Source organism: Eptatretus burgeri, chromosome 7 (genome assembly GCF_056783735.1).
Source record: "Eptatretus burgeri isolate ZD-2024b chromosome 7, Ebu_testis_v1, whole genome shotgun sequence".
Classification (NCBI taxonomy): Eukaryota; Metazoa; Chordata; class Myxini; order Myxiniformes; family Myxinidae; genus Eptatretus; species Eptatretus burgeri.
Window position 1 is genome coordinate 79399874 of NC_140967.1, and position 115000 is coordinate 79514873.

General features: G+C 41.4%; 1 protein-coding gene across 2 annotated transcripts; it reads right to left on the bottom strand.

Moving 5' to 3' along the window:
* Positions 1-16507: 16507 nt before the first annotated feature.
* Positions 16508-93787, bottom strand: LOC147023612 (matrix-remodeling-associated protein 5-like). Of its 2 annotated transcripts, none has more exons than XM_085889171.1 (7): positions 92719-93787; positions 84114-84331; positions 83547-83676; positions 83048-83438; positions 33203-39052; positions 31861-32773; positions 16508-23970 (listed from the first exon to the last, which is right to left on the bottom strand). In XM_085889171.1, the coding sequence occupies exons 2-7, from the start codon at positions 84311-84313 to the stop codon at positions 22062-22064; spliced, it is 9393 nt and encodes a 3130-aa protein (XP_085745297.1). In that variant the 5' UTR covers positions 84314-84331; positions 92719-93787; the 3' UTR covers positions 16508-22061. The 2 variants fall into 2 exon arrangements, with proteins under 2 accessions (XP_085745297.1, XP_085745298.1); XM_085889172.1 differs by lacking the exon at positions 92719-93787 and adding an exon at positions 87026-87088.
* Between the last annotated feature and the right edge of the window lie 21213 nt (positions 93788-115000).

Sequence of the window (115000 nt, forward strand, 5' to 3'; positions counted from 1 at the left end):
CTAACTTACTAGTTTTTAAATTAATTCGCTTATTTGTTTTATTTACCTTTGTTTTAGTTATTTTTTCAATAAGACTTATTTGATATTTTTCACATTCATTATGTTTTCCATTTATATACCAAGACTGAGATTTTCTCCACTCTTTAGTTTGATTAATACTTGGTTTAACCATTTATATATTGTGAAAAAGCATGGCGGTAGCCCTTAAAAAACCCTAACCCTTCTTCCCATCGTTAAAACGCAATCTATTTTATACACTCTATCATACAATATCCATATGGAACACAATCTATTCCATTATCTAAAATAAATCTCTTATCATCAAAGGCTCCTAATGCCTTTTTATTTACTTCTTCACTATATATGTTATGTTTATAACTTCTTATTGTATTCATTTTCCTGTATTCTTCTTTCTTATTCATCAAACAATTATAATAATTTCTAAAAGTTATTGATTTCTTTATTACATATTTCTTTATTCCTTTAACCTCTTATCAATCTGATCACCATACTTATAAGCATATGCCTTTGCTCTCAATCCAATAAACTCACTCATTACTTTCCACCCAACTCATCCTTAAACTTACCAATAACCTTTTCATTCTTTTTGGAAAATAACTCACTCTTCTTGCTGAAATTACTTGTATCATATACTCCAATATTTTTCTTCATATCTTCATAAACATCATCAGTTTTTATATCTAGGATAAAACTATCAGTGTCCATATACAACAATGAAACATTTTCACCATACTCTTTCTTTAAGTCATTATACAAATAATCATACATCAATATCTTTGATAAATCAAGAACTGCTGTTCCAATATAAATTGGTTTATCCATTACAATACTTTCCTTTTTCATATGAATTGCAGAAAAAGTTCTCTGAAAAAACCTCTTCTCTCTCAAAACTTGGTTTATTTATCAATCTAGAAGCTTCTTTCCAAGATGTTGCGAATCTAATGTTTTGCCTGTTTCTAACATTTTCCATAGTCTTTCCAAATACAGCATTATTCATTAATTTATAAAAGTCCCCTTCAAATTTTACTTTTGTATTTGCTCTCATATCTGTATTGAATTGAATATACTTTTCACCCAAGGACTTTGTTTAAATTTTAAAACTCTATGAATTTTAGCTACTCTCAATCCTTCTCTCAAAAACTGTTTTAAGCTTCTCTGATGTAAAACATATCCCTCTTTATCATAGAATGTTGTTAATAACTTTTCTGTTGATTTGCCTTTAATATTAAAACTTTTATGATAATCACTGAACCATTCTTTCTTTGGGGTTTCTTTCTCACATGCAAAGGAAGGTCTTTATGCTTATTATGAAGAACACTCGGGTACCTCAAATCAACTTCAAAATAATAACCTTCTTCTTCGTCATTCAATTCCTCTTGAGAAGAAATAACAATATTCATCAAAGCCTTTTCATAATCCTTTTCTTCCACCCACTCTAATTTACCATAAGGTAGAGATTGAGACATTGCCCATCCATACAAATTATTAGCATCAAAAAATACATCAAATAATTACTATTTTTTTCACTATCATAATTTGGAAGATATTTATTATTTGCTTTAGCATATCTTTTTGAACATACTTGTGATATTCCACCTCTCTTGGACTTCTCAATCATCAAAAGCATATCCACATCACTGATTAAATCTATATCTTGTTTTGTCATTTTCAACATTGCACTCCAAGCTAAACCAGGAGCTGTGAAATAGTGGGCAGGATCTAATCCATAACAATTTTTATTATGACAGAGTGATCTAAAAGCTTCAAACACATCAGCTAACAATAAAACATCTGTTTTTAGATATAAATCGTGATATTCTCCAAGGTTCTTTATCTTAAATATTTTCCATATTTCTTGTGCGTGTTTATATTCCTTATCACTTATCTCTTCTTCATAAAGGTTATTATAGAAACTTTCTTTTGAAGGAAGTTGTGTTTCTTTAAATCTCATAAATGAATCCATATAATCATAAGGATAAATTCCCTTACTTGTAAGAATTTTCTCTTTACTTTGAATTTCATTCCTTGTTTGAATTTCCTCTCGTAAGAATTCCTTCTTTAATCAGAATTTCATCTTTAATCTGAATTTCCTCTTTAGTGAGAATTTCCTCTTTTGGAAAGAATGAATTAAGATTTGGAAAAGAGTCTGTGGAGCTTAGATTTGATGCGAGGTAGGCTAGTGGTGTTCCCATAAACTTGTAAGAATCTAAAAACCTAATACGAGTTATAGGTTTTGTGAATATCATTTTTGAAAATGAAATATACTTTTGACTTGTGTTTGTTATAGCAGAAATATTCCCTGGTGTTTTTGAAAGTTCATTTATAAATAGATGTGTATCATAGTTGGCGCTGTTGTGAAGAAAGACTGGAATAAAAGAAGGTAATTTATAATTAAGATTACAACAGGAATGAGCGGGACCTCTATATTTACCAGTAAGATGACAATGGCCTCTAACTTTAAACTCCTTAATTTCCCCCTCACAAATATGACAGATATTGTTCATTCTAAATTCTAATTTTTCTTCTTTGGTTAATTTCATCGGTTCATTTGTTTCTTTCATTAATTTAGTGAGTCTTATACAATCCTTTTCTAATCGTTTTACAAACTCTTGTGAAGCATTTTTTCCACGATAATGTTCAAGTTTGTTATACTTTTCTCCAACAGATGATTTGATATAATAACAAAAACCACAAGGAATATGTTTTTGATATTTATTTGTATATGGTTTCTTTTGGATTAGGAGAAGCAGTATTTATCTTTTTAAGGATACACTCAAAATCAGCGTATATCACAAATGGGTGCATGATAGATTTATTATAATCTTCAAAAGAAATCTTTTCACCAGGTTTAGGCATTGTAATTACAGCTGATTTATGATTACTACAATATTTTGAATGTTGTTCTAATCGTTCTTTTGTATGAAATGAATTAAGACATCGCTTACAAGGATATATTTTGTTTGCTGTTCTGAATACCTGAGAAGAGATTAATCTTGATAAATTATTGATGTATGTGTAATGTGAATTCTTTCCAACACTAAAATATAAAAGATCAATGTGTGTTTCTTCATTTTTATAGTTGTTTGAAATTTTAATATTTGAACTTTGTTTGTATCCGTTAATCCATATACATTAATAGAAAGATTATTCTTTTTCTCAAATTTAGGAATATCTGTTAGTGGCATTGGGAATTTAAAATCTTTAATGTCCAAGGTATTCTCATATTTCATATATTGTTTTACTCTTTCTGAATTACATTTTGGTGGATGTAAGTGAGCAAGAACAGACCAGAGAAAACATTTATTATCATTGTTCTTAATATTAACAACTGCCTTCTTTAGTTTTTATTTCTTTTGGTAATTCAATATAAGAAGAAGCTTTAAGAGGGTTTGATTTTAGAATGTGTATATCTAAAAGATGATTTTTAATATTGAATCCACTTCCTACCACTGTATTATCAACATCCTCCTCTTGTCTTGATAGTTCTTCATAAACCCCACTATTCAAAAAATCTTGAAATGATGTTATAAAATGAAGATCTGTTCTCATATAAGGAGTTTGTTCTTCATCTTGTCTTTTCATATTCATTTTCACTCCCATATAAAACTTTAAAGTTTTCATTTCTTTTAATGTCTTTTTAATAAAATTTTCAACATCAGGTTTCACTATTTCAATTGATTCAGCTATTGATGATGGACCGGGTTCTCCAAATTGAAAAATCCTTATTTTTATATGCCCTTTAAATGCCCCATCAGTGTTTTCAATATAATAGTCTCCCTTTACTTTAAACTCATTTTTCTTGTGTTTTGTGATTGAAGATGTTTATTATAACTACTCTTCAAAACATCCTTTGAACAGATATCACAATGTTTTCTTTCCAACTCAAGAGGAGATATTTTATGAAACAGATTAAATGTGTGTTTGTTGGTTCGGAGGTGTTTTCTATAATGTTTATATTCGTGATTACAAACATCGCAGTACGTTGTATTCACCATATTTATAGAATAAAACTTTGCTTAAACTAAAATTTTCTTGATGAAAATTTCGTTTGTTTTACAGGTGAATCTGTGCTTAAAACCATTTTATCCTCCAACTTTTTCACTTAATAAATACAATGTTTCAAGACACAAAAGACAAGTTTCAATCAATCTCTTCATCTGTTAAAGATACTGAGAAATATGTCAAGGATGTAAAATTGAACAAAGATAAATATAACAACTATTGGATAAAAACTATTATGGTAAATAATATGAGTTCTTCAATTTCCTTCAGTGGAAGGGCTTTTAGTATACCTGGTAGAACATCAATTAAAGTATCTCTAACAAAAAGTTTCTCCTCTCCTTCTAGTAATATATTCAAAACTAGAAAAAGCAATGAAACAAGAAAAAGTATCAAAGAACAAAAACCTTATGGATGAAGCTTTAGAAAGAAAAGATAAGACCATCTGTAATATGCAAGGAGAAATTTGTATTTTTTCCAACAACCCTAAAGATGTAAATCTTGATGAAATAAAGGATGTTAATATATCACGTGAAATGACATTTGCTTCAATAGTAGTTAACGATAATTTTAAAATTACCTTTAATATAAAAAATGTTGTCGTTGAATCTGATAATGAAAAAAAGTATATCGATATCGATGGTAATATACAACTGAAAGTATAGATGAATTTCAGTTTAAGTAAAGTTTTACTTTATAAATATGCTAGACTTTCCTGATTCTCCATATGACAAATTTGAGAATTGTCCTGCGTGTGAAAGACAGGGATTAAACACAGAGTCAAAAGCCTATAAACAATGTATATTCTGTGATTATCTTCTAATTAATGATAATAAAAAATATAAAAAGGAAAATAATTCTTTTAGATTTACACCAAAAAAGAATTACTTTACAAGATTGATTAGAGAAATGAATGTAAAGTATGAGGATGATAACACACCTTTCCTTACAAGGGAAGAAACTGAACGTATATAAGAGAAATGTTCAAAGGATTGTTGTTGTATATTATTCATGGATGTAATTTTCAGGAAATATCAACACAAGATATTGTATAAATAAAATAATGGATTATCTTGAAATTAAACCTGAACTTAGGATAAAATATAGAGTTTCTAAAAAAGCCAATAATAAATTAAATAACCTGTTTTCAAATATATAAATGAATGATTTTTTACCTATTTGGGAAAATAAGATAAAATTTAACAACCATAAAAATCTCCCAAATTCATTAAGATGTCTCATAGTTGGTTCAAGTGGATGTGGAAAAACCTGCTTACTTTTAAAGATGCTCCTCACTCCCAACTTTTTAGATTATGATAATTTAATAATTTTCACAAAGTCGAGTTTTCAACCAGAGTATCAACTACTCTCACAAGGTTTTAATGCTGGTCTTCAAAAAGAAGATATAATCGGTTTATTTAAACTTCAAAAAAACCTAAATGATTTTAACATTGAAGATATAATACAACTATTTTGTGATACACAGAGATGTAAAAAGAAATCAAAACCGATAACTTGTATTCTGAGTGATAATACGGATGATATACCGTCTCCCCAAGATTTGGATAAATCAAAAAAGAACCTCGTTATCTTTGATGATTGTGTTAATGAGAGAAACCAAACGGTAATGGACAGCTACTACACAAGAGGGAGACATTCTTCTTGTAATTGTATTTATCTTAGTCAATCGTACTTTCAGCTTCCTCGTCGTTCCATCAGAAACAATGCTAATACTTTTATTTTATTCAAGTTAAATTCAATAGATATAAACAATTTTGGAGAGACAATTGTTCTACATTATGTAGTAAAAAGGAATTTGGGGATTACATGAAACACACGACTGAAAAATATAAATATATTGTTGTGAAACAAGATGAGATATTAAATGATATTTTTCAATAAATAAATGGATGCGAAAGAAAGAGCAAGAAGATTTAGGGAACATCAAGAGTTGGTTTCAAAAGTTGTAAAACAACAGGAAGACATAAAGAAGAAACGCAGACACAAACTAGCAGGCGAAGAAGCATTTGAAAAAAAACAAGAAATTTTTTAAACCACTTTTAAAAACTTCCCAAGAAAAATGAAAGATGTTTCCACAGTTCCCACAGTAGAATATACTCTAGAAAGCTTCAAATGTTAAAAGATTTCAGTCAAATGACGGAGGAAGAATTAGAGCATTTAGGAGAATTAGAATATGATGATGAAGGTTTATTTCAACAACTGGAAGAGATTAATCAACCCCCTGATTATATTGTGAATGCTGTTCAAAACAATGAATATTCAGCGGATTCAAAAACCAAAGCAGGACTCATTCCAACAGAACAACCAGCAATATTTCATCTTGTTAAAGAAAAGGTATTGATATTTAATGATGAATTAAGGTTCTTAAGTTCTGCTCAACCCCTGTTAAACTAACTCCGAGATTAATGTTTCTTCTCACAAAAGATGGAAGACAAGGTTCAACTGTGAGGGATGAATCAAAGTATATTGATAAACCATTGGATATGGAAAATAATGATGATAGAGTATATATTGATTTGCTGAACACTCTAAATTATAAGGTTATTCTTTCTGGTAAAAGTAGGAAGAATGAGAAGGAGAAACACATTATTCAGGCTTTAAGTATCCTTGGTTCAGGTATTAGTTTTTCTTCCAAATGACCCATCGCAATTAGTTAATAGACTGTTATTGTTGTTCGGCAGTAAGAAGGCTGGAAATAACAATTGTTTTAATGAAGCATCAGCCATTTTAGATCAGTTGATGAACATGAAAATAATTAATAAATCTCAATATAAAGACATTTTATCTCATATTAAATAAGATGAGAAGCACAATCCTGAGTTTTAATTTCACAACAAAGCGACCACACATCTTCATTCCCATACCCACTACAACTTGACACAACAAAACAATATGAGGTATCTTTACTGTCCATGGAGTCTTATAATACCTTATTTAATATAACCGAGAAAAAAGACAAGTTTAGTTATAATCCAGGAAGTGGATACAAAACGATAACAGTCTCACCCGGAGCATACGAGATTTCTCAAATATCTTCCGAAATTGCTCGTCTTATGAAAGAACAGGGTGATGAACCAAAAAATATTGTTATAAACATTCAAAAACATACTTCAAAATCAACGATTGAAGTTAAAAATAACTACAAGGTTGATTTCACAATTGATAATTCATTTAGAGAGTTATTAGGTTTCTCCTCAAAAAAGATTGAAACTAATGGGACGTTTTACAGTGATAATGTCATTCAAATATCCTCAGGAATAAATTCGGTGTTAATTCACTGTGATTTGATTGATGGTGCTTATAATGATGGAAAAAAAACAAATACAATATTTTCATTCAGTGCATACTCAACCCCAATTGGTTATAAATTCAATATGGAGCCTAAAAATTTGGTTTATCTACCTGTGTCAGGAAAAACCATACACAGAGTAAATTTTAGGATAACCGACCAAGATAATCGTGTGATCTCTTTTAATGGAGAAGTTATATCCATCAGAATTCACCTACGTGAAGTTTTTCAATAAATAAATACGATGGTTATTGTGAGGAAGCACGAGTTGGGAAAATATAAAATAATTACAGGGGATGGGATGTTCCTTTCCCCGTACTACAAGGGTGAAGGTATGTATCTTGGTAGAGGATACTATAAACCTAAGAGACAAAGGGGTGTCGGACATCAATTTAGAGGAGATGGGATAATTGATACTCTCATGGGTATTGGTTCAACTATTCTTAAACATAAAGACCTAATTGGTTCAACTGCTTCTGCTGTGGGAAATGTAGCAGGTGCTGTAAAGAGTATAAAAGATGCTCAGAAGGAATCTCATAAATTACAAGCAATAAAAGAAATTAAGAAAGGCAAAACTCAGTTGTCCCCCCAAGAACGACAGAAAATAATTCAAATACTTGGATCAGGGTTTCAAAAGTTTTAACATCTTTTTTCCTAAATAAATACAAGTATGGAAGCAATTGATAGTATCTATGATTTGGATGATACTATTATTATCTCAAACTCCACTAAAAAGAAGATTACTTCAAGGTAAATGCAATAACTGGAACAGACTGGAATACAAATGGGACAAAAAGTTTTGAAATAAATAATCAACAAACCTATTTGAATCTCTCCGAAAGTTTCTTGTTGTGTAAATTTAAATTCACTAAGGCTGGGAATAACACAAACGCTACACTTGTAAATGATTTCTTCTGGAAAATGTTTGATAGTGTGCGATTGTATATTGGAACACAAGAAGTTGAAGCGGTTGATTATGTCTCTGCTGTATCTGAAATGATGAAATTTACACTCTATACATTCAGTGATAGAATGGGAAAGGGGTCTGTCGAAGGTTTTATTCCTGATATGTCAACGGGAACAAACACAGACCCTGGATATATTCAAAGGAAAGGAATGTATAATGATGATACAAAAGCAGAAAATAGTTTTACTGTGGCAGTTCCTCTTAAAGGTATATTTGGATTTTGTGATTATGATAAAGTTCTGTATGGTCTTAAAATTAGATTTCAACTACAAAGGAATGATAATGAAAATAGATTGCTTTTTGGTGTTGGTAATGCTTTTTGTGATCAGAATAAATTTGTAATTGAGGAGATGAGTTGGTATATCAGTGAATATACTCCTAATCTTAAAACAGAAGAGATGTTGAATCGAAGACTTAACTCAAAAACCACTCAGTGTATCATACCTCAAAGAAGATGTCAACACGTTAAACTCAATCAAACTACTTACACGTGGAATTTGGGTGTTCTGGAAGGAAAGCCACGATATCTGTGGATGATTTTTAAAAAGCCAGATGGTGATACTGCGACTGATAAGAATAATGCATTGAGTGATAATGCTAAGGTGAAACAACTTCGCGTTTCTCTAGATGGAACATTTTATCCACGAGATAGATTGGAAATTAATTGGGAAAAAATGATTTTGCTGAAGCATACAAGTCTTACCAAAAGGTGTGTGAAAGTAATGGAAATAAAGAACCTATTTTGGATATGACAGCATTTAAAAGTTTGTATACAATCTATACGTTTGACCTGAGCGCTCAAAAAGAAACTATAAAGTCTAATCGAGTGGATACTTCCCTATACATTGCAAGAGGAGAGAGTGAAGAAGTTGATACATATTGTTTGCTTTTGGAAGAAACAGAATTGCAGATTAATACAGATAATGGTGTGATGATTAGTCTCACATAATTTTTTGTTAAATAAATGAGTGGCAAAGTACCAACTGGGGTATATGTTAATCAAATCAATCTTCATAAACTATCATCTTGTGTTCAAAATCAAAAGCCTTGTACGATTAACGTTAATACAATTCAGAGAAAAGGAGCAGTAAGAATTGATGTTTTGCTCACAAGAGAACAGGTTAAAATCTTGAATGACACTGGCTCACTTAAAATTAAAATGACAAAACCAATGTTGAAAAAATATTCAATAAGAGAGACGAGTGGAGGATTTCTCCCATTTCTAATTCCTTTATTTGCTGGTTTAAGTGCGGTTGGAGCATTGACGGGTGGTATTTCAACAGCGGTCAAAACTGCCAACGAAAGGAAGGCTCAACTCCAGGCTCAAAAAGAATTGGAAAGACATAACAAAGAGTTGGAGAAACAAATTAGTGGAAGTGGTGTAATTGTAGATTTTGCTGAAAAACTTGAAGGTCTGCCTGATAAAGCGAGATTGTTAGTTGGAGATATGCTTTCTTCTATTGCACAAGCAGGTGTAAAATTAAGGAAAAGAGGTAATGGATTATATCTTTCTAATAAATAAATGAGCATTGATGAGTGGTTGAAAGAATTTGGAAATAATACAACATCAAATTTACAACTTGCCAAATATTGTAAGAAATTAAAAATTCATAATGTGGTTATTTGTATGAGAGATGAATTAACAAATGTGTCGAAACATACAAAGAATATTATTATGAACTTAGAAGATAATGATGGGAACGGTTCTCATTGGGTTTGTATTTTTAATAGTCAAGACAAATATTATTTTGATAGTTTTGGTCTTCCACCACCTGTTGAAGTCATAAAATTCTTACAGAATGGTGTTTATCAAACATTTCAAGTCCAAGAATTAAATTCCAAGTGTTGTGGTCAATTATGTCTATATGTGTTATTTCAACTCAACAAAAATAAAAAATTTTATGATATTATTTTTAATCTAATATAAATGACTTATGTTGGTAAAGATGGTTCTATCTTTGGTGTATCTCAAGAACTGGATATTGATTTATCAAATTATTATACAAAGGCACAGGCTGAACGACATAAATATAATATAAACAAAAATATTAACATGAAAAATGCTTATAAATTAAAAAATTATCCAAGCCCAACTGACGCGAATGACTTGGTGAGATTAAGCGATTTATCACAATATATATACTTGAATAAAACGGCTGTGTATTCCAAAGATACAGAAGTGTTGATATTATCTCCAGGTCATACAGAATTCACAGTTCGAATTAAAATAAATTTTTATAAAGAAGGGCGTATCGTTTGTATGAGAATAGAACAATGGGGGTATGATATGAATGATTTAGGGTATAATTGGTCATTTAAAATTAACCTCGAAGACCTGGAACAATTAAATCAGTCTCGTAAGGAAGAATATTATCCACTTGGTATCGAGAATGAGTTTTGTGGGTCCACGATTAGTAAACAACAAATAAAAGAATTTAATAAGGGTAAATATAATAATGGTTTTGCCCTTGTTTATCTCATGAAAACAGAAAAAACAGGATTATATATAATAAGTAAGGAAATACAAAATGATTTAACTATGGGAAGATGGGGAGGTGTTTCGTGCCATAATATTATTCTAACATATATTTCTAATACATAAATGACAGCAAGAAGGCTTCAAGAAAATTATCATTTCTGTGTCCAAGCATACCTTCAAGAAAAGGGTATTCGGTATTTTAATAAATTTGTTCTACAACATAAGAATGAGGTATTTTCAATAAAAGATTGGCATTATGCTGATGTTGATAAACCGACAACTTTAGATTTAATTAGAATGTTAAATAATGAAAAAATTATAAAGTTAAGAAAAGGTAAGGCTCTTTTAGAAATTCAAAAGAAATTTTATTGGTTTCCTGTTGTAAAAAAAATTATTTTCGATGCAGGAATAACAAGAAATCCTGATGAATATATGTATAATATTCTATGGGGTGTAAACGATTCAAGGATAGTAAGGGATGAGGAAGGAGTTGAAGAAGAGAGGGAAGAGGAGGAAAAGGAGAATGAGGAGAGGGAGAAGAAAGAGAAGGAGGAAAAGGAGAAGAAAGAGAAGGAGGAAAAAGAGAAGAGAGAGAAGGAGGAGAGGGAGAAGAAAGAGAAGGAGGAAAAAGAGAAGAGAGAGAGGGAGGAAAGAGCGAGACAAAATAAATATCAAAATATGGAAACCAGTGAGATTCAAAAAAGATTGGCGGTATTACAGAAAATAACTCAACCCACCGAGGAGGAAAACAAAGAATTGACAAGTCTATTTGCAATATTTTCTTCAAGACTATTGACATCGTCAAGCTATTCATTTTAATTCAAGTTTTTTCTTAAATAAATGGAGGAGAGAGTGAAGGCATTTCTTAGGATTCTTTATGTTTTAAAAATTAAGATTCAAATGTGCATGTTGGAAACTAAAAAGGTTTTTGCACTCTGCAGGACTTTTTCACATAAATAAATGAGTTATTGTCTCAAATGTAAAAAGAAAACTAATACTAAAAATATTTCATATATTAAAAGTAAAAATAACAGGGTTATCCAAAAAGGTATATGTTCGGTGTGTGGTTCAAAAAAAAATCAATTTATCTCCAAACACAAACTCGGAGGAGATATACAAAAGTTTTTATCAGGAAGTAAATTTACAACTACTGGAATACCAGGGGAATTACATCTTCCAGGGTATTCTTTCTGTGGTCCAGGCACAAACTTGGATAAAAGATTAGATGAGGCAGACAATCCTAAATCCTGGAGTAAACCAATCAATAGAGTTGATGAAGTGTGCATGAGACACGATATTGATTATGGGAATACCACAACGTTGGAAGAAAAGCATGAAGCCGATAGAGAAATGTTGTATAATTTGTCTCTGATACAAAATCCAACCTTGAGAGAAAAAGTTGATAGGTTCATCGTGAAGAAGATGATTAGTGCTAAATTGAAACTTGGACTTGGAAATTCAAAAAACTCATAGGCTCTAATGATGCCATTAAGACTGAAGAGCAATTAGCTGATGAATTACATAAACCAATATTCACAAAGTTTCAGAGAAGGAAAGTTTATTCCAAGGAAGTTGATTATATCTGGTCTGCTGATTTGATTGAACTCAATAATGATAAGGGGTACAAGTATGCTTTAACCGTTATTGATTTGAGGAGTAGATATGCGTGGGTTGTCCCTTTAAAAAACAAAACAGGTAATACTCTTATGTTAGCTTTTCAACAGATATTTAATAAAAGTAAGAGAAAACCTAAGAAATTGTGGACTGATGAGGGTAGAGAGTTTTATAACAAGACATTTATGAATTTTCTAAAAAATAACAGTATTACATTATACAGTACCTTTAATGGACTGAAAACTTTGATGGTTATCAATTGAACAATGAAAAAACAATTTACTATAATCTCAAAATGATATGTGGCTCAGGAGGTGGTCAAACAAGAGCATTAAGAGAAGTTTATCATTTCGTAATGGCACAAATGGGGTATCTTAAAAAATATAAAGATTCAAATGTTTTGTTTGTCAATATTTTAGATGGGGATTATTGTGCAAAGAAAATTAAACTATTGAAGGAATTTGAGAATGAACAAATCTTTATAGGTTCAATGAGTGAGCTGATCAACCTCCAGGTTAAAGGGGAGACAAATAAATATACCTTGGGATAGCCTGGTTATATATATACAAAGCCTGGTGTTGGCTTAGTGGTTAGGGTGGCGGCTTGGGATCCCAGTGTCCCGAGTTCGAATCCCGCTCAGCTGCTGAATTAACACCAGGGGGTTGACTCAGCCTGTCATCCTTCCGAGGTCGGCGAAATGAGTACCAGTATACTGGTCCCGGTGTATGCCCCGGTTAGAATAGGTGTACCATATCCCTGTGTTGTAAGAGGCGTCCAGGAAGGGCATCCGACCATAAAACATTGCCTCACAAAAAGCCAAACCCCTGCACAGCAGGGAAAAACGGATAAAAAGGGGGTTTATTTTTAGGGTAAAAAATTATGAATCGCTGAAAATCCCCCATTCATTTACATGGGGAAAAGTGAGCCAGAATCAGTATTCTTACCCTACTTATATATATATATGTGTGTATATATATATATATATATATATATATATATATATATATATGTATATATATATATATATATATATATATATATATATATATATATATATATATATATATATATATATATATATATATATATATATATATATATATATATATATATATATATATATATATATATATATATATTGTTACGGGTTCGCGCCCGCCGGCGTGCTGACGGCCACGTAACTCGAATCGCGGCACGTCGCCCACCGGACGGACAATCCAGTCGTGACCCTCTCGGACTAACGCCGGGAACCAGTCACGGGTGGACCTTTCGGTCTCACCGCGATCGAGCCAATCGGCCCCCGCGTGGGATAGGGTTGCTCGCCAAATTCGACCTACCTAAGTACCCACACGGAGGGTAGACCGGGCGATCGCACCTCGCCGCAGGTCGACTTCGGACACGGGCCACTTAAGCGACCCGTTCCGTACTATCGGGATAACCGAGCGGTGTTATCGTCGGCCTCGACGGTTCGATTAATTATCGGGCGTATTCAGCCCACTACCAACCCTTTACGTGAAGCAAGATGAGGATTCAATGAGAGAAATGACGAAGCGAAGCGGGAAACAGTTCAACATAAAGCACATTTATTCGCGATGAACGGAAAGCACACATATACAATTCCACCAAAAGCACATAGAAAAGAAGAGAAACACAATGCAATTTTACACAAAAAGCAAATGTAAAAGCGAAGACACAATGCAGAGCTAATACCGACTACCGAGCACACGGCAACACTTATACAATTTTACTTCACAGACGGCGCCGACAACACACATTCCCAAAACAAAAGAAAAGAGAACCACCCTCCAGGATGAGGGGGTAGGTGGGCCTGGGGCCGAGACCGTGTCGGGCCTACCCGTCTGGTGATGAGACGCGGAGCGGCGGTGGTGCCTCAACTCCGCGGGCCTCGCGGACAGTGTCTGGTAGGGGGTGGGAAGGGGGCCCCCTTGGTCGCACTATCTCAGCGCGGGGGGAAACAGGAGGGGGTTGCTGATGCTCGGGGAAAGGAGGATTTTTACTGTCTCGGGTCCCGCGACGAGCGTCTCCACCTCGACCAGGTCGCGCCGTCGGCCTCCCTGGTGTGCAGCTCCCGGCACCGACGCGAGCACCCCCTCGTCTGCCTTCGCTGCCGCCGCCTCTCCACAGCTCCCTCCTCTTCGCTCCGACTCCAACTCCGAACTCTTCCTCCTGCGAACTTCCCAACTGCACTCAACTCCAACGCACACGACGACGACACTTTTCTGACGAACGCAGCCGCTTATATAAGCCCCGTGGCTTCGCCTTTGACCCCCTGCCTTCAACCTTTCACCTCGCTCCCCATTGGCCCGAGAAAAAGTGGGCGTGAATGCATTTTGATCCATGAATTTGCATATAGCGACCGCCCTCCAACGCCCTGGAGGCGGGGCCAAATCGCCCCTTGCTCACCGATTGGACGGAACAAAAGTGGGCGTGAGTCGTTTTGGATCCGTTTTTGGAGCGGAAAGTCCGTGGTTTTGTACACGCTGTTCAGCGCGCGCCCTGCACGAGTCCAATACCGGTACCCACAAGCGGCGCAAGAACGGTGGCGATGCGACGGTTGCGAGGTGTGACGGCAAAGGTCGTGGCTGCTGTAGTGAAGCGGCGCCGCGGTGGATGGTTGATGTTGTGATGACTGTTGAGACGCGGTTGGCGGTGGTAATAATGGCGGTTGGTCCAAAATAAAGATAGTAAAAGAAAAACGGCTATCCTGAAGAGTCGCAGCACGCATGAATGACATGTATTCCCACTAGACAACGGGTTTGGGCCTAACTACACATATACTTACCGAGATACCTCACCTAAGGGACCTGAATGGTGGTTTGCGAATTTGGTCAACCACAACAATATATACATATATATACATATATACATATATATATATATATATATATATATATATATATATATATATACATATATATATATATACATATATATACTTGAAAAACGACCTCACATTCTAAGTAGTATGTAATTCATAGAAATATGTGTCTGTTGTTGCTGTTGAATGACCCCGTGCCTGCCATGCACGAACAGGGCAGACACGGAAAAGCCAAAGACCTCCCCAGAATACAAAGGATATGAAGTGTACCAACTTCCTCATAAAATTCCACCATTAACCACACCCATATATGCCTGGTCTTGGTTTAATGGTTATGGTGGTGGGCTTGGGATCCTAAGATTCTGAGTTCAAATCTCATTCGGCTGTTGAATTAATACCAGGTGGGGTTGACTCTGCCTGTCATCCTTCCGAGGTCGGCAGAATGAGTGCCAGCTTACTGGTATTCTGTGTCGGAGTGGTGACCTGTCCAGGATTGTGCCCAATAGCCAAGGAGACTGCTTCGGCAGCACCAATGCTCTGCACAGATTATGTTCCTAATGGATGGATATAGGTCTGATTGGCCTTTCAGCAAATGTATCTAGTGACCCTGCCCCCATGAGCCTGATTGACAGTTGTAGTCCTGCCCAGCTCTCTGATCCCTTCCTATTCCTTTACAAAGGAATGCAGTTTTCCTTACTTTTTGTGGAATCCTTTGAAGCTATTAAAATTTCGATCAATTTGCACCTCCTCACGATAAAATTCAGTCGATTCACGTTTAAACCAAGTTTGTAGCTTAAACCAATATTGAGTCAGGCTGTCAGAAAATTATAATAACAAAAGGAAGAATGACAAACGGGCATTTTTTGGTCTCTCATTTTTCAAGTTCAGTGATAATGTCCCAAAGTTTAATGAGTGTTATTAGATGGGGAATTCTCCATCGATGACTGGTAGATAATATATAGGTTTATAAGTTTGATCTTGGTGGTTTTTTTTTTTCAGGATTTATGTTGTATTGAGCAAACAGAGTGTCTGGGTCATCCCAACAGAAGAAGTCTACCCACTTCCTGATATTTTGATCTATCCCAGGCATTCCTTTCTTGTTGTAATTCTCTGCAGACTACTGTAGTAGGACCTGTTAACAACTATAGTATATGAGAGTACAACTCTTATATACTATAGTTCAAACTGTAGCATTTTTGCCTGGGTTTTATATTTGGAGTCTTCAAAAATGCCCAAATGCCAAACCTGTTTTTGAATGAAAAAAAAAAAACTTGCAAATAAAAGAAAGAAAATCGTTTATTATGAAATTGACAGTTAAATGTCATTTTCATTATACAAAGCTGTTTGTGAATATTTCTAGTTCAAAGAACAGAAATGAGACAAACATTTGGTAGAGTTAAGGAATCAAGGAGAGGAAAGGGCCAACAGAACAGATTTGGATTTGCTCACAATTCACATTGCATTAAAAAATAATCGTTTAAACTGAGCCTCCCATTGTGGAAACAAACATTTTCCACCACTTGCAGAACAACGCTGTGAACTTCATCAACCGGAACATCAATAACACATTGCATTTGAGCAAAATGTTTGTAAATAAGTTACAACTCACAAGCACATCTATTAATTATGTAGGCAAGTACTGTGTATAATTTACAAGTAATTTAAAAGTTATGAGTATAAATAAAATAAAGGTGTACAATTTAGTTTTTGCTGAACCTTCAAATAGGTAATTGGAGGTGACACTTCAAACTTTCTTTAATGACTGAAAAATGCTTTGAAACCATTTATGTCAAGTGCTATATAATAATATAATATAACTTCCAACTGACCTGAGCTACAGGTCATCCCAAACTGCAAAATTTTTGAAATTCCCAGGCAGCAGGGATTAAAGGAACAGCTTTGTATTGAAATGATGGCTGTTGGCGTTTCATTTGTTGATTTGTTTGGCTTTGCCTTGAAATAAAAAGTTAAGAGCATGGTAACACAGCACCTGTAGAAACATTTGCAAGACCAATGATTCCCAACCTTTTTGGATGTGCGAACCCCTTCTGAACCTCTAAAAAATTTGTGGATCAAAATGGACAACTATCATAGTGACACCCACAAACTTAGTGCAGAGGTCCCTTGGAGTCTGGGACAGGAAATGTCTCGCATAGTTGTACTCCGAGACTTTGCAGATGTTCCCTGATACCACCATGGAAGTTGCACTTTAATGCGGCCAGAAGATCGCGTATATTTGAGTTAGGGTTCCTTTATTACCTCCTCCCCACCCCCCATTCTGCACACCACAAATTCGAAACCACTGGCCTACAAAAAGATGCAAAATGTACACTATGTATGTACATTGTTTCTCCTAAATTAGGTTATTGTCAGGAAAATGCCAAAATATCCTTGTGTTCAAATTATCAAATTTCATTTACTAAGTATATAGGTGACAATAGTGTTCAAGAGAAAAAGTGGTGCAAGTCACAAATTTTAGAGTCCCGGTCTCCACTCACAAAAAGAGAAGTGTAAATGCTTTCTAAAGATTGAATGAAAATGTATAAAACATTTCTTTACATCGATGCATTAATTATAATAGTTATTATTCCAAAACGTACTTTTCATCGGAATTGCTCATTTTCTTTATGAGTCACAACATCAGCTTCAGTTCAATGCAATTTTCATCAACAATCATAATATGGTGGCAAAAGTGTCGAAATGCATCAAAGGCGTCTGATGAACACATCCTTCAATAGAGGATATAAATCCATCATGTTTGGATTCAAACGATCCTGGTATGTTCCTGACATCAACCTTAGCAGCCCCTCCCATGTGCACCATTTTGTGACAATTTGAATCGTGGAGTCATGGAGTTGACTGCATCCCACATTCTTCATTTTAACTGTTCAAATTGTAGAAGTGCCAAATGTGCAATTAGTGTATGTCTGTGTATTTACCTGCCAAGGTCAGCTTATATCATCAAACTGTATATGTAAACGACAGCACAGGAATACCTCAGCAGATAAGGAGCCACCTACATCTTAAATATTAAAGGGAGGGGAAAAATAAAACCAGAAAGGGAATGTGTAAAGGGAAGGAATGTGGAAGGGGTGGATGGGATGTTGGTGGAAGGAGTGGAGAGGTGGTGGTGGAGGGGGTCATGGTGGCAGTGAGATCTAAATTTCTGCCAAAGTTGCATTTTCAATATGTATTTTGATTTTGACTCTTAAAAGAGCGTTGGTGCTGCCGAGGCAGTTTCTTGGCAAGGGTTATACTCGATGGTTTGCCATTGCCTCCCTCGTGCTGTTTGTCTGAACTCTCTCCTTTCAAATGTTAGGCATCGAGCAAGGAAGCAGCAAGTACCATTTTTGAAGTGTTTGGTGTGACTCCACCGGGGTTTGAAACACCGACCTCCCAGATTCAGAGCGAGAGGATGCTCTAACCGTTACTCCACTGAGTCTGGTTTCAAGATGTATATAGCCCCAAAATTTAATGATACATACTGTATACGTTATTTCTGAAGTTCAATATCAATGCAATATGGGAATTGCTATGCAAACTAGGAGTTTAAAAAAACCAAGAGAAAGACTTCACACCTCCTTAAGTTGAGGAGTAGAGGGGTGGGGCGGGGGGGCTTTGTAGTATGTATAATTTAAAGTACAGAAGTTGATTTATGTGCTTGCTGGATATAGGTACTCTTGAATCTGCATTAATTAGGCAAGAGTTTATGTTGAAAAGCTGCCTGTAGAGCTAGATTAGAGTTCTATTGTCTACTCTGTCCATCTCTCATTCATCTAATGGAAGGGACCTTTGACTTGAGCATATGAACAACCATCTATAGTTCCAGGACAGCTGTATAAATATTGCCATGTGGGACACGCACTATAGTTTACAGTTCATTGTTCAATACACATTGAACAATGAACTGTAAACAATTGAAGAGCATCAACAATAAACAAGGATATACACCACAGTTTGCAGTTCATTCACAACTCATTAAGATGCGTAACAAATTTTCATAAGGAAACTTTGTGAGATCCCAATATGGAGGGAAGTGGGCAATATGGAGAGAAGGTCACTACATCGGAAGGAGGGAGAAAAATATGGTGATATTTCGCTGGAAATTTCTTCAAGCTCAGGAGAAAAGAACTAGTCTTGAAGATGTACCTTGAATTGGCTGGCACCTGCAGTGCCAGCTTGAGAAAGGCTAATTGGATCCTCCACCAGCCAGCTGAAGTTAAGGGTGTGAACAAACTCTGCTGCGAAGAGAATCTGGGCAAGTCTGAGTCCAATAAGTGGCCTTTCCACCATGTTGTCACTCTGGAGTGAAGGTGAGTTTGCATTTCTATTTGCTGGAAGTTGTGCATTGCTAGCACTAGCATTTTGATCCATCAGGCGAGAAAAACCAAGAGCTGCAATTTTTTTTTTCTGTCTCAACTCATCCACTCTGCCAGCTACCAGCTTCATCTGCGACTATCGAAATTTTGGCTACCATTTATTAAAGTAAAGGAGCTCCAACATTCAATCACTGTGTTTACACATCTGTGTGCAGAAACGAAGTGCAAAAGCCAAGTTTTGATTGTTGTTTCTTGCTGTATTAAATTAGAAGGATTACACTGTGTGCATGCTTGTATTAATTATGATATGACATATTTGTCTGAAGCAGTTAAAATACCAGTTCCACAAAGTTGAATTTGGATATAATGCATGTCAGAATCATATTCCATTTACTATGGGGATTACTTTGTTTTTCTACATGGTCTCAAGGTTCATGGAGGAGCTAGAACACAGAACGAACAAGAAGGGCACTCGGTGGAGTGTATACCTCCACCACGTAATGCCTGATCCACAAGAACATATCGGGCCCAATATATTTTTGAAATATCATGCTATACAATACTATATCGTTTATCTCTCAATGGTGAAGAATCACTTTAAAAATTAAATAATTCTCATATCCAGATCCGGATTCGGATCGTCACTAAAATCGAATCAATTCTTCCTTGTCACACACCAACCTGTCCACCAAGTTTCATGCGAATCCGTCCACAACGTTTTGAGATATCGTGCTATATATCAGTTTAGTACGATCTCTCAATGATGAGGAATGACTTTAAAATTATCAGATCCGGATCTGGATCTTCACGAAAAATGAATCAATTCTCCCTTGTCACACACCCAACCGGTACATTAAGTTTCATCCGAATCCGTCTGTAATGTTTTGAGATATCCTGCACACAAACAGACAGACAAACAGACAGAAAGGGATGAAAACAAGCTCCTTCACCTTTGGTGGTGGAGGTAAAAAGGATGTAACAGAATGAAAAGTGAGAGAGAGACAGAGACAGAGAGACAGACACCGACAGCAGGGTTGAAGGACTAAATAGAGGGAGAGTTGGAGAAATAATGGATGTGGGGAAGAATGAGGGCAAAGGGAGGACACGGGGTGAACAAGATGCAAACAGCTACAAACTCACAATCGCAGTAGTGGAAGGAAAAACTGGAAACTTGGAAATAGTTGGACTTGCAGAGGGTGAATGGAGGTAAAAATATATAATGGTTATGTATGTCAAGTGCTATATAACATCCAACTGACCTGAGATAGTGATGAACAACTGTCTTGAAGCCTTATTTATTGTTTTGAAGCTGTCTTGAAATCGTGGTGGGAAGAATGAGATTGAACAGACCAATTCCACAGGTAGTAAAAAAGAGTAACCAATGAGTGGAGGTGAGCAGTGGGTCTGGATTTTGGGAGTTTCACCAGAAGTGGGTTACTGACAGACCGTGTGTGCCCTGTAGAATCTTGGGGGTGGGAGGACATAGCATGAAAAGGGCAGATGGTGCAAGACCAGAAAAGAGGTGGTAGAAGACAGAAAGTCAAGTCTATGATGTGAAAGTGATCGGTCCATAGACTCAGCTTTATCACGGGGGATTCCAATGATCTTTAAGGCCTTGGCTTCCACACTGTCAAGCTGAGCATGGTGTGAGGCAGGGGCACCAGCCCAAATGGGAGAGCAGCACTCCATCAAGCCATGGTCAGAGGTCTTTTGTGATTACGTGCATAGTTTAACTCATTACTTTTGCAATTGCTCTGGCCCCGTTCTTTCTTCTGTGCACATCAATGGTACAAGATCAACATTATGTGAAGTGAACTTGGCAATTTTATTCATAAGAGATAAATCACTTTGCTGTACTCATGACATTGATTGTGGCAAGGTCTTTTAAACCTTTGGAGCATCTCCATATCTTTCCCCAGGAAAGTCAATTGGATGACCAAAATCGTACCCGAACGTTCCCAATTCGTAGCATTATGCCTTTTGACTTCAATTACATATTTTAGTATTCGTTCAAAAAAGGCATCAGAGCTTATCCAAACATCCCTTCTAATCTCTCATCTTCCTATGGAACACAGGAATGAACAGGTGGACTTATCTGTCACATGTTCTATATGCATGGGGAGGGAGTATGTTTAGTGTGGGGCAAGGGAAGTGGATTGAACTGGCACATACATTACATTTCCACACCTAATAAACAGATGGTCCCAAAAAATGGCGAAGTTGTGACTGTATTCATATCAAAGATGGTCCTCTTTAGCACGGTCGACATCCAACATTGAATTAAATATAGTAGTGGTGGCATTTGCTATTGTGGACCTCCAAGTTTGAATTAAACACGAACAAGTCAATAAACAACTCTGAAAAACCTCGGGAATTCAAGCAATAGACAAACCAATATACATGTGAAGTCCACAGGTGGATTCATCCAGTATTCTTTTCTCAGTCAGAACTGAGGACCACCTCTACCTTGTACATGGGAAACTCTAATACATTAAAAACGCTCAATGCAGGACTCATATCACATATACAAAAGTTGAGCGTGAGTCACTGCCCAAGAGGTTGCGTCCTGTACACCGGTAGGTCCCAGAGTCACCCGGTTGAGCATTCCTCAACACAAATGTCCCTTGTTTTCTCATTCGACGTTGAAATGACTTTATGTCATCTGGATGCCTGAGGACGAGAGATCCTGGCTTATCCCATGCAATCTCAGGTCGAGGAACTCCAATAGCACTGCAGCTGAGATGCAGTGTGGTACCCTGACGTGCATGGACACGGGCAGGCGGACCCGCTGTTATCCGAGGTGGATAGGCAATGACAATTACAGGTATTGTCCGTACATCTTCACCCAATGAACTCTGCGCACGGCACATGTAATTCCCTTGGTCATACACACTTGCTTCCAAAATGGTAAGTGTTCCATTCCTCAAGAGACTTGCATGGCCAGATGTCTGTGGTTTATCCAGTTCCGTCCCACTAGGAAGTAGCCACGAAATGCTAGGCTTCGGACTACCTTCGGCAAAGCAGTTGAGGAAGAATGGTTGCCCGCTCATAACACGCAAGGATCGTGCAGGTGGCCACACAATGCGAGGTTTCACACCCAGTTTTAACTCCACTGTACGTTCTGCCTTGCCAGCCATGTTGCGAGCATGGCACATATATATACCCTGGTGTTCCTGGGCAGCACCGTGTATTTCTAAGCTCCCATCTGCACGTGCAAACAGCTTTTCATTTCTTTCTCCAGCTGCCAGATGTGAACCATCAGGCAAAGTCCAGTCAACATGTGGTGCAGGTGACCCTTCTGCAGAACAGTTGACTATGGCCAAGGTGCCAGGCCTGGCACTCACCATCTTAACAGGATGGCTGGGAAAGCTGGGTTCTTGAAGAGAATCAACTACGGAGAGTCTAATCTGTAAGCGAGCATCACCTGCATCATTACGAGCCACACAGAGAAGAATGGCAGAATCTGAAGATCTGGCATTACGAAGCTCCAGAGATCCATTGTAATGCACAGATATACGGTTACCATAATATGGTGCTGAGAGTACCACATTTCCTGGCAAAACCCATACGATCTTGGGTTTTGGTGAACCATCAGCTTGACAGTCAATCATTGTGCTCATGTGCTTCACAACCGTGACCATCTCTTCTGTCAAGTTTTTAATGTTCCCATTAATGGAGGGTGCATATAATTCAGAGACCTCGAGTTGCAACAAGTGCACTGCTTCCCCCGCCACATTTTGGGCTCGGCACATGTATTGGCCCGAGTCAAATGCCTTCACACCTTTCAATAAGAGCGAGCCATCTGGTTGGATCAAATGCCGACCAAACGAAGAAGGAAGCAACTCGCTGTTGGGCAAAAGCCAAGTAATCGTTGGTTTGGGTTTACCTGAGGCATGGCACTTCAGGAGTGCATCCTGACCGGCCTGAATGTGTACTTGTGATCGGTCCGAACTTTGAATTGTTGGGGGTTGTGCATCCAACTCAACGTGTACTACCATTTCATCCTTTCCAGCATGGTTCTCAGCATAGCACGTGTAATCTCCTTGATCCTCAATGCCAGCACGGTTTAGAAAAAGTGTACCATTGCCAAAGACTACATAGCGTTTGGATTGTTCACCAATATTGTCTGAAGGGAGCACGCTGTTCACCATAGTTCCATCTGGTAAACTCCATGAAACTCTCGGCATTGGAACACCTGAAGCAACGCAGTCGAATTTGAAATCATCACCATAGCGTATCCGTCGATTTGCCTGTTCCTTCGAGTTGATTTTGGCAGGTCTCCTGAGCACCACGACCCTCATGGGCATTCGATCTTCACCAACTGCATTGCGTGCAATGCATACATACTCACCAGATTTGGCCTCTGTCATATCCATGATAACCAGAGAGCCATCAGGCAATGCCCGAACACCTTCGGGATTTCTGAAACAGAATATCAAACACAATGTAATAAGATCAATAACAAAATGCTCTTCTTCAGTTACCAGGCACAAATATTGCAAACTCTTAAAGTGAAGAACAAAAGGGATGTTAGGTCTTTCAGCGTATAGTAAGTCTTCTGAAATCAACCCATTTGTGCTGATCATCTTATATTTATCAGTCCAGTGTCGCAGATAGATGTTTCTTCACTATCCATAAGAACAGCAAACCTAAAAGTTTCACTTTTATTGAAAATCATCTTTACCACCATCAAGAGATGTCAAAAGATATGTCATGAAAAAACAAAATACAGTACAATCCTTCATGAATTGATTAATTTGTCGAAACAAGATGCTTTCAGTAATGAAGATCAGCTATGCTCAGAAGAGATGAGATCACAGCCAAAAAGAAGAAGTTTAATCACATTTAATTGAACACAGAGGATGCAGAGAGGTAATTCTTACATAGCGATGAGAGGTATGAGGAAATCTATGAGAACATCGCAAGGCCGCAAACAACCGTTGAGCTCATCACAGCGTAGCACGTAGGATATGAATAGCAGAGCAGTACCACGTAAACTAATATAACGAGTACACAAAGATGGAAGTGTACTGGGAAAATAAGGCACGAGTATAGCATGATCATCATGTTGTGACAGAGAAAGTCTCACGGGACATCGTGACATGGCTTCACGGCTTCGCGGACGGACCGTGCTTTTCGTTTTTATGGAGATATAGATGATGTATTTTTTTTTTTCAAGAAGGATACAAAACGAAAAATCTGATTAAGATCAAAGGTCTAATATTATTCTGACCAACAACACGGTGCAAAGGTAGAGCATATTTGAGCTGTCTTGTTTGGGTTAAATTCTCAGCCGACTCGAAACGTGTGTGTGTGTGTGTGTGTGTGTGTGTGTGTGTGTGTGTGTGTGTGTGTGTGTGTGTGTGTGTTGTATGTCTGGCTTCCATTTTGGGGCTACGGTGCAGCAATTGGTCTTTATCTTGATTAAGACTGGAGCTTTGCAGACAGCACATATCACCGTCCGTCAGAAAGACATTCTGCTGGGTGTCCCATCTGCTTGCATTAGTTGGTGGAGGGAAAATATCCCACAGTGTCTTTCAACAAAGATTAGGCGAGTTATCGCCGCCATCCTGGCCAAATTCCAAATTCTTACCAGGTTCATTTGAAAGTCAGGCCTGGCCAGCTGATTCGTGAACGATTTTAACTACCAACTACAATTTAATGGGAAATGGTGAAAAGAAAAAATAAACCAATGTCACCCGCAGGGTGACCCGTATCTTGCCAAAAGGTGACCACGTGTGACTTCTTTAAGGTCACACTGAGGTGAACAGAGCTGCTATCCACGAGGAGCGACTCCTTGAGGAATATTTGCCTACGAGAGATTCCGATGAGAATCGTTCTACAGAGTAACCATGAATAATATGCTTTTGCCTCATAACGTCACCAAATGACGTCATAATGTCTCAAGCTTGACATATCTAGAAAGAACTCATCAAGTTGTTCAATTTGAGGTACTACACGATATGGTTCCTAAAACTTGAAAATTTGACCTTGGGGTCAAATATGATTGACCTCAGGTGCTGACCATGAAGGTCAAGGCCAATCGCCACCAAAAATTAATCAGCTGAGCGCCAGACCATGAACTATATTCCCATGAAGTTTGAAGACGATCCGATCAAAATTACTCAAAAAATAAGGGTTTCGTCGACTCCCCTGATTTGCGACAAAGTGACCTTGACCTTTGACCTTCAAAATTTTTTGCACTGAAAGGGACCTCTATAGGCCTCTGATATGCGAAGTTACAAAAATTTCCGATGATAACTGTGCTCTGCAGAATTTTTTATACGTGATTACAAACAATCAAACAAACAAAAAAAAAACATACAAGCTGACTAACATATCTTACAAAAACTTCGTTTTGGCAAGATTAAGATGTCTAATAATTCTTCAGCTTGGAAGTTTGAGTTAAGCTTCCCTTTTACACAAACGAGGCAGTGCTTTACAGGTGGAGATGAAGAAAAATCTGTTTTAGAGGACTGGATTTGCTACTATTAGGGAATCATATAATTACCTCCGCTGCTGAAGGTGGATGAAGGTTATGTGTATTATGTTTATTACTTGAGAAATCGAAGATTTGCAAGTATATTGGTTGGGCTGATGTTATTTTGTTTGTCTATCTATCTGTCTGTTTGTTTGTATGTCAATGTTTACTACAATATTCACAAACCTTCACCACCTGGTAAAGGGAGTGACAATCTGGAAGCATTGTGTTTGAGGTCAATGGGTCAAAAGGTCCCAAAAGGTCAAAGGTCAAGGTCACATAAATTGTCAATTTTCAACCGATTCACTTGATATCTATTGTATATACTATATATAAAATTGAAAAACAGGTGGACAATGAATCCTTGTCGACAAGAAGTCTTGGTCGACCCCTGTGAGTATGTCTAGAAATTACGTACTGTCTGAACGTGAGTTGGACCGTGAGTACGTCTATTAATTACTTATTCTTGGACCTTGACTCAGTCTATTAATTATCTATATTAATTATGGATTATCAAAACATACATTTTGGATATGTCGATATTTAGAGGCCTGACACCTTTTAGACACTTTAGACTATTTAAAACCTTATATACCCTCTGGACCTATTAACCTTTATACCCTTTAATCCTTTTCACTGTTTAGACCCCTTAGACGCTTTATAACTCTAAGACCCTTTAAAAGCCCAGAAGAACCTTAAAACACTGAAGAACACCAATAACCATTTGACGCCTAAGACCCTTTCAGACTCATATGACCCCTAAGATCCTGAAGACCCATAAGATCCCTAAGACCTCAAAGACCATTGTGACCCCTTTGACCCATAAGACCCCAAGACAATTTTAAAACCAGAGATTCTTGAGACCTGTTAGACCCTTAAGACACTTTATAACCCTAAGACTCTTTAAGGCCCTGAAGACCCTCAAGACCCTGAAGAACCTTTAGACCCCTTATAACCCTGAATACAACAAAGACCCCTGAAACCCCACAGATCCGATAGACAGCAATAGAACACTTAATCCCCTCGGCACCTATAAACCCCGTTACACCTTCTGCAAAACTCTTGAGGTTAACCAGTCATAATTAAAAGCCCCCCATGGTAACAACCTCAGTACCAAGTCTCACATGGCAGAGAAAAAAGAGCCACATGACATAGAAGAAAATCCGAAAAAGGCCGAGAAAAAGTCCCACGTGATGAAGAAAAAGTCCCATGTGACAGAGAAAATGTCCCACGTGACAAAGAAAAAGTCCCATGTGACAGAGAAAATGTCCCACATGACACAGAGAAAGTCCCAAGTGACAGAGAAAAAAATATCCCATGTGACAGAGAAAAAGTCCAAAATGACAGAAAAAAACAAAAGTCCCACATGGCACAGAAAAAGTCCCACATGGCAGAGTAAAAGTCCCACATGACAGAGAGAAAGTCTTACGTGGCAGAAAAAATGTCCCACATGGCAGAGTAAAAGTCCCACGTGACAGAGAGAAAGTCTCATGTGGTAGAGAAAATGTCCTACATGTTAGAGAAAAAGAGCCATGTGACAGAAAAAGTACCATGTGAAATTGAAAAAGTCCCACATGACAGAGAAAAAGTCCGACGTGACAGCGAAAAAGCCCCACCTAACAGAGAAAAAGTCCCACGTGACGAAGAAAAAGTCCCATGTGACAAAGAAAAAGTCCCACGTGAAAAAGAAAAAGTCCCACGTGACGAAAAAAAAGTCCCACGTGACAGGGAAAATGTCCCAAGTGACAGAGAAAAATCCCCACGTGACAAAGAAAAATCCCCACGTGACAAAGAAAAAGCCCCACGTGACAAAGAAAAAGCCCCACATAAGAGAGAAGAAGTCCCACGTGACAGAGAAAATGTCCCATGTGACAAAGGAAAAATATCCCATGTGACAGAGAAAAAGTCCAACATGGCAGAGAGAAAGTGTCACGTGGCAGAGAAAATGTCCCACGTGTGAGAGAAAAAGAGGCATGTGACGTAGAAAAAGTCCCACGTGACAAAGAAAAAGTCCCACGTGATGAAGAAAAAGTCCCATGTCACAGAGAAAATGTCCCACATGAGAGAGAAAAAGTCCCACGCGACAGAGAAAAAATATCCCATGTGACAGAGAAAAAGTCCAACATGACAGAGAAAAAGTCCCACATGACAGAGAAAAAGTCCCAAGTGACACAGAAAATGTCCCATATGACAGAGAAAATGTCCCACGTGACAGAGAAAAAGTCCCAAGTGACAGAAAAAGTCCCACGTGACGAGAAAAAGTCCCACATGACATAGAAAAAGTCCCAAGTGACACAGAAAAAGTCCCACGTGACATAGACAAAGTCCCACGTGACAGAGCAAAAGCCCCACATGACAGAGAAAAAGTCTCACGTGATGAAGAAAAAGTTCCACCTGACAGAGAAAAAGTCCCACATAAGAGAAAAAGTCCCACATGACAGAGAAAATGTCCCATGTGACATAGAAAAAGTGCCACGTGACAGAGAAAAAGTCCCAAGTGACAGAAAAAAGTCTCACGTGATGAAGAAAAAAGTCCCATGTGACGAAGAAAAAGTCCCAAGTGACAGAGAAAAAGGTCCCATGTGACAGAGAAAAAATATCCCATGTGACAGAGAAAAAGTTCCACATTAGAGAAAAAGTCCCACATGACAGAGAAAAAGTCCCACATGACAGAGAAAAACTCCCACATAACAGAGTAAAAGTCCAACATGACAGAGAGAAAGTCTCACGTGGCAGAGAAAATGTCCCACGTGTTCGAGAAAAAGAGCCATATGACGTAGAAAAAGTCCCACATGACGTAGAAAATGTCCCACATGACAGACAAAATGTCCCATGTGACATAGAAAAAGTCCCACGTGACAGAGAAAAAGTCGCACGTGATGAAGAAAAGTCCCACGTGACAGAGAAAAAATATCCCACGTGACAGGGAAAAAGTCCAACATGGCAGAGAGAAAGTCTCACGTGGCAGAGAAAATGTCCCACGTGTTAGAGAAAAAGAGCAATGTGACATAGAAAAAGTCCCACATGACGTAGAAAATGTCCCACGTGACATAGAAAAATTCCCACATGACGTAGAAAAAAAGTCCCACTTGACAGAAAAAAATGTCCCATGTGACAGAGAAAAAGTCCCACGTGACATAGAAAAAGTCTCACGTAACATAGAAAAAGTCCCACGTGACAGAGAAAAAGTCCCACGTGACAGAGAAAAAGTCCCACGTGACAGAAAAAGTCTCACGTGACAGAGAAAAGGTCCAAGTGACAGAAAAAGTCCCATGTGATGAAGAAAAAGTCCCACGTGACAAAAGTCTCACATGGCTGCGAAAAAGTCCCACGTGGCAGAGAAAAAGTCCCATGTGACAAAGGAAAAATATCCCATGTGACAGAGAAAAAGCCCCACATGACAGAGAAAAAGTCTCACGTGATGAAGAAAAAGTTCCACCTGACAGAGAAAAAGTCCCACATAAGAGAAAAAGTCCCACATGACAGAGAAAAAGTCCCAAATAACAGAGAAAAAGTCCCACATAACAGAGAAAAAGTCCCACATGACAGAGAAAATAGTCCCATGTGACATAGAAAAAGTGCTACCTGACAGAGAAAAAGTCCCAAGTGACAGAAAAAGTCCCATGTGACAGAAAAAAGTCTCACGTGACGAAGAAAAAAGTCCCATGTGACGAAGAAAAAGTCCCAAGTGACAGAGAAAAAGGTCCCATGTGACAGAGAAAAAATATCCCACGTGACAGAGAAAAAGTCCCACATTAGAGAAAAAGTCCCACATGACAGAGAAAAAGTCCCACATAACAGAGAAAAAGTCCAACATGACAGAGAGAAAGTCTCACGTGGCAGATAAAATGCCCCACGTGTTCGAGAAAAAGAGCCATGTGACGTAGAAAAAGTCCCACATGACGTAGAAAATGTCCCACATGATAGACAAAATGTCCCATGTGACATAGAAAAAGTGCCACCTGACAGAGAAAAAGTCCCAAGTGACAGAAAAAGTCCCATGTGACAGAAAAAAGTCTCACGTGACGAAGAAAAAAGTCCCATGTGACGAAGAAAAAGTCCCAAGTGACAGAGAAAAAGGTCCCATGTGACAGAGAAAAAATATCCCACGTGACAGAGAAAAAGTCCCACATTAGAGAAAAAGTCCCACATGACAGAGAAAAGGTCCCACATAACAGAGAAAAAGTCCAACATGACAGAGAGAAAGTCTCACGTGGCAGATAAAATGTCCCACGTGTTCGAGAAAAAGAGCCATGTGACGTAGAAAAAGTCCCACATGACGTAGAAAATGTCCCACATGATAGACAAAATGTCCCATGTGACATAGAAAAAGTCCCACGTGACAGAGAAAAGGTCCAAGTGACAGAAAAAGTCCCACGTGACAGAGAAAAAGTCACACGTGATGAAGTAAAGTCCCACGTGACAGAGAAAAAATATCCCACGTGACAGAGAAAAAGTCCAACATGGCAGAGAGAAAGTCTCACGTGGCAGAGAAAATGTCCCATGTGTTAGAGAAAAAGAGCAATGTGACATAGAAAAAGTCCCACATGACGTAGAAAAAAAGTCCCATTTGACAGAAAAAAATGTCCCATGTGACAGAGAAAAAGTCCTACGTGACATAGAAAAAGTCTCACGTAACATAGAAAAAGTCCCACGTGACAGAGAAAAAGTCCCACGTGACAGAGAAAAAGTCCCACGTGACAGAAAAGGTCCCACGTAACAGAAAAGGTCCCACGTAACATAGAAAATGTCCCACGTGACATAGAAAAAAAGTCCCACATGACAGAAAATGTCCCATGTGACATAGAAAAAGTCTCACGTGACAGAGAAAAAGTCCAAGTGACAGAAAAGTCCCATGTGATGAAGAAAACGTCCCACGTGACAAAAGTCCCACGTGACAGAGAAAAAGTCCCAAGTGACAGAGAAAAAGGTCCCATGTGACAGAGTAAAAATATCCCACGTGACAGAGAAAAAGTCCAACATGGCAGAGTGAAAGTCTCACGTGGCAGAGAAAATGTCCCACGTGTTAGAGAAAAAGAGCAATGTGACGTAGAAAAGTCCCACATGACGTAGAAAATGTCCCACGTGACACAGAAAAATTCCCACATGACGTAGAAAAAAGTCCCACTTGACAGAAAAATGTCCCATGTGACAGAGAAAAAGTCCCACGTGACATAGAAAAAGTCTCACGTAACCTAGAAAAAGTCCCACGTGACAGAGAAAAAGTCCCACGTGACAGAAAAAGTCCCACGTGACATAGAAAAAAGTTCCACGTGACAGATAAAAAATCCCACATGACAGATAAAAAATCCCACATGACATAAAAAAATCCCACGTGACAGATAAAAAATCCCACGTGACATAAAAATCCTACGTGACAGAGAAAAAGTCCCAAGTGACAGGGAAAATGTCCCACATGGCAGAGAAAAAGTTCCACGTGGTATAGAAAAAGTCCCACATGACATAGAAAAAGTCACTCGTGACAGAGAAAAAGTCCCATGTGGCACAGAAAAAGTCCCAAGTGGCAGAGAAAAAGTCTCACGTGGCAGAGAAAAAGTCTGACATGGCACAAAAAATAAGTACCACGTGGCAGACTAAAAGTCTCACATGGCTGCGAAAAAGTCTCACGTGGCAGAGAAAAAGTCCCACGTGGCACAGAAAATGTCCCACGTGGCAGAGAACGTCAGCATCCTCTTACCTAAATTCCAGAAGCTCCTGCAACTCCATTACAGGAACTAACGTGACAGAGTTCCTGCCACGGTTTTTTAAGAACTTAAAGGAAAGTTATCAAATTTAACAGATAATTGAGCTTTTCTCCAGCATCAGCTTACCTGGAGTCCTTGTTAATTATTTCTCCAGATGGTAACTGCCAGTAGATGCTAGGTGCTGGTGTGCCAGAAGCATTGCAGTGGAGTTGCAGAGTTCCTCCATAAACCACTCGACTTTGTGGTGGAGTAAAGGCTGAAATTTTGGCAACAGTGGGTGCATTATTGTGGTGAACAATCACGTCAAAAATCGACCGGTCCATACCGACCATGTTTGCAGCCATGCATTCATATTGACCTGCATCTTCTGCAACAATGTATTTGAAAAAGAGTGTTCCATTGGGGAAAACAAAGAGTCGTCCATCGAGGTATTGTGAAGGTCGCACCTGTGCTCCACCTACAACAACCCAGCGAAGGGTAGGGGCTGGAGTACCCCTTGCCGAGCAGTGCAGCATAATTGGATGTCCTTTAATGGCAACAATACGGTTTTTATGTGACTGATTCATTAGTGGTGGTATTGCAACAACATGGAGCTGCACGGATGCTGAGTCGGAGCCAACAGCATTACCTACAATGCATTTGTACATCCCACGGTCTGAAAATGTGATCCCGATGAGCCGAAGCGTGCCATCTTGTGCAATAGATGCTCGACCTGCTTGAATGATGGTACCTGTACGTAGCATCTGCCCATGTGGTAAGAGCCATGAAAAACGTGGTTTTGGGTGTCCGGTGGCAGGACAGGTAAGCTCTGTCACACTGCCAGGCTGAGCACTGATATACCTGGTCTCGGCCACAAGCACCCGTGCTGGGTCAGCTGCCACAGAAATCGAGAATGTAGCTCGATCGACGCCATGGAGGTTACGTGCCGTACACACGTACTGCCCTTCATCCCTGAGATGAGAATTACGTATCGCCAGTGTGCCATTGATAAAAACTTCAAAACGTGCACCGTGCCTTGTGCCTGCCTTTAAGATAGCTCCTAGGAAAGAAAACAATTTTGATGATGACAAATATAGTGTTCATTTGAGAAAATCACATGGCAGTTGTTAACAAATTGCATCCAGTATGATACCTTTTATTCCAAACTAGTGCTCCAATTACATTGGGACAGCATCATCAGCATAGTATGCCTCAGCAAACCAAACATGTAAGTGAATCCCAGTCAAATACACATCATTGGATAGATGCAAAATAATTAAGTGGAGATGTATCAAGAGTTAGTATCTTTTAGTCTTTTGGAGGCCTGTTGATCCAACGTTATTTGTCTGGTTTGTCCAAACTTTATTATTCAAACAGCCAAGGAACTCTTCAGCTCAGAGACTAAGGCTTGGTTATGATCTGTCAGCTTTACGTATGCATTACGGGTCAACAAGTACACCATTGGTCTATTGATGTAATTATTACATACCTGTGGATACTTTTGTCCAGGAGATCTCTGCCTTTGGGTTGCCAATGACATCACAAGGCAATAAAACGTCTTCTTGTGCAGTGATAATTACATTTCCATTTGGTCCATTGATGATCTTGGGTGCTTTTGGTGTGCCTGGCTGATGTGGTTTGAGCTCATTAGCAAAGTTGCTTCGATGATGAGATCCTTCACCCAGTCTCATGTGAAAACCAGGCCGATGAATCTTGTTTCTATAAATAAAATGTCCTCCAATATCGGCCTTTTTATGAAACAACGAAGAAGCAGTGTTTACATTTTGTTCAATAGCTGGAGTTGTAACAGTAGTGCCAGTTGTTGAAATAGTAGCAGATGTAGGTCCACCAATAGCATTCAAGAAAATGGACATGCCAGGCCTTCTTCGGGTTTTCTTCAGTATGCTACGAACCTTAGTGTATCGTCCAGGAACCCTTCCTATAACAATGGTCCCAGATGGCCAAGTTCTGTGACGGTTCCTAAAAGGGGAACCGATAGATCCAATGATGACCTTGTGAACAACTCGCTTCTTATTCCCTTCAGGATCAGTTTCAGTTGTTGATTTTGGCTCCATAATCACTTCCCTTTTCAGTTCTGGAACTTTATGTCGGTTCAACATATCAACAATGTCGGTGGTGGTTCTGGGAGATGTACTTTCAAAATAAAATGGTGGTTTTCTAATCAACAATCTATCCAATAATGAATAATTTGATTGTTTGGGTGCTTTTGGTAGAGATCTTGACACAGTAGTTGGTGGTGTAGTAGTTGTTGCTAAACTTGTTGACTGCATCTTAGCAGCAGTTGTATAAGTTGTTGATGGGTTAACATTAGTGTGAGTGTGAATTCCAAAAGTATTCACCAGGATGGTGGGTTTTGCTGTAAATGCTGTGACTTCAGGTCTATTTGTGAATGTTCCAGGTCTTGGGGTGATGTGGTGTGGCCTAGAATTGAAGAAAAATCTTTTTGGTTTTTCAGTAGGATAATATGGAAAATACCTTCTATGACCATAAACCCATGAGTGTTTTTGAGATCCATGGGTTGATATGAAAGGCCTGTGTGTAGTCACATGTGTTTGATGCCTCCTCATTTCTCGAGGAGGTGTTGGAGGCATGCTTGAAAAATTTGGTGCTGCTCCTTTTTCATTAATTTCAGGACTATTCATACCTTTTATTTCCAGGTGATCAGTTCCCATCGATGGAAGTTGTACAGAAATGTTCACTGACACCTCAGGTTGTTTGGCATCAGGCAGGCTCTGATGACTTAATTTCTCCTCCGTTGCTTGATCTAATGGACCACCTTGCATTGGCAAATCAGGGCTTTGTGGTCTGGGAAGCCATGTTCCATCCTCTCCGCTTGTATCATTCCAGTTCAGATGTGGCTGGTGCATTTCCACATGCTGACTTACAATCTTAATCCACGCATTTTGTTTGATTAAATCCATACTGGAACCGACTGAAGAAGACGTGGAATATTCTGTTCTGCTCGTGTGATCCAATTCTGCTTGTCCCTGCCTTTGATCAATATTTCGTTGTTGATTATATATATCTCCACTGAAATATGAAAATGGCTTTTTTGTTGTGATTGTTTGCGTCACAAGATTTTTCTCTATATATGGATTCAGTGTCACACCAATAATGCCACCTGCTGTTGTGAAATGCTTTTTATGGTGTTTGGTATGTTTATGTATGGGTGTCTTGTCTTTGCTGTGAAATGAAGAATCAGTTACTGAAGAGTACAGAGTACCTCGACTCAATTTGCCTGAAAAGATACGATCTGGCTGTAAAGGCATCTGAAGTTCGGGCACCTGACGCATCTCCAAATCGGAAGCCTTTTCTTGATTGTCAAGGACACTTGATTTGACAAGAGAAAACTGTCTGATCGAAGGTTCTAGTGAAATTACAACAGCTTTGCTTGTCACAAGTTTTGTATCTTCTGTGTTGTCTCCATGCTTACCAGCAGATGGAACAATGTGCTCTTGCCACCTTTCAGTTGTGTAACCAAAGCTAGAGTGTTTTTTATAGTGAAACTGATTGGCAAAATAACTTTGATCTGGTACTGTGGTCATGAATTTTGAAGGGTCGGTTGCTGTGGGAACATCTAACGTGACAAGACTGGAGGTCCTTTTCATTGCTCCCTCTGAAGCAGAAGGCAACTCCAAATCATTATTACCCCTTGTTGATGATAATTGATCGCGTTCATAATCCTCAACTTTAATTGACTCACTGGTCCACTCTTTCCCAAAAGAATGGATGTTTTGCTGATGTTCATCTTCTGGAGCATTCCTCAGAAACACAGTTGAAATTTCAAACTTTGTTGTTTTCTGTGACTCATTCATTCCAATGCGGTTTTGATATGTATCGAGCGTATGCTGCAAATCTTGAGCTGATGGAAGTTCTTTCCCCTCACCTCTAAGCACTGGATGTGAAGCAGCCACCTGAGTTTCAAGATCAGCATTATCAATTATTTCCTTTTGAACTTTCATTGTTACACCCTCAACCAATCCTCCCTGAGTAAAGTGTGGCTTTTGTTTACCTTTCATTTCTTGTAGGGCACCTCTAATCCTCCCTTGATTATTTAGCCTCTGCAGAATTCTATCCTTAGGTTTCCCAAAGTCTGTAAAAATAGTTTGGTTTCTTGACCTTCGGTGGAAAGGTATCTTACTAGTTTGTGATATTTCTACTTCACTACTTCCGTTGATCCATATCTGAGTTTCTGGCTCAACTGATGCCACTGAATGTTCATCGGTGGGTGTTTTCGATGGTCGACCAAAACTAAGACCAAGATGTCGCTCAGCTTGCCACGTCGATTGATTGGTTAAATCAATTGACATTTCTCTTCCTGATGTGGTTGCGGTGTGTTCAGTCATCCTTAAAATATCATCATACTTTGCGGTTGTTTTATAATCAAACATATCAAGAGATTTTTGCATTTCATGTACTAGAAATGTGTCATGACTGATGTCTCCTGGTGATTGAATTGCATCTTCGAACAGATTTTGTGGTTCCATTGCTTTGATAACACGGTCATCAATTGCAGCAAATGGTTTCTGCAATTGAACTGCTGGAAGGTCATGAGGTCTTGGAATAATAAAGTTGTCAGCATATGAAGTTGAAACAAACATTTTGGTTGTGGTTTCCTTGTCAACAATTGGTGTAAAACCTTCAGTTTTAGCTTCATGATCTTTTCTGCTCTCTTTGATATGATTCACCAATAATGCATCAGGCTCACGTGGAATAATAGGTTGATTTGGTGACACAGCTGCTCTCATCCCATTGGTAGTTCCTTGCGGTCCAAAGAAAAAGGGAGATGTTGTCCACTGTTGGAGATGTCTTCTTTCACCAGTTTCCTTGTCCTCAATAACACGAGATTGTTGAGATGTGGTGAAGGATCTAAAATGTTGCTTCCTTTGATGTTCATTTGAGATCCTGTCTCCAGATGTTTCAAAGCCATGAGAAGAGAAAGACAAATCTTTGGCCTGATTAGGTTTTATCCTTGGTGTTGTTGCAGTGGTGGTTGTAATTTTTCCTGGTGTGTTCAATTCTTGAGTTGAGAAAGTACGAATATTTTTTATCTTATTGGATGTAAGATCATGAATGCTTTTCATGTGCTCTTTTTCATCATCACTTTTTCGATCACCTGTGTCATACTTTTTTGACTTGACTTCTAAGGATCTCTGATCTTCCACTGGGGGCACTAAAGAAGTCATGAACATGTGCTCAGCTTCGTCAGGGGAATATCGTACTGTAAAATGCGTTGGTATTGGTTTTGTAGTCTGAGTGATCATATATGATGAGAGAGGCTCAGCTTTCTCAGACACCCCAAACCGGCCAGCATCAGGAAAAGGGTCAGTTGGGTGGGTTGTTGTTTCCCCGAGCGAAATACCTTTGGAACGAGAAGCTTTCTCCTCCCAATAATTTTTTTTATTTTTAGACTCAGATATGTCATAATTTTTTGAAGGTGCCTTTGTGGTCTTGGATTCTGTGGAGGCAACAGTCAATCCACTCTCTAAGAGTTCTTGAAGAAACGACACTTGAAGGTGATGTTTTTGGGTTAACCCCCTGGTCGAGATTTCATTGAGCCTGTCTTGACTTTGCTCAGTCACGTCCAAAAACTCGTGGTCTTGTACAAGTGTGACTTGAGGGGGAATGGTGGAGAGTTTTATTGTTTCCATGGTTTTAGTAGTTGTTTTTGTGTTTCTGGGTCGCGTTGGTTTCACACGATTTTGACTTCTGTCACGCACCTTAGCAAGGATCTCTGCCCATTGTTGTGGATTCAATTTCCCCAAATTTTGTCCCCTTCTGCGATGGCTCAGAGGTCTTCTTCCTTTTGGGAATTCTTTTATTATCTTTTTATTTGCAGACTTCAATTCAGCTTTCACCAGATATGACTCAAAAGGACCTTCTGCTTCTTCCTCCACGTCTTTTGTTTGGCTAACTGTAGGTTTTATAGAGTTTAACATGAAAGCCTCACCATCACCTGATTCCTGGTCATTTCCCCAAATCGTTTGATTTTCCAATGGGACTCGAAAGTTGGTTTCGGTACCTTGACCTCGTGCTGGAAGTAGCTGTTGAGGCTTGTGTTGTATGACAATTTTATGAGTCAAAGCGTCGGCCCCATAACGATTAATTGCTAAGCAGGTGTAGTAGCCATTTGTCTCTGCTCTAGGAACAATCAAAGTGCCATTGTCAGCCACAAGCCTATCTTCACTTTTCATTATTGATCTATCAGGGAAGACCCACACAACATAGGGGATGGGCAAGCCACTTGTATTGCAGGGCAGTATTAACATTTCACCTTCATCTTGAACAACCTCAGCACCATTGATATCCCAGGAATTGGTGGATAATACCTCAAGGTGGAAAGGAACAACATCTCTGTCATCTCCTGCACTTGCAACACACTGGTATACTCCTCGGTCAGCCATCGCAACCAACTGGATTGTAAGCTTCCCTTCTGTAGAAATTGAAAAGCGCGTTTCATCTTGCTCACTTGTGGATCGAAGAATAGAACCATCAGGAAGAACCCACATCACATTTGGCTTTGGAAATCCAAAGGCATGGCAATGCAAATCCACTGTGTTGCCATTCCATGTCACCACCTCTTGCTGTGTCTCCTTATCACGCTTTATCATTGCCCAGTTTGCACGCCGTTCCCAAGACTGTGTGACATTGTGTACAATGCCAACCATGACACTTAAATTTAGAAAAAGTGTATTTATGTTACTGCTGCGTCGGTCCAGTTGTAACAACATAGTGCTTTGCAGAAGCCACGAGGGTGAGCCAGAGATAATAGCTGTGATGCCAGTAAAGTAAAGAGACTTGTTGTTTGTCAATTGCTTGTACTCAAATACAGGATTTAACAAGTCTTCCAAGGCAGAAGCTTTTTGAAGTTGTAGTGGATAGTCACTGTAAAATGCAATTATTTTCCAAATGGTCTGCAGATCCTGGTTTTGGTCGAGCTTGCAAGACAGTTGAGCAACATATGAAACATTTGTTGTCAACACATCTCCATTAAGACTCCACCGAAGGTCATCCAAATCCTTTGGATTTTGCACTTGGCAAACCAACTCTGCTTTATTCATGCTGTTGTCTGATAAGTTAAGCATCAAAGTCCCAATGGATGGCTGCAAATCCGGAATTGGAAAGATGTACATATCAGAATCCTCCCAAAGCCTGCTGTCTCGGTGCTTGAGAGGAGAGGAAATGTTGGGTCTTCGACAAGCCATGGATTTATACATCATGTGGAAAAGCTCTTTGTCTTTGTACATTGGTGGTGTCGCACATCTTGGACACAACCTCCCACCGCTGGAGGTGCGATCACGCTTGCATTTCATTACATCTGAACAAGAAATTAGCAAGAATAATTAGTCATACCTTAATAAACTTTCAAGGCAGATGTCAAGTACACAGCAAAATAAACCAAAATGTAATAAAATTCACAAGTTAAGAGTAGGAAATTTGTTTGTGTGAAAAAAAAAAAAATATATATATATATGTATATATATGTATGTGTATATATATATATATATATATATATATATATATATATATATATATATATATATCTATATATATCTATATATATATATATATATATATATCTATATATATATATATATATATTGTTGTGGTTACCAGATTCGCAAACCACCATTCAGGTCCCTTAGGTGAGGTATCTCGGTAAGTGCATGTGTAGTTAGGCCCAAACCCGTTGTCTAGTGGGAATACATGTCATTTATACGTGCTGCGACTCTTCAGGATAGCCGTTTTTCTTTTACTATCTTTATTTTGGACCAATCGCCACCATCACAACCACAACAACAACCACCAACCACAACGCCGCTTCACCACAACCGCCATGACCTTTACCGTCACAACTCGCCACCATCGCATCACCGTCATCTCGCGCCACTCATGGGCACCGATGCTGGACTCGTGTAGGGCGCACGTTGAACAGCGTGTACAAAATCACGGATTTTCTGCTTCAAAAACGGATCCAAAACGACACACGCCCACTTTTTGCCGTCCAATCGGTGAGCGAGGGGCGAATTGGCCCCGCCCCCAGGGCGATCGATATATGCAAATTTGTGGATCAAAAAGCCTTCACGCCCACTTTTTCTCGGGCCAATGGGGAGCGAGTTGAAAGGTCAAAGGGAGGGGGTCAAAGGCGAAGTTACGGGGGATAAAAGGACGGTGTTCGTCAGACAAAGGAGTCGTAAAAGTCGGAGCGAAAGAGTCAGCAGAACGGAGGCGAAGGAGTCGGAACGAGGCGAAGGAGTCGGAACAGAGAGTCAAGACTTCGCGGGCGGTGGAGCTGCTCGTCGTGTGCGTTGGAGTCGGAACGGAGGGGACGAGCTGTGGAGAGGCGGCGAGTCGGACGAAGGGTGCTCGCGTCGTGCAAGGAGCTGCGCGCCCGAGGGAGGCCGGCAGCGCGACCTGGCCGAGGTGGAGACGCTCGTCGCACATAATAAAGATCCTCTATACCCCGAGCATCAGCAACCCCCCTCCTGTTTCCCCCCGCGCTGAGATAGTGCGACCAAGGGGGCCCCGTTCCCACCCCCTGCCAGGCACTGTCCACGAGGCCCGCGGGTTGCGGGGCCATCGCCGCTCCGCGTCTCATCACCAGACGGGTAGGCCCGACCAGGTCTCGGCCCCAGGCCTACCTCATTCTTGAGGGTATTTCTTTTCCTTGGTTTTGGGTATGTGTTGTCGGCGCCGTCTGTGAAGTAGAATTGTATAAGTGTTGCCGTGTGCTCGGTAGTCGGTATTAGCTCTGCACTGTGTTTTCACTTTTATGTTTGCTTTTTGTGTAAATGGAATTGTGTTTTCTTTTTTGTGTGCATTTGGTGGAATTGTATTTGTGTGCTTCCCGTGTGCCGAGAATAAATGTGCTTTATTGTTGAACTGTTCTCCCGCTTCGCTTCGTCTTTTTCCCATTGAACCCCCATCTTGCTTCACGTAAAGGGTTGGTAGTGGGCTGAGTACGCCCGATAATTAATCGAACCGTCGAGGTCGACGATAACACCGCTCGGTTATTCTGATAGTACGGAACGGGTCGCTTAAGTGGCCCGTGTCCGAAGTCGACCTGCGGCGAGGTGCGATTGCCCGGTCTACCCTCCGCGTGGGTACTTAGGTAGTTCGAATTTGGCGAGCAACCCTATCCCACGCGGGGGCTGATTGGCTCGATCGCGGTGAGACCGAAAGGTCCACCCGTGACTGGTTCCCGGCGTTAGTCCGAGAGGGTCACGACTGGATTGTCCGTCCGGTGGGCGACGCGCCGCGATTCGAGTTACGTGGCCGTCGCACGCCGGCGGGCGCGAAGACCGCAACACTGGTGTCAGGAGTGGGATGCAAATTCATCGCCCTCCTCGCGGCACTGGTATTGGAGAGCGGGAAAACGGGCTGTCCTGTCTCCGGCTAAATTCATGGGAATCGGTCCAGGGGTGAGAGAAGCGACCCCCGATTCCCTCCAAATTACGAGCGAGCAAATTAACCCTTCACGAGAAGCAAGATGGCGTCTCAAGGCGAGCGGGAGCCGGGGGTATTAGAAATGTATATGTGTAATAATGTAGAGTCCATGGTCCAGGATGGAATCCCCGTGCAGGAAATGTTGATTGTGCAGGAACACGGACTCGCCCAACTAAACCCAGAACCTGAAATGGGTGCGGCAGCAGCCGCAGTGTATGACACCTCCCCCCCCCTCTCCACCAAAACCCTTGCTGAAACGGCTCAGCTGAGTGCACCCGACATGGCCCAGCTATTCACCATGCTGGCACAAATGAATGCAGAAATAAAAAGCATGAACGAAAAGATTGATGCGAGTACACAGCAAATGAGGGAAGAAACGAAAAAGCTGCGGGGTGAGACGCAGAACATGGGCCGATGCCTGCAGGCGGGCATGAAGACCGTGAGCAGGGAACTTAAAATGGCGACTCCACGTGTCGGAACGAACGAGCTGGAAGGGGGTGCAACGGCTGACAGGCCCGCGGTGGAGGCGGGTAAGGAAAAAGTAATTCGGGAGACAAGAGACGAGGTGAAAGTAATTGCGAGGGAGAGAAAAGAACAATTAATACGGAAAGCAAGGATGAGGTACGCGGAGATCGTGAAAGAGCAAGGAGTGAAAAACAGGGAAGGACGGGAGCGACTTAAAGAGAAAGCAAGGTTGACCTACATAAAGATAAGGGAAAGACGCCAGAAAGAAGCAGAGACCAATAAACACGATGAAGACGGGGTAAGTGACGCGCACACAAACACGGAGGTAGTGGAGGATAGTGAGGTTGAGCTCGCGGAGCGTGTGGGGACCCGGTGTGAGCAGCTGGATGACCTCCTCCAGGAACGAGGGGAGGGAGTATGCCCCCTTGAGGCGAGTCACGACCAGGTGAGTTCGGTCGTGCTTTGCGAGGTTGAGGGGACGAGTGCTGTGGACAGGTGCACGGAGAGCTTGGGGGGTATGGAGGCCCCGGAGACCCTTGTGGGGACACGAATCCCCAGTATGGTTGTCCCTGTGTGTGTGGTGCAAGGTGTGAGTGCGTCCCCGTGTGTGGAAGCGACCCCGTGTGTGAGTGGTGTGGTGGCGATGGTGCTGGAGTGCGTGCTTCCCAGCACGCCGTGTTTGGATGAGGAACCGTGTGTGGAAGAGGCCGTGTGTGTGAGTGAAACGGCCAGTATGAGTGAGGAACCGCGGGTGAGTGCCCCCGCGTGTATGAGTGAGGCACGGTGTGTGGATGAGGCACAGCGGTTGAGTGCCCCCGCGAGTGCGAGTGAGGCACCGCGGGTGAGTGCCCCCGCATGCGTGAGTGAACGGCCGTGTGCAAGGTCGCTGTGTGCAAGGGAGACCGTGTGTGTGAGAGAGCGGTATGTGAGGGAGATGTCGGTTGGCATGCGGGAGCACGCAGCCGCGTCTCCCGGTGTGAGTTTAATGGTGTGGACTGTGTGCGTCGTAACACGCAGGTATGCGTGTGTGGAATGGAGACGGCGACATGGGAGAAACGAAAGCCGAGTAGCGGCTGTAGTTGTTTCGAGGACCGTGCCGGGTTCACCCAGCAGTGAGCACGCGGTTCGTGCTGTGCAACGCACGAGACCACCACGTGCTCGCTTGCGAGAGTGAAGTCCCGGTCCGGAAACGCACGCGGTGGATTTGCCGATCCCGCGGACGGACAAAGTTAGGCAGGTAAATGGATTTGGACCGGACGGGTTCTCCACGCGATCGTGTGTGTTAAGCTCCAACGGGCAAAGCACATGTGTTCGCGTGGGGAACCCCTCGAGACGTGTGGCTTGTGTTTTTTTTTTTTTATGCGCACGGTGACGTCATGGCTGCACGTGTGGTTGGAATCCGGCAGGAGGGGCATCTCTGCCGGATGGTAGCGTCCAAGGAGGGACGAGGAACACGTGCAGCTGCATGACGTCACGGGCAGGTGCAAAGTGCGCGAGCTCTGAGTTGCCGCGCAGGTGCTGCGCATGGAAAAAAAAAAAAAGAAAAAGCAAGCCTCACTTTCGGGTGTACAGGATTCCTGGGCAAGGGGTGAAAGACCCCCCTTGACCTGGGCACAGGATGGAAACTAGTTAGGGGGAAGGGTTAGCTTAGTTAGACCGACTTCATGGGGCAGGGGTAAGTCCTCATGGAGTCCGTGGAATGGATTAGTTAGAGGGATTGTAGTCAGATTTAGGTTGGGAAATAAAATGATTTATTTGAGACAGAGACAGACTTGTGAATGTGTAGAGGGGACGTAGCTTAGCTACGTAGTGTTAAAAGGAACGTGCCACTAGTTTAAGGGACGACGTGGGAGCACGAGTTAGTTAGGGGATGTAGTGAGAAGGATGGCAGAGTTCAGCGGTGTGTGTGTTGAAGAGTTGGTGAGTTGTGAGGTGAGTACTTGTTGAGTGAGTGAGCCCAGCAGGTCTGTGTGTATGGAGCAAATGGGGAATGCATGGTGCGATGAGTGATTGGGGGGAGGAGTGACTCCCGCCCAAGGGACCCCGGGGTCAGTGTAGATTGAGTTAGGGGGTTAGTCAAATTGAAAAATGGAGGTCGTTTTGTTGTTGGTGGGAAAGTAGGCTCGAGACCCATTTGGAGGGGTGCAGGAGCCCTGTTGACGGGCTTGGGAGCGTGGCTGCGAAAGGTGAGTATCGCTGAGTGGGTACCCCGGGCACCAGGCTAGTCGGCCGCGGTAGGCCATGGGCCCGTGGGGGGCCGGGATAGAGTAGTGGGCACGGGTGCGCCTGCTTGGTGCGGGGGCCCGGGGCGCCATTAGCCGCGTGGGCAGTGTTGTGGGCACGGGTGACCCTCGGAAAGGGGCCCGGGAGGCCGGCCTGCCACGTGTGCGTTTCAGGGGAGGTGCCATGGGGGGCACTCCCCGGTGTTAGGGAGCTGGTAGGCTCGGAGGCAGTGTAGTGCCCGGGGGTGCCATCGTCGGAGATTCGGCAGAGGGTCGTGCCTGCCAAAGGGAGCCACGTGTCCCAGCCAGGAGACCGTGTGAGGGCACGGAGAGAAAATTGGGGGGCGAGGCCCGAAATTGTAAGGACACCAACACAGGCGACGGGAATCTGGGTTGTTAGAACCAATAGTTTAAGCGAGAGGCGCTTGTTGAAAGCCCCGGGGTAGTTTAACTGTTAAATGGATAGGGTAGATTAGGAGATGTACCCCTCCGCACCATCCATCCCCTCGCTCTCGTTGTGGGCCGCTGGACCCACTTTGGTTATAGATCGCCGAACTCTGGGGAGGCCATTCTGAGGCTTCGTTGGGCCTCGACACAGGACGTTAGCTCTCCCTTATTCCCCTCCGGGAAGGGAACGTAGGGGTTGGGAGTAGGCTAGGTGACAGGATAGGTTAGCCGAACAAAGACGATAAAGGGGGTTAGGGGACGATTTATAGTGGGGGAGTAAAAATAAAAACAACAAAAAAATAAGTTGGGGCTAAATTGGGGTTTGACAAATTAAGGGAGTGGGTATGTACAGTGACAGGCAAAGGCGATAGGTGGGAGGGAGACAGGTAGGTAGGTCCGAGCCCGCCTTCCAAGTGGCCAGCACCACCGCACTCCCTCCACCAACCTCCACTGAACGGCAAGAGCTGGCCAACTTCATCGGCTGGCCGTGTTTTGCTTCAAGGCGGAGGCCGGCCAACTTCGTCTGCAGCTGCTGTGCTGCAAGGCCTGTGCCGGCTGGATCGTCTGCAGCTGCTGTGCTGCAAGGCCTGTGCCGGCCAGTTCATCTGCTGGCTGTTTTTCTTCAAGGCCTGTGCCGGCCAGTTCATCTGCCGGCTGTGTTTGCCTGCAACGGCCTGGTTCTGCGGGCTGAGTTTGCCTGCAGCGGCCTTCTTCTGCGGGCTGTGTTTGCCTGCTGCCTTTGCCATGCCATGCCCACTGCCCCTGTTAACCAGCCCCGTTCAATTTTTGCTTTGCCCCCCCCCCTGTTCATTTCCATGTGCGCCAGGATCAAGGCAACAGTTTGCAAGCTGCGAGGGCTGCCCTGTTGGCAGCTACGACACGGGCCTGCAGTGGCGGCCCGTGCACCGTGTTTGCGTCCATCCATTCATGCGTCCATTCGTTGTGCTCATTGCGTGTGCCGCTTGGGCTGGCACGGAGACTGCGTTTGTGCGGCCCATGCACCGTTGTGGTTCGCTGCGTTCAGTTCAAAAAGGGAAGGCCTTGGACTGCGTGTGAGCAGCCAGCCACGTTCCCTGTCACCTGCATTGTTTTGAGCCAGAGACTGCATGTGGGCAGCCTGGCTCCCTGCTAACTGCTTTCTTTTTGCAGAGTTCATTGATCCTGGGCCATGGTTTAGTGTAAAATTTGTAAGTTAAGGTTAAGATGTACTGTAAATATGAGTGCGCCCCCGGCATGTATGTCTTAGCGCCGGCAATTTTATTTAAGTCGTCCGTGTGAGTGAGTTTGTTTAGGTAGTTACGCAGCCCTCAGGTTATTTATTTTGGGGACACGAATACCATGAATGTCGCACTCAGGGATCCGTAGGTAAAGTGTACTAGGGGAAAACTACACATGATGGCACACGAAAATTTGACGACTCGGGACGAGTCTGTAAAAAAGGGAAGGGGGTAGTGTTGTGGTTACCAGATTCGCAAACCACCATTCAGGTCCCTTAGGTGAGGTATCTCGGTAAGTGCATGTGTAGTTAGGCCCAAACCCGTTGTCTAGTGGGAATACATGTCATTTATACGTGCTGCGACTCTTCAGGATAGCCGTTTTTCTTTTACTATCTTTATTTTGGACCAATCGCCACCATCACAACCACAACAACAACCACCAACCACAACGCCGCTTCACCACAACCGCCATGACCTTTACCGTCGCAACTCGCCACCATCGCATCACCGTCATCTCGCGCCACTCATGGGCACCGATGCTGGACTCGTGTAGGGCGCACGTTGAACAGCGTGTACAAAATCACGGATTTTCTGCTTCAAAAACGGATCCAAAACGACACACGCCCACTTTTTGCCGTCCAATCGGTGAGCGAGGGGCGAATTGGCCCCGCCCCCAGGGCGATCGATATATGCAAATTTGTGGATCAAAAAGCCTTCACGCCCACTTTTTCTCGGGCCAATGGGGAGCGAGTTGAAAGGTCAAAGGGAGGGGGTCAAAGGCGAAGTTACGGGGGGATAAAAGGACGGTGTTCGTCAGACAAAGGAGTCGTAAAAGTCGGAGCGAAAGAGTCAGCAGAACGGAGGCGAAGGAGTCGGAACGAGGCGAAGGAGTCGGAACAGAGAGTCAAGACTTCGCGGGCGGTGGAGCTGCTCGTCGTGTGCGTTGGAGTCGGAACGGAGTGGACGAGCTGTGGAGAGGCGGCGAGTCGGACGAAGGGTGCTCGCGTCGTGCAAGGAGCTGCGCGCCCGAGGGAGGCCGGCAGCGCGACCTGGCCGAGGTGGAGACGCTCGTCGCACATAATAAAGATCCTCTATACCCCGAGCATCAGCAACCCCTCCCTCCTGTTTCCCCCCGCGCTGAGATAGTGCGACCAAGGGGGCCCCGTTCCCACCCCCCTGCCAGGCACTGTCCACGAGGCCCGCGGGTTGCGGGGCCATCGCCGCTCCGCGTCTCATCACCAGATGGGTAGGCCCGACCAGGTCTCGGCCCCAGGCCTACCTCATTCTTGAGGGTATTTCTTTTCCTTGGTTTTGGGTATGTGTTGTCGGCGCCGTCTGTGAAGTAGAATTGTATAAGTGTTGCCGTGTGCTCGGTAGTCGGTATTAGCTCTGCACTGTGTTTTCACTTTTATGTTTGCTTTTTGTGTAAATGGAATTGTGTTTTCTTTTTTGTGTGCATTTGGTGGAATTGTATTTGTGTGCTTCCCGTGTGCCGAGAATAAATGTGCTTTATTGTTGAACTGTTCTCCCGCTTCGCTTCGTCTTTTTCCCATTGAACCCCCATCTTGCTTCACGTAAAGGGTTGGTAGTGGGCTGAGTACGCCCGATAATTAATCGAACCGTCGAGGTCGACGATAACACCGCTCGGTTATTCTGATAGTCGGAACGGGTCGCTTAAGTGGCCCGTGTCCGAAGTCGACCTGCGGCGAGGTGCGATCGCCCGGTCTACCCTCCGCGTGGGTACTTAGGTAGTTCGAATTTGGCGAGCAACCCTATCCCACGCGGGGGCTGATTGGCTCGATCGCGGTGAGACCGAAAGGTCCACCCGTGACTGGTTCCCGGCGTTAGTCCGAGAGGGTCACGACTGGATTGTCCGTCCGGTGGGCGACGTGCCGCGATTCGAGTTACGTGGCCGTCGCACGCCGGCGGGCGCGAAAACCGCAACAATATATATATATACTGCATATACATATTAAAGAAAGACCCACCCACATCTCACCTGTGAATGGAGGGAATAGCCAATCAGCTCTCACCTAATCAACTTAACCCAGGTGGCTCGGATTATATAAATAAATTGACACCTCCCATGTTCTTCTTGCCAAAAAAGCTGCATTTGTGTACTACTTGTGAATGTCTTTATAGTGTGGAGGAAAGCTGGGAAGGGTTTGAAATAGCAAAGTGCTTACCTTGCATAGGAATTCTTGGTTGCTTTATGCAGCTTCGTCAGCTGGAAGAGCATGGGAGCTGTCAATATATATATATATATATATATATATATTTATATATATTTATATATATATATATATATATATATATATTTATATATATATATATATATATATTTATATATATATATATATATATATATATATATATATATATATATATATATATATATATATATATATATATATATATATATATATATATATATATATATATATATATATATATATATACACATCATGGATATATATATATATATATATATATATATATACACAATATATATATATATATATATACACACATCATGGATATATATATATATATATATATTGTTACGTTTGAGGGGGGGTATGCATTCAAGGGGTAATTAGGATGTTTAATTAGGTATGCCATGCTGTTCGAGTGTATCAGGATCTCGATGTAATAAGTAGCAATTCAGTGGTGATAAGTTGTCCAGTAAATGTCCATTTCTTCAAGGGGGAAATGATAATTGTCACGTAATTAGATAGGGACACGGGATAGGGTAAGTGTGTCTGCGTAAACCCCTTTTAGTAGTCCCTGGAGGCTGGCCGTGACGTCACAGGACAGTGCTGCGGATGGCTCCGCCCCGTGATCACGATTGGCGGAAGGCGACGGCGGTGGGCCAATAAACGGCTCGATTGGAAGTGATGGGAGGATAAAAAGGTTCTGTTCGGGGTCGAAAAGGAAGAGGAAGAAGATCGGGACAAAAAGATCGTGTTTTTTGGGGGGTGGAGGTTGTTGTGCTGGAAGCGTGCTTGTTGTTGCACTGATTCGATCCTGTTTTTCATCGTGTCTTGGAGCCTTGCTGAGCCTCGTGTCTCACCTTGGTTGGCTCTGGGGTTCTGCTGCCTCGGAGTACGGTGTCGAACGGCGGGCGGACCTGCCTCCCTCTCCTGCTCGCGATTTGGCGCCAGAACTGGTTCCCTGGCGGCTGTGAGCGGACTTGGGCCAAGACCAGGAGGTCGACAGCACCACAGTTTCTCCTGCCCCCCCCCCCCCCCTGACGAGAGCAAGGCCAGCTCGTCCGACGCCAATCCAGGGACAGTTGCGTCCACACCACGGTCCAGCCTGACCACCAGAAATAGCTACGTTGTGTGTGTGTGTGTGTGTGTGTGTGTGTGTGTGTGTGTGTGTGTGTGTGTGTGTGTGTGTGTGTGTGTGTGTGTGTGTGTGTGTACTTGGTGCCTTAGAGGGTTTGAGATTTGTATATTCATTGGAATTGTCTGTTTTCCCTACGCCCGATCCCACACCATCCCGTCGAATCACCCCGGATCCCTTTTCTTGCCGAGTCTTGTTATTTCTGGTTCATAATAAAAACAAATAAACATCATCAACTCAGTGAAAAGCGACTCGTGCCACCTTCCTTGTCCCGTTTGCGGTAGAGCGATTAGAACCGCCATGTTTGGGTTATAAATAAATAAACCGCCTCCATCGTTTCGGCTCATTCTACGTTGGCGGGACTGTTCAAGTCCCGTGGACGTCACAATATACATCATGGATATATATATATATATATATATATATATATATATATATATATATATATATATATATATATATATATATATATATATATATATATATATACATACATATATTGTTACGGGGCCGGGGGGTCGACCGTGAGCACGACCGCTAGATGGAGCCGCGAGCTGGTTCGACCGATCGGCCGGAATGTAAAGGTCGTCGCCCGGATAAGTCCAGAGCGGACGGGTCCTGACTGGACCGAAGTTCGCCAATGGATAGACCACATGGGGTAGGGTCGATTGCCAACTTTTCAATTTACCTAAGTACCCACGTGGTCCGACTACCGGGGAAGTTCACCCTCGGCCGACTTTGTCCGAATCGAGTCGCTATCGCTGACTCGGATCCGGCGTAACCGAGCGGAATTACCAAAGTCAGGCCAGACTAAATGAACAAGTTACCAACACTAATCCTCAAACACGTGCCATGTCGAGCCAATGCAAGAAACACAAAACGAGCTGATACATTTAACAATTGGGGTTTATTCCCTTCGCAAACTTTGTTGCGAAGGTTATGTTTTGATTGCTGTGTATTTATTTATTTATTTATTTATTTAAGAATTTGTGAATATGTGTGTTTGTTTGTTTGTTTGTTATTCGCATAACTCCAAAAGTATTGAACTGAATCGCAGCAAATTTGGTGGGATCATTGGTTATTATCCGAGGACCATTTGATTAGATTTTGGGAGCGATCGGGTCAAAGGTCAAGGTCAAGGTCATGAAAGGTCAAAATCATCTTTTTACCATAGCGCGGTCAAATTGTATCCAATTTGCATGCAACGAATGGAAAAATGTTCAGAATTAAATTCCCCATCTTATGATATGTGACATGACACAATGATGTAATAACCCTTATTAGCGGTTGGGAGTCAAAGGTCAGGGGGGTCACGACATTGCAAAATGTGCGGTTTTAGTCATAACACGGTCAATTCTTATCCGATTTGCATGAAACCAACACCAAAATGTTGACTGTTCTGTTCCCCACACTCAAATACCAATTACAAAATTAAGAGTACAAAGGTCAAGGTTGAGGTCATGAAAAGGTCAAAATCGTCATTTTTGTACAATGAGTGTTTGTTTGTTCACAATAAATAACTTATTGAGAAAAACAGAAACTCATGTGTGCAAAACGCCCCTAAAATGCCAGAAAATAATTTCTTATAATGTGACCAGTTGTCATCAGATTGACCTGACACCGACACCCAAAAAGGTCAGGGAGTTCATACAGAAATTGTACAATGTACGTGAATCAGTGTCAAACAGCAGGAAATTTAATGTTTTAAAGCCATCATAACACATATGAGATGGCAGATGTGGTATGGGATTAAATACCCTCACAATCAATGGTTTCTGGCGGGGGGGGGGGCAAAATGTAGCGTTGGCGAAGGTATGCGCTCTACTGAGTGCCCGTTCTAGTTTATACAGTAATAATGGGGAACTAGGGAACACGTAAGAGCAGATTTAAACTGACTATACAAAATGCAATGCAATCATTTACAGCACAGAAAGCACTTAACAGTTCTCCACTTGTTAGATGGGAGTAGGGTGAATATACTGATTCTGGCTCACTTTTCCCCATGTAAATGAATAGGGGATTTTCAGCGATTCATTTTTTTCCCCCTAAAAAGTCAACCCCCTTTTTATCCCAAGGTATATTTATTTGTCTCCCCTTTTAACCTCGGGACACTCTTTTTCAAATAACCAATGCATATTGTTTAGCTCACTCATTGAACCTATAAAGATTTGTTCATTCTCAAATTCCTTCAATAGTTTAATTTTCTTTGCACAATAATCCCCATCTAAAATATTGAAAAACAAAATATTTGAATCTTTATATTTTTTAAGATACCCCTTTTGTGCCATTATGAAATGATAAACTTCTCTTAATGCTCTTGTTTGACTACCTCCTGAGCCTCAGATTATTTTAAGCCACGCCCACTTTTCATAAGCACCGCCCACTTTTCATAAGATTTTTATACGTCACGCCCACTTTTCATAAGTCCCGCCCACTTTTCCCTAAACTCCACCCACTTTTCATGAGGTATTTTCATAAGCCACGCCCACTTTTCTTATGCCCCACCCACTTTTGCTCAGCCCCGCCTCCTCTTCCATCATTTCCAGTTCATCTCTGACTCACAAAGAAATCACTTGAAAATTATAGAATGTTATGCTTTTGAAAAATTTCCCAACGAAGGCTTGCCTGGGCTTGCCCAGGGAATTTCCAAAGGAAACCACACCCACCAGTCTTTCCCTATAAAAGCCTCAAGCCCAGGCTCCATTTAAACATTTTTTTTGCTGGCAATGGTGTGCTGTGTGCTTACCTGGAGATTGACGACTTGTATGGAACTCAACCTTCAAGTTGATGAACTGGATTCAAACCTCTTATCCATTGAGGTAAGATTTTATTTCCCTATTTTCAGTTTGATTTAAGCATCGACTCATTTAATAATTAAATAACTTAATTAATACATTATTATTTTCTCTCACAGGAAATTGTATCTGAAAATACCGATTTTGCACAACTTGGGGCGAAATTGTTGGCTTGGTTGAAGAACTTGTGAGCGACCAAGACCCACAGAACGAGCTCGGCCTTGAGTGGGATGACTTTGGGGTTCCTTGGAGATTGACTACTTGTATGGAACTCAACCTTCAAGTTGATGAACTGGATTCAAACCTCTTATCTGTTGAGGTAAGATTTTATTTTCCTATTTTCAAAGTTTGATTGAAGTATACTCATTTAATAATTGAATCACTTAATTAATACATTATTATTTTCTCTCACAGGATATTGTATCTGAAATCTTCTTCTTCTTCCGGCTGCTCCCGTTAGGGGTCGCCGCAGCGGATCATCCGTATGATCCGCATAGTGATTTGGCACATGTTTTACACCGGATACCCTTCCTGACGCAACCCTGGTCGCCTCTTACGACATAGGGATATGGTACACCTATTTTAACCGGGGCATACACCGGCCCAGTACACTGGTGCTCATTTCGCCAACCTCAGAAGGATGGCAGGCTGAGTCAACCCTCTGGTGTATTAATTAAGTGGCCCAACGGGGCTTGAACTCAGGACCTTTTGGATCCCAAGCCGCTGCCCTAACCCCACTGCGCCAACACCAGGCTCTGGAAATTGTATCTGAAATACGAAATGAAAATACTGCTTTTGCTACAACTTGGGGCGAAATTGTTGGCTTGGTTGAAGACCTTATGAGCGACCAAGACCCACAGAACGAGTTCGTCCTTGATGACCCAACCAAAGAGTTATACCTTGGAGACCAGCAAAATCCTGAAAAAGAGTTTTGCAACAATAGTACTCATTGTGAGTAATCAAGACAATACCCCCTGAACAAGTTATACCTTGATGAGCCAGAATTCAAGTTTTACCTTGGAGACTCACAAATTTCAGACATTTTGAAAAATGGAGTTTTCCTTGATGATCCAAAGTTACACTATGTGAGATCTATCACTGAAACCCATAAAAATTGGAAAAATGGAGATTTCCTTGATGATCCACAGTTGTACTATGTGAGATCTATCACTGAAACCCATAAAAATTGGAAAAATGGAGATTTCCTTGATGATCCACAGTTATACTATGTGAGATCTATCACCGAAACCCACAATATTTCTGGAAATTGTGATTCTACCTTGGAGTCTTGGATAGATGGTTATATTTTTGGAGACTTGAAATGTGGGTTCTGGCTTGATAACTCACAATGTGATACGTATCTTGGAAACTCAACAGGAATGTGGTTATACCTTGGAGACTTGGAAAGTTGGGTATATTTTGGAGACTTGAAATGCTACCACTATTTGGGATCTAAACCTATCAAGAAAGTTCTTACTCCCCCTTTCTATGTCATCAAACCTGAAAGCCTGAAAAGACAGAATTGGAAGACGAGAAAAAAACAAAAAAAATATATATTGTTAGTTCTGGGAAGAAAGTGCAGGCTTACTCCCCCTTTCTACATCATCAAACCTAAAAGCCTGAAAAGACAGAATTGGAAGAAGAGAAAAAAAAACGTAAAAAAATATATAGGTGGAAATCTCATTTTGAAAAAGACATTGTGTTGGGCGAGGGTTGGGGGGTTGGGGTTAAGATTTTGAATGTGAGGGTTGGGGCACACACACAAACACACCAACAAACAAAAGTTAAGCCTTGACTATTCAGTTGAGGATTCTGTGTTTGGGGTTCACAGATCTAAGAACGTCCCCCCTTGACACACATTATATACTGTTATACACCTCGGACTTGGCCCTCGAGTGTCCACAACGGTGTATAGTAGGAGGGAGTGAAGCGCCAACCCATTGCTCCCATTGCACACACATTATATATTGTTATATACCTCGGACTTGGCCCTCGAGTGTCCACAACGGTGTATAGTAGGAGGGAGTGAAGCGCCAACCCATTGCTCCCATTGCACACACATTATATACTGTTATACACCTCGGACTTGGCCCTCGAGTGTCCACAACGGTGTATAGTAAGAGGGAGTGAAGCGCCAACCCATTGCTCCCATTGCACACACACACACACACACACACACACACACACACACACACACACACACACACACACACACCAACAAACAAAAGTTAAGCCTTGACTATTCAGTTGAGGATTCTGTGTTTGGGGTTCACAGATCTAAGAACGTCCCCCTTCACACACATTCTATACTGTTATACACCTCGGACTTGACCCTCGAGTGTCCACAACTGTGAAGAGTAGGAGGGAGTGAAGGACCAACCCATTGCTCCCATGGGTATTATCTGCTTAGTTTTGTCTTTTGTAATTCCTGTGAATAAAATGAACCTAAAATCTATTCCCCTTCTAAATCATATATCTTGTAAGTCCAAGGAGCCGTATCTATTACATAAACAATTTTAAAAAGTTCGTTCGTTCATCGTTTAATATAACCTTTTTCAAAATGAGATTTCCACCTATATATATTGTTACGATATCACCAACTTTGAACTTAGGTTTTCTGATATTAATCTCTTTTTCATATTTTAATTTTGTAAATGTTTCTGATGGTTTCATATTCGTTGACGTGTGAATCATGTCATTATACTTATCCACAATATCCTGAATAAAAGATGACCATTGTTGTGAACCGAGTTCTGTGAATTTTTTATAGTCTCTCTTTTAAGGTACGATTAAAACGTTCAACAACAACGGCCTTCCCTTCATTAAAGGTACTGTATAATGTAATACTGTTATTTTTGAGAAAATTCATAAATGTCTTGTTATAAAACTCTCTACCCTCATCAGTCCACAATTTTTTAGGTTTTCTCTTACTTTTATTAAATATCTGTTGAAAGGCTAACATAAGAGTATTACCTGTTTTGTTTTTTTAAAGGGACAACCCATGCGTATCTACTCCTCAAATCAATAACGGTTAAAGCATACTTGTACCCCTTATCATTATTGAGTTCAATCAAATCAGCGGACCAGATATAAACTTCCTTGGAATAAACCTTCCTTCTACGAAACTTTGTGAATATTGATTTATGCAATTCATCAGCTAATTGCTCTTCAGTCTTAATGACATCATTAGAGCCTATAAGTTTTTTGAATTTCCAAGTCCAAGTTTCAAGTTAGCACTGATCATCTTCTTCACGATGAACTGATCAACTTTTTCTCTCAAGGTTGGATTTTGTATCAGAGACAAATTATACAACATTTCTCTATCGGCTTCATGCTTTTCTTCCAAAGTTGTGGTATTCCCATAATCAATATCGTGTCTCATGCACACTTCATCAACTCTATTGATGGGTTTACTCCATGATTTAGGATTGTCTGCCTCATCTAATCTTTTATCCAAGTTTGTGCCTGGACCACAGAAAGAATACCCTGGTAGATGTAATTCCCCTGGTATTCCAGTAGTTGTAAATTTATTCCTGATAAAAATTTTGTATATCTCCTCCGAGTTTGTGTTTGGAGATAAATTGATTTTTTTTTGAACCACACACCGAACATATACCTTTTTGTATAACCCTGTTATTTTTACTTTTAATATATGAAATATTTTTAGTATTAGTTTTCTTTTTACATTTGAGACAATAACTCATTTATTTATGAGAAAAATTCCTGCAGAGTGCAAAAACCTTTTTAGTTTCCAACATGCACATTTGAATCTTAATTTTTAAAACATAAAGAATCCTTAGAAATGCCTTCACTCTATCCTCCATTTATTTAAGAAAAAAATGAAAAACTTGAATTAAAATGAACATCTTGCCGATGTCAATAGTCTTGTCGAAAATATTGCAAATAGACTTGTCAATTCTTTGTTTTCCTCCTCGGTGGGTTGAGTTATTTTCTGTAATACCCCCAATCTTTTTCTAATCTCACTGGTTTCCATATTTTCATATTTATTTAGTCTCGCTCTTTCCTCCCTCTCCTCCCTCTCCTCCTTCTCTCTCTTCTCTCTCTCCTCCTTCTCTTTCTTCTCCCTCTCCTCCTTCTCTCTCTTCTCCTTTTCCTCCTCTTCTCTCTCTTCAACTCCTTCCTCGTCCCTTACTATCCTTGAATCGCTTACACCCCATAGAATATCATACATATATTCATCAGGATTTCTTGTTATTCCTGTATCCAAAAGAATTTTTTTTACAACAGGAAACCAAGAAAATTTCTTTTGAATTTCTAAACGAGCCTTACGTTTTCTTAACTTTATAATTTTTTCATTATTTAACATTCTAATTAAATCCAAAGTTGTGGGTTTATCAACATCAGCATAATGCCAATCTTTTATTGAAAATACCTCATTCTTATGTTGGAGAACATATTTATTAAAATACCGAATACCCTTTTCTTGAAGGTATGCTTGGACACAGAAATGATAATTCACTTGAAGCCTTCTTGCTGTCATTTATGTATTAGAAATATATGTCAGAATAATATTATGGCACGAAACACCTCCCCATCTTCCCATAGTTAAATCATTTTGTATTTCCTTACTTATTATATATAATCCTGTTTTTTCTGTTTTCATGATATAAACTAGGGCAAAACCATTATTATATTTACCCTTATTAAATTCTTTTATTTGTTGTTTACTAATCATAGCTCCACAAAACTCATTCTCGATACCAAGTGGATAATATTCTTCCTTACGAGACTGATTTAATTGTTCCAGGTCTTTTAGGTCAATTTTAAATGACCAATTATACCCTAAATCATTCATATCATACCCCCATTGTTCAATTCTCATACAAATGATACGCCCTTCTTAAAAAAATTAATTTTAATTCGAACTGTGAATTCTGTATGACCTGGAGATAATATCAACACTTCTGTATCTTTGGAATACACGGACGTTTTATTTAAGGATATATATATATATATATATATATATATATATATATATATATATATATATATATATATATTGTGATAAATCGCTTAATCTCACCAAGTCATTCACGTCAGTCAGGCTTGGATAATTTTTTAATTTATAAGCATTTTTCATGTCAATATTTTTGGTTATATTATATTTATGTTGTTCAGCCTGTGCCTTTGTGTAATAATTTGATAAATCAATATCCAGTTCTTGGGATACACCAAAGATAGAACCATCTTTACCAACATGTCATTTATATTAGATTAAAAATCATGTCATAAATTTTTTTATTTTTGTTGAGTTGAAATAACACATATTGACATAATTGACCACAACACTTGGAATTTAATTCTTGGACTTGAAATGTTTGATAAACACCATTCTGGAAGAATTTTATGACTTCAACAGGTGGTGGAAGAACAAAACTATCAAAATAATATTTGTCTTGACTATTAAAAATACAAACCCAATGAGAACCATTCCCATTATTATCTTCTAAGTTCATAATAATATTCTTTGTATGTTTCGGCACATTTGTTAATTAATCTCTCAAACAAATAACCACATTATGAATTTTTAATTTCTTACAATATTTGACAAGTTGTAAATTTGATGTTGTATTCTTTCCAAATTCTTTAAACCACTCATCAATGCTCATTTATTTATTAGAAAGATATAATCCATTACCTCTTTTAATTAATTTTTTACCTGCTTGTGCGATAGAAGAAAGCATATCTCAAACTAACAATCTCGCTTTATCAGGCAGACCTTCAAGTTTTTCAGCAAAATCGACAATTACACCACTAATTTGTTTCTCCAACTCTTTGTTACGTCTTTCCAATTCTTTTTGAGCCTGGAGTTGAGCCTTCCTTTCGTTGGCAGTTTTCACCGCTGTTGAAATACCACCCGTCAATGCTCCAACCGCACTTAAACCAGCAAATAAAGGAATTAGAAATTGGAGAAATCCTCCACTCGTCTCTCTTATTGAATATTTTTTCAACATTGGTTTTGTCATTTTAATTTTAAGTGAGCAAGTATCATTCAAGATTTTAACCTGTTCTCTTGTGAGCAAAACATCAATTCTCAATGCTCCTTTTCTCTGAATTGTATTCACGTTAATCGTACAAGGCTTTTGATTTTGAACACAAGATGATAGTTTATGAAGATTGATTTGATCAACATATACACCAGTTGGTACTTTGCCACTCATTTATTTCACAAAAAATATGTGAGACGAATCATAACACCATTGTCTGTATTAATCTGCAATTCTGTTTCTTCCAAAAGCAAACAATATGTATCAACTTCTTCACTCTCTCCTCTTTCAATGTATAGGGAAGTATCCACTTGATTAGACTTTATAGTTTCCTTTTGAGCGCTCAGGTCAAACGCATATATTGTATACAAACTTTTAAATGCTGTCATATCCAAAATAGGTTCTTTATTTCCATTACTTTCACACACCTTTTGGTAAGACTTGTATGCTTCAGCAAAATCATTTTTTTCCCAATTAATTTCCAAAATATCTCGTGGATAAAATGTTCCATCCAGAGAAACGCGAAGTTGTTTCACCTTAGCATTATCACTCAATGCATTATTCTTATCAGCCGTAGTATCACCATCTGGCTTTTTTAAAATGATCCACAGATATCGTGGCTTTCCTTCCAGAACACCCAAATTCCACGTGTAAGTGGTTTGGTTGAGTTTAACGTGTTGACATCTTCTTTTGAGGTATGATACACTGAGTGGTTTGTTTGAGTTAAGTCTTCCATTCAACATCTCTTCTGTTTTAAGATTAGGAGTATATTCACTAATATACCAACTCATTTCATCAATTACAAATTTATTCTGCTCACCAAAAGCATTACCAACACCAAAAAGCAATCTATTTTCATTATCATTCCTTTGTAGTTGAAATCGAATTTTAAGACCATACAGAACTTTATCATGATCACAAAATTCAAATATACCTTTAAGAGGAACTGCCACAGTAAAACTATTAACTGCTTTTGTATCATCATTATACGCTCCTTTCCTTTGAGTATATCCAGGGTTTGTGGTTGTTCCCGTTGACATATCAGGAATAAAACTTTCGACAGACCCCTTTCCCATTCTATCACTGAATGTATAGAGTGTAAATTTCATCATTTCAGATACAGCAGAGATACATCATTTCATAATCAACTGCTTCAACTTCTTGTGTTCCAATGTACAAACGAACACTATCAAACATTTTCCAGAAGAAATCATTTACGAGTGTTGCGTTTGTGTTATTCCCAGCCTTAGTGAATTTAAATTTACACAACAAGAAACTTTCGGATAGATTCAAATAGGTTTGTTGATTATTTATTTTAAAACTTTTCGTACCATTTGCATTCCAGTCTGTTCCAGTTATTGCATTTACCTTGAAGTAATCTTCTTTTTTAGTGGAGTTTGAGATGACAATGGTATCATCCAAATCATAGATACTATCAATTGCTTCCATACTTGTATCATATACTCCAATATTTTTCTTCATATCTTTATAAACATCATTTTTTTTATTTTTATATCTAGGATAAAACTATCAGTGTCCATATACAACAATGAAACATTTTCACCATACTCTTTCTTTAAGCCATTATACAAATAATCATACATCAATATCTTTGATAAATCAAGAACTGCTGTTCCAATATAAATTGGTTTATCCATTACAATACTTTCCTTTTCCATATGAATAGCAGAAAAGTTCTTTGAAAAAACCTCTTCTCTCTTAAAACTTGGTTTATTTATCAATCTCGAAGCTTCTTTCCAAGATGTTGCAAATCTAATGTTTTGCCTGTTTCTAACATTCTCCATTGTTTTTCCAAAGACTGCATTATTCATCAATTTATAGAATTCCCCTTCAAATTTTACTTTTGTATTTGTTCTCATATCTGTATTGAATTTAATATACTTTTTCATCCAAGGACTTTGTTTAAATTTTAAAACTCTATGAATTTTTGCTACTCAAAAATCCTTCTCTCAAAAACTGTTTTAAGCTTATCTGATGCAAAACATTTCCCTCTTTATCATAGAATGTTGTTTTGCCTTTAATAATAAAACTTTTATGATAATCACTTAACCATTCTTTCTTTGGGGTTTCTTTCTCACATGCAAAAGGAAGGTCTTTATGCTTATTATGAAGATCACTCGGGTACCTCAAATCAACTTCAAAATAATAACCTTCTTCTTCTTCATTCAATTCCTCTTGAGAATAAATAATAATATTCATCAAAGCCTTTTCATAATCCTTTTCTTCCACCCACTCTAATTTACCATAAGATAGAGATTGAGACATTGCCCATCCATACAAATTATTAGCATCAAAATAAATCAAATAATTACTATCTTTTTCACGGTCATAATTTGGAAGATATTTATTATTTGCTTGAGCATATCTTTTTGAACATACTTGTGATATTCCACCTCTCTTAGACTTCTCAATCACCAAAAGCATATCTACATCACTGATTAAATCTACATCTTGTTTTGTCATTTTCAACATTGCACTCCAAGCTAAACCAGGAGCTGTGAAATAGTGGGCAGGATCCAATCCATAACAATTTTTATTATGACAGTGTGACCTAAAAGCTTCAAACACATCAGCCAACAATAAAACATCTGTTTTTAGATACAAATCATGATATTCTCCAAGGTTCTTTGTCTTAAATATTTTCCAAATTTCTAGTGCATGTTTATATTCCTTATCAGTTATCTCTTCTTCATCAAGGTTATTATAGAAACTTTCTTTTGAAGGAAGTTGTGTTTCTTTAAATCTCATAAATGAATCCATTTCATCATAAGGATAAATTCCCTTACTTGTAAGAATTTTCTCTTGACTTTGAATTTCATTCCTTGTTTGAGTTTCCTCTCCAGTTAGAAATCCCTCTTTAATCAGAATTTCATCTTTTATCAGAATTTCCTCTTTCGTGAGAATTTCATTCATTGTTTGAATTTTCTTTATAATTAGAATTTCATCTTCAGTTAGAATTTCTTCATTAATTTCCTCATCAATTAGAATTTCCTCTTTACTTTGAATTCTCTCTTTAATCTGAATTTCCTCTTTTGTTAGAATTTCCTCTTTTGGAAAGAATGAATTAAGATTTGGAAAAGACCCTGTGGAGCTTAGATTTGATGCGAGGTCGGCTAGTGATGCTAGTGGTGTTCCCATAAACTTGTAAGAATCTAGAAACCTAATACGAGTTAAAGGTTTTGTGGATATCATTTTTGTAAATGAAATATACTTTTGACTTGTGTTTGTTATGGCAGAAATATTCCCTGGTGATTTTGAAAGTTCATTTATAAATAGATGTGTATCATAGTTGGCGCTGTTGTGAAGAAAGAATGGAATAAAAGAAGGAAATTTATAATTAAGATTACAACAGGAATGAGCGGAACCTCTATATTTACCAGTAAGATGACAATGATCCCTAACTTTAGACTCCTCAATTTCCTCCTCACAAATATGACAGATATTGTTTTTTCTAAATTCTAATTTTTCTTCTTCGGTTAATTTCATCGGTTCATTTGTTTCTTTCATTAATTTAGTTAGTCTTATACAATTCATTTCTAATCGTTTTACAAACTCTTGTGAAGCTTTTTTTCCACTATAATGTTCAAGTTTATTATACTTTTCTCCAACAGATGATTTGATATAACAACAGAAACCACAAGGAATATGTTTTTGATATTTATATGTATATGATTCTTTTGGATTAGGAGAAGCAGTATTTATCTTTTTAAGGACACATTCAAAATCAGCGTATATCACAAATGGGTGCATGATAGATTTATTATAATCTTCAAAATAAATCTTTTCACCAGGTTTAGGCATTGTAATTACCTAAACTTTTAAATTTAGGAATATCTGTTAGGAATATCTGTTAGTGGCATTGGGAATGTAAAATCTTTAATATCCAAGGTATTCTCATATTTCATATATTGTTTTACTCTTTCTGAATTACATTTTGGTGGATGTAAGTGAGCAAGAACAGACCAGAGAAAACATTTATTATCATTGTTCTTAATCTTAACAACTGCCTTCTTTAGTTTTATTTCTTTTGGTGATTCAATATAAGAAGAAGCTTTGAGAGGGTTTGATTTTAGAATGTGTATACCTAAAAAGATGATTTTTTTTAATATGAAATCCACTTCCTACCACTGTATTATCAACGTCCTTCTCTTGTCTTGATAGTTCTTCATAAACCTCACTATTCAAAAAATCTTGAAATTATATTATAAAATGAAGATCTGTTCTCATCTAAGGAGTTTGTTCTTCATCTTGTCTTTTCATATTCATTTTCACTCCGATATAAAATTTTTAAGTTTTCATTTCATTTAATGTCTTTCTAATAATTTTTTCAACATCAGGTTTCACTATTTCAATTGATTCAGCTATTGATGATGGACCAGGTTCTCCAAATTGAAAAATCCTTATTTTTATATGCCCTTTAAATGCCCCATCAGTGTTTTCAATATAATCGTCTCCCTTTACTTTAAACACATTTTTCTTGTGTTTTTGTGATTGAAGATGTCTATTATAACTACTCTTCAAAACATCCTTTGAGCAGATATCACAATGTTTTCTTTCCAACTCAAGAGGAGATATTTGATGAAATAGATTAAATGTATGTTTGTTGGTTTGAAGGTGTTTTTGATAATATTTATATTCGTGATTACAAACATCACAGTACGTTGTATTCACCATATTTGTAAAATAAAACTTTGCTTAAACTAAAATTTTCTTGATGAAAATTTTGTTTAATTTATAGGTGAATCTGTGCTTAAAACCATTTTATCCTCCAACTTTTTTCACTTAATAAATACAATGTTTCAAGACACAAAAGACAAGTTTCAATCAAACTCTTCATTTGTAAAAGATACTGAGAAATATGTCAAGGATGTAAAATTGAACAAAGATAAATATAACAACTATTGGATAAAAACAATTATGTTGGATAAGATGAGTTCTTCAATTTCCTTCAGTGGAAGGGCTTTTAGTTACCTGGAAGAACATCAATTAAAGTATCTTTAACAAAAGTTTCTCCTCTCCTTCTGGTAATATATTCAAAACTAGAAAAAGCAATGAAACAAGAAAAAGTATCAAAAAACAAAAAACCTTATGGATCAAGCTTTAGAAAGAAAGGATAAGACCATCTGTAATATGCAAGGAGAAATTTCTATTTTTTTTTCAACAACCCTAAAGATGTAAATCCTGATGAAATAAAGCATGTTAATATATCAGGTGAAATGACATTTCATTCAATTGTAGTTAAGGATCATTTGAAAATTACCTTTAATATAAAAAATGTTGTAGTTGAATCTGGTAATGAAAAAAAGTATATAGATATCGATGGTAATATTATTACCTTTGCATTCTGCGAAAGGTTATGTTTTGGTCGGCGTGTATTTATTTATTTATTTATTTATTTATTTGTAATCTTGTGATTCGTATTACTCAAAAAGTATAAAACCGAATTGCATGAAATTTGGTGGGATGATTGGTTATTAGCCAGGAAGCATTCGATTAGATTTTGGGATCGTTCGGGTCAAAGGTCAAGTTCAAGGTCACGAAAAGGTCAAAATCGTCTTTTTACGATAACACGGTCAATTTTTATTCAATTTGCATGCAACTAACGCCAAAATGTTCAGAATTCAACGCCTCATCTTGTGCTATGCAATATGACACAATGACGCCCATACTCTTGTTACTGGTTAGGGGTCAAAGGTCAGGGGGGTCATGACCTTGAAAAATATGTGGTTTTTGTCATAACGCGGTCAATTCTTGTCCGCTTTACATGAACCCAGCACTAAAATGTTCAGAATTTAATGCCCAATCTTGTGACACAATGACGTCATAACACGTCACCGGTTGGGGTAAAATGTCGGGGGGGGGGGGGAGGGTCACGCCCTTGAAAAATATGCGGTTTTCGGCATAACTCAGTCAATTCTTATTCGATTTGCATGAAACCAGCATCAAACGAGATTACCTTCTCTTGTTGAAACGTTGTATTCACCGAGCTTGCGAGTGAAGACTCGCCAAAACGACGTGAGTTGATTATTGTTTAGTCCGTAGCCCCCGAAAGTCGGGGGGGGGTCATGACATTATAGATATGCGGTTTGTGTCATAAGATCATTCATATGAAACCAGTTCCCCACACTCATACCAAGAACAAAAAAAGTAGTGGCGGCGAAGGTATGCGCTCTATGGGTGCCCGTTCTAGTTAAATGAGTCAATATGCTACTGAAAGTATAGATGAATTTCAGTTAAAGTAAAGTTTTACTTTATAAATACGCTGGACTTTCCCGATTCTCCATATGACAAATGATGTTGCAAATTGTCCTTCGTGTGAAAGACGGGGATGAAACACAGAGTCAAAAGCCTATAAACAATGTATATTCTGTGATTATCTTCCAATTAATGATAATAAAAAATTTAAAAAGGAAAATAATTCTTTTCGATTTACACCAAAAATGAATTACTTTACAAGATTGATTTGAGAAATGAATGTAAAGTATGAGGGTGATAACACACCTTTCCTTACAAGGGAAGAAACTGAATGTATTTGAGAAATGTTCAAAGGATTGTTGTTATATATTCTTCACGATTGTCATTTTCAGGGAAATATCAACACAAGATATTGCATAAATAAAATAATGGATTATCTTGAAATTAAACCTGAAGTTAGGATAATTTTTTTGTCTTTTTTTGTCAGGTCAGGTTCGATCTGTGACCTGCTACAGGTACCATGTAAACCTGTACTAACCTGTTCCATGGTCGGGTTGTCGGCGACTAAACCGTCTCCCCCACCAGGTTTTCTGGTGAGGAGGGTGTTTGGATATGGACACCCAGCAGGATTAAAAACAAAACCTGTCAAAGGGCGGAGGAGCTCCTTGTGAGCCAACGGCCATCCATATCTAGTGCCCAACTGTGTCTGCGGACGTCCTCCTGCAGTTGGGTCACTTCTTATTAGAAGGTTGGTGGCAGGATTTGCACTCCGGCCACCGTAAAACCCTTCATTACGCAAAACGCAAAAACGCAAAAAAATCTGAAAACCCACTCCGTGGGAGTACCTCCTGTGCAGCTTCCCTTCGCAGGGCAGCTCACCGGATGACGGGATTGGGGCAAAGCCTTCGGGACCCCCAATCTTTGATAGGAGGGAAACCACGGGGTAACATCCCTGGGTCAGATTGCGGGAGAGTGTGTCGGAGTGGTGCTGAGGTGTCATCCACCAGACGGCGGTCTCCTTGGGTTAACCTGAGGCGGTCCCTTCGGGTGGGTGCCTGGAATGTCCTATCCCTAAGAGAGGATGATCACCTGTCTCTGTTATCATCTGAGCTCAAACGTTTGGACATCGGGATTGCAGCTCTCTCTGAGGTTCGGAGACCGGATTGCGGCGAGATAATGGTGGGTGGTTACACCTACTATTGGTCTGGTCGCTCTGATGGTTACCATACCCAAGGAGTTGCTGTAGCTGTGTCCAATAAGCTGACCCCAATGATAATTGAGGTAACACCGGTCAACGAGCGTATAATGAGATTAAGGATTCGTCACTCCTTAGGTGTCATTTCCCTGGTCTCTGTTTATGCTCCGACTGAGGCGAGTGATCTCACCGTGAAGGATGCATTCTACGCCACACTCGAGTCTGTGGTTGATCAGTGCCCCAGACGAGATACACTTCTAGTCTTGGGGGATTTCAATGCATCGACTGGAACTGATAGGGACGGTTATGAGGTGTGTGTTGGTCCCCATGGGTCAGGAACTATGAACCAGAATGGCACTAAGTTCCTTGACTTTGCAAGAAGTCATGGACTTAGGGTGGCTGGTTCATGGTTTCAGCGCCCACAAGCTCATCGCTGGACTTGGTATTCCAACGCTGGCGGTGTGGCAAAGGAGATTGACCATGTCCTCATTGACGGTCGTTGGAGGATGATCCAGAACTGCAGGGTCTACCGGAGTGCTCAGTTCCTCAATACTGACCACAGGCTTGTTGTAGCAACTCTAAAGCTGCACCTTAAATCCTGGAGAATGGTACCATCCCAGCCGAGGCTGGATGTTGCCAAGCTCAGGGATGAGAGAGTAGCTGAGGAGTTTGCGAACAGGCTGAGTGGACACTTGGGGGGTCTGGGTACTTTGGGGGGTCCTGAAGAGTTGTGGAGCGCCTTCAAGACCACCGTCCTTGATGTTGCCGGTGGATGCCTTGGAGCTCACCGCAGGGCAAAGAAGAATTTTGTCTCTCAAGGGACACTGGATACCATTGACCAGAGTCGCAGGGCCAGGCTGAATGGCAGAGCTGAGCTGTTCAGGGAGCTGAGGGGTAAAACTGTACGTGCACTGAGGGTGGACAAGGAGGCCTATGTGCGAGGAATCTGTGAGAGGGTAGAGCATCACCTGTGGACAGGTGATTCTCGTCCCGCTTACAGGGGAATTCGCGCATTACGTTCATCCAAGCCCATCCCTCGGAGAACTACAGTTCGAGCAGAGAGTGGTAGGCTCTTTACAGAGGAGTCTGAAGTGAAGGCCCGCTGGGCCGGTTACTTTGAGCGGTTGTACCAGGCTGATCCCCCAACTGTCGAGTTGGACATCAAGGGTGTTACAATCCCTGTTGCTGATCCTCGAATCAACTGTGGTCCACCTACGCTTGTGGAAACACGGGCTGCGGTGAACCAGTTGAAACGGGGCAAAGCTCCAGGGATCTGTGGCATCCATGCCGAACTTCTCAAGGCTGGTGGAAATGCTGCACTCGTGTCGTTGCATGCAGTTTTGTGCTCTGCCTGGAACACAGGCATCATCCCAACTGACTGGAAGAGGGGCCTTGTTGTCCCTCTCTGGAAAGGGAAGGGTGATCGCCAAGACTGCAACAACTACCGAGGGGTGACGCTGCTCTCAGTGCCGGGCAAGGTCTTTGCTCGGATAATTCTCGATAGGGTTCGCCACCATCTTCTTGAGCACCAGTGTCCAGAGCAGTCAGGCTTTACACCAAAGAGGTCAACGATTGACCGTATTCTTGCACTTCGTGTCCTCACCGAACGCAGATGAGAGTTTCGGCAGGGGCTGCTTGCAGCCTATGTTGATCTCTGTAAAGCGTTCGATTCAGTGAATCAGGATGTCCTCTGGAGGATTCTTGGTCTTCGTGGGGTGCCACCAAAACTGATCGATCTGATGTCTGAACTCTACTCTGGTACTGAGAGTGCTGTGAAGTGTGGTGGTACCATCTCTCACTTATTTCCAGTTGTTACTGGAGTTCGTCAGGGATGTGTACTTGCCCCCACACTTTTCAGCACTTGCATGGACTGGATTCTAGGGAGGATGTCGGAGAGATCAAGTTGCGGTGCGTCATTTGGGAATGTCAAGATCTCGGACCTTGACTTTGCAGATGATGCAGTCATCTTTGCGGAGACTTTAGACATCCTCTTGGGGGCCCTCGAGGTGCTGAATGAGGAGTCGGAGCCGTTGTGATTACGGGTTTCTTGGGTCAAAACCAAGATCCAGGCTTTCGGTGACATCTTGGATGCTGCTGTCCTGTCTGTGTCTGTTTGTGGTAAGGATGTTGAGGTCGTGGAGAGATTCACTTACCTTGGCAGTGATATTCATGTCTCTGCTGGCTGCGAGTCAGAGGTCAATAGATGTCTGGGTCGGGCCTGGGGAGTCATGGATTCACTGGATCATGGGGTGTGGCGCTGCCGGTACCTGTGCGGGAGGACGAAAGTCCGAGTCTTCAGGTCCTTGGTACTTCCAGTCTTGCTCTATGGGTGCGAGACTTGGACTCTGACCAAGGATCTGAGATGGAGACTTAATTCCTTTGGTACCAGGTCTCTTCGGAGAATCCTTGGCTATCGCTGGTCGGATTTTGTGTCCAACGAGCGGTTGCTGAGAGAGACTCGGATGAGATTTGTTACCTGCATAGTCCGTGAGCATCAGTTGCGGCTGTATGGACATGTGGCTCGTTTTCCTGACTCTGATCCTGCTCACCAGATTCTCTCAGCGAGGGAGTCTCATGAGTGGAGGAGGCCAGTGAGTCGACCACGTGCCTCATGGTTGCAACAGGTTGACCATCATCTCAAGGAGATGGGGATGGGCCTGGCATCTGCCTGGGGGATGGCCAGACGGAGGCCCTGGAGTACCGGCGGAAAGTGGACGCAGCGACGTGCTGTTCTGGCACATGCTCCCATACCTGACCTGACCTTAGGATAAAATATAGAGTTTCTAAAAAAGCCAATAATAAATTAAATAACCTGTTTTCCAAATATATAAATGAATGATTTTTTACCCATTTGGGAAAATAAGATAAAATTTAACAATCATAAAAATCTTCCAAATTCATTAAGATGTCTCATCGTTGGTTCAAACGGATGTGGAAAAACCTGCTTACTTTTGAAGATGCTCCTGACTCCCAACTTTTGAGATTATGATAATTTAATAATTTTCACAAAGTCGAGTTTTCAACCAGAGTATCAACTACTCTCACAAGGTTTTAATGCTGGTCTTCTAAAAGAAGATATAATCGGTTTATTTAAACTTCAAAAAAACCTAAATGATTATAACATTGAAGATATAATTCAACTATTTTGTGATACACAGAGATGTAAAAAGAAATCAAAACCGATAACTTGTATTGTTAGTGATAATTCGGATGATATACCGTCTCCCCAAGATTTGGATAAATCAAAAAAGAACCTCGTTATATTTTATGATTGTGTTAATGAAAGAAACCAAACGGTAATGGACAGCTACTACACAAGAGGGAGACATTCTTCTTGTAATTGTATTTATCTTAGTCAATCGTACTTTCAACTTCCTCGTCGTTCCATCAGAAAAAATGCTAATACTTTTATTTTATTCAAGTTAAATTCAATAGATATCAATAATTTTTGGAGAGATAATTGTTCTAAATTATGTAGTAAAAAGGAATTTGTGGATTATATGAAGCACACGACTGAAAAATATAAATATATTGTTGTGAAACAAGATTCAGGGATATATTTTTTGTTTTATAAACAATTACATATATAAATGACAACTATTATTATAAATCTTGTGGGTAAATCTGCTTTTGGAAAAAAAAACTTTCATAAATCAAGGTTCTTGTGTAGTCCAAATGAGAATATTGTAAATTTTCTAAAAAAACACCCCGTGATACGCATTGTATCAACAACAACGAGAGCAAGAAGACCTGGAGAAGTAAAAGGTGAAGATTATCACTATATTTCAGTGTCGGAACATATGCGATTGAGGAATGAAGGTCAAATATTTGAGGAGGTTTCTCTTGGAACAACAAAATATTCACATTGTAAGAGTGAGTAAAGGAAACTAAAATCTGGTGGTCTTGGGATATTAGAAACTAATCCAGAAGGAACGAGACAAATTATTAAACATCTGAGCGGAGTGGAGATTTTATCATTCGGTTTTGATGTTGATGAAGAAACTCAACGCAAACGTATGAAAAGCAGAGATGCAAGTATTAGAGAAGAAGAAATTACAACTCGTATTAATGTTAACAAAGAATTTGATGAAATATTTAAATAAAAGGATTTCTTTGAACACATCTACTTGGATGATGAAGAAAAGGAAAATTTCCCTGTTGATCTTTACAATTCATTAAATGATATTTTCAAATAAATAAATGGATGCGAAAGAAAGAGCAAGAAGATTTAAGGAACATCAAGAGTTGGTTTCAAAAGTTGTAAAACAACAGGAAGACATAAAGAAGAAACGCAGACAGAAACTAACGGGCGAAGAAGCATTTGAAAGAAAACGAGAAATTTTTGAAACCACTTTTAAAAACTTCCCAAGAAAAAAATGAAAGATGTTTCCACAGTTCCCACAGTAGAATATACTCCTAAAAAACTTCAAATGTTAAAAGATTTTGATCAAATGACGGAGGAAGAATAAGAGCATTTCGGAGAATTAGAATATGATGATGAAGGTTTATTTCAACAACTGGAAGAGATTAATCCAAACCCTGATTATATTGTGAATGCTCTTCAAAACAATGAAAATTCAGTGGATTCAAAAACCAAAGCAGGAGTCATTCCAACAGAACAACCAGCAATATTTCATCTTGTTCAAGAAAAGGTATTGATATTTATTGATGAATTGAGGTTCTTGAGTTCTGCTCAACCTCCTGTCAAACTAACTCCAAGATTAATGTTTCTTCTCACAAAAGATGGAAGACAAGGTTCAACTGTGAGGGATGAATCAAAGTATATAGAAAACCATTGGATATGAAAAATAATGATGATAAAGTATACATTGATCTGCTGAACTCTGTTGATTATCAGGTTATTCTTTCTGGTAAAAGTAGGAAGAATGAGAAGGAGAAACACATTATTCGGGCTTTAAGTATCCTTGGTTCAGGTGTTAGTTTTCTTCCAAATGACCCATCACAATTAGTTAATAGACTGTTATTGTTGTTAGGCAGGAAGAAGGCTGGAAATAACAATTGTTTTAATGAAGCATCAGCCATTTTAGACCAGTTGATGAACATGAAAATAATTAATAAATATCAATATAAAGACATTTTATCTCATATTAAATAAGATGAGAAGCACAATCCTTAGTTTCAATTTCACAACAAGCGACCACACATCTTCATTCCCATACCCACTACAACTTGACACAACAAAAGAATATGAGGCATCTTTATTGTCCATGGAAACTTATAATACCTTATTTAATATAACCAAGAAAAATGACAAGTTTAGTTATAATGCGGGAAGTGGATACAAAACGATAACAGTCTCACCCGGAGCATACAAGATTTCTCAAATATCTTCCGAAATTGCTCGTCTTATGAAAGAACAGGGTGATGAACCAAAAAATATTGTTATAGACATTCAAAAACATACTTCAAAATCAACGATTAAACTTAAAAATAACTACAAGGTTGATTTCACAATTGATAATTCATTTAGAGAGTTATTGGGTTTCTCCTCAAAAAAGATTGAAACTAATGAGACATTTTACAGTGATAATGTCATTCAAATATCCTCAGGAATAAATTCGGTGTTAATTCACTGTGATTTGATTGATGGTGCTTATAATGATGAAATAAAAACAAATACAATATTTTCATTCAGTGCATACTCAACCCCAATTGGTTATAAATTCAATATGGAACCCAAAAATTTGGTTTATCTCCCTGTGTCAGGAAAAACCATACACAGAGTAAATTTTATGATAACCGACCAAGATAATCGTATGATTTCTTTTTATGGAGAAGTTATATCCATCAGAATTCACCTACGTGAACTTTTCCAATAAATAAATACGATGGTTATTGTGAGGAAACACGAGTTGGGAAAATATAAAATAATTACAGGGGATGGGATGTTCCTTTCCCCATACTACAAGGGTGAAGGTATGTATCTTGGTAGAGGATACTATAAACCGCAGAGACAAAGGGGTGTTGGACATCAATTTGGAGGAAATGGGATAATTGATACTCTGATGGGTATTGGTTCAACTATTCTTAAACATAAAGACCTAATTGGTTCAACTGCTTCTGCTGTGGGAAATGTAGCAGGTGCTATAAAGAGTATAAAAGATGCCCAAAAGGAATCTCATAAATTTCAAGCAATAAAAGAAATTAAGAAAGGCAAAACTCAGTTGTCTCCCCAAGAACGACAGAAAATAATTCGAATACTTGGATCAGGGTTTCAAAAGTTTTAACATCTTTTTTCCAAAATAAATACAAGTAATTTGAGTAAGAAGAGCGAGTTATTTTCCAAAAAGAATGAAAAGGTTATTGGTAAGTTTAAGGATGAGTTGGGTGGAAAAGTAATGAGTGAGTTTGTTGGATTGAGAGCAAACGCATATGCTTATAAATATGGTGATCAGATTGATAAGAGGTTAAAGGGAATAAAGAAATATGTAATAAAGAAATCAATAACTTTTAGAAATTATTGTAATTGTTTGATGAATAAGAAAGGAGAATATTGGAAAATGAATACAAGAAGAAGTTATAAACATAAGATATATCGTGAAGAAGTAAATAAAAAGGCATTAGGAGCCTTTGATGATAAGAGATTTATTTTAGATAATGGAATAGATTGTGTTCCATATGGATATTGTATGTAGAGCGTCTAGAATAGTTTGTGTTTTAACGATGGGAAGATGGGTTAGAGTTTTTTAAGGGCTACCGCCGCGTTTTTTCACAATATATAAATGGTAAAACCAAGTATTAATCAAACTAAACAGTGGAGAAAATCTCAGTCTTGGTATATAAATGGAAAGCATAATGAATGTAAAAAATATCAAATAAGTCTTATTGAAAAAATAAATAAAACAAAGGTAAATAAAACAAATAAGCGAATCAATTTAAAAACTAGTAAGTTAGAGGATGGAAAGAAAAAAAAATAAATATCCTTGAATGACTGAAAACTTTGATGGTTATCAATTGAACAATGAAAAAAGAATTTACTATAATCTCAAAATGATATGTGGCTCAGGAGGTGGTCAAACAAGAGCATTAAGAGAAGTTTATCATTTCATCATGGCACAAAAGGGGTATCTAAAATAAATATAGAGATTCAAATGTTTTGTTTTTAAATATTTTAGATGGGGATTATTGTGCAAAGAAAATTAAACTATTGAAGGAATTTGAGAATGAACAAATCTTTATCGGTTCAATGGGTGAGCTAAACAATATGCATTGGTTATTTGAAAAAGAGTGTCCCTCGGCTTACATGTTTCAGATATTTCTTTCGAATCACCTTTAACAAATCACATTACTACTTTACAACTTGAACAAATCTTTATCTTATTGCATTGGTTATTTGAAAAAAAGTTAAAGGTTAAAAGGGGAGACAAATAAATATACCTTGGGATAAAAAGGGGGTTTACTTTTTAGGGGAAAAAAAGAATGAATCGCTGAAAATCCCCCATTCATTTACATGGGGAAAAGTGAGCCAGAATCAGTATATTCACCCTACTGACGGGCCCACAGACACACATACGCACACACACACACCCAAGAAATGGTGGCTGATGCCTTTAATGCGGCTTCAGCTTGGAGGGACAGCTTGGATGAGCTGAAGCCCAGGGTCTATATATATATAAATATATATAAACTATATATATATAAATATATATATATACCCATATATATATAAACTGCCTCACTGCCTCATATAAATGTGTATTACTTTTTCGGTGGGCAAGAAAGCTGAAATTTTGTATCCTGATGTAGCTCAAAGCCAAGATGCCAGGAAAAAAAAAAGACAAAAGTGTTGCAAATGTCCATAACCTAAAATATCTGCAAACAAAAGTCGGCCAATGCAGCCTCACTGCTGCTCACGGAGGGTCATGTGACTGAAGACAACGGTATGTCACATGACCTTGCACAGGCACAATCGCCCAACAAGGGAACTGGTGTGTTTTGCTTTCATGGTAGTATGAATGGGAAGTGTCTGTGGGTTTGTAATGCTGATGGATGATTTTACAGTGGTAGGAAGTCATAAACATTTATCGTTTGCATATTGTGCACAATGGTGAGCATTCCATTGTAGATTTAATGTATTGCATATTGTTACGAATTTGGAATTCAATTGCACACATACAGGTTCCCTTAGTCAGCTATGTCGATAAGTGCATGTTTCCTAGATAGCTCACCTTCCATTGTTTAAATGTTTTGAAATCGATTCGATGCGCTGCGGATCGATTTAATAGTTAGGGAGCGAACAATGGAGACGTCCCTCCCCCTCTTCTGCGAAGAGGAAGAAGAACCCTGCGGTGACGTCAACGACTCCCTCAGACCCGTGGTTGAGCGGGGGATGGATCACGAGGGCATGAGTCACGCTGGGTGCGGGGGAGGGGTGCAAAGGATAAAGAGGACATCTTTTCTTTGTCCGTGTGGGAGTCCCGTGGTAGGGCTGAGTTCGTGGGCTGAGTTCGTGGGAGTCCCATGGTAGGGCTGAGTTCGTGAAAGTCCCGTGTAAAGAGTTCGTGGGAGTCCCGTGGCAGAGTTCGTGAAGAGTCTCGTTCTGAGTCCCGTGTGCAGAGTTCGTGTGCTGAGTGCCGTGGGAGAAGTAAGCTTTTTTGCTTCAGAGAGAGCAGTCGTTCAGCAGGCCATCGGGTCCTGCTTGGCTTGAGGCCTTCGGAAGCTTTTTGCTTCGGCTGGCTCAGTGAGCTTCGGCTGCTGCTTTGTTTTGGAAGGAACTTGAGCCAGTTGTTCAGCTTGAGCTGCGAGTGGAAGCTTCTTCCTCTTCTTCCTCTTCTTCTTGGTTTGTGGAGCTTTTCGTTCTCCATTTTGTTTCCCGGCTTGGTGCGACGCATCGGCCTCTTCTTGGAGTTGGATCCTCGGGGAAGCGACGATCGACAGGAAGGATCGGCGCCTCCTCTCATCGGCACCTCCTCTCATCGGCACGTGTTGAGAAGCGCGGGAGGATTCGCGGGAGCTCGGGAAGGAACGCGGCGATTGGATCCAGCTCGCTCTCGCTGGAGCCCGGGTCCGGACAAGTTGAAGACCACACGAGGTGGAAAGGTTCGAGTCAAGCTCTGAGTTTCAGCTCACCTGTCCTCCGAGCTGGATCTCGTGATTAAAGGCCTCAGCCACTGTTTCGTGTGTGTGTGTGTGTGTGTGTGTGTGTGTGTGTGTGTGTGTGTGTGTGTGTGTGTGTGTGTGTGTGTGTGTGTGTGTGTGTGTGTGTGTGTGTGCGCGCGCGCGTACGTGTGTCCGTGAGCCCGTCTAATAAGTAGGAACTGCTGTTTAGTGTAAATGACTGTACATAATAACTAGACGGTTCTAGTTCTTTTGTCGTGCTTTTGTTGCTTGTATAATTGCATACGTGTTTTGCCTTATTGAATTGCATACGTGTTTCATTGTAATAAATGTCCCTCAGTGAATGTAAACCTGCTCGTTGCGTCCATTCCCTCATTGACTGAACATTTCGTGTGTTGGGAGTTGGAAAGCCGTTGGTTTGCCGTAATAGGGGGACATTTGGACCGACGGTTCTCGGCGATTACGCCGCTCGGAATCGCGCACGGACAAGCTCGCCTTGGCGGTTTGTTCCGTACGAGTTCCGTCGAGGGTGGAATACCCCGGTCGTTGGATCACATGGGTATTTCGGTAAATTGAACATTGGCAATCGACTCTACCCCACGTGATCTGCCGATTGGCGTATTTCGGTTCTTGTACAAGGACCCGTCGCTCGGAGTTATCCGGGCGGCGATCTATATTCCGGGTGATCGGTCGGGCCGATTCAACTTGTGGCTCCATTCAGAGCGGTCGGTTGGCGGCTGACCCCCGGCCAGTAACAATATTAACATATGTAGTCTGACCTGAGGTTTCAGACACCCTAGTTTTAACAAACATTTATAACATGTTTGTTTCAATACATATTGTTGCCGTATTCACGAACCACATTGCTGGAAATTAACCTGGATATATATATATATATATATATATATATATATATATATATATATATATATATATATATATATATATATATATATATGTGTATGTTTAAACATGTGGAGTGTGATGAGCACTCCTCCAATCTCCATTGGACATAGTCCTACACTAAAGCGTCACCTCCAATCTGAAGGCCTCATCCCAGAAATTCTGTCAAACAGACAAAGATGATATGGTCAACATCAGTTCAACATCAAATGGTGCCGCCTATCCAGATTTCGGTCTCCTTACAGAGTCTATCCAGAGTTTGGTACGATTTCACAAAAGTTTGAGGGAGTATTTCAGTGACAACACAACACAAGTCTGGTTTTTCCCCCCATAACCGATAACATATTCAACTAAAACTTGGTACATGGCTTTATTATGACAAGCTACAGAAAAATTTCAAGTTTCAGGGCATTTCATCAATTTTTCACAGTTATGTCCTTTTTAGACTTAGAAAATATCACATATTATACAATAGTGTTTAGCTTCCCTGACTCCACCCCACTGCTTTACACCCATTGGCTGGACAAGGACCCTGACTCCACCCCAATAAAATAATGTGCTGCCATTGCAGGAAGGGTCAGGGGATATCCAGCATATCCAGGGGACTGGATACCATTGACCAGAATCGCAGGGCCAGGCTGAATGGCAGAGCTGAGCTGTTCAGGGAGCTGAGGTGTAAAACTGTACGTGCGCTAATAGTGTAGTGGCCGAGAAAAATGAGTCGACCCCTACTGGTGGTATAACAAGCTGAAACCAATCTCATTTGAACCGTATTGATGCCTAGTTTTCGAAAACTGAGGTTGTAGTTGTTGAAATTCTGCACAACATGGTGAATTAACCCCTTGAGTGCAGGAACAAAATAAAAAATGGCCATTTTCAATAATTCATTATTTACTTCAATAAGCATAAAATACATGCAGAATGGTTGATTATTTCAGGGTATTTCTATGCATTGGACACGCTTTAAGATAATTCAGGGGTTTTTTTGCTCCTGAGCGGGTTAAGGACCCACAAAATACCGCCAATTTTGGCAGTTTTTGCACAATTTTAGCAAAAACTTGTACGTTTTCTCTTATTAAATGCCCGATATAAAATTATGTTTTAAAAGTGCCAAATTTGATTATTTTCATCAGGCAGGGTGTCTCATTAAAGAATATGTCAGTTAAACTATGATAGAATGTTCACAACCAGATAAATTAACCCTTTCTCTGACATGTGCGTGGTTCGATTGAAAACTCATTTTTCTAAAATCAGCATCTTTTATGCAAAAATAAACTGTTATGGAAAACTATGGAAAATATCAGGGTTACTATGAGAAATTGATATTATGCAAGGTATTTCATGGACTTTTATGCTGCCAAGGGGTAAAAGACCCTCCGGAATACCACTAATTTGGCATTTTTTTTTAACGATTTCGGGCCAAACTCATTACATTGTAATTTTCGAAGGCATTTCTTATGTTTTGAGATATTCTGTGCAGTTTGTCATGAGCAGGGGATTAAAAGGAACCCAAAATACCCCCACATGTAGCATATGTACTGTAAATAAATACAATTAATAATGATAATGACAGTTGGAATTTTCTCCCATGATGATATTATTAGTTAAACCAAGACGCCATAGGTGGCATTGCTGCTGCTGATCTTTTGTTTTTGGCATGATGACACCTGTGCCTCTGTCATGCATGGCTCAAGCATGTCAAATCTTCTTCTCAACTTCAAGACACTGACCTCAAGAAGAGGATCATCACTCATTGTATTGGTCAAATTAGGCCTATTGAACAGGTAGGATCTTAAAAAGAAAACCAAAGTTGTTCTCATAGTACAAGATCAGAGGATTAATGAAACTATGTGCTGCAGGATGCATCAACTATGCTCGCTACACTCCAGCGTATATTGCAGAGATGAAGCAGTTGGAACAAACTCAGCCAAGAATGTCTGAACACATGATGCAAGGTGGATTTGTTGTGCGAAGATCCCCACATAGAACATTGAATTGTGTGCCAACTGACCAAGCCCTGGAACAAACTATAAATCAAGAAGCGAAGAGTCGAGGAGGCATCATCGGCTTCACCCTTCATAAAGGGGCACTTCTGCGCTGGCTGATGACACGACATATCACTGGGGAATACTCGGAGTCTTTCAAAGACCTTTGCCAATCTGGTTCAAAAGCAAATGAGGAGCTTGGAAATGCATGCATGAACAAGGACAAAAACGATCTGAACAACATGAAAAAATACATTGTCAGCCAGTGTCAAAATCCATTTAATCTGGATGAGGTACCAGAATCGCTTCTAAACATCACCACCAGTCAAATGGCGTCTCAAGAAGTTGAGAATACTCTGAAGTGTATTCCAGAAAAAGTTAAAGCAGCCTATGAGGACTTCGTCAAAGAAAGAATTGGGACCGAACATTCGAAGAGTTTCTGGGACCCCTTGAAGAAAGAAAATGTGATGACATTTTCAGATATGAAGAAGGCACTCACCAATGACAAGGACCGGAAGCTGATCATTGAAACTGAGGTGTCGTTCAGGTGGCTAGTGGCTGTCTCACAGAGTCGTAATGTCGATTTGAGGAAGATACTTTGTTTCGAACTGGCCGCCGTGCCACCAGCACTCTTCCATGAAGATGGGTCGATGAGGAAAACTGCAAAAGCTGACCTTACCAAGAAGCTTGAGGAAAATTGTGCGGACGTTCTAGCAGAGCTGCCACAAATCTGGGCAATACCTGAACCCACATCATCTGCATACATAATATAATTGATGGGATGGCTATGATTCAGAGTTTGGATGAAAATCACTTGACAACATTCCAAGATTTAGCTACAATAGTTCAGAAACGAATATTACGACTTTTCAGGAATCCTTCATATGATATCAGTAGCATTGCAGTCATCTTTGATCGCCATGATGTCGAAACATCAATCAAATCATCCGAAAGGCAGCGGAGGGGTGCCAACAACATGGTACTAACATACCAGATTCAAGGAGGCAGACAGGTTCCAAACTACCGCCAGTTTCTGAAAAGTAGACGTAACAAGTCCAGCCTAGCAAACTTCATCTCTCAACATATATTGGACAATTACGAACAATTACCAAACGAGAAATCAATTATTCTGGCCGGTGGTTTCAGTGATGGCAAGCTGGTGAAAGAAGTACAACCACTCGGAGTCTCATCCATTGACTCTCTTCAGAGTACACAGGAGGAAGTGGATACTAGGATAATCCTCCATGCCATCAGTCTCTCACGTGACCATTCAAGGGTCATTGTTCGCTGTGATGACACGGATGTCCTAGTACTGTTGATCTACTATTCTAGTAGAAAACAGCTGACTGACAAGGTATACATGTACGCTGGGCATTCTGGAAAGGAGAGATACATTCCAGTTCATGAGATAGTTACTCAGTTCGGACCGACTGTTTGTGAGTGTCTCCCTGCAATACACGCTATCGCTGGGTGTGACACCACATGTTCTTTCAACAGAATTGGGAAGCGAACAGCTTATTCTACACTGATCAAGAATGCACAAGCATTGTCAGATATGAAAGGATTTCATGAGGCTGATACAGACACTTGTGTTTCATTGTCACGGAAATTTGTGCTTCTGATGTATGGCAAAAAAGGCAAAGACTTGGATTCACTGAATGATCTACGTTTCCATTTGGCCACGACCACAGACAAGCCAGCATCTATGCTTCCCCCAACCGAGGATGCATTCAAGCAGCACATCCTATGGGCCAAGTATCACACCAAGATTTGGTGTGACAGCCATGTTGCTAACCCACCGTTGATATCACCAGTTGGTCATGGCTGGTCCGCTTGTGAAGGTGGTGGAATTACTCAGACTATGTATACTCAAGATCCCGCTCCAGCTGAGGTTCGAGACTTAACACACCTCTACTGCACTGGCAAAAACTGTGAAAACGGGAGGATGTGCCCTTGTGTCCTTGCAGGACTAGAGTGTATTGACATATGTAGCTGCACTGACTGCAACAATCACAGCAATGTCGTACAACAGGAAAATGAAAATGCAACAGAGATAGACACCATTTTCGATATTTAGATGAGTGGCCAGCTGATTTTAGATGTGATCATTATTGAAAGATTCATGAGTGGGTTTCACTGTGCAACAATATAAACTTATTGAACAGATTTTCTCAAAGGTGTGAATCTTTTTATCTGGGTTCAACTGCAATTTCATTCATGAGTCAATCTGACTGGTTCATCAAATCAGACTTGGGACTGTTATAACATGTAATGACAATATCATGCGGAAAAATAGGCAATTGTGGCATATAATTAGTAAAAGAATGCCGATTTGGAGGTATTCTGGGGGTCTTTTACCCCTTGGCAGCAAAAAAGTCCATGAAATACCTTGCATAATATAAATTTCTAATAGTAACCCTGATATTTTCCATAGTTTTCCATGATAACAGTTCATTTTTGCAAAAAAGATGCCGATTTTAGAAAAATGAGAATTTTCACTCAAACCGCGCACATATCAGAGAAAGGGTTAATTTACCTGGTTGTGAACATTCTATCATAGTTTAACTGACATATTCTTTAATGAGACACCCTGCCTGATGAAACTAATCAAATTTCGCACTTTTAAAACATATACAGTATTGGGCATTTAATAAGAGAAAACGTACAAGTTTTTGCTAAAATTGCACAAAAACTGCCAAAATTGGCGGTATTTTGTGGGTCCTTAACCCCCGAGGAAGCCTAAAACCCCCTGAAATGTCTTAAAACATGTCCAATACATAGAAATACCCTGAAATATTCAACCATTCTACATGCATTTTATGCTTATTGAAGTAAATAAAGAATAATTGAAAATGGCCATTTTCTCTTATGTTCCCACACTTAAGGGGTTAATTCACCATGTTGTGCAGAATTTCAACAACTACAACCTCAGTTTTCAAAAACTAGACATCCATACGGTTCAAATGAGACCGGGTTCAGCTTGTTACACCTCCGGTAGGGGTATCGCCTAAATTAGAGCCCTTTTCAGCCTGGCCACTACACTATAAGGGTGGACAAGGAGGCCTATGTGCGAGGAATCTGTGAGGGGGTAGAGCATCACCTGTGGTCAAGTGATTCTCGACCTGCTTACAGGGGAATTAGTGCATTGTGTTCACCCAAGCCCATCCCTCGGTGTACTGCAGTGAGAGCAGAGGGTGGTAGGCTCTTGACAGAGGAGTCTGAAGTGAAGGCCCCTGGGCCGGTTACTTTGAGCGGTTGTACCAGGCTGATCCACCAGCTGTCGAGTTGGACATCAGGGATGTTACAATCCCTGTTGCTGACCCTCCAATCAACTGTGGTCCACCTCCGCTTGTGGAAACACAGGCTGCAGTGAACCGGTTGAAATAGGGTAAAGCTCCAGGGATCTGCGGCATCCATGCTGAACTTCTCAAGGCTGGTGGAAATGCTGCACTCGTGTCGTTGCATGCAGTTCTGTGCTCTGCCTGGAACACAGGCATCATCCCAACTGACTGGAAGAGGGGCCTTGTTGTCTCTCTCTGGAAAGGGAAGGGTGATCGCCAAGACTGCAACAACTACCGAGGGGTGACGCTGCTCTCAGTCGCCGGGCAAGGTCTTTGCTCGGATAATTCTTGATAGGATTCGCCACCATCTGCTTGAGCACCAGCGTCCAGAGAAGTCAGGCTTTACACCAAAGAGGTCAACGATTGACCGTATCCTTGCTCTTCAGGTCCTCACCGAATGCAGATGAGAGTTTCGGTAGGGGCTGCTTGCAGCCTATGTTGATCTCTCTAAAGCATTTGATTCAGTGAATCAGGATGCCCTCTAGAGGATTCTTGGTCTTCGTGGGGTGCCACCAAAACTGATCGATCTGATGTCTGAACTCAACTCTAGTGGTGAGAGTGCTGTGAGGTGTGGTGGTACCATCTCTGACTTATTTCCAGTTGCTACTGGAGTTCGTCAGGGGTGTGTACTGGCCCCCACACTTTTCAGCACTTGTATGGACTGGGTTATGGGGAGGATGTAGGAGAGATAAAGTTGCGGTGCATCGTTTGGGAATGTCAAGATCTCTGACCTTGATTTCTCAGATGATGCAGTCATCTTTGCAGAGACTGTGGATATCCTTTTGGGGGCCCTCGAGGTGCTGAATGAGGAGTTGGAGCCACTGGGGTTATGGGTTTCCTGGGTCAAAACTAAGATCCAGGCTTTCAATGACATCTTGGATGCTGCTGTCCTGTCTGTGCCTGTTTGTGGTGAGGATGTTGAGGTCGTGGAGAGATTAACTTACTTCGGCAGTGATATTCATGTCTCTGCTGGCTGTGAGTCAGAGGTCAACAGACGTCTGGGTCGAGCCTGGGGAGTCATGGATTCACTGGATAATGGGGTGTGGTGCTGCCGGTACCTGTGCAGGAGGACGAAAGTCTGAGTCTTCAGATCCTTGGTGCTTCCAGTCTTGCTCTAGGGATGTGAGACTTGGATTCTGACCAAGGATCTGAGATGGAGACTTCATTCCTTTGGTGCCAGGTCTCTTCGGAGAATCCTTGGCTATCGCTGGTCAGACTTTGTGTCCAATGAGTGGTTGTTGAGAGAGACTCAAATGAGATTTGTTACCTGCATAGTCCGTGAGAGTCAGCTGCGGCTATATTTACGTGTGGCTCGTTTTCCTGATGCTGATCCTGCTCACCAGATTCTCTCAGCGAGGGAGTCTCGTGAGTGGAGGAGACCAATGTGACAATCACATGCCTCGTGGTTGCAGCAGGTTGATCAGCATCTCAAGGAGTTGGAGATGGGCCAGGCATCTGCCTGGGGGATGGCCAGACGGAGGCCCCTGGAGTACCGGCGGAAAGTGGACGCAGCGACGGGCTGCTCAGGCGCCTGCTCCCATACCTGACCTGACCTGACATTGCATGAAGCAGGACAAATCAGTAGGCCTCTGGCCTTAGGCATGGGTGTTAGTCCATGGCCCAGTGCAATTGGAATGATCCCATGTATATAACCACAATGTATTATATATGCACTTAAACTGAATGCATGTTTTTGCTCCATGGATGTACATCGGGTTATTTTTAAGTGGTGAAGCCGCTTCAATATTTGGTCATTTCCATCCTTTCATCCATCTGTCCATCAAAAATGAAGATGAAGAACCTTTCTACCTCAACATGTTTAATTCTAAAGAGTAATAAAGTGTAATTATAGTTAGTTCTGAAGGGTTCCAAAGGGTAATTCTGCAGTGTTCTGAAGGGTGATTCTAAAGGGTTATTCTGAAGGGTTATTGTAAAGGGTAATTGTAAAGGATTATTCTAAAGGGTTATTGTGAAGGGTAATTCTTCTGGGTAATTCTAAAGGGTTCCAAATGGTGATTCTAAAGGGTTCTATGGGGTAATTCTAATTTGTTTTGTTCGTTGCTCGGCTTTGCTTATTTCATAGTAAAAATGCCAAACTGCACCACTTCCTTCAGAAACGGGTGTGATTTCTAATATCGGACACGGGTGCAAAAACTAGAAACAAACAAAACATGGTGGGTAGAGAGTTTCTTCTTCTTCATTTTGGTTCCGGTTTCGGCTTGAGCTTGCATTAAAGCAAACTATTTATTTTTTATATCTCTGGTTTGTTATCCGAGTTGTCTTTATTGCTATATAATCTACAAAATATATCAGTAAATGAAAATTGCTTTTCCTTTGATTTTGCCGAATAGACCCAATCACAGTGGGTTCGAGATCCTTCTTCTTCTTCATTTTTGTTCCCGTATCGGCTCAAGCGTGCGTTAAACGCAAACAATTTTTTATTTCCCAAACATTCATTGGGACCAGTAGGGGACATGCATTACAAAGCAGTTCGAACTCTTGTTTGAATATGCAATAATGTCTGCGAAATAAATGAGTAGAAACAGTGATGAGATAAGTACATGCCATAGGAATTACTACATTTCAAAAATGACATTAAAAAATAGATGTTAAATACATACAAAAGAAAGAGATGGATATAATTACCGTGATGTTTTTTATCCCAGTCCAATATCCATGTGAGATCACAGTCGCATGCCCATGGATTGCCCTGTAGGTACAGGTACTCAAGAGCATCCATGCAAGACAGCAGGTTTGGGTTCAGTTGATGCAATTCGTTCTCTGACAGGTAAAGATGCTTTATGGTGGAAAGGCGAATGTGATCCAGAATCCAGAAGGTCACAAAGGTGTTCGGATGCAAGTATCGAAGACGGTTTCCTTCTAGATTGAGCAGTCGTAGGTTCACGATGCCATGGAAAGCATCTGGGTGGATGAACTCAATCCTATTGTTATCAAGATGTAAACGAAGGATGCTCTTTAGGCCGTAGAAGGTCTCCCGGTTTATCACCTTCACCTTGTTATAGCTCAACTTCAAAAACTGTTGAAATAAAATAATTGTATGAAATATATTACCAAACCAATTTCATCCTGAAAAGTCAACGAATGAAACAGATTTCGCATTTCTTTACCACAGCCACGTATGTACCTGCAGGGATGACAACTGCTTGAAAACCTTGCCAGGTAGGTTATATATGTTATTACTGTGCAGCAACAGAACCTCGAGGTTCAAGAGCATTTCAAAAGAACCCTTCATTAGTTTCCAAATCTTGTTGTACCTGCAATGATGAAATGGATCTGTTAGTTTATTAGAAACATTACTGCCAAGAATTTAAAGCAGAGGGTTCACATCTGGTGAGCAGAATGTTATTTTGAAGCATACGGAAGATATTAGCAGCACACACTTAGCACAACCTTTTGAGCCATCATTCGGCCAGATCATTCATGCCCACAGCACACTTTATTTGAAGTTTTCATTAATGTCAGTCAGGTTTCAAGGAAGGGTTTGAAAGACAAATAAACAAGTATAAAACACATTATAAACACAACACAAATTCAAAGTTACCAGGGTTCACAAATAAATGGAGGTACAGTAAAAAGGCAACAAATACATTAATCAACTGGAACACAAACACTTGGACAAATACATTAATCTCTCATTCCTTTTCTACTGGGTTTCTTCTTTCATCTTGTATGTCCCACGTCACACTCATACCCCATGTTAATCCTCCTCGTGAGGGAAGACAAGCCTCTTGGGATGGTGGGTAGGGAGCGGAATGTACAGTGGACATCAGATGGGGTGGGACACGTGCAGGTTTTTGGGCAGGAGTCCATTCCAGGTGTGACCATTAGTACAGTGGTCAGCAGTAACACCAGAAAGGAAGCCAAAGAACAGCCAGGCCAACGGCCAGCCATATCTAAACCAAGTCACCTCTGTGGATCGGTGGGACAGGGTGGGTAGATGTTTTGGTCAGGGTTTCCTTTTAGTTTTCTATTCTGTCAGTATACAGTATACACATATAATTTTGCAAACCTTTAGTCTGCTGTCTTGAACAACTGGGCTGAGCATTTGCATTTTAAAACATCATCTACTTTGTATCTGCACAAAGTCAAACTTTTCATTTTAAAAGACTCAAAGTGTATGAAGGTCTATTTGCACAAAACCATCAGATCTTAAGTCTCTTGTCTATGGTACTTGAGATGGTACAAGTTCTATGAACTCTCACCTAGTCTGTTTTGACTTGCTCTTCCTTTCAATCTAACCAGACTATAATCAATTACCTTCAAATGCTGTTTTCTATGTCCACATTGACAATCTCCTCTACTTTTGCTGGTTATTCTCACAATATATTTCGATTGCATTGCTTTTCATTGCCAATCTTAATTGTCGATGCTTTGGCTGCCCATACTCCTTTGTCCTGTTTTTAGTACACCTACTCAGCTGTTCTCCATTTCACATGTGAAGCGAAAAGCGTGGTTAAGCAATTGGCGGGGTAATCACGGTAAAAAAGTGTGGTAATCAGAACATGAATAGAAAGTCAACTCTTTCGTTTTACCGTATGTTGTCTCTGAATTCGTCCTGATCGAGCAGGTACAGAGGAGTGATAATTATTTATCGTCTGTCTGCCTGGCAGTCAAACAAAATTGAAAATCGTTCCAAACAGGAAACTTACTGTTTTTTAGGATGTCATAAAGGACACAAACAACAGGCAGGAAGAAGTAATGTAACTTCTTAAATAAGATTCTGTAAAAGATGGTGCATCAGTGGCAGTAAACTTCCAAATAAATGCTTTTGTTTCTACAACCTCAAAAAATAAGGTGGAGTAAAAGACCGCAAAATGGCAGTAAATTCTGGAATTTATTTATTTATTCAACTTTTGCAATTTTTATTTTATTTAAATTTAAATTTAATCATATACCTGAACACTATAGAACACAAATCACCTTCCTAATACTTCCAATAACCTCCAGTTTTGCAGTACTTGCGTTTAAATAAAGGTTTGATGGGGGTGGTGTATAAGGGAGGTGTTTGGGACTGCTTCTGAACTACTTCAATCGCCCTAAACTTCTGCATTTTTTTAACGATCGTTAAAATCATAATTTTATTAGAATTGAAGAAACACTGCATGGGGCATCATGTTCTATGAACTATCCGGTAATCTTGTTCATACATGTACCAGCTGCTTTTCCATATGCCTTGACCTCTCTATAAAAAGTGTGAATCCCTCATTCATTCTGTTGGTAGACAGGGATGTAGGGCTTCATTAAAATTTGTCAGGAGCTCAATTAGCATGGACTAATTTGTTTTTTAACCTGCAAACATTTATCTTGTTTGTTTCCAGTTTGAGGCTCGTAGAGAACTAAATAACAAAGATGAAGAATATCCTATTGACAGGAGTTTGGATGCACATATAAATTGTTAGTTCGGGAAGAAAAGGGGAGACAACATGAAATGGTGGTGAGTAGCCACCTTGATGATTGGAGTGTAGAGCAGAACTTAGAGAGGAGAGAAGGAGGAGGGGGTTGGGGTGGAGAAGAAGAGGGGAGGGTGATTATTGGGCAGGGCGTTTCCATAAGAGTTTGCTCATCACCATAGAACTGTAAAGCAGACCGTGTGAGTGTCACTACACAATGCATCTTAACTACATCACACTGGTTTCTTAAAAAAAAAAAAAATTCCAATTGCCTGCAGGTTTTGTGACACGTGAGCACACTGTCAATTATTAGACCTGCTGCTAAAGTTCAAAACAAAACTTTAAACAATGAAAGCCCTTTACCTGCATTATGGTTCCCATTAGATCCTCAGAAGTGGTTAAGCATGAGCCATTTACTATTCAGCTCTCAGAACACCTCCATCAAATTGGCACTTAACCTAATTTCTCCATGAGAGAGAAAAAAAAAAACGTTTTGCTTCTGGTGTGGGATGTTTAAAGCACCCTTTGGATAATTCCAGTGATAAAAAAACATGGGTCCAAGTTTACAAAAAGAGGAAAAAGAAATAAACAATAAATTCATATCACAATGAAAAGCATGGAGGAAATTCTAAGTCGGTTTCATCTTGTCATATGTTTAATCAGATGTGATGAGATGTCAAAAGGGGATGAAAGTCGTGAAACCAGAGCCATAAAACACTGCCCACATCTGATGCCCAACAGACAATGCGGGTGAAAAAAAATCACTTTCATGTGTTACCTTTGACAGCATCATTTTTGGATTTAAATCAAAATAATTACACACATGATTTGACAAGTCAACAGCTCTCCCTTTATCTATCCTCTTTGGTCTATTATAAAGAGCTGACCAAACACTTGAAAAAATTCCTGTGAGCAAAGAGGGTTGAAGATACTTTGAACACACCTTATATTTTCATTTTATCAGGATATAAATAGTTGTGGAAGAGCAAAGTGTTTTGATGAGTCGGATTGGCCGTTATGATGGGACTAGATTAAACCCACAAGGAAATCCAGTCACTGAGGTCACCAGAACTAAAAGTCAAACTCTAAGCTTCTCAAACATTCACAAAGTTGGAACATGGAATGTAAGGTCAATGAATCAGGGAAAGTTTGATGTTACAAAGAGAGAAATGGAGAGGACAACGAATGAAATTTTGGAGACAAGTGAACTTACATGGACTGGTTTGGGGCGTTTCAAACTGATGATTACAACGATCTTTTCTGGTCATTAAACCTGTAAAATAAATGGAGTGGCAGTGATTTGCAATAATTAGATGGCAGGGTCAGTACTGGGATACAACCCAGTCAATAATAGGTAAAATATTATTGAGGTTGAATGGACATCGAGTGAACACCACCATCATTCACCACCATATATGCTCCAAATTCTGCAGCAGATGAAGAAAATGTGGAGAAGTTTCATAGAGAGTTGCAGGAGCTGATAGAACAGGTGCCTAAAGGAGATTCTTTCATTATTATGGGAGACTGAAATGCAAAAAAGGGAGAAGCAGGAGCACCAGGGATTGCAGGAAAACATGGACTGGTTATCCAAAATGAGCCAGGAGAATGAATGCTGGAGATCTGTGTCAAGAACGAGCTCTTTCTCTTTCAAACAAGCCAAGCCCAGACTGTACACATGGACTTCATCTGATAAGCAATATAAAAATGAGATTGACTACATTCGAATCGATAGAAGATGGAGAAGTGCTGTGCAATCTGCCAATACTCTGCCAAGCGCAGACTGTAGGACATATCGTGAACTCCTTGTGGCAAAATGATGAGTCAAACTGAGAAAGGTGAAAAAAAATCAAAAACTCTGACCAGATACAACCTTGAAAACATATCTAAATAATATGCAATAACAGTAAAAAAAAAAAACAAAAAAAAAAACGTTTTGTCAAGCTCAACTTCGTTGACAGAATGCCACCAGATGAATTGTGGCAAGAGGTTGAAAACATTTCAAAAGAAGAGGCCAAAAACAATATCCCAAAAGCAATCAGAAAGAAGAAAGCTAAATGGTTGTCAGAGGCAATAAATATTGCAGAGAAGAAGACAGATGAAAACCAAAGGTGCTTAAAGAGCAGATATTAAGGGGCTAAATGTCGACTTCCAATGACAAGCTAAGAAAGACAGATAAATATTGCAGAGGCTTGCATAGAAACAGAAACTCAAAACAGAGTGGGAAAAACAAGAGATCAGTTCATTTTATAAAGATCAGAGCGATCACAATAAAGTTTAGGTCCAGGATTGGGATCCTCAAAAGTAAAAAATCCTCAAAAGTATCTGACAAAAGAAACACAGGTGAAAGGAAGATGGAAGGACTATACCGAAACTCTAAACAAACGAGAGAGCAATATGATGGCTACCATAAAAGAAAGAGAAGATGAGTAAGAAGCAATAATGATAGAATGTGAGGTATGTAGAGCCAAGAAAGAGCTGGCAAATGGAAAAGCAGCAGGTGTCGATGAAATTTAACAGAACTCATTAAGGTAGTTGGAGAGGAGACGAACAAAATATTAACAACTATCTGTACACAGATCTGGAGCAGGATTGTATGGCCTAAAATGTGGAAGGAGTTGGTCTACATACCATTACCAAAGAAAGAAAATGCAAGAAAATATTCAAACAATTGAACTATTGTCTTGATTTCACATGCGAGCAAGATATTACTAAAGAACATTCAACACAGAAAAGAAGACTTCATCAAGCGAGAAATTCCCATTGAACAGGCAGATTTCAAAAGAGGAAGAGGTACTGAGATCAAATCACAAATATGAGGTGGGTCATGGAGAAAAAAACAAGGGAATCGATAACAAAGCTTTTAATTGTGTTAATCATGAATTGATGTGGATTATGTTAAGAGAAATAAGGATGCCGGACCACCTGATAGATCTGATGAGAAGTCTGCACACTAAACAAGAAGGTACAGGTTACAGGAAGGACAAAGAACAGAGACGGAATGATTTGGAAGTGGAAAAGGGGTTCGACAGGAGTGCATTCTCTCCCATTAACTGTTCAATCTGTATAGTGAGTACATCATGAAGAAATCAAACTTGGATGACATGGAGGCTGGAGTCATGATTGGATGAAGATGTATGAGCAATTTAAGGTATGCTGATGATACCACTCTGTTGGCAGAAAGTAAAGAGGAGCTGATGAAACTGCTGCAAACAGTGAAGAAGGAAAGCGAGAAAAGCTGGTCTTTATTTAAACCGAAAAAAAAAATCTTGTCAACTGAGAAGATCGACATATTCAGAAGCCTAGTTTTGGCTTAGCGGTTCGGGTGGCTGGCTTGGGATCTTGGAATTCTGAGTTTGAGCCCCTGTCAGCTGTTGAATTAACACCAGGTGGGGTTTACTCAGCCTGTCATCCTGAGGTTGGCAAAATGAGTACCAGTGCACTGGGAATAGGGGCATTGCATCAGAGGCACAGCCGCACCCGCAGCCAATGATTCTACCCGCAACCATAGGAGGACATGTTCAGAATGAGAGAAGATCATGTGTTGTTGTTCGTCTTTCGGCTGCTCCCATTAGGGGTCGCCAGAGCGGATCATCCGTTATGATTCACATCCTGATTTGGCATAGGTTTTACGCCGGATGCCGTTCCTGACGCAACCGTGGTCGCCTCTTACAACACAGGGATAAGGATTGGGTTTCGCCATGATTCCGGGCTGCCCTACATCCTCTCATAGCACGGCCCAGCGCAGAGCTCCCATCCTCAAGCGATCCTCCAACCCAAGCCTCCGAGTAGCCGGATTACAGGCGCACGCCATTACGCCCGGTGAGAGAAGATCATGTGTATGTAGGGGAAAGTTTAATCTTCCTGGGTTCGAAGATTAAAGTGAGTGGAGAATGTGGATGAGAAATTAATAGATGATTAGCATTGAGGAGAACAGCAATGTCAGGATTGACAAAGATCTGGAAAGACAAAAATTTGACAATACAAACCAAGGGGATGGTGAATGTTCTGGAATTTCCACTTGCAATGTATGGATGTGAGTCATGGACAGTGAAAAAGAAAGGAAGAAGATTAACAGTTTTGAAATGTGATGTTGGAGACTGATGTTAAAAATTCCATGGACTGCAAGAAGATCAAATAAATCAGCACTTGGAGAAATTAAACCAGTTGTCAAACTTTGGACCAGATGTCAAAAAAGAAAATGTCAGAAAAAGAGAAATTAAACCAGATGTCAAAAAAGAAAATGTCAAACTTTGGACACATCATGCGTGCAGAAAAAGAAAGTCTATCAACCATGCCAGGTATGATTGAGGGAGGAGGATGAGGCAGACCTTCCACATGATGGATCACTGGATGGATGGGATAAAGGCTACAACCAACCTTTCTCTGCCAATGTTTGGTGAAGCGGTGCAGGATTGGGATGTTTGGAGAAATCCGAACATGGATGTCATCAGAAGTCAGACAAAACTTTACAGAATGAGATAACTCGACAAGAACAGGTACATTCAAAGTACACCACCTCCATGCCAAATAAATAAATAACAAATCCTCCAGCATGCGACATTGCCAGGGCAACTTCGGTGCCTGGTGATGACACCTGGCAGCACACAAAGACAGAAGTTGGAGGGAGTGGTGAACTTCTTAGGTGGTGGTGGTCAGTGGTGGTCATATGGCAGCTTAGCTGCTGGTGTGGCTATCATTTCAGAAAGTGCGACTGTGTCGCTGATGCAGTGCCCCTCTACCAGTACACACACTGGAACTGGTACTCATTTTGCTGACCTCGGAAGGATGACAGGCTGAGTCAACCCCCTGGTGTATCAATTAATTCAGTGGCTGACGGGGCTTGAACTCAGGACCCTAGGATCCCAAGCCGCCACCCTAACCACTGAGTCAACACCAAGCTTCTGAGGTGAATGTGTACAAATGATACTTGCTCACCGTGCAGCACATGGAGACAGAATTGGGAGGGAGTGGTGTACAATAATTGATAATTAACTGATCAATTTCATAATTAAAATAAATAAATAATAATCATAATATAATTAATTTCTTAATCAATTGGCTGAGAGTATGCTAAAACCACCACTGTTTCATTTGAATCTGTAACTTTTTGAAAATTAATTCATTGAAAAATGAATAATTAATCCATGAATTGATTAATCAATAAATCAGAAATTCCCTTGACAGCCAAATCACTTGTTCACTTTCATGTCCAAATATTATCTTTGAGCTCAAAAGGTGCCTGAGATATTGCCCAGGTAAGAAAGAAAATAAATAAGGAATTAATACAATAATTGATTATTTGTGAGATTATAGTAAATAAATAAAGAACAATCGTAACATAATTAATTTTTTATACCATACCTAAACCACCACCGTTTTATCCGAATTTGTAACTTTTTGAAAATTGAATAATCGAAAAATGAATAATTATTCAATAAATCAAAAATACCATTTGTCACCAAATCACTTGTTCACTGTCGTGTCCAAATATCAGCTTCCTCGCTCAAAAGGTGTCTGAGATATTGCCCAGATGAGAAACAAAATAAATAGGGAATTGATAAATCGATAATAATTAAATAATAAAATTCATTGATTAAAAAATAAAAAAATAGCGTTTTTGCCAAAGCACATTTTCACTTTTCTCTCCAAATTTCAGCTTCCTCGCTCAAAGGATGGCTGAGATATCGCCCAGACAAACAATGGGGAGTCTCACGCTAACAAGAAAGAAAACGGAGTGAAAACTGAATACTCCCCTCCTTCGGCGCCTGGCGATGGCACCATGCATCGCCTGGATATGGAATTGGGAAGGAGCGGTGCACAATAAATAGTTGAATAGGAATGAGGCAATAACCGATTTTTTCCATTTAATTATCATCACAAACATATTGGCAAAACAAATTAATTTGCTTATTAGTCCCCTTACAGTTTCACCAGAGGGGATAATGGGTTTGTTCTCCATCTGTCTGTCTGTCCGTCTGTCCCTCCGGACGTTTTTCCCTCTGGTTTTTCCCATACCCTTTAACATATGCAAATGAAACTCGGTACATGGTTTTATTATCATAAGTTACAAAATAAGTTCGAGTTTCACAGCATTTCATCAATTTTTCACAGAGTTATGCTCTTTTTGGACTTGGAAGATATCTGAAGGTGACATGCATTATAAAGCAATTCTCGCTTTTGTTTTAGATGTTTCAGAGCACTGCCTTGAAAAAACTGTTCGTATTTTGTGCCATTAACCCTTTCAACATAACTAGTTTATTACCTTTAACACATAAATAATGCACACTTTTGCAGACAAGAAGGATGGGGAGGATAAATTGTTGGAATAAAATTGAGAGAAAAAATGAGGGGAAGAGGAGAGAGAAAAGAAAGGAGGAGAATGGGGGAGAGATGGTGATAGAAGGTGAAAGGTGTTAGGAGGAGATGAGAGAAGCGGAGAAAGAGGTGGGCATGCATGGACCACACAATGGAAGGGTGTGGGGGGGGGAGGGGCTAAATTGTCGCCATATTTCCCTTGGTAATCAATATGATCTTAGTGCAGGACAAAGCCAAGGATTCATAGTGGACATATTGAGTACAATCTTGTAAACGACAGTTCTGGTTATTAAAGTGTTCAGATTGAGTGTGTATGGCTCATCATGATGGATTTGATTTGGGGTTTCAAAGAGACATTTGAGATGTTTTCACCCTCCAACCCTACACCTCAACGAGTATAATCTTTCACCTCGTACTTCCCCACGTCATATACCTCCCGAACTGCACAGCAACTAGATCAGGTAAACAAGAGACTTTTACCATTTGCACATTAATTTTGCAGTCACGTCGAACTAGACAGCCAAACACACGATCAAACCTTTCGCTGTGTTTCTAAAGCGTGTTTCACTCCAAGTTTGACGCACAGCTCACCTGCGGTTTGAGGACCACCTCAGACTGAAGAATCACCGGCGATGCTGTTCGATGTGCTCCATCGTGATCCAGACCGTTCCAAAATCAGTCCATGGGGATTAAGGGAAGGGATGGTGTAAGAGTTCAGGTTGCATGCAGGTAAATGAGAAAATACAAGGTGATGCAGGATGCACTTGCAATGCTGCTTGTAAACATGCGAGGGGAATGCAAAGCGAATTGCCCAAAAATTGTACAAACGAACGACCTCGAACTTTATGCACAATATATTAGAAGCAAATAGGATGTTGAATCTGCAGCGAGCAGAGGCGGTGTAGGTACTTAATGCAGGGGTTTTGAACGTCAGAGCGTTCCGCCTGGAGTTGATGACGTTGCAAAAGGCGGGGTTCGCTGAAATGGACACGCAGCACTCCCCCAGCCATCACCCAAAGGACCCATACCTTCACTTTCTCTCACCCTGACGTAGCCTTACCGTCACCCCAAAATGCGCTTTACTTTTGGCTTGGGCTCACCCAGGACCAAATGAATTCTCCGGTTACACTCCAGCACTGTGTGTGCTTCATCCAACCATTCACAATGATTCCACAGCTGGGAGCTGTGCCCGTTCGTGCAGAGACGGTAGCCGTGGCAGTCTGGTTGGCTTGAGCGCATTAACAAAGACTCAGGTTCTGTGGACGATTTGGAGAGCACATCAAATCTAGCCAATCCCACTACTCGTTCTAATAATGACAACTTCATTCAGAGTATGAATTATTCTTAATGACGAAACAACTCACAATAAGTTTGCATTCCAAGCATGGATCTGATTTTCTCGTGCTGGAAGTTCATCCAAGAAAAAGCCGTTTGGAGCGTCGTGTCAAAACCGTTCGGGTTTGGAATTTGGATGGAGTACTGATGCAAAGGCCGGTATCTACTCAAGAGGAAGATGACACAAGCTATTTAACACTCATTGTTCAACAGAAACAGCCGGCTGAAAATCACTTTTTGAAAAACAACAACCTCCATGATGCAGTGCCCCACTGAGAGCCATAAACAAGGGACCAGAGACGCATATGGTATCAAATGAGTGACATATGGTGCAATGATCAACTTGACCTGATGGTGCATACGACATACTGTATATCTATCTGTCTATCTAGATATATGTATTGATATATATATATATTGATATATATATATATATATATATATATACATATATATATATATATATATATACATATATATATATATACATATATACATACATATATATATATATATATATATATATATATATATATATATATATATATATATTAATATTTCGGCACTCCGCCTTCTTTGTTCCACCAGATTTTTGTTACTGCATGAAATGAAACAAGATTTGGCGCATATACTAATGATATTATTGTCTTCCTCAAGAGGCCCTTCAAAATTCGTTTTGATGCATTTTCACAAACTCCAACAGATTCCATTCAAATTCGGTACGATTATGGCTTTTGGTCCAACTTAGGTCATTGGCGATAAATTTTTTCCATAACACTTCCGATATTCGAAAAAAATTGATAAATCGATATCCCTTATGGGATTTTCCATTCAAATCCACTCAAGTTTAAGGCCTACGGGGGACGCAAATTTCCACTTTGCCCCAGGCGCTGTTTACCTCCGCTACGCCAAGCTGTTAGGGTTAGGGTTAGCTACCCTAACACTAACCCTTAACCCTAACAGCTAACCCTAACCCTAACCGCTAACCCTAACCCTTACTGCAACCCTAACCCTAACCGCTAACAGCTATTCAGGAAATTTGCAAGAAAGCCCGGGCAACGCCAGGCTTTATTGCTAGCCCAAGCAACGCCGGGCATTATTACTAGTATATGTATATGTGTCAAAATATATATAAACACATATATATATATATATATATATATATATATATATATATATATATATATATATATATATCGAAATATATCTATCTATATATACATACACAGATACATATATATATATATATATATATATATATATATATATATATATATATATATATAGATACATATACAGATACACACACATACATATACATATATGAAGACCACAAGGGGAAAACCAGAGATGTCAGGATAAGTCAATTTTGAAGAAACTGATAAACAAAGTTTCAAGACTTTGGTGGACTGTTTAATAACTGTCATATCGATTTCTTTTCCAGTAAAAGGAAGAGTGATCATTGGCCGATCAAATTAAGCATGTAGCATTTGCCAAGCTTCTGTGTTATTTAATTTAAGAGCAAAGAACGAATCAATGTTGCAAACTGACATCACTGGTTATTCCCTTGTTTAATAATTGCCATGCAATTTTAACCCAGGATGTGTAGCAAATTCATGCTTGTTGGTTATTAGCATACATTACATGACTTTGGTGATCACAGATTATTTTTTTCAACATTAAACGGTCATTGTTTTTTTGTTTGATTGGTGTTCAATGCCATACTCAAGGCTATTTCGCTTATATGATGACGGATTCTCCATTTCTTACTCCGTACTACTTAATATTATGGAAAACCAGGAGGAAACCAAGGATAAACCACCCCCACGATAGCCGAAGTCACCTCATGTGACTCCCTCATATACCTAAGCAGGTTGATTGGGCGGTGGGTACATCGAATGAGGATGGGTACTCAGACGCGCTAACCATTAAGCCACGGTGTGGGTCCCATAAAAGTCACAATAAAGGTTTGACCAGGCTTGAACCATGATACGCAACAACTACGGAGCCCATGATATAACCAAATAGGCTATTGTAGTGCTCAGAGTTTATGCTGTGAAAGTTTTACAACCTTTCATTTTTTAGTTTCTCAACTCTGAATATTATGGTGGAACAGTTAACATGAATGAAAGGGAGATAACCAGGAGTAAAGTACTGACAACTCTGGGTTTCTACTTGTTCAGCTTTGACAACACTTGTTTTTTCATTGCACGGCTAAACTTTATACCATATAAATTATGTGACACCCCTGGTTATTTGTTAAAGTAATATTGTGAGAGGAAACCTTATGTTGCCAACTATTGGCAGGTGCAATAACCCTGAAATTTATAAAAAGTGACATCTCTGGTTTTCCCCTTGTGGTCTTCATATATATATATATATATATATATATATATATATATATATATATATATATATATATATATATATATATATATATATATATATATATATATGTATGTATCTCTGGAAAAAAATAAGAGACCACTCCAAAAAATTTAAATCAGCATCTCTACATGTATGGCAGCCATTCCATTCCAGTGTCTGTTGAATTCCAACACAGGCACACCTCATTCTACTGAGTGAGGTACTGATTAGGTGATCACCTGAACCGTATCTCATTTAACAAGGAAAAGTATAAAAACCACTGCTGTGGTCATCACTATCCTCATGCAATAGGACCAGCTGGATGGCAAAAACAGTGCTCGTAGTACCTCAAAAGTAATTGGAATCAAAAAATAACTATTGACCATGCCAAAATAATTGAAAAGAAAAGTTTTGAGTGAGTAAAAGAAGGGTTCAATTCTGGCTTTACTGGCAGAGGGATACAGTGAGCGTCACGTTGCTTCCATCCTTAAAATGTCAAAGACTGTGGTTCCTAAGAACAAAGTCAAGCAGCAGACATTGGGGCAACAAAGCTACAGACTGGCAGAGGGCAAAAACGACTTTCCACTGACAGGGATGACCGCCAACTCATTCGAATGTCACTCAACAACCGTAGGATGACATCAAGTGACCTACAAAAAGAATGGCAAACGGCAGCTGGGGTGAAGTGCACGGCGAGGATGGTTCGAAACAGGCTCCGAGGGGCAGGGCTGAAATCGTGCAAAGCTCAAAAAAGCCCTTCATCAATGAGAAGCAAAGAAGAGCCAGGCTGAGGTTTGCAAAAGACCAGAAGGATTGGACTGTAGAGGACTGGAGTAAGGTCATCTTCTCTGATGAGTCCAATCTTCAGCTTTGCTCAACACCTGGTCGTCAAATGGTTAGACGGAGACCTGGCGAGGCCTACAAGCCACAGTGTCTCGCACCCACTGTGAAATTTGGTGGAGGATCGGTGATGATCTGGGGATGCTTCAGCAAGGCTGGAATCGGGCAAATTTGTCTTTGTGAAGGACTCATGAATCAAGCCGCATACAAGGTTGTGCTGGAAGAACACTTGCTTCCTTCTGCTCTGACAATGTTCCCCAACTCTGAGGATTGGTTTTTCCAGCAGGACAATGCTTCATGCCACACAGCCAGGTTGATCAAGGTGTGGATGGAGGACCATCAGATGAAGACCCTGTCATTGCCAGCCCAATCTCCAGACCCAAACTCCATTGAAAACCTCTGGAATGTGATCAAGAGGAAGATGGATGGTCACAAGCCATCAAACAAAACCGAGCTGCTTGAATATTTGTGCCAGGAGTGGCATAAAGTCACCCAACAGCAATGTGAAAGACTGGTGGAGAGCATGCCAAGACGCATGAAAGCTGTGATTGAAAATCAGGGTTATTCCACAAAATATTGATTTCTGAACTCTTCCTAAGTTAAAACAATAATATTGTGTTGTTTAAAAATGAATATGAACTAGTTTTGTTTGTATTATTTGAGGTCTGAAAACACTGAATCTTTGTTGTTATTTTGACCAGTTGTCATTTTCTGCAAATAAATGCTCTAAATGACAATATTTTTATTTGGAATTGGGAGAAATATTGTCAGTCGTTTATGGAATAAAACAAAAATGTTAATTTTACTCAAACACATACCTATAAATAGTAAAACCAGAAATATACCCATCAGAGATGGGGAATCCCCCACCATTGAAAAATAATTGAAATCAGATAAGCGGTTTTCCATTTATTACAAAAAACATTTTTTCCAAGATGGCCGCCCAAGTCGGCCATCTTGGATCCAACCACGCCCAAAATCAATAGGGTTCTTCCTTTTTAGGTGGTACATGTGTGACCCAAATTTCAAATTTCAAATCGATATGGCGAACAGTTTATGAGTTATCGCACTCACAGCTATAAATGTTGACGCCCAGCCAGCCGGACGGACGACCCGGGTGACAACAATATCATCCTTCCGCCACGCGGCGGGGGATAAAAACTGATAATTTTGCAGCGGTCTCTTAATTTTTTCCAGAGCTGTATATCTATACATACATATATATATATATGTATATACATATATATGTATATATACATATATATATATATATATACATATACATATATACATATATATAAATATATATTATATATACTATATATTATTTCTGTTAACATCTGCACGTAATTTGACGTTTCTCCTCCATAACTGCCAGACGGATTGTCGCCACTTTTGGCAATTGGGTGCTCTGTGGTCTAATATACAGCATAGGCTATGTGAGATCGCGCCAGACGGACAGGTTTGGGAATTTTTGGCGATTTTCTAATTTTTACATTCGTTTGCATGGCAACGTGTGACGTCACCGCTGAGAGGCGTAATGCCACTCCGAGAAAACAGCGTCTGCAATGTAAAACCCTTTTCTGCACATGCTAATTACCTCAGAAGGTGAATTTGATGCAAAAAATGCAACAAGAAACATTGTATATAAAGAAATTCGAGAAATCACATTGTGAACACTGGATGTATTGATGTCATAACGAACGCTCATTTTCGAAACTTCGCGCAGAGTGCGGGTTTGGCGAATACATATATATCTTCTTCTTCTTCCTTCGGCTGCTCCCGTTAGGGGTCGCCACAGCGGATCATCCGTATGATCCGCATAGTGATTTGGCACATGTTTTACTCCGGATGCCCTTCCTGACGCAACCCTGGTCGCCTCTTACGTCGCGAATACATACATACATACATATATATATATATATATATATATATATATATATATATATATATATATATATATATATATATATATATATATATTGTTATACCTGCGAAATTCGTATTACACCATAAAGGGTCCTCAGGTGAGATATATCAGTAAGTTCATGTGTAGTTAGCCCAAACCCGTTGTAGAGAGGGAATATATGTGATCCATTCGGGCTGCGATTCTTCAGTTAGTCGTTTTTCTTTTGCTGTCGTTAATTTGTTGCAAGAACAACCAACATCTCAACGATCACGCCATTCACTACACGACGCCAACAATCACGCCATTCACACCACGACTGTCGGAGCAAGGATCGTACTGTGTGTGCATCGTCCGTTCTGTTTGTGGTTCGGTTGAGCACGGGGCTTCTCAAGCCAGTCGGTGCAGTCCCTGGACGGAGCGCCCGCCATTCCCCACCCTGTCCGCACCGAGATAGCGGCGAAACCCGGTCCAGTTTCCCCCAAAACCCCGTCCGAGCTGTCGGGCGGACAACGTGAGCTATGCGCAGCACGAGCTCAGTGCACCACGCCGGAGGGACTCGAGGCTGCGGTCGCCAAGGCTGGACGACGCGCCCAGGGAAGTCGCGACTTCTTTTCTTTTGGGGTTTTTGTGTAAATGTCTGTGGGTGGCGCCAGTCTGTGAAGTAAAACTGTGTAAGTGTTGCCGTGTGTAAGTCCTATTCGGTAGTAGATCTGCGTTCGTGCATTGCTTTTGTTTCTTTACCACTGCATACGTGTGTTTCTTTGGTTTTATTGTATTCCTGTGTATTGCTTTTGGTGTATTACTGTATTATACGTGCCTTCCGTGCTGCCGTGTGGTGCGGAATAAATGTGCTTGTCCAATTGTTCCCGCTTTGCTTCGTCTCCTTCTTTTAATTGACTCTCCATCCTGCATCACGTAAGGGATTCGTAGTGGGTTTCAACATCCCGGTAATTAATCGGAACCGTCAAGGCCGTCGATACCTCCGCTCGGTTATCTCTGTAATACGGAACGAACCGCTTAAGCGGTTCGTGTCCGAAGTCGGCCTGTGGCGTGGTCCCATCCCTCGGCAGATTACCCGTGCGAGTACCATAGGTATATTGACTTTCGGCGATTTACCCTATCTCGCGCGGGTGGACTGCGGACTGGGTGGTGGTGGGGTTAAACCCCCACCCGTGACTGGTTTCTGGCGGTAGTCCCAGGAGGGTCACGACTGAATTGTCCGTCCGGTGGGCAAGGCGGTCGCGATTCGAGTTACGTGGCCGATCGCACGCCAGCGGGTGCGAATTCGCAACATTGGCGTCAGGTCGGGGGATACGAACTCACCCCCCTCCTCACAACATCGGTTGTCAGGAGCGGGATTCAAATCCACCTCGGTCTCCAGCTAAATTCACGGGGAACAGACCAGGGGTGTGCAAAGCGACCCCCCCCCTCCGTTCCCTCCAAATTACGAGCTTTTTAAAAATTAATCCCGTTACGTGAAATAAGATGGAGTCTCAAAGCGAGCGGGTGCCGGGGGTATTAGATATGTGTAGTAATATAGAATCCATGGCCCGGGATGGTACTTTTTGTCATTTAAATCCACCTGGGAGCTCACCCTCATTTATTGAGCATGGACTTTGCTGGCAAACTCAGTCGCACAATGGCGGCGCGACCGCACCTCAGCGCAGCACGGAGCGAGCGGCTGTTTATAGCGTGGCGAACGGCACGTCACGAGGCGAGTGTTTTCAGACACCGTTTCAAACCACGCGGTCATGGCAGGCGAGGTCAAGCGCGCCTACGCTGGACATTGGTGGGCTTTGGAAAGAATTGAAGGAAGAATGGAGGACCGAGCTCGAAAAAGAAAAACGGAAACACGATCTGGAAGTAAAACAATTAAAGAAAGAACTATTGGAAAAGTTGAGACAGGCCAAGGAACTAGAGGGAAAAGTGGAGGAAATAGAGTTGAGGATCCATAAATGGGAACAAGGGACGAGCGAGATGAGCGAGAGAATGGAGGAGGAGCGAATTGGTTACTCCAGGGATAGAAATCACATGGAAGAAGAATGGGAAAAAAAGTTGGAACAGAAAAATGTGAACACGATTTGGAAATAAAACGACTAAAGCGAGAGATAGAAGAAGGCATTCGGAAAAGAAAAAGCTTGGAAGAGGAGGTAAAAAGAGAACAGGAAGATAGGGAACAATTGAAAGAAAGAGCAAGCTTGGAGTATGGTGGGATGAGATGTGCAAGAAAAGGAATGAAGAGTGAGGAAAAATGGAAAAAAGTTAATGAGATACTGGAACACGAAACCAAAGAAAGGAAATTACAAAACGAACTGAGGACGTTAAAAGGGGAAAGGAAGAGAACGGAGAATGAAACGTTAAGGAATTACACTGTGCAGATCGAACAGCTGGAAGCGAAGGCCAGATTGAGGAATGAGGAACAAGAAAGAGTACTGAAAGAGCAAGGAATGAGACAGGAGAAGGAAATCAGCCAACTGAAGGAAACCACGAGATTGCAGAATGAGGAACAAGAAAGTCTGGAATAGAAAACTGAAAGACTATGAATTTGAAACTGAACGACAAAAGGAAAAAAACAGGTTGGAGTGTGTGGAGATGAATAAGGAATTTGAAAAGAAAGCTTCTGAGTTACAGAAACATGAAGACAAAGAAAGGGAACTAAAAACGAGTTGAGGAGGATGAGGGAAGAACAACTGAAGCAGGAAGGAGAAATCAGGCAATTGAAGGACACAACGAGATTGGAGAGGGACGAACGAGAGGAACAATGGGATAGAAAACAAAAGGAACATGAAGCCGAGGTTGACCAATTGGAAGAAAAGGCAAGGCTGGAGGGTGAGGTGATAGACAAAGAACAGCGAATGAAACACAAAAGGGAAATTAACCAAATGAAGCAAACCATGAAACTGGAGAAGGACAGGAGAGGAAACAAGGAAGAGTAGTGAGAGAACAGCGAATGAAACACAGGAAGGAAATGAGCCAATTGAAAGAAACGATGAGATTGGAAAATGAAGAGCAGGAGAAACTGTGGGGTCGAAAACAGGAACAATGTGCCGCCACACTGTGCCGGTTGACTAGTCATGCATATTCATTGTTGTTGCTTCCCTGTGGCTTCGCCTAACGTAAGCCAGGAGACGCTGTGTTAAAAATGTCGCCTTGCCATGTGGTTTTTTTGCCCGCTGCGATGAAAAATGCGTTTTGTGCCAGACTGTGGCCAACAACAGTGTGAGTGATGCGTTTTGTTTATCGTTCAACACCAGAATTTTGTACTGTGACTTTATGTCGGCATGAAACAGTTCGATGCTCTAGTTTTACCGACGAACTTCGACAATTGTGTTACAACAACAACCTATAGGAAAGAACTTGCAACTTTCATGTGTAGACAAATGTAAAGCTCTGCGGGCTATTCTAGTGACTCTAATTTGTTATTGTACCGTTACTCTGATCAGTGATTTTAATATACGTCTTGTACATGTATAATGATCACCGTAATATCTGTGTCAACTTACTATAACATTTAATTTTTGTTTTTGTTACAGCGATTACCACAATTCATACCATTCGTCAAGAATAAAGAACTCGAAGCCTCAGCATGGTTGTTAGACGTTACGTTCATTGGCGGATGGGGGTTAGCTGTATGCTATCTGGTCCAGACCGGAGAGGCAGAACAGTAATCGACTAGGCCAAGCACAGTCCAGGCAAGCGAAAAACGTCGGTCCGCCCGGCTCAGGAGAATCCAGTCCATAACCAAACACAGTTTCCGCAGTATCACTCGACGCCATCGTCCAGACAATCAACATGTCAGAGAAGTCACCCAGAAGTAACCGATCAGTACGATCATCTCAGGCTGGTTCAAAAACTTCAGAACTGTCAAACATTAGTTCTATGTTAGCACAAAAACGTGCTAAAGCCGGTGCTGCTAAAGCTGGCCTGCAGTTCGAGAGACAAGCAGCTGAACTACGCAAAAGGCAAGCCTTGGCCGCCGCAGAATCAGCACGAATTCAAGCAACAATGGAGGCTGATTTAACCCTACTACAATCTGAAAAACAAGTCGCCGAGACTGAGGCACAGTTACAAGCCATTGAACAATGTATTAGCGAACTTGAGGGTGGAAATGGCCCGCCCGATATCAACCGACCTCAGGAGACATCAGCAAAGCGCACAGAACAGTATGTGGAAGATCACAGTTATCCGCCAGTGTTACCAACTGCTGACAATATGCAAAATTTGCAACCACCAGCTCTTACGCCCAATATTGCCAGTAATTTATACCAAGCAACAACCAGACACCCTGATCACCCCTTCTTTCCTGATTTAAATTACCGAGCTATTAACGCTACATCTGTTCCCATGAATAACAGACATTTAAATCACGGTTCCAACCCTCGTGTGACATTAGACCCGAATGTGCCTTCATTTGTGCCGGTATACACAGCAAATAATACAACGCCTATGAACACTGACTTTTCACAATATCTGCTGAAAAGAGATTTGCTGTTAACACGCTCGTGTACATTTAACGACACACCAGAAACATACGCAGTGTGGAAGGCAGACTTTCGCAGCGTTGTGAACGATATTGGTGCCAGTGTTAATGAAGAGATTGACCTCCTGATTAAGTGGTAAGGTCCACAATCAAAGAAACACGCCGTCAGCTTAAAAATGTCAAATGCCAACAATCCATGTCTCGCGCTTCAACGAATATGGGAGCGCTTAGAGCAGCGATTTGGCAGTCCGGAAATGGTGGAAGCCTCAATAAAACATAAACTCGCTTCCTTTCCGCGGCTGTCAAACAAAGACAACAAGCAACTGTATGAACTGTCAGATACATTGCATGAAGTGCTCTCCCTCAAAGAAGATCAAATGTACACTACTCTTTTAAGCTATTTTGACTCTTCATCAGGAGTACTCCCCATACTCAATAAACTGCCTTACAACATACAGGAGAAATGGACAATGCATGCGTCCAGGTACAAAAAAGAAAATAATGTGGTGTTTCCTCCTTTCCTTGTGTTTGCTGAGTTTATCAAGAACCTCAGTCAGGTACGCAATGATCCTAGTTTTACGTACGAAGTAATGCCGCACAGAGCAGCAGTCAGAGTGGATATAGACAGTCACAGGTAAACAAACTTCCTGCACATCGCACCCTCTTCTCCAAGAAGACAGACATTCAGCCAAATTGTCCTTTGCACAATACTGCACATAACCTCAGCGACTGTCGTGCGTTCAAATTGAAGTCACTTGTCAAAAAAAGGGACTTTCTGCGGGAAAATAAGATATGTTTCCGGTGCTGTGATTCAACTGACCACGTTGCAAAGACATGTAATGTAAATTTATCCTGTTCTGTGTGTAAAGGCAACAAGCATGTTACAGCAATGCATTACGACAAGCGGCAGCCCCTTAAAAAGCCCACGGTGACCTCAACAGAGCCCGCCATGCCAGCCAATAAGGCGTTCGCCGATAACGGCGGGGAGCTACCCGTCAACGTTCCGAACTCTAAATGCACACAAATTTGTGGTGATGTGTCCCCGGGTAAATCATGCAGTAAAACAATTCTGACCAAAGTTTACCACAGTGACAATCCAAACAAGTATATCCATGCCTACATAATCCTCAATGACCAGAGCAACGTCACGCTCGCCAGATCAAGATTTTTCAAATCGTTTGATGAATCGGGGGAAAATATTCCCTACAACCTTACGTCATGCTCCGGGTCAGCGCAAATGGTTGGGAAACGTGCACATGGCTACACAATAGAGTCCATAGACGGTAACCACAAAATACAAGTTCCTACGTTAATCGAGTGCGATGAAATTCCAAATGCCCGTCACGAAATAGCCACGCCCGACGTCGCCATTCATCATGCCCACCTGTCTGATATTGCTGCAGAAATCCCCGAGATTGACAGCGACGCCGAGATATTAATTTTGATCGGCCGTGACATTCCAGAAGCGCATCATATTTTGGAACAACGGACGGGCCCGAGAGGATCTCCATTCGCCCAGAAAACAACTCTTGGCTGGGCGATAATCGGTGAAACTTGTATCGGCAAAGTTCATAAAACAGGTGTTCCTGTGGTGAATAAAATAAACTTTTTGCCGGACGGTCGTCCGTCAATTTTCCCACCATGTGACAATAAGCTGTTTGTTGAAGAAATTGTTACCTGCAAAAATGACAATTTTTCAGACATTTTCCAAGTGAATAAAGATGACAACAAATCTGGCCTGTCCACTGAAGACAGACAATTCATTTCAGTAATGGAAGATGAGATGCATCGGTCACCTGAAGGTAATTGGATGGCACCGCTGCCATTTAAGGCAGACAGGCAGCGGCTACCGAACAATAAACCGGAAGCCATCAAAAGAGCTAGTTCCTTGCACCACAGCCTCATTAAAAAACCCAGAAAAGAAACAACACATGGTCGAGTTTATGAAGCAGGTTATCGATAGAAACCACGCAGAAATCGCCCCACCCCTTCGAGAAGATGAGGAATGCCGGTATCTACCACTTTTCGGGGTTTACCATCCACATAAGCCCGACCAGATACGGGGCGTATTCGACTCCTCCTCCAAGTACAACGGCGTATCACTCAACGACGTGTTGCTAAAAGGGCCAGATTTGACCAATGACTTACTTGGTGTTTTGATAAGATTTTTTGTTTTTCCCGTTTCGCTTCATCTTTTCTTTAATTGTATCTCCATCTTACTTCATGTAAAGGGTTGGTAGTGGGCTAAATACGCCCGATAATTAATCGGAACCGTCGAGGTCGACGATATAACACCGCTCGGTTATCCCGATAGTATGGAACGGGTCGCTTAAAGTGGCCCGTGTCCGAAGTCGACCTGCGGCGAGGTGCGATCGCCGGTCTACCCTCCGTGTGGGTACTTAGGTAGGTCGAATTTGGCGAACAACCCTATCCCACGTGGGAGGCCGGTTGGCACGACCGTGGTGAGGCCGAAAGGCCCACCCGTGACTAGTTCCCGGCGTTAGTCCGAGAGGGTCACAACGGAATTGTCCATCCGGTGGGCGACGTGCCGCGATTCGAGTTACGTGGCCGCTCGCACGCCGGCGGGCGCGAATTCGCAATTATATATATATATATATATATATATATATATATATATATATATATATATATATATATATATATATATATATATATATACATAATTCCAGCAATCTCTGTGTGTCTGTCTGTTTGTGTGTGTGCTTGCGACCGCCGTTTCTCGCCAACCCCTGGTCCTATCTAATTGAAACTTGCCAGTAATATTACTGGGGCCTCGAGGATGTGGCTTTTCAAGGTTTGATGTCAATTGGACAAGCGGTTCCAAAGTTATGGCCATTTATTTATCAACCAATGACAGGACACGGTGCTATGACATCACAAATGACGTAACAATTTTTTTTTTTTTTGCACATACAGCCATGCACGTACGACCACGCACCTACGGGCACGAGAGAGGGGGGCGAGAGAGAGGGGGCATCACAATTCAAGAGAAGGGGAGAGAGGAGGGGGCTCAAGAGGGGGGCTACAGGGGGTGTGATGGGGGTGAGAGTGGGGGCGAGAGAGGACGAGAGAGAGGGGTGAGAGAGAGGAGGGGCGAGACTATGGGGGAGAGAGGGGGGCAAGAGAGGGGGTGCGAGAGAGGGGGGCGAGAGATGGGGGGCGAGAGATGGGGGCGAGAGAGGGGGACGTCACAATTCTTCTTCTTCGTTTGATATGACATCACAATTCACGCTGCGGACCTGAGTATGTGCCTTTTCAAGGTTTGATATCGTTCTTCATCCATTTCAGCTGTTTCCCAAGTGTTTCCCAAGGTTTGAAAGCGGTTTTTTTCCCAAGGTTTGAATTAATTGTTCAAATTATGAATTAAACCCAAGGTTTGAATTTTCCCAATGGAAACAGCTGTTTCCCAAGGGATTGAAAGCTGTTTTTTCCCAAGGTTTGAATTAATTGTTCAAAATATAAATCAAATTCCAAGGTTTGAATTTTCCCAAGGGAAACAGCTGTTTTAAATTGTTTTTATTTTTGCATGTACGGCCACACACGAACGGGCATGCACGTACGGGTCTGTGTGTCTGTCTGTCTGTCTGTGACCGCTGTTTCTCGACAACCACTGGTCCAATCTAATTGAAACTTGCCACGTATATTGCTGAGGCCCTGTGGATGTGCCTTTTCAAGGTTTGATATTAATCGGACAAGTGGTTCCCAAGTTATGGCCATTTATTTGCCAACCAATGACAGGACATGGTGCTATGACATCACGAATGACGTCACAAATGCTCTTTTTTGCACGATTGACGTCACAATTCTTCTTCTTCTTCGTTTGATATGACGTCACAATTGACACTGGGGACCTGAGTATGTGCCTTTTCAAGATTTGATATTGTTGCGAATTCGCGCCCGCCGGCGTGCGATCCGCCGCTCGACTCGAATGGCGGCCGCCTCGCTCACCGGAACTGACAATTCTGTCGTGACCCTCTCGGAACAACGCCGGGAGCTAGTCACGGGTGGGGGTTTAACCCCACCACGACCGTGCCAATTGCCCAGCTGCGCAGGATTGGGTTGCTCGCCAAATTCGATCTAACTAAGTACCTGCGCGGATGGTCGATCGGGCGATCGTACCTCGCCGCAGGCCGACTCCGGACACGAACCGCTTAAGCGGTCCGTTCCGTGCCATCGGGATAACCGAGCGGTGTTATCGTCGGCCTCGACGGTTCCGATTAATTATCGGGCGTATTAAGCCCACTACGAACCCTTTACGTGAAGCAGGATGGAGGGTCAATAAAGAAAAGATGAAGCGAAACGGGAAAACAGTTCACACAATGCACATTTATTACGCGACACACGGAAAGCACACATATACAGCCAAACAGTCAAAATGCACATGCAGCAGTTACAAGAAGAGAAACAATGACGCAGAGTTACTACCGAATACGCGCACACACGGCAACATTTATACAGTTCTACTTTACAGACGGCGCCAACACACATTTACTCAAAAGCAAAGGAAAGAAGCCACCCTCATAGACAAGGGGGCAGATGGGCCTGTAGGCCAATATGCGCGCGTGACCTGATGGAGCGGCCAGGTCCGCCAGACCGGGTGGGTCCTACCCGCGTCCTCGTGACGCGTTGGCGGACGAGCCGCAGATGTGGCCGCATGGCTGTGCCCCGACTCCGTGCTCCTTGGCGGGTTTCGTTGGCATGACGTTTGGAGTGGGGTGGGAATGGGGCCCCCTTTGTTGCACTATCTCATCGCGGGGGAAAAGGGGGAATTGTTGATGCCCTGGGGGAGGGAGAATGGCTGGTTGGCTTGGGTCCCGCGACGAGCGATCTCCCACCGCGACCTCGTCGCCGACCGCCGTCCTTCTCGCCTCGGACCTGAGCTCCTTGGCCTCTTCCCACAATTCTCCTCAGCCAACTGCAGAACGCAACTCGATGCCTTCGCCACCCGACTCCACTCTCTGCCACACTCTGCTGCTTCCACACTCTGCCGCTGCCACACTCTGCTCTCCAACCAAAAACTGACTCTTCCCCGATTCGCCTTGCACTCGCCGTTTTATAGGCCGGCAGGAGAAAACAATATGCAAATTTCTGGATCAGGATGACCTTGGGGGCGGAGCCACGCTCGCCAATTGGACGGAGGAAAAGTGGGCGTGCACATCCCCTGATCCTAGAATTTGCATATATGGATTTCACACAGACGCGCCTGGAGGCGGGGCCAAGCCGCTCCGCGCTTGCTAATTGGACGGATCAGAAGTGGGCGTGTAGCATTCTTGATCCGAATTCTCCCTTGGAAAGGCCGCTATTTGCACTCGCGGCTCGGTGCGTATCTTGAACGAGCCAAGACAGCCCGACGCTCAGTGTTCACAGGTGGTGCGGGAATGGCCGTAGAAGGAGAGAGGTGAGGGTGGTGTAGGGTTTATCGGTGGTGGGTTGATGGTTATGGTGGTTGAGACGTGGTTGGTTCAAAATAAAGATAGAACAGAAAAATGGCTCTCTCAAAGCGTCGCAGCCCAAATGAATCACATAAATTCCCTCCAAACAACGGGTTTGGGGCTAACTACACATGTACTGAGAGTTATCTCACCTTCGGGCCCTGAATGGTGGTTTGCGAATTTCCACAGCCGTAATAATATCGTTCTTCTTCATCCGTTTCAGCTGTTTCCCAGGTGTTTCCCAAGTTATGGCCATTTATGATACGGTTGGTCCGATCTAATTGAAACAATGCCCAAATCCAGTCGTCATTTACGAGAGCGAAGGAACGAAGCTGCACGTACGGGCACGCACCTACGGGCCCGCACTAGTATCTATAATTCCAGCAATCTCTGTGTGTGTCTGTCTGTCTGTATGTGTGTGTGTCTGCGACCGCTGTTTCTCGACAACCACTGGTCCGATCTAATTGAAACTTGTCAGTAATATTGCTGGGGACCTGAGGATGTGCCTTTTCAAGGTTTGATATTAATCAGATGAGTGGCTCCCAAGTTACGGCCATTTATTTGCCAACCAATGACAGGACATGGTGCTATGACATCACGAGAGTCGTCACAATCGTATTCTTTTTTTTCTTTTTTTTTTGCACAATTGATGTTACAATTCTTCTTCTTCATTTGATATGACATCACAATTGACGCTGGGGACATGAGTATGTGCCTTTTCAAAGTTTGATATCGTTCTTGGACTACTCGCACGTACAGGCATGCACCTACGGGCATGCCCGTAGGTACGTCATCCATCAGATCCTTCAAAATCTGTTGGTTGCAAAATCTGTGATGGGTGTACGGGATTACGCACGTACGGGCACGCACGTACGGGCACGCACTTACGGGCACACATACGGGCACGTGAGAGCGAAGGAACGGCCTGTGTGGTTGTTGTTTCAGGCACGCGGCTTGAAGGTTTTTTGTTTGTTTGTTTGCACGTACGGCCACGCAAGTATGGGTATGCACGTAAGGGCGTGCACGTACGGGCACGCGAGGGCGAAGGAACGGCCTGTGTGTTTGTTGTTTCTGGCACGCGGTTTGAAAGGTTTTTTTTTGCACATACGGCCACGCACGTATGGGCACGCACGTACGGGCATGCGAGAGCGAAGGAATGGCCTGTGTGCTTGTTGTTTCTGGCACGCGGCTTGAAAGTTTTTTATTTTTTGAATGTACAGCCATGCACGTATGGCCACGCATGTACGGGCACGCACCTACGGGCCGGCACTCGTGTGTGTATATGTATGCATGTATATATATATATATATATATATATATATATATATATATATATATATATATTGTTGCAGATCCGGGGTGGCGGGAATCTGACCGGGACCCTGGTGCCACCCTCGCCACCACCGTCTCCGGGAGTCCATAACGCCGGCCGGCTCGGCACAGGCATCGGGTCACGCGTCTTTAATCGCGATACCAACGGAATCCTGTACCTTACCAGTTGGGGAGACAGAACCCCGAGTTACAGACTGGCTTTGTCAGTGACCGAGCAGAGTCTACCAGTCTGTAACCATTTTAGTCTTGTATTTCAATCGAATGGAGCGTTCCTCGACGCGAAACGCATTGATCCATAGCGGCAACTTCATCAGAAATTAACCAGATTTATTGGGGACATCAGGGATCACAACACAAGCAATGAACATGACAGTGGTTTTATTAACAATCAACCCGTTCTTAACTAGGGGACCACGGCTAAAAGGTTTCGAGGGGATTACTACGAAATATGCCTTATACAACACGTGCAAACAGACAGACAGACAGCATGCATGCACACAGAGTACTTGGTGATGGCTCATGGACGAGAGGACCGTGTCCAAGAAGCACGAATGTCGCTCGCAACAAACAAGAGGGTGTCCACGGATTCGAACTCCCGCTCAAACGTCCCGCGCGGCAAGTAATGGCGGTGCAGCACTCCAGCTCCCGCCCAAGTCACCGCGTGCGCGGTTCTCCTCAGTGCGCTCCGGCTCCGCGCAACGTCGATGATGCGAGATCGCTGATCTCTCTCCAGGGTTCAGCACACGAATCCCGACCTGGCCTGTTCTCCATACAAGGTCCCAGTCGCGGTCCGAGTTCCACAGGCGGATCACAACGTGTCGAGCCGTGAGGTGAGCAAGGACCATCAGACGCTCCGGCGTATCCTCTCCGGCCTTCCCGCCTCAAAGCCCGACTCCCGCTTCATCCCCTCAGTTCCTCTCTCGGTCGAATCACCGACGTGCAGGTCGGTTCAGCGTCTCCTTCGTTCGCTCGCCTCGAAGAGACTCCGAGCACGCCTCGAGAACCCGGCCGTTCCTCACACACAGCACTCCTTTTGTCCCCTTTTCTTTTCTCCTTCGAGTCGTGAGGTGAATCGATGTGCAGGTTCCGCTTTCTCTGCCGGTCGATTCACCACTGCCTTTTTCTTTTCTCTCTCGCCTTGCCACGCGAGCTCCTTCGACACACGTCTGTCTCGGCGACTCGCTGACCAAAGGCTCCTCCCCTTCACGTCACTTCCTGTCCAGGCCACACCCCTCGCTCTAGGCCACTCCTCTCAGCCGACTGGGAGGGGCCTATTCCGGAATGAGGAAGGAATAATAGCGATCTCTCGTTTCACCACCATAGCACGAACACAAAAACAGTCTGTTACACCTCCCGACACACACATATCGTCCCTTATACCACACAACCTATCTATACACGAATTTAATGGGGGAACTGAGCTAATTCTATATTTAGTATTCCCGTTAAGGGCCATTTTCGTAACACTACCCCCACCTTTTTCCCGAGGCTCTCCGAGCTTCCATCTGGGGCAGCCCACGGCAATGGCCCTGTCTAACGTACAGCACAGATCTCCCATTTACTCTAACGCACAACATGGGAAGCACCTAACTCCAAAAACCAAAGTGTCACAGTGAGATTGGCATGTCCCTATCCTAGTGTGTCGGGTCACCAATCTAACAAACAAATTTACACTTTATGCACACTACTTAACATTCTAATTCTGGGTTTGAACAGGAGGGCATTCAATTTTACTTTTACCACCACATTTGCATAGGAGCAGAACATTCAAAGGTTCAAAGTTCTTTCACGTGTTTGCTACTTCATGCCCCCTCCCAGCAATGTTGTCCATTCGCCCCTGAGAGTTTCCTCACTTCGTGGCCTTATTGGCCTCTCACCAGGTGAGTTCAGTCGGCCCAGTGACCTAATCTCACAAAGAGTCCTTCGGCTCACTGAGCCCACAAAATGGCATAAATCTTTGGCTGCATTGGCCCACAAAAGCACTTTGGCCTCAATGGCCCACAAAAATGCTTTGGCCCATATGGCCTACTAACAAGCAGTAGCAGGCAACAAGCCCTGCATTGGACAGCAGATGACACAGCAGTGGTGGCACGGTGATATCGATGGTAAATAAATGCAGTTCGGAGGTGTTCTTGAGGACGCAAATGGGTGTGATGACCTGAGACAAGGGGAGATGGAGTGTACCGTTAACCTTCCTTGCCTGACTTGTTTTGGTTAGGTTCTCCCCCTTTTTTTTTCTTTCTCTTTTTTTTTTTCTTTTACAGACAGGACGGTGTGTTTCTTACTCAACTATTATCTTCGTGGATGCGTGCTCATGACATACTGGTGGCCTCTCTGGCACTTGGAGAGGGTGACCAAGCCTGGCCCTTGCCAACAATTTCTCCCATCAACGCTACTCGTACCAGGTGTCACACATGAATGGTGCGGAGAAGATTCCATCGAACCTAACCATTTACTTTTAGTTCTAGACAATGCAACAAACCCTGCTATGGCTAGAATGATCCTAATGACCCATTTTTCCTGACCTGGCACACTGTTCCATTCTATTAAACCTGGGCAAGGCCCTTCTCTGTCTTTTTCCATTTGGTGGTGCCAGGAAAAAATCGCTGGCTGGGGAGTGTGACTACTACTCGGCCTCTTTGCCTGCTTCCAATCGGGGGTGGAGGACACCCAGCGACCTCGGGGTTCACCTGAGCGTGCTTTTGGCGCTCCTAACGAAGGGGTGGCTCTCTCAAGCCCCCATACTGTGCTCTCATAGCACCCACACTGTGCTCTCATAGCACCCATACTGTGCTGTCACAGCACCCATACTGTGCTCTCATAGCACCCATACTGTGCTCTCATAGCACCTACACTGTGCTCTTCTGGCACTGAACCCTACGGTGCTCCCCTGGCACCTCTGACAGCCTTCACCTGCCAGGAACCCCCAAAGCCCTGCTGCCCTGCTTCCCGACTCACCAACTTCCCATACTATGTCACACTACCAGCCAGTTTCCCCATACCTTGGCCTGCACCTACCCCTCGCAGTCCTCCTGCACAATGGAACAGCAGCCAGAATCCATGTCGAATCCTCAAAGTCCCCCTAACCTACACTAACTTGGTTAAGAGACTCCTACCGACAGGGTATGTTGTTCGCACTCACTCTCCTCATCTGCACAATCACGCCATTCACCCAAACACTTTAGTCATTCATTCCACAGTGCCGCACACCCAGTCCACAACACCATCCAACACCTTTCACGTTTATGTGAAAGCAAAAACACACCTGTCCCTCGGATACCACTTGGTCATCAAATTTAACTGGTATACTTTTTCATCAAACCCCAATTAATTTGTCACTACGTCCATCATCCGTTGGCCTTCTCCATACTGCCCAAATTGTTTGTTTCCAAAAGTTTAAACCAGACATCAAAATCTCTTCACCAGCCCCATGGTTCTAACCAGGCATTTCAATCCTTCCTCAAACAAGCCTCTTTGTCATCCACTTGTTTCAGGTGCATTTAACGCTCTGCCTGTAATGTCTCCACCACTTTTTAAATAATCACCCAAATCCACTCGTGCCACTCTTATGCCTTCTGTCATCTCTCAATCTTGCAATCACTTCCGGTAATACCTCCAATCAAGATTTTCACATCCCCATAAGCCTACTTATTTGGCTCATTGGAAGGGGGGTGAGGGAACGAATCCCTCATGACCCATTACATGACCCCGCCGCCTTTCCGCCATGGCTCAAAGGGGTCACGCCTCAATGGGGGCCGTGTTTTCCCCCCTCCTTTTCTCCAGGGTTCGCGGAAGTCAGGCAAACCCCAATCGGTGGAATGACCTCCCCCTCTTCTCCATAACTCCCTGAAGACAGATAAACCCGACTCAGCTAACCAAACCACTCGTGTGCTCAGAAAGGCCTGAAGACCAAGTGACACGCCAGTGCCACCTGGCACTCATCTGCACTCCACTCCAAAGTTCCTGTGAGGCTGATAGAGAAATTAAAATACAATTTCTAAATTGGATTTGTAAAATCCAATCGAAAACTGCTCCTGGATGCAGCACTGCCAACTCTGTAAGAATCCACGCGGAGCTGTCCATTATGGTTTCTGTCCCCTGGCTCAAGTTCTGTCCTGGTGGCATTTCTATTTCCCCTTGCACCTCAAACCTATTTCCTATGTCATCACTCATTCCATGCTCAGGACTCCCACACACAGTAGGCTGCACAATTCCAAGGTTATGTGTTCACATTCCACACCTTCAACCTTGCCGGCGTACTGACCAACCGCCTCGCACTCCAGGGTTACATTCTCGACCGCCAGGTGAGTACCCACACACACTTCGGCCTCGGCAGTACATACCGGTGCTGTAGTCTGGACTGTGGGGTCACAGCATTCATTCACAGGCATTCCACACACACCTTCAGCGGTCACGCATACGTGCACCCCCTCGGACAGAGTCTCTTCGTTAACATAAAATTCAATTTCTACCTAAAGCTCCTCGTCTGCACCATGTATGCATGTACCCACGTACCTGCTTCGTTCCAGAGTCACCTCTGTCCGGTCACTTCTCTCCAGCAGGTTGCTCATCATCGGTTCGCCACATTCCTCTGGGGCTGTCAGCTCCACACGCTGGACCTGCTCAAAATGTATTTCATTCCTCAACAACCCCGCATGCTCCCTCAAGCTCCGGCATCTCCTCTCGTCAGAAGCTCCAGCGTCTCCTCTCCTGCCTTCCCGCCTCGAAGCCCGACTTCCCAACTCCGTCCTCTCAGCTTCTCCGTGCAGGCCGCCTCTCCCACTGCCCCAAAAAGGCAGACTCGACGTGCAGGCAGCCTTTCTTACATTCGCTCTCTTCTCAAAGCCAGCTGCCATCCCTCTCATGGCAGAATCCTCGACGTGCAGGCAGGTTCAGCGTCTCTCTCGGCAGATCCAGCACTGTGCCTCCTTCGTTCGCTCGCTTCAAAGCGACTTCGAGCACGCCTCGAGAACCCGACTGTTCTTCACACACCGGGATGCCTTCTCTCAGCGACTCCGTTTTCCAAACTCGAGAACTGAGCCCTGAACCTTACATTTCCTGTTTTCGTTCCACCAGCATGCCTCTCTCGGCGACTGCCGCCCCCTCGCGTCACTTCCTCTCTACAGCCACACCCTCTCTCCAGGCCACACCCCCTCA

Coding starts and splice junctions, on each gene's coding strand:
- LOC147023612 (XM_085889171.1), bottom strand. CDS start 84,313: ATGGCTGGCCGTTGGCCTGGCTGTTCTTTGGCTTCCTTTCTGGTGTTA. Junction 39,053..83,047: donor CTGGGATAAAAAACATCACG/GTAATTATATCC, acceptor TTTCTTGTTCAG/ATGTAATGAAATGCAAGCGT. Junction 23,971..31,860: donor ATAATTAACAAGGACTCCAG/GTAAGCTGATGC, acceptor ATTCTGTTTCAG/AAATCCCGAAGGTGTTCGGG.